Source organism: Dysidea avara, chromosome 3, assembly GCF_963678975.1.
Source record: "Dysidea avara chromosome 3, odDysAvar1.4, whole genome shotgun sequence".
In the NCBI taxonomy this organism is placed as follows: domain Eukaryota; kingdom Metazoa; phylum Porifera; class Demospongiae; order Dictyoceratida; family Dysideidae; genus Dysidea; species Dysidea avara.
Genome location: NC_089274.1, coordinates 42,610,653 through 42,713,508, shown reverse-complemented (window position 1 = coordinate 42,713,508; position 102,856 = coordinate 42,610,653). Strand labels below are relative to the sequence as shown.

Sequence of the window (102,856 nt, the reverse complement as noted above, 5' to 3'; positions counted from 1 at the left end):
CTCTAATAGAGCAGTCATCATAGTATACTCTAATAGAGCATTCAGTACAGATTGTAGCCACTGTTTTGATTACACTTGTTAATTGTCTTTACATTACTTTTCAAAAGTTCCAATAAGTCAACTGCATGGCATTACATTGAACTAATTGATCATGCATATCATGAATTAGCAGTTACAATAAAATAATAGCCTCCATATGCCATTTCAAAGCATATATTTTCAAACTTTTCCTTGAGGGAGCATGCTCACAGTCTCCCTAGCTCGACATGCTTTGCACATGCAGTTGAGCATCACATGAAAGAGATAATCTCTGACTTAACTATCACAACAGATCAATAAATAAGTATAGTGTGCATGACCATGACCTCCATTGCAGTCCATGGGATGGCTTGATCTATTCAATATCCCTGGAGTAAGTCAGTATTTTGTGTTGAGTATACAACTAATAATTGAAGTAGGGTCTGTAGCATTAACTAAGCTGGAGCATTACTTACGACATGTAGTAAAAGCTCAAAGTATTCTGAAACAATTTCCTCCATCTAACCAAGTAGTCAACCTGCAAAATTATGCTGTACCGCCCACTGATACATGAAAGTATTTGTGAGTCAGAAGGAGACCCTCTCAATTAGTTAGGTCAATGTATATACTTTGCCTCGGTAAAAAAATTTCCTGGCTACGCCACTGTGTTATTATTAACCCAAAGCTGCATGAGGCCGAGGTGTTGATAACATAGATATGTGTGCTGTATTCTATGAGTGTAGGTGTGGTTAGCTTCTATCCCATAATATACTTTGAAGCACTTGCAATTGACTTTATGAACAATGTAATAATGTGACTAGATAAACAAGTATAGGTGGTGTATGGTTTCAAGTTTTGCTGTATAGTTTTAGGATATAATAGCTTTATTTTGAATGTATAAAATATGTTGTCTTTCGTATTTAAGATTCTCACCTACTAGGATGTAACTTCTATTACACAGTTTAACTACCATATACCCCCAGTTTTTAACTTTGATGCAGAGCTTCATTGGGATAGAATAATTTTGTGTCCACTACTTTTGCTGCTAACATTAATTTTGACTGTAATGTTTAACTTAATTGTCATTGGCTATACCTTGTGAATGCTTACGTCTTACCATTACCAACTACACTATAGTCTAGTCTTCCTACATGTTTTGAGCTTCACATGCCGTATTTCAGCATGTTCTGATATGTAGGGCTCAAATTGTACAATTTTTTATTGGCAGGCGCCCATACACATTAACACTATAATTATAACTATGTAAAGAGTCAATGAAAATGCAAACCAATGTGTCTATTAATTAATCCTCAAATGTGTACATGATTTGTAGGACTTTTGTGTGTCACATATTGTTCCTTTCTGATATGGTCATGTGGTTGTCCATAAATAGCTTTTAAAGTTTGTACAAGTATGTTACTCACCATGCTTTGTTGAAAATCAAGTAGCTGGTTTAGATTCAGAATGTATTGTTTAGTTGCTTGCTTGTTGAGCACTTTGCTATGACCAGAAGACTTGACAGTTGGTAGTGAGAAAGAATTTGACAAGCACAATTTCATGATCAATAATTCAAATACAAGTATTTAAGTATTTTACAAGTGACTACTACAGTATTGTATACATCGTATATCACAACTTTACTGCTTTGATGTTAATAAGTAATACAGCAAAACAGTAATAGCTACTTTTTAGTAAAAGTATACACTAGAACAAACAGGATTGTAGAGAAGGAAGCACACAACCATAAAGACAGGTGGCATAGCTACTTATTAGTATTATGTATTTTGACAGATGGCTGTGGTATTCGGGATTAATAGTGGAGCATTGTAAACAGGAAGGAGTAAAATAGTGCGAGGCAAAGTCGAGCCCTATTTCTTTCCTGTTTACAATGAGAGAACTATTAATCCTGAATACCACAGCCATCTGTCCTATTGCAAATTAATCTGACAACCATAGCAACTGTTACTAGACAACAGAAATTCAAAAACCAATCACATTTAACAAGCATTTCTATGGATTTTTGTCAAGGTACCTTGACAAACAAGTGTAATACTATTTCTATTGGCTAATCACTTGATGTATTTCAAAATAATACATCAAGCTGCTATTGAGAGTATTATATTGTAACACATTCACCTGTTGGATTATTGTTTATATATGCTGTTAACTCATTATTTTATTGGTTTGTATGGAAACATGCTTTTTGCTCAAATTTTATATGTCAATTGTGTTTTTATGCACTATACAATGGTAAATGTAGTGCACCACATCATGCAATTGAAAAAAGAAAAAAATGAATACCAGGACAAATTTTTGGGGAGTCGGTAGTAGCTACTGAAAATACATGCTACTAGTTACTTTTCAAACATTATGAAACTGTCATGCAAAACTGAGTGATATCAAATACAAAATTAAATATGGTAAGTTACTATAATGTGTATACTGCAATGTTGTGTATGTTTTGAAAATTTGATACCTTTAGTATGGAATATCATATGTAATGAAATACAGATATGTATTCTGCCTTCTAGAATTGATGTAACAAAATCACTAGATGGTAATTTTTTATTATAATAAACATGTACTTAGAAACTTATTATAACCCTATACAAAGTTTATAGCTGATGTTTATTGTGCAAAAAATCCTTTCTTGTTTGTAGGATTATTGTTTTTAAGCAACTGGTCATGTTATTTTAGACTTTCAAAACTATTTACATCCAAACATATTTAGTTAGCAGAGCAGCCGGCATACTCAGTGAATTGTGCACTTTGTGATAAAAGCATGAAAGTTTCCACATAATTAGTACACCTGACGGCATGAAATTTGAGAGGTGGAGCCATTCCAGATTTGACCTTTGGTGTCCTCTACAGCTTGTTTTATGTCCAAAAATAGTAACCTTTGTCTATGCATCACCCATGTAACACTCAATTTGTTTACGGGATGTCAAATTGAAGATCTATATCCAAGGAACAAGTTGATACTTGTTGCAAGTTCATACCTTCTTCCATTCCAAGTTATGGCTATTTATATGAGCTACAAGATTATATAAATTTAGTGCACATAGCCATAACTTAAGATACAGGCACATCCCTGCCAGAATTGATATACTTACCATCATTCCTGTTAGTCTGAATTTACTACCCGTGTTGTACACTCATAACCTTTAACAGACTGTAAAAACAATCTAGCTATAGTACATTGTACTAGCTCAGTAGTTGAGATCTGTACATCACCTCTAATCTATAAATATTATACCCTACGGTTCTATAGGCTCTGATATATATATATATATATATATCCTGTCTACGACTAGCTACCAACATGCAAGAGAGAAAACCATCACTGATGAAATGATGACAATTTTGTACAACGTAAATTAAATTAATACATTTGAGTCCTTAGACACGTGCGACATGGGTATGGTCCCAAGAAAGAACCTGCTTAGGCATGGCTCTGTGATCCCTTAACCAAATTTGCTGTAGACATGCCCACCAGGCAGGGGAGTCCACATACCACATTTGAAGGAAACTGACCCAGCCATTTCCAAGGTATGAGTTTCAGTTTTTTTTTCTACTTTTTGTCCACTTTGCAAAATCCGCCTTAATGTACAATTGCTTATTCCAATCAAGCTGAAGTTTGGCACATTTAAAGAAGTCATTAAAGCAAATCTCAGCACCAATTTCGGTGGAAATTTTCACAGGGCTACAACCAATTATTCATGTAAAATAAGACCAAACTTCTGTCATGGCACCTACAGGGTAAACTGCTTTGAGGAATCAGGTGAAAATTGGTCTTCAGTAATCATCATAGGAGTGCCTTTTGGTGGTTTGAAGAAATCAAGGTTAAAACTATGAAGATACAATGCAAAAGCCAACAATGTGTAACAATCATGCAATCAAGTTTTGTTGATGAAAACATTTAGTTGCCATGTTTACTAGGCAAACCACTTATAGCATAGGTAAGGTATATATTATCTATCCTTATAGGAATGAGCTGAAATTGGTGTATAGGTGGATTAATCATTGTAGAATAATGTTTCAAGAATTCCCTATAAATACACTATTAGAACATTCAGTAAGTAACAAGTCATCCTTTAGAGAATTCAGCTACAAGCAAGTCATCCTGTAGAGAGTTTAACTGCATTACAAGTCATCATAATAGGGTTCAGCTACAAACAAGTCACCCTATAAAGTGCACACCCTGTAGTAGAGAGTTCAGCTTCAAACAAGCCACCCCGTATTAATCCAACTACACAAGAAGTCAACCTAAAGAACTTAGTTAACAAGTCACCCTGTAGAGAGTTCAGCTACAATCACGTGACTATGTAATGAGTTCAACTACAAGCAGGTCATCCTGTAGAGAGTTTAACTACATTACAAGTCACCATATTTTTATACAAACAAGTCACCATGTAGAGAACTCAGCTAAAAACAAGTCACCCTGTAGAGAGTTCAAGTACAAATAAGTCACCCTATAAAGAGTTCAACTACAAAGCAGGGCACCCTGTAGTAGAGAGTTAAGGTTCAAACAAGTCACCCTGTATTGGTTCAACTACAATCAAGTCACCATGTGGAGAGTCCATGCAAGTCACCCTGTAGAGAAATCAGCTACAATCAAGTCTCCATGTAGAGAGTTCACTGATCAAGCCACAAACAAGTCACCCTATGAAAATTTCAGCTATGAACAAGTGACCTGCATGTAGTGAGAGATTAAATTGGTTACAATAAAATCACTATGTATAGAGAATTCAGTCACAAATAAGTCACCAGGGGCGTATCCAGGATTTTCCAAGGAGGTTTCCAGAGTTGGTAGTGAGAGGGTGTGTGGCACAACCCTCAGCCACTGACAGATTTTGAACATCAAATGCTTCAAAATTTACTAGTTTATACTCTAAGGTTTTTTTTCCCGGGCTTGATGGACTGCCCTTGCCTACCACCCCCAGCACATAAATGGCCTGTGCTGGACAAACCGGGACTTTCTTAGTCTAAGGTAGGGTCCGCAAAGCCAAAAATCGATATCCTCCAATCAACTACCTAACTATTGTCATGTGTTAGGCTAAGTGTAACTTAAATAACACTAGCATGGCAGCCAAGTTTGTCACTTTCTTCTGGTAGAAAACGATACAAATGTCTTGAAATCACGTGATTATTCGCTGTAGCGGTTCGTAGGGTTCTTCGTATGCCACGATATTCATTCTCAACATTGTTCAAGTGGTCTGTCATCAACTCAAAGTATTGGTGGTTTGATTTTATTGGTCAGTTTCTGGTGGCAGCACGATCTGTGCAGCTTTTTGACGACAGACAAAATGTTTCTTCCTCTGGAGCACAGGACAAGCAGACCAGCAACTGCACCATGGGTCAGCAATGACCAGTACTAGGTAAAGTACCTGCATGCGGAGTATGGTTATAATTGAAGCTTGTTAGCCATCTATGTGCTGAAATTCGGCCAAAATGATGCAACATTTGCAAACAAATACCAAAATAGTTGATACATCAGTGAGACAGTCTCCAACAGCAAGTATACGAAGCTTATAAACACCTAACAATACGACTATCTCGCCCAGTAAACGCATAGAGCAATCCAGTGCATGAAATAGGCACTCACGTGACCGATATTCAAATCACGGAAAATACAACTATAATCTATTCCAATGACCTTAAAATCACTTGGAATCAAGTGACAATCAGTTTGTGTGCATTAGATTCAGCATCTCGATTAGCCCAGCAGTCAAAGGATCTTCTACGATGCCATCACAGCACAAAACACACCTGCACTGGCCCAGACCACGCCTGAGTGAACAATTCATAAATATTTACAAAAGGAGCACACTACATGGTTCCTATTCAGAAATGAAAGCGATTTCATGGGTATTTCCGCGATTTGAATTTCGATCACGTGTCGTGGGAGTACCCGGCTATTTCATGCATTGGATTGCTCTATGCGTTTACTGGGCGAGATAGCCATATTGTTAGGTGTTTATAAGCTTCGTATACTTGCTGTTGGAGACTGTCTCACTGATGTATCAACCATTCTGGTATTTGTTTGCAAAAATCGCGTCATTTTGACCGAATTTCAGCATATGAGATGGTTCGGCCAGATGGCTAACAAGTTTCAATTATAACCATACTCCGCATGTAGGTACTTTACCTAGTACTGGTCATTGCTGATCCACGGCGCAGTTGCTGGTCTGCTTGTCCTGTGCTCCAGAGGAAGAAACATTTTGTCTGTCGCCAAAAAGCTGTACAGATCGTGCTGCCACCAGAAACTGACCAATAAAATCAAACCACCAATCCTTTGAGTTGATGATAGACTACTTGAACAATGTTGAGAATGAATATCGTGGCATACGAAGAACCCTACGAATCGCTGCAGCGAAAAATCACGTGATTTCAAGACATTTGTATGTTTTCTACCAGAAGAAAGTGACAAACGTGGCTGCCATGCTAGTGTTATTCAAGTTACACTTAGCCCAACACATGACAATAGTTAGGTAGTTGATTGAAGAATATCGATTTATCGCGTTGCGGACCCTATCTAAGGTTAATACAAATTATTAGTATATTTGCTGTCTTTCAATATATGTTTAGTTGCTTAGTTCCTCTTAAGTCCTAAGAATTATGGTTGCTGGTCAGGAGTATTGTAGCGCTCCAAATAATTCTCCAGTTTAAAAAAAAAATGTCAAGTGCATTCTTTAATGCTGCAATCCGCTATGAATGTTCTGTTAGAGTACATTTGACTGCTCTATTAGAGTATCGCATGCGCACTACAAACGTCATTGTTAGAACGGCCCGCCTCGTCTGCACATGATTATAAAAATCCGTTATAAAAAGCAAGCCCGCGTCATGCCCCTTGTGAGAGAGCAGAGATGACTGTGAACATAAGATGCGTAGTCCTTGTTTTAGTGTGTTTGTCTACAGCATCTGTTTTGAATGGGATAAAAACACTTCATCTTGGAGCGTATATCGGCCAAGAAGGCGTTACGGATTTTACAGGACTACTGGTAGCGTTAGATATAGCAATAGAGACAATCAAAAATAACGCATCTCTTCAGTATAACCTTACCTATACACACAGTGACTCAATGGTAAGTGCCTTACGTTACATGTAATGATCATGTAATTAAGGTGTTATAGTGTCGACCAGCACCTACTTTACGTAGTTTTATTGATCAAATATATAACTCATCTGAGGGATCTGCTGACAATCAAATAATGTTACTTGGACCAGACTGCTCTGTAGCTACTGAGCCTGTTGCTGAAATTGCTCCTAACTGGAACCTTGTGCAGGTCAGGACAGTAGTAGCTACATAGCTAATATGTAGGCAGGCAAAGAGTCTTCCCCAAAAGTTAGCCAGCAGACTCTCTGCTTACCTTTCTTGTCTGTTAGTTGCATTCAGATGTTGTGATGTTCTGTGTGTGCTCCAGTATGGAAGAACGGCCATTGGTTGAGTATTTGTATGTGCATATACATGACATCATCAAACAACCACAACACAAAAAATGGCTTTATAACCATTGAACTATATGTTTATTTATTTATTTATTAAATGCTATCCCACTAGGGACCTGTGAGAAGGCTTCTGTAGAATGGAATCTTTCAATTGATACTCATGGTTGCAGGATCATCTCTGGCTTCAATGGTCCTTATAGAGGTATATAATAGTTGACTAACACTAGCTCCACACTGCTTATCTTTACAGTAGCTCCAAGGCCATAGTTAGTGTTGGCAATGAAAAATCAATCTCTATAGTTTCTCCTCCAACTCTGGGTGATCAATCCTACATCAAAATCATAGGCTAATAATACGATCATGGTCATGTGCATTATATATTGTTGATGATATAAAATGTGACACATTCCATGCATATTTAAACATCAAAAGTTTTCTGAATTGGCTTACCCACACATGCCCACAGTTGTAGATATCAAATCAGTGCATATGGGCTTTAGAATGGTACAATACAATAGCAAGTTCTCTTCTGCCAGACTTTTAGATTAGGCAGTGTCTTACTACATAGACCACACACATTCCAAAGATCACAAAATAGAAATTTAGTAGTTTAACTACATGATTGATTGATTAATTGATTTGGTTAAACTGTGTTTCTACTTTCAACACATCAATAAATGCTTGTAGATTCTCCTACCATTTACTTAGTATAGATATGCTATCCCATGAACAATCATATAGGTAAAGGGGAGATTTGGTTGCTAAAAAGGCATCCAACATTCAAGGAAATGGTTAGTGTATGAATGTATAGCTATCAAGTTATGAAACATAATAGAGTATATATAATTTCTACTTGTGAATTTAAACTATCTTTGGTTTACTTTTATATGGGTGTATCATTCACTGGACTGGACTACTCGACTGGATTACTGGACTCAAGCTTTTATTTATTTTACAGCCACAAAAACATTTTTGAAATCAGCATAATTCATAAAACTGCATGTAGCGTAAGCAACCATTTATCGGATGGGTTCAATTACCAGGAATGTATGCTTCAAATATCGGACGGGTGTTATACTAATAAAAACAGTAAAATTCCGTGGTACAAAGAAGTGGCATGGTACACAAAGAGTGTGTTATGTTTGTTAAAGGTTGTAATTCTACTGATAAAGGATTGGACAAAAGTTAACAGTTCGTGTTACATCCGTACTGTAGATTTAGGGCTGTTTTTAGAAGCGAGTTCAGCCTGCACCATCAATGGCGTATTCTCTTTGTCACTTTGAATGCCCATGACAGTCTATTGTTAATTTCTACTTCAGTGTTAGTCGCCAAACAATAAAGGAAACAAGCGAAACCATGATCAAGGCCAGCAGTGACTGAAACTTCCACAGAAAAACACAATACGGCTAGTGTCGAACTTGGGAGTTAAACTGGCATAACCTAAGACAACATGGCGGCTGTAATGAAGCTAAACATTGGTGAGAATGTAGTCCAAAACAGTGTACTACCATCTAGCCAACTGTTGAGAAGCGTAGGGAACCTAATCGCCACGACTGGAATTCAAGTAGCCATGCCACCATGGTTTTCCTACAAAGCTTCTAGCTAGAAACCACTAGATCAAGAACAGAACCAAGAGAAGGATTTACAATTGGTTGGGAGCTGGTTGTTGTACTGTTGAATACTGTAGGGCCCTTAAATGACCGTTGTGTGTGTAATTATCAAGCAATTTATGTGTGCATTTTTACAAAAAAAATTATAGCTCATACATTACACGATGTGACGTGCTGAAATTTTGTATGGATGTTAGTCAGACCTTCATAAATGTGTTGGATTTTTTCAGATTTTTGTGAGATTCCAGCGCGAGGCCATGACCAATCATTGGACCAATGTCCGATAATTGATACACACAAGCCTACGGAGTTCCGGTGATTGAGCCATGGTTCCGATAAACAGTTACTTCGACTTTTCACATTTTCAGCTGTTACTGGATAGGGGAAGCACCTTTTGACACCAAACATGGTATACAGGGAGGCAAAGTCAAGTAGAATACCTCTGCCAAAAATTGTGCTCCAGGGATGTTCGTACGAGAAGGGACGTGAGGCGGGAATAAACGTTCCATTAATTGGTTGCTTACGCTAGCTCATCTTTAAAGATGATCCATGCGTAAATTGCTTGACACAAGTACACAGAAAAAATTGGAATTTTCAACTAGAGTAGGGGCCATAGCACATCGATAAAAAGCACTGAAACAAGTTGGAGTAGTGCACAATATTAAATCACAGTAAAACAATAAGAAGTGTTCTATCCCTACTGTGCATTTCCATTATGGTATCTTGAGCACAGTAGGGATATAACACTTCTTATTGTTTTACTATGATGTAATATTGTGCACTACTCCAACTTGTTTCAGTACTTTTTATCAATGTGCTATGGTCTAGTTGAAAATTCCAATTTTTTCTGTGTACTTTTTTTTGTAAATAATTATTATGACCCACGTATACCGCATCTAAAATGGCACTGCGCGCTCCAATTATCGTCTGAAAAGTGAAGTATCCATTACACTTCGTTGTCAGCTTTGTTCAACCCGTTACGCAGCATTTCGAATCAAGAACTGTTCAAAAAGCACCTCTGCAATCCACGCATACTGAAAGAAATAGTGCTGTGCACCCCAGTTATATCAATTATTGTCTGAAAAGTGAAATATCCATTACGCTTCATTGTCGGCTATGTTCAACCCATTACATAGCAGTACGAATCAAGAACTGTTTGAAAAGCACCTCTGCTATCAAAATAGCCACTATGACAAATACGGACAATTTCTGTTACGTGGAAGGGAAGCCATCACGTGCTATCGCCAAATCGACACTTTTCATTGTCAGCAAAGATGAATGGGACACAAAGGAGAAAACTGGAAAGTCCATGAAGAATGCATTGTACATACTGCGGTATGCCAAAAGGCACCTGTCGAGACGAAGTGATGTCGAACAGTGAAAAAATCAAGCCCGTAGCCTTAGCCATTATCGAGTTACGCTTGTCTGAAGGCATCAGTCAGTCAGTGACTAGAAAATTCCGTTAAATCAATTATTTTTTAAATTCCGTAGCAACTTGTTGAAAGCATTTCGGGTCAATCTGAAAGCTTGTTTGGGCTTTGTTTTACCTAACCAATACTGCCCCATCGTCGTCAGGGGAAATTAAGGCTATTTTCAGGTGATATTATTTAGTGGGCCACGCCTACTCCTTTGTGGTCCCTACTATACAGTTACTATTGTACTGTATGATAGGCATAAATTCAATCAGGTTTACACCATGCAAATACGTTGCTTTACAAAGAAATGATATAACATCACCTTGCCTTTTAGCAGTGCGCGTATTCACTTGCCAGCTCTTTGATTGCAAATTTTAATGAGTGAGCAGTGTTCAATAAACTTATTATTATTAATGCAGTTATTCCTACCTGTCAGATGATGTGTGCATTGGGAAGCATTTTTCTGGTTTACTGAAATTGTGTGCGTGTGCGTGTGTGTGTGTGTGTGTACCTATCTACCTATGTATGTTTGTCCGTATGCACCCATGTGAGCAAAATCATTATGATGAAAGCAGCTTGCATGTAAAAAGTAAAAGCGAATTGAAGTCTGTATTAAACTTCCAAAAAGGTGTACTTTGCTCTGAGGTAGTTTCTTTTCAACGGTCTGAAATACGGGTGTGGCGACTCTCCTCAGACTTTGTGAATTACCTTTCCTTCGGGTTCTACAGGCATTTAGCAACTGAAAAACAATGATGCAAGCCTCATAGACTACCAGGAATTAGTCTGGTGGTGCCCACCCTTTTGCATAGAGTAAGGGTCTGATCACTCTAGCATTCAAAATTTGTAACGTGTTACTGAAAACAGGAAACACCAATCAGATTGCATTGTTGGTAATTACTATACATTTGTGACATTTGTTTTGGAATTACAATAGATACTGTAGTTATATAATGCATGAAAGAGTTTGTCACATAGTTTCGTGAAGATGCATATGATTGAGGCTGCTTATACAGTAGTTGGATGTTTTTTAAAGAACAAAAGTTGGAGGTAGTGAAAGAGCCTTGTAGTTAGAATTGATGTACTCATAAAGCTGCCTAATCTATATGAAAAGAATCTTGATTATGAACAGCAGCCTTTCATTAATCTATCTTGTGAACTACTTACTTAGTGTTGCTGTTAGATGTGCCATTCTTGCTGCCATTATTGTGATATCATTGTTTAATCACATTCTACTGTTACAACTTCGTGATGCTAGAGTGACTAGACCCTTCCATTCTATGCAAAGGAGCAGGTGCTGTCAGACTAACCAGGAATAGCCTATCCCTTCACGGTGAAAGGGGCCTACGTATGTGAACAAAAATGAAGAGCAGCTTTGAGGCTTTGTCGAGAGAATTTGCGGGAAAAAAACATGATAGCCAAACTATAAAACAGTTTAGAAGATACTTCTATGCATAATATGTTGTTAATAGCAGTTTGTTTAACAAGCGTTACCTTAGCAATGCATAGCAGCGTAATTAAGAATTACAAAAATTTCATTAATTACAAAATCTGAAATTACAATAACTTAATTGATGTGTATATACCAAAAGTCTATTAGCCAAAATAATAACATAGCAATACATAGTTGATTATTTCAATTAATTTAGCTAGCTGCATGGTGCCTGGTTTTAGTAATAGCACATCAACTTGTTGTACTGTTAAACAGACCATGCAGATTACAATTAGCTGTATCCTTCCCAAGAACTAGTAACCCATACAAGTACAATTAGCTGTATCCTTCCCAAGAACTAGTAACCCATACAAGTACAATTAGCTATATCCTTCCCAAGAACTAGTAACCCATACAAGTACAATTAGCTATATCCTTCCCAAGAACTAGTAACCCATACAAGTGGCCATGATTTATGAATTTGCTATGAAGTAAGTGTATAGTTCTGTCTAGTTTTACCGTACTTTCATTTGTGTGTGTATGTGTGTGTGTGTGTGTGTTGGTCTTGATGACACTTTGCTACATCCTTTTATTTTGCTTTGCCATCTCTCTCTCTCTCTCTCTCTCTCTCTCTCTCTCTCTCTCTCTCTCTCTCTCTCTCTCTCTCTCTCTCTCTCTCTCTCTCTCTCTCTCTCTCTCTCTCTCTCTCTCTCTCTCTCTCTCTCTCTCTCTCTCTCTCTCTCTCTCTCTCTCTCTCTCTCTCTCTCTCTCTCTCTCTCTCTCTCTTATCAGAGCACGTGTAACAATCTTGTATGTAAGCAACAATAGCATTAAGTATTTTTGTGTAAACTGACTGGATATGTGGAAGGTTATTAGTATAGGCCTATTTGTGTCCACTATAGCATAGCAGAAGGACCCTATATTGTTTTATGGTTGATAGGTCACATGCCTGATGCAGCTGTTATGTGTTTACCTTGGTGTTTACAGTACACCAGAGGATTGGCAATGGTACAATAGTGGTCACTCCCTTGGGTTGTAAGAATGTATACTATCTCCTAGCAACCAAGTGAGTGTTACTAACAGAATCAACAGACATGCCAGTTCGGGTAGTTGGGAAAGGCGAATACAGTTGGACGCGGATATGGACACGAACACGGATATTTTTAAAATACACTTTTACTTTTACAAAACAGTTATTTTCATACCTAACGTTGTTTTTACAGCAGCATTCGCTTCCAGACCCAGGCGTCGATCTTGTCATAACACTTATCCATTTATAAACGCATGTGCGAAAGATAGACTAGCACTCTAAAGGCCATATAGTGTTGTGCACATCCTCTAGAAATCTAATTCAGTGTCATAGAGATTAAACTGGCATTTCCCAACCTAATCTCGTAGGCCAGGTCCTTAAAACCTCAACACTTGGTATAAGCGCCTGCATCTATACTAAAAGGCATAAGATTGTGGATTTGGCTAAGTTGCATGGGACATACAAACTAATCTCTACAATTATATAACTCTGTATTAGACTTTAGAGCACGTGTACAACAACACTATATGGTCTTTGGAATTTTGTGGAGTGCTAGTCTAGTCCTTCACAGTGCGCTTATAAATGGATAAGCGCTATGACAAGATTGACGTCTGGGTCTGGAAGTGAAGACTGCTGTAAAAACGTTAGGTATGAAAATTGACTGTTTTGTAAATGTAAAAGTGTATTTTAAAAATATCCGTGTCCACGTCTGTGTCCGTGTCTGACCGTATCCGCCTTTTCCAACTACCCTGCCAGTTCAGCTTTTAGGCTCCCTCCTTATGCTTTGAAGGGACACTGTGTCCGGACAAATTCCATTATGGTCAGATATCTATGCAATTTAACTGGATTTTTGTCTGATGTCTGGACATTATCATAAGCTCTGTCAGGTGATAGCTACCAGTGGCAAATATTGGTGTGCATATACACACATCTTCTTAACTGCCTGTCTGGAGATCTTCATCTCCGCCCCATCCATCCACAGAAAGTATACACCCATTGCCAAGGGATGCTTGGTAACCTAATTACAAGCAAATTATTTAGGGCAAGTGAGTGAACATACCCAATGAAGGTGGATGGGTCATGGACAATAGTAGTTTCCTTCATCCATCCTCTTCTGCAGTGTACAATCTGCATTCGTGGTGTAAGCCCCATTGTTTAAGTGCAAATCCTGTGCAAGAGAACCCTGACCTGTCTGGTCTCCACCACACGATCAGAGCCAGGGGTGCTGTTATCAGCCACATCACGCAGATACACACACGTTGTATAGGAGGGTGAAGGATAATGAATTAATTTCTAGACTGATACATTTGATGGTTGCCCATATTGATAAATGTGAACTACTTGATAAAGCGTTCACAGCATTTAATGTTAATTTGGAAATGCTGTATAATTACTGTACTTCTGTAGTTTTAAGGTAGCAATAGGAATGATACATGTGTGCTTCACTTCACTACACTGATCTGTGTAATGTGTGCGTACCACTCAGATGTATTAAACATCACATGATCATATATCAAATTTCATTCCATTACAATGATCTTCCTTTTGTGTAAGAGTTTGTTGCTAGGAATTTTATAGAAATTAGAGAACATACCATTCTAGTGCTTTATGTGTTTTCATGGTTTGTAGTTCTTACTTAGCGACTGAAATGTACACTCAATTAATTTATTCAACACATACTAGTCATGTGTGCTTCATGGTTTCTTATAATAAAGAGAATATGGAATTGGCTGAGCAGCCAAAAAGTAAGACTTCATTATTGAACAGTATTCTATAGAGGTGTACAGAATGATGTGGCTAGTTTATTGTATTTACCCATAAATTGTTGTCAGAAACATGTTCCGAACTAAATAAGAAGCTAAAATTTTTAAGTTGTGGCAAATTTTTCTCATAACAACCAAATTTTATGTGATGTACCAAAATTTACCCATGTGTAGGGCAACATTAAGAAATTTTGTAGGAAATATTCCCACACTGCTGAATTTTGTAAGAAAGATTCTCACAATGTGTAGAACATTTTGTAGGAATAATTCCTACAAGTATAGGAATTATTCCGGAACCACAAGAAGATGTCTTACACTTTGTGCAATGTGTAGGATTACAAAATTCAACAATGTGGAAATATTTCTTACAAAATTCTGCCAAAAATCTCAATTAAGCTCCCTACACATGCACAAGTGTAAAATTCCTTCCTACACTTTACCCCAAAATTATGATTTCTTATTATAATTTGGAATATGCTCAGACCTACAGGTACTGTTTATAATTATACATGTTGTTCCAGATTTCAGCAGCATCTACATCACCTCGACTTTCTGATGTCAGTACCTTCCCACTTTTTCTCAGAACAGTACCAAGTGATGCAGAGCTTAGTATTGGTGTAAGGGTGGCCATGAAACAATTTGGATGGTCCAGGATTTTAATTATTACACAGTCAGAAAATATCTTCACTTTTGTAAGTCTGTAGTAGGAATTTTAAGTTGATTTAGGGATCAGAGAAAAAGTAGTAAAAACAAGAGATGTTGTCTATAGCTTCAGATATATTTTAATCCGTATACTTCAGTCTATAACCGTGGATTAAATTAAACATCCATTATTATATCTGCAGGTATAGATGACCCTCTCCTATCTTACTACTTTTAGCTATTCCCTTGTTTCACTACTTGTTTTTCTTTGATCCTTTCCTTCTACTTGTGTGTTTACTTTTTAATAACATAACTATTACTATTAAATTCACGCACACCACATTAAAAGAAAGAATAATGCCAGGAATGTCATAAAATTAATTTTGCATCTAATGCACAATCCACGCCCCAACAATCAATTACTGTGGCCATTACGCTTCATTTTCAGCTTAGTATGTTTCACGTGGTACACAGCATTACAAAGTATGAGAAGCATCTCTGCAATCAATCCAGTTGCTACGGAAATATGAGCAATAAGCGTAATAGCTAGTCAACACAACCACAGGGAAGTTGTATTGCACTATCATGAATTAACACCTTGTGTTGTCAGCAAAAAGAACTGGGATACAAAGGAGGACAGAGGTAAGTCCATGATGAGTGTATTGTACATATGAACTGCGGTTGCTGAAAAGGTATGCCTTGGGATTAAGTGATATCGAACAGTGAAGAAATCAAGCATGTAGCTTTATCCATTATTGACTTATGCTTGGCTGAAGGCATCAGTTAGTCATTTAGTCAGTCAGCATAAAGTAGAAAAGTTTTTAAAATTTCATAGAAACTTGTTGAAAGAGTAGTTTGTAGTCGATCTGAAGATATTTTTGGGCTTGCTTATGCCTAACAAATTCTGCCAAGCTGTCATGAAGGAAAATTGAGCCTGGTTTTAGGGCAGTATTTTTGCCCAATTCTTCATGATCCCTAATATACACTATGTGATAATATCCAAAAGCAGCCAAGCTGTGAACTAGTGGTGTGCGATATAGGATACTTTTCTATCGCAATTGTAGCACACAATATATCACGATACGTATATATCACGATATGCAAACTCATCACTCAGCTTGTGTATTTACACTGATGACACTTGTAGCACTGATGTACTAGAAGTACAATACAGCATGGTACATAGCATACAACATTGCAAGCTCTTTTATCAAAAAAAAGTTCAGTGTACAATGACATCTTGGGTACAATTTTCTGTAATAATTATAGCTAAAATCTGTACCTCGGCTTATATCATGATAATAAAGATTCTATATCATATCACGATATATCGATATAATTATATCACATATCGCAGATCACTACTGTGAACACAGCATTGTATTAACATTAACATCATTACAGTTATTTCTTGGTTCCCACATTTGTTTTTACAACTTTATTCAACCAGGCATTTGAAGGCGACACCCATTTCCCCGTAGCTTGGCTGGATTTCACCACTTTTGTATTTTGTAAGTATAAGGAAGAATAAGAATTTTAAGTTTGATTATAGATCATAGAAAAAAGTAGTTAAACAAGGGAAGTCGCCTACACCTGAATATATTTTACTAGTGGACATTAAATCCCTACTTCAGTTCAATACCCACAACTGAATTAGAGATTGGATTTCCACTAGTGTGACCTCACTCCTTTTTTATATGATCCCTAATTGAACTTAATGTTTCTTTGTTCACTTTTTTGTAACAATATTATGACCAGTGAACCCACCACATTAGACTGGAATGAATGGCCAGGCTTATTGTTTTCATCTGAACATGCACCCCAACTATCAGTTACTGATTTAGCAAAGTGGCCATTATATATTTGTTTTCAGTTATGTTACACAGCGTTACAAATGAAAAATACTAGGAGAAGGGCCTCTGCAGAAAAACTTGGACAATTCCTGTCAAATGTAGGGAAGTCATCACACGGCCCTACCACAAATTGACACCTCACGTTTACAGCAAAGATAAATGGGACGTAAAGGAGGACACAGATAAGTCTACGAAGCATGCATTGTACATAGTGCGGTATGGGTTGTGTCGTTTGTGTTGTATAGAAAAGTAAAACGAAAAAGTCAGACTGTAAGACTTTACAGGGATAGCTATTGAACATTGAATGAGATGATGGCAGACGGTAAGCAGTTTAAGTCTACTTGGTATGGATTGGATGATGACAGCAACGAGAACAAGGATGAAAACTGGAAGTAAAAAGTGTGACAGTGACAATAATACTCAAAATGGAGTGAGTGAAAAACAGTCTGGGCTGCTTTGTCAACACGACGTCTTGCATTGAACAACTTACCAGGAGACGCCTGTGGTCATTGTAGAAAGAAATGTACTTCCAAAGGGAAGTTAGGTGAAGCTATCCAGTGTGACTTGTGCTACACTTGGTTACATGCCAATTGTGATGGAGTTTCTAAAGAAGACTACTGACATGTATTGTACCTCTCCAACAATGTTACTAATGTAGTATACTGCTGTGAATTAAATCACTGTTACAGTCACATAAATCAACTTGCAGCCATCCATGTTACACATCTATTTCCACTCCAGATGAAGTGAGCACAGGTACTAATCAAGAACCAATTGAAATCCTATGACCTAACTTCCAAAGTTCAAAGCTTATCTGACAACTGGAAAGCAAAGTTACTGAAATACTTGAATCCTTCAAACAGCTAAATGTATCTCCCTCTCCGCCTCTCAAAACAACCTGCAAACCTACACTGCTTTTGACCTCATCAATGAATTCTCAGATTGGGAAAGTTGAAAACGTAATCATAACCTACCAGAGAGTCCAACTCCTATCACAAGCACTGACACATCCACCTTCAACAATTTGTGCAATTCTCTAGGTGTAGAGGTTCAAATTATGTCAATCACTTAACTTGGCAGGAAGTTGACAAACAAAAACAGACCCTTACATGTATGCTTAGACAATGGAGTAAACAAATGGAAAATTCTGTCTTGGCCACCACAACTCAGTTCTAACACTATATGGAATAATATGTATTATGTTAACCTGGGTTTGACTGTTATAGAAAGAAAAATTAATTACAAATTACATCATGAATTACAAAAGAAGGAAGAATGGAGAAAGAAATTTGATCATCTAAAAGAACAAGATCATATTTGTATGTACTTCCAAGGAAACCTCAATGAATTTATCACCTCCCAAATCTATAACATACAGTCTAGCTACTGATCGGACATAATGAAGCAACCTAATAGAAACCAAATGCATGCATATATTGCAAAATCGTCAATTCTGACAGTGCAATTATAAATAAATAATCAAGACACACAATAGTATGTTGTGCGGCCAAGTGCAGCCAGTGCGGGTGCACGACAGACAAGTGTGTATTTTACAGGAACCAAGAAAATTCTATTTTCACACATCCATAGCTCGATAATGGCTAGACGGAATTTAACCATTTTTGCTGTGCAAAATCCCTCGGGGTAGGATACTTCCCATTCCAAATTTGAGGTGAATCCGCCCATCCATCTCTGAGATACGCACCTTCAAAGTTCGTCTTATTTTCTTCGTATTTTTCTTCTTAATCTTTTTCTTCTTCTTTTTCTTCTTAATCTTTTTCTTCTTCTTCGTCTCGCACACTTTGGAAAAATCGTAATAACTCGTGCGTGCTTTAGTCGATTTACTTAAAATTTGGAGGGCAGTAAAAGTGTACTGCACATTTACAGTCCAATTTTGGTACAGATCAGACAAAGAACAAGGGAGTTATGCACGATTTTTCAAAAATCCAAAGGCAATTTGTTGTCACACCTCCAGGATAAACTGCTTGACAGAATACCTTGAAAATCAGTCTGTACATGGAGTAACTATCGTAGTGCAAACCTTTTGTGGTTAGAAAGAAATCGCACTAACAGTCATGGAGTTATAACAAAAACTCCAACCATGTGCAAAAATCGCATGATCAAGTTTTTAGTATACTTACCATGCCTACCAGGCAAATATCTAGCTAATGGAACCAGCTGAAAATAGGTAGAGAGGTAGAATAATTATTGTACAATGATATTTCAGTAGTTTACAAGGAATCAGATCAAAAACTACTGAGTTACACTACAAAAGTCTATAGGTATAACAAGTGCGCGATCGAGATACTCTAATAGAGCAGCCACCCTAATAGAGCAGTCAGCTAAGAAGTAAATAATTACTCTCTTAAAACATTCATCTATGTATTGTAGAGAATTTAACACTGTTATAAGCCACTGTGTGTGGAGCTTAACTAAAAAAGGTCACCCTGTAGAGAGATCAGCTTGAAACAAGTTAACAAGTCACCCTGCAAAGTGTTATACCACATTTCAAATCACCCTGTAGAATATTCAGCTGGAAACCAGTCACCCTGAAGAGAGTTCAACTATACTTCAAGTCACCCTGTTGAGAGTTCAGATGGCAACAAGTTACCTTGTAGAGAGATCAGCTAGAAACAAGTCACCCTGTAGAAAGATCAGCTACACGATCATTCTGTAGAGAGATCAGCTAGAAACAAGTAACCTGTAGAAAAATCAGCTAGAAACAATTCACCTTGTAGAGATCAGCTAGAAACAGATCGCCCTGTAGAGAGATCAGCTAGAAACAACTCGCCCTGTAGAGAGATCAGCTAGAAACAAGTCACCCTGTAGACAGTTCAGCTGGAAACAAATCGCCCTGTAGAGAGATCAGCTAGAAACAAGTCACCTGTAGAAAAATCAGCTAGAAACAATTCACCCTGTAGAGATCAGCTAGAAACAGATTGCCCTGTAGAGAGATCAGCTAGAAACAAGTCATCCTGTAGACAGTTCAGCTGGAAACAATTAAGTCACCCATAGAGAGAGACCAGCTAGAAACAAATCACCTAGGGAGAATTCAGCTACATTCTGTGCTAGAAATAAGCAACCCTGTGTAGAGTTCAGCTACAAGCAAACTCTCTCAGTAGAGAAATCAGCTAGAAGCAAGTTATCCTGCAAAGGGTTCAACTACATTTCAAATCATCCTGTAGAGAGATCAGCTAAAAAAAATCACACCCTGTAGAGAGTTCAGCCAGTAAGAAGTCACCCTGTAGATAAATCAGCTAGAAAAAATCACATGTAGAAAGATTACCTAGAAACAAGTAACCCTGTAGAAGGATCAGTTAGAAATTAGTCACTCTGTAGAGAGATCAGCTAGAAACAAATCACCCTGTAGAAAGTATCAGCCTGAAACAAATCATTCTGTTGAAAGGTCAGTTAGAAACAAGTCACTCTGTAGAGACATCAGATAGAATGAAGTGACCGTGTAGCTAGCACTACTAGAGCACAGTGCCATGAAACAATCGCCATAAAGTGCCATGAAAGTCATTTCATAGATATTTCATGGTAATATCCATGCATGCCTTGAAAAGTAGAGATTTCATGGTAATTTCATAGCACTGACAAATTATTTCATGGCACAAGAAAATTTCATTTTTGCAGAGGCCATGAATAATATTGTTAAATTTTCATAGGCGGTGTCTGTGAATTGTCATATTTTCACAGGCAGTGTCCATGAAAACTACATGTTTTACCATGACAATTTCATAGGCTGTTCTCTGGGAGTTCAGCTAGAAATAAGTCAGATCAGTCAGAAACAAATCATGCTGTAGAGAGATCAACTAAAAAAGAATCACTGTATAAGAGATCAGCTGGAAACAAGGCACCCTGTAGCAGGGGTGGAGAACAGTACTCAAAAGTTGGGGGCAAGTCATGTGGGTTGGCTGTAAGTTACAAAGTGTTTTAAAATCATTAACTGTACCTTAGTGTGCTTTGCACTCAGCATGCAAAGCACGCCAATACTAAGAGGCCTGGAGGCATGCCCCCACAGGAAAATTTTGAGATTTGGATGCTTTGAGATTGAATCTGAGAGCATTTTTAGTGGAACATGTGTACTTGAATAGGATACTGCTGTGAAATGACTATCAATGAGACACTGTACAATTAGATACATCTGATTTAGTAAATGATAGCATTTCAGATAGACTCATGCGCTGTTGATTATATACATATAGATATAAGTGATGTAGTGAAGACATATTGAATTAATTGCATATAGCAGGCCAAACTTATAATGATTCCGCTGAATGTTCTATTAGAGTAGTTAGGTGACTGCTCTATTAGAGTATATCGATCTCGTGCACTCCCAGTACTGATTCATGCAGTGTTCCATGCTTGAATAACCTTTGGCACAAATCCCAGTAAATAAAGGCAAAGTAAGTTGGTTAATGACTAAAGTAGTTGCTTTACTTTGGCAACTGGGCATTGGAAAAAGTGAGGGGGCACTGCCCCTCCACTTGTAAAAGTGTGTGTGTGTGTGGGGGGGGGGGGGGGGGGCAGCTGCCCCCGCCCCCCCCCCCTATTTCTCCGCACTTGCCCTGTACGAACAAATCTCTCAGTAGAAAGATCAGCTAGAAATAAGTCACCCTGTACAGTATTCAGTTAGAAACAAATCCCCCTGTAGAGAACTCAGTAAAGCAAGTTATCCTGCATTACCTGCAAAGAGTTCAACTATTTTTCAAGTCACCCTGTAGAGAGCTCAGTTGAACAAGCAGCCCTGTAGAGAGATCAGCTAGAAACAAATCACCCTGTAGAGAGATCAGCCAGAAACAAATCACCCTGTAGAGAGATCAGCTTGATCAAGTCACCCAGTAGGGAGTTCAACTACATTCTAAGTCACCCCGTATAGAGTGTAGCTATAAACAAGTCACCCTGTAGAAAGATCAGTTAGAAACAATTCACCCTGTAGAGATCGGCTAGAAACAAATCACCCTGTAGAGAGATTAACTGGAAACAAGTCACCCTGTAGAGAGATCAGCTAGAAACAGGAGAGAATTCAGCTACATTTTGTAGAGTATTTCAGCTAGAAATAAGCCACCCTGTGGTGAGTTCAACTACAAACCATTCACCATGTAGTCAAAGAGCATAGTTACATTATTAGGCTCCCTATAGAACTTTCAGCTACATACACATTTCCATGTAGAGTATTCAGCTGCATACAGTTCAACATGTGTGACTTATTTGATGATCAATTAACATAATTGTAAATTATTGCCTAAATGTACATTATTATTACTGAACAGACAGCACAGCTGATATGTTCAGGAAAAAAAGGAAACAATCACAAATTTAGCTACGTAGTTACAAAAATTATATAGTTATCAAGTTCCATACAATGTTTGCAGTTCTGTTGAAAAAGAATCAAAACTGTTGCACTCAATTATAGTAGATGGTAAGCTGTTCCAATCCTGGAGTAAAAACTTTGTTGGTGTGAATAGGTGGATGAGTTTGGTAGAACGGAACGATGTGGGTAATATAGTCTAGTGGTCCTTGTCAATTTAAGTGAAATGAGGAGGAATTGACTGTTAATAATCTTGATGTATAATTTTGAAAAGTGTTTGCAATCTGGATATTATCCATCGTAGCTGAAGTCTTGGTCAAGAAAGATGCTGCACCATAGCTGTGACTGAGCTGAATCGGTTGAAATCATTTAAGACCCATGTAGCTAAACAAATCATTATATTCTTCTTCTTCATAATATTCTTCTGTCTGTGGTGAAGAAAAAGGCAAGTTAAAAGAAATACCTAAAGCTGGCCATAGGCTTGCTTTAGGTATGAAATTACAAAAAGAAGTGATATCTAATCAAAAACAGCCAAGCTGTAATAAAAGGGTGTGGCCTCCAAAAAAGCCATGGAGAAAAAAAAAGGTAAAATCAAAGGTGGCGGCCAAGAAATGGCTGTGATGGTAGGTTAATGGCAAAAATTTTAATAACGACAATTCAGGTGAGTTTGGTGCTGAATCCTTGTGGCTGAATTGTCGTTATTAAAATTTTTGCCATTAACCCACCATCACAGCCATTTCTTGGCCGCCACTTTTGATTTCACCTTTTTTTTCACCATGGCTTTTTTGGAGACCGCACCCTTTTTTTACAGCTTGGCTGTTTTTGATTAGATAATTGCTTTTCAAACCACTGCTGTGATGATTGGCCTATACGTACCAATATTCAAGCTATTCTGAGTTATTCCCACGTATATCAAGACACACGGTAGTGTGTTGTGCGGCCCAAGAAGCCGGCACGCAACACCCGTGAGTATATTGACAGGAAGAACGAAAACACAGTTTTCGCACCTCCGTAGCTCTATGCTGCCTTAATGAAACCAGATGATTTTTGCTGTGGACATGCCCTCCAACTTCAGTATTCTACATTCCAAATTTGAGCAAAATCGCTTCAAACGTTCCCGAGATATGTGACTTCACAATTGGCTTAGCTTTTTAGTTTTTTTCTTATTTTTCTTCCTCTTTTCGCACACTTACAAAAATTGCTATAAAATGCGAATGCCTTATCTAATTGCCTTGAAATGTGGCACACAGAAGGAGGAGTATAAAGGCACATCTCTGTACCAACTTTGGCTGGAATACGATAAACAGGCAAAGAGTTATTAGCGATTAGTATAGGTAATCACACACATTTGAGTGCAATTAGGGAATAATTGTACGAGTAACAGTCAAAATTGCACAAGGCGAAGCCGAGTGCAATTTTGGCTGTTACGAGTACAATTATTCCATAATTGCACGAAATGCGTGTGATTGCCTACTAATCACATAGTGACCACCCTTCGTGGTTTGTAGTACACATCTATCCAGTTCTATGTGGCCATTAACTTCTACCAGGTGATTGCATCATCCTTCTTTGTATTACATCATTTGTTGTTGCACTTAAAAGGCTTCACGTGTCAGCAATTCTGATTGGCTACTCAAAATGTCTACATATGTTGCACTTAAAAGGCTTCTATTGTCAGCTTATTTGATTGGCTATTCATTATATCACTTTCTTGTTGCACTTAAAAGGCTTCTGTTATTCTGCTATTTTATTGGCTACTTTACAGTGCAATTACAGAAACAAGGCTGTGCGATTTGGGATTAATTGCACTCCTACTATTGGGACTAATGTATGGCAAATTAAACCACTATGTGATTATACACGAAAAATAACACCAATATGTTGTCACGCCTACAGGGTAAATCGCTTTTGGGAAGAAGCTGAAAATTGGTGGGTGAATAGGTTAACTATTGAACCTCAAACCTTTTGTGGTTTGAAAGAAATCGAGCTAAAAACCAGGAAGATACCACGAAAAAACCTACAGTATGTAACAATTATGCAATCGAGATTTGCTAATAAAAAAGCGACTACTTTCCAGGCCTACCAGAAAAACCGCTTGGTGTAATGCTTTGAAATTCGCTGTACATATGGAGTAATCATCTTAGAAATGCTCATCAATGGTGTAGAAGAATCAGACTTAAAGCCACAGAGTTATAACACGAAATCTAACTTGGTGTAGCTAGTGTGAGATCGAGATACTCTAATAGAGCAGTCATCCTAATAGAGCAGTCACTCTGAAAAGAATTCAAGAGATCAGCTAGAAACAAGTAACCTGTATAAAGATCAGCTACAAACAAATTGCCCTGTAGAGAGTTTAGCTACAAACAATTAACCCTGTAGAGAGTTCAGCTAGAAGAAGTTACCTTGTAGGGAGTTCAACTACGTAGTTCAGCTAGAAGAAGTCACCTTGTAGAGAGTTCAGCTACAAAGAAACCACCATGTAGAGATTTCAGCTGCAAACAAATCACCTGTAGAGAGTTCAGCTACAATTAAATCACCCTGTAGAAAGATCAGCTAGAAGAAGTCACCTTGTAGAGAGTTCAGTTACAAAGAAACCACCATGTAGAGAGTTCAGCTACAAACTAGTGACCCTGCAGAGGGATCAGCTAGAATAAGTTACCTTGGAGAGAGTTCAGCTACAAAGAAACCATCATTTAGAGATTTCAGCTGCAAACAAATCACCTGTAGAGAGTTCAGCTACAATTAAATCACCCTGTAGAAAGATCAGCTAGAAGAAGTCACCTTGTAGAGAGTTCAGTTACAAAGAAACCACCATGTAGAGAGTTCAGCTACAAACTAGTGACCCTGTAGAGACATCAGCTAGAAGAAGTTACCTTGCAGAGAGTTCAGCTACAAAGAAACCATCATGTAGAGAATTCAGCTGCAAACAAATCACCTGTAGAGCGTTCAGCTAGAAGAAGTTACCTTGTAGATAGTTCAGCTCCAAACAAATCACCCTGTAGAGAGATCAGCTAGAAGAAGTTACCTTGTAAATAGTTCAGCTATAAACAATTCACCCTGTAGAGACATCAGCTAGAAGAAGTTACCTTGCAGAGAGTTCAGCTACAAAGAAACCATCATGTAGAGAATTCAGCTGCAAACAAATCACCTGTAGAGAGTTCAGCTACAAACAAATCACCCTGTAGAGAGATCACCTAGAAGAAGTCACCTTGTAGAGAGTTCAGTTACAAAGAAACCATCATGTAGGGAGTTCAGCTACAAACAAATCACCTTTAGGGAGTTCGGCTACAAAAAGATCATCCTGTAGAGAGTTCAGCTAGAAGAAGTCACCCTGTAGAGATTTCAGCTACAAAGAAACCACCATGTAGAGAGTTCAGCTGCAAACAAATCATCCTGTAAAGAATTCAGCTACAAACAAATCACCCTGTAGAGCGTTCAGCTAGAAGAAGTTACCTTATAGATAGTTCAGCTACAAACAAATCACCCTGTAGAGAGATCAGCTAGAAGAAGTTACCTTGTAAATAGTTCAGCTATAAACAATTCACCCTGTAGAGAGATCAGCTAGAAGAAGTCATCTTGTAGAGTGTTTAGTTACAAAAAAACCTCCATATAGAGAGTTCTGTAATAAATACGTATATGTATTATATATATATATATATATATATATATATATATATATATATATATATATATATATATATATATATATAATTTGTACATTTACTGATAAAATCAGAAATATTTAAAGTATTTAACATCTGCTTCATCTTTTCTTCTTCCTGTGGTAAAGAAAAAAAAAGATAGGTTAAAAAAGCCCCAAAGCCACTGGCTTTTGGCTATACAAATATAAAAATAAGTGCAATCTAATCCAAAACAGCCATGCTGTATAAAAAGAGTGCGGCCCTCATAAAGGCTGTGGTGAAAAAGATGTGAAATCCAAGGTGGCGGCCAAGAAATAGCTGTGATGGTAGGTTAATGGTAAAAATTTTAATAACGACAATTTAGGTGAATTTTGACCAAGCAGCATCAAAATTCACCTGAATTGTTGTTATTAAAATTTTTACCATTAATCTACCATTACAGCCATTTCTTCGCCACCATCTTGGATTTCACATCTTTTTTCACCATAGCTTTTTTGAGGGCCACACTCTTATTTACAGCTTGGCTGTTTTGGATTAGATAAGGTTTACCCTATAGCCATGACAAAAGTTTCATATTTTTTATGTGAACAAACATTCATAACACCATGGATATTTATCGGATTCATCACACACTTAGTACATTAATTCACCTTTATATGCTGTACCTAATTTCAAGGCAATCAAGGTATGCGTTTGTGTTTTATAACAATTTTTGCTAAGTGTATGAAAAGAAATATTCTAGGCCCGACCCCTTAAGAAGAAAAATATGATGAAAAATTAAAACATTGGCCACTCATATCTCGCAAATGGCTAGAACAATTTCAATCAAATTTGCTGTGTGGCCTACCATACCTGGAAGGCAGCTATAATGCAAAACTGATGTGCTTTGGACAACAGGCCTTGGAGCTATGCATGCATGAGAATTGTGTTTTCTTTCTTTTTATCAATGTACGTCGTATGCATGGTGTGGCACACTGGTTTTCTTGGCTGCAAAACACACTACCATGTGTTTTGATTATGTCTTAAATTAAAGTAAAAGCAATTGCCTTTCCTAAAGCAATGCTATAGCCATTATATATGGGCATATCCTGTGTTGTATTAGAGTATTGTATTTTGTGTAAGCTACTGTGTCTTCTCACAGTGAAACAAATGCATACAAACAATTCCGTTATTATTAATTGGAATTATTCGTTTTTAGGCTGCCACAAGATTTCGAACTGTACTCTCCGAAGCCAAATTGCAGATAATAAAGGAATTGACACTGAATACTGCAAAGGATGTAACTAGCATAGTCATGGCGATAAGAGTGAGTATGCATACATAAGTGCCATAAGTCCCCTAACACAATAATACAATGGCACATGACAATTTTGATTTATAAAGGCATTTTTTACAGCTGTCCAGTGCCCTTAGGGTATTCAGTCAGTGCCCTATTGCTCCTCCCTTTTCTGCCACTATCTGCCAATGAGCATTCCCACATCTGCTAGCTTGCCAAATGCTTCTTTTACTCCTCAGTTTATAAGGTGAACACTATGCCACATCTTTTTCATACCTTATATCAGCTGTAATAGCTATAACTACATTGCATATGACCTTCAACTTATTGGCATATCACTGAAAGGTGACAAAAAGTTACAACAACTTTTTATCAAGCAGATCAAGAAAATGGTGAGTATAGCTACATCACTATGTGTATTGAATGCTACCAAGCATTTTGAATGGATAACTGTGATCAGTATAAAATTGTGTCTTGACTCTCTTCTACAAGTATAAATTAAAACTTATGCTATCCAATTAATCCAGTTATGTACACTGTACTGAAGTTAGATGACAAGTTACATTGTGGTCAGGACTTAAGATTTTTAAGAGTCAGGGTAATACACATATATACAACAGTACTAGCTCATTAGAGCCATTAGTGTGTACATTCAATTTTATATAGGCCAGTTATATTATATATAGAAGAGATGAAATATTTAAAGTGTCATCAGCAGACCTCTGCTAAAATAATAGTGTACCAGGCTGTGTCAAAGTAGAAACCCCTCCCATCTTGGAAAATAACACTTATGGGTTTTTAAACTGTGAGACTATATATAATTAACCCTTTGCAATAACATACATCTATGCAAGCTTTAAACAGTAATATTTATCTAATCCAAAACAGCCAAGCTGTAAAAAAAGAGTGCGCCCCCCAAAAAGGCTATGGTGAAAAAAGATGTGAAATCCAAAGTGGCAGCCAAGAAATGGCCGTGATGGTAGGTTAATGGTAAAAATTTTAATAATGACAATTCAGGTGAATTTTGGTGCTGCTTGGTCTTCGCACAAAATTCACCTGAATTGTTGTTATTAAAAATTTTATCATTAACCTACCATCACAGCTATTTCTTGGCCGCCACCTTGGATTTCACATCTTTTTTTTTACAGCTTGGATGTTTTGGATTAGATTTCACTTCTTTTTGTATTTGTATACCCCAAAGCCGGCCATAGGGGCTTTTTTAACCTATCTTTTTTTCTTTACCACAGGAAGAAGAAAAAAGATGAAGAAGATTTTAAATACTTTAACTATTTCTGATTTTATCAGTAAATGTACAAATTATATATATATATCAAGACACACGGTAGTGTGTCGTGCGGCCCAAGAAGCCGTCGCGCAACCCCATGAGTATATTGACAGGAAGAAAGAAAACGCAATATTCGCACCTCCGTAGCTCTGTGCTGCCTTGATGAAACCAGACAAATTTTACTGTGTACATTCACTCCAACTTCAGTACTCCACATTCCAAATTTGAGCGAAATCGCTTCAGGCATTCCTGAGATATGCGACTTCAAAAATTGGCTTAGTTTCTTCGGTTTTTTTTCTTATTTTTCTTCCTCTTTTCGTACACTTACAAAAACTGCTATAAAACGCGAACGCGTTATCCGATTGCCTTGAAATTTGGCACACAGAAGGGGGGTATAAAGGCGCATCTCGGTACCAACTTTGGCTGGAATACCATAAACAGGCAAAGAGGTATGAGCGATTATGCACGAAAAATAACACCAATATGTTGTCACGCCTACAGGGTAAACCGCGTATGGGAAGAAGCTGAAAATCGGTAGGTGAATAGGCTAACTATTGAACCTCAAACCTTTTGTGGTTTGAAAGAAATCGAGCTAAAAACCAGGAAGATACAGCGAAAAAATCAACAGTGTGTAACAATTACGCAATCGAGATTAGCTAATTTTAAATTTTTTTATTTTATTATTATTATTATTATGCTTGCCACGCCTACCAGATAAACCACTTGGGGTAATGCTTTGAAAATCGCTGTACAGATGGAGTTATCATCTTAGAAAGGCTCTTCAATGGTGTAGAAGAATTAGACTTAAAGCCACGGAGTTATAACACGAAATCCAACTTGGTGTAGCAAGTGCGAGATCGAGATACTCTAATAGAGCAGTCATCCTAATAGAGCAGTCACCCTGAACAGAATTCAAGAGATCAGTTAGAAATAAGTAACCTGTATAGAGATCAGCTACAAACAAATCACCCTGTAGAGAGTTCAGCTACAAACAATTCACCCTGTTCAGACATCAGTTAGAAGAAGTTTTCTTGTAGAGAGTTCAGTTACAAACAAATCACCCTGTTGAAAGATCAGCTAGAAGATGTCACCTTGTAGATACTTCAGTTACAAAGAAACCACCATGTAGAGAATTCAGCTACAAACTAGTGACCCTGTAGATACATCAGCTAGAAGAAGTTACCTTGTGGAGAGTTTGGCTACAAAGAAACCATTCTGTAAAGAGCTCAGCTGCAAACAAATCACCTATACAGAATTCAGCTACAAACAAATCACCCTGTAGAGAGATCAGCTAGAAGAAGTTACCTTGTAGATAGTTCAGCTACAAACAAATCATCCTGTAGAGAGATCAGCTAGAAGAAGTTACCTTGTAGATAGTTCAGCTACAAACAATTCACCCTGTACAGAGCTCAGTTAAAAGAGGTTTCCTTGTAGAAAGTTCAGCTACAAACAAATCACCCTGTAGAGAGATAAGTAAGAAGAAGTTACCTTGTAGATCGTTCAGCTACAAATAATTCACCCTGTAAAGAGATCAGCTAGAAGAAGTTACCTTGTAGAGAGTTCAGCTACAAAGAAACCATCATGTAGAGAATTCAGCCGCAAACAAATCACGTATAGAGAGTTCAGCTACAAACAAATCTCCCTGTAGAGAGATCAGCTAGAAGAAGTTTCCTTGTAGAGAGTTCTGCTACAAACAAATCACCCTGTAGAAAGATCAGCTAGAAGAAATCACCTTGTAGAGAGTTCAGCTTCAAAGAAACCATCATGTGAGAGTTCAGGTACAAACAAATTGTCCTGTAGAGAGATCAGCTAGAAGAAGTTACCTTGTAGAGAGTTTAGCTACAAAGAAACCATCATGTAGATAGTTCAGGTACAAACAAATCACCCTGTAGAAAGATCAGCTATAGAAGAAATCACCTTGTAGAGAGTTCAGCTACAAAGTATCTATCATGTAGAGAGTTCAGCTACAAACAAATCACCTGTAGAGAGTTCAGCTAGAAACAAGTCACCCTGTAGAGAGATCAGCTAGAAACAAGTCACCTTGTAGAGAGTTCAGCTAGAAGAAGTCACCTTTTAGAGAGTTCAGCTACAAAGCAACCACCATTAAAGAGTTCAGCTGCAAAAAACTCAATCACCTTGTAGAAAGATCGGCTAGAAGAAGTTACCTTGTAGAGAGTTCAGCTACAAAGAAACCACAATGTAGAGAGTTCAGCTGCAAACAAATCACCTGTAGAGAGTTCAGCTAGAAACAAGTCACCCTGTAGAGAGTTCAGCTAGAAGAAGTCACATTGTAGAGAGTTCAGCTACAATGAAACTTCCATGTAGAGAGTTCAGCTGCAAACAAATCACCCTGTAGAGAACTCAACTACAAACAAATATGCAGTGTAAAAAGATCAGCTAGAAGAAGTTACCTTGTAGAGAGTTCAGCTACAACGAAACCACCATGTAGAGAGTTCAGCTACAAACAAATCACCTGTAGAGAGTTCAGCTAGAAACAAGTCACCCTGTAGAGAGATCAGCTAGAAACAAGTCACCTTGTAGAGAGTTCAGCTAGAAGAAGTCACATTGTAGAGAGTTCAGCTACAAAGAAACCACCATTTAGAGAGTTCAGCTGCAAACAAATCACCCAGTAGAAAGTTCAGCTATGAACAGATCACCCTGTTGAGAGTTCAGTTAGAAACAAGGAATCCTGTAGAGAGATCACCTAGAAGTATCGCCTTGTAGAGAGTTCAGCTACAAACAAATCACCTGTGGAGAGTTCAGCTACAAACAAATCACCCTGTAGAGAGATCAGCTAGAAGAAGTTACCTTGTATGGATTTCAGCTACAAACAAATCACCCTGTAGAGAGTTCAGCTACAAAGAAACCATTCTGTAAAGAGCTCAGCTGCAAAGAAATCACCTATACAAAATTCAGCTACAAACACATCACCCTGTAGAGAGATCAGCTAGAAGAAGTTACCTTGTAGATCGTTCAGCTACAAACAATTCACCCTGTAGAGAGAGCAATTAGAAGAAGTCACCTTGTAGAGTGTTCAGTTACAAAGAAACCACGATGGAGATTTCTGTAATCAATATATGTGACCAGATTTGCGAAAAGGGGTCTTCCACACACATCCAATTCCGTAAACGTTGAAGTCCATAACTCAGTGTTCAAGTAACATATTAACCTGAAAATTTCACCATGTATTCAGCTATAGTGGTGCTCACTACTGCCCAAATATAAAGGCAATAGCTCTTTCCAATCTGAAGTTATCAATTGTCAAACTTGGCAAATTGGATGTGTGTGTGGAAGACCCCTTTTCGGAAATCCGGTCACATATGTATTATACAGTATATATAATTTGTACATTTACTGATAAAATATTTAAAGTACATCTACTTCATCTTTTCTTCTTCCTGTAGTAAAGAAAAAAACATAGGTTAAAAATGTCCCAAAGCTGGCCATAGGCCGGCTTTGGGGTATACAAATACAAAAAGAAATGAAATCTAATCCAAAACAGCCAAGCTGTAAAAAAAGTGTGCGGCCCTCAGAAAGGCTATGGTGAAAAAAGATGTGAAATCCAAGGTGGCGGCCAAGAAATGGCTGTGATGGTAGGTTAATGGTAAAAATTTTAATAATGACAATTCAGGTAAATTTTGTGAAGCGACACAAAAATTCACCTGAATTGTCGTTATTAAAATTTTTACCATTAACCTACCATCACAGCCATTTCTTGGCCGCCACCTTGGATTTCACATCTTTTTTCACCATAGCCTTTCTGAGGGCCGCACACTTTTTTTTACAGCTTGGCTGTTTTGGATTAGATTTCATTTCTTTTTGTATTTGTATACCCCAAAGCCGGCCTATGGCCAGCTTTGGGACTTTTTTAACTTATGTTTTTTTTCTTTACTACAGGAAGACGAAAAGATGAAGTAGATGTACTTTAAATATTTTATCAGTAAATGTACAAATTATATATATAATACATATGTGATCGGATTTGCGAAAAGGGGTCTTCCACACACATCCAATTTGCCAACTTTGACAATTGATAACTTCAGATTGGAAAGAGCTATTGCCTTGAAATTTGGACAGTGGTGATTTCTTTGCAGCTGAACTCTCTACATGATAGTTTCTTTGTAGCTGAACTCTCTACAAGGTAATTTCTTCTAGCTGATCTCTCTACAGGGAGATTTTTTGTAGCTGAACTATCTACAAGGTAACTTCTTCTAGCTGATCTCTCTACAGGGAGATTTGTTTGTAGCTGAACTCTCTACAGGTGATTTGTTTGTAGCTGAATTCTGTACAGGTGATTTGTTTGTAGCTGAATTCTGTACAGGTGGTTTCTTTGTAGCTGAACTCTCTAAAAGGTAACTGATCTTTCTACAGGGCAATTTGTTGCTGGCAGAATTTTCTACAGGGTGATTTCTTTGCAGCCGAACTCTCTACATGATGGTTTCTTTGTAGCTGAACACTCTACAAGGTAATTTCTTTTAACTGATCTCTCTACAGGGTGATTTGTTTGTAGATAAACTATCTACAAGGTAACTTCTTCTAGCTGATCTCTCTACAGGGTGATTTGTTCGTAGCTGAATTCTGTACAGGTGATTTGTTTGCAGCTGAGCTCTTTACAGAATGGTTTCTTTGTAGCTGAACTCTCTACAAGGTAATTTCTTCTAGCTGATCTCTCTACAGGGAGATTTTTTGTAGCTGAACTATCTACAAGGTAACTTCTTCTAGCTGATCTCTCTACAGGGTGATTTGTTTGTAGCTGAATTCTTTACAGGTATTTGTTTGCAGCTGAGCTCTTTACAGAATGGTTTCTTTGTAGCTGAACTCTCTACAAAGTAACTTCTTCTAACTGATCTTTCTACAGGGTGATTTGTTTGTAGCTGAACTATCTACAAAGTAACTTCTTCTAGCTGATCTCTCTACAGGGAGATTTGTTTGTAGCTGAACTCTCTACAGGTGATTTGTTTGTAGCTGAATTCTGTACAGGTGATTTGTTTGTAGCTGAATTCTGTACAGGTGGTTTCTTTGTAGCTGAACTCTCTAAAAGGTAACTGATCTTTCTACAGGGCAATTTGTTGCTGGCAGAATTTTCTACAGGGTGATTTCTTTGCAGCTGAACTCTCTACATGATGGTTTCTTTGTAGCTGAACACTCTACAAGGTAATTTCTTTTAACTGATCTCTCTACAGGGTGATTTGTTTGTAGATAAACTATCTACAAGGTAACTTCTTCTAGCTGATCTCTCTACAGGATGATTTGTTCGTAGCTGAATTCTGTACAGGTGATTTGTTTGCAGCTGAGCTCTTTACAGAATGGTTTCTTTGTAGCTGAACTCTCTACAAGGTAACTTTTCTAGCTGATGTCTCTACAAGGTAGCTAGTTTGTAGCTGAACTCTCTACATGGTGGTTTCTTTGTAACAGAACTTTCTACAAGGTGACTTCTTCTAGCTGATCTTTCAATAGGGTGATTTGTTTGTAGCTTCACTCTCTACAAGGTAACTTCTTCTAGCTGATCTCTCTACAGGGAGATTTGTTTGTTACTGAACTTTCTAAATGATGGTTTCTTTGTAGCTGAACTCTCTACAAGTTAACTTCTTCTAGCTGATCTCTCTGCAGGGTGATTTGTTTGTAGCTGAATTCTGTACAGGTGATTTGTTTGCAGCTGAGCTCTTTACAGAATGGTTTCTTTGTAGCTGAACTCTCTACAAGGTAACTTCTTCTAACTGATCTTTCTACAGGGCAATTTGTTCGTGGCAGAATTTTATACAGGGTGATTTCTTTGCAGCTGAACTCTCTACAGGTGATTTGTTTGAAGATGAACTCTCTAAATGATGGTTTCTTTGTAGCTGAACTCTCTACAAGTTAACTTCTTCTAGCTGATCTCTCTACATGGTGATTTGTTTGTAGCTGAATTCTGTATAGGTGATTTGTTTGCAGCTGAGCTCTTTAAATAATGGTTTCTTTGTAGCTGAACTCTCTCAGGGTAACTTCTTCTAGCTGATGTCTTTACAGGGTCACTAGTTTGTAGCTGAATTCTCTACATGGTGGTTTCTTTGTAACTGAACTCTCTACAAGGTAACTTTTTCTAGCTCATCTTTCTACAGGGTGATTTATTTGTAGCTGAATTCTGTACAGGTGGTTTGTTTGCAGCTGAGCTCTTTAAAGAATGGTTTCTTTGTAGCTGAACTCCCTACAAGGTAACTTCTTCTAGCTGATGTCTCTACAAGGTCACTGGTTTGTAGCTGAGCTCTCTACATGGTGGTTTTTTTGTAACTGAACTCTCTACAAGGTGACCTCTTCTAGCTGATCTTTCTACAGGGTGATTTGTTTGAAGCTGAACTCTCTACAAGGTAACTTCTTCTAGCTGATCTCTCTACAGGGAGATTTGTTTGTAGCTGAACTCTCTATAAGGTGATTTGTTTGTAGTTGATCTCTCTGCAGGTTGATTTGTTTTAGCTGAACTCTCTACAGGCTGATTTGTTTGTAGCCGATCTCTCTACAGGGTAATTTGTTTGTAGCTGAACACTCTACAAGTTGATTTGTGTGTAGCTGATCTCTCTGCAGGTTGATTTGTTTGTAGCCGATCTCTCTACAGGGCAATTTGTTTGTAGCTGATCTCTCTAAAGGGTGATTTTTTTGTAGCTGACCTCTCTTCAGGGTGATTTGTTTCTAGCTGATCTCTCTACAGGGTGATTTTTTGTAGCTGACCTCTCTTCAGGGTGATTTGTTTCTAGCTGATTGCTCTACAAGTTGATTTGTTTGTAGATGAACTCTCTACAGGGTAATTTGCTTGTAGCTGAACTCCTTACTTTGTGTCTAGTTTGTAGCTGATCTCTCTACAGGGTGATTTGTTTGTAGCTGAACTCCTTACATTGTGTGTAGTTCCTAGCTGATCTCTCTACAGGGTGATTTGTTTGTAACTGATCTCTCTACAAGTTGATTTGTGTGTATATAGCTGATCTCTCTGCAGGTTGATTTGCTTGTAGCCGATCTCTCTACAGGTAATCTGTTTGTAGCTGAACTCTCTATAAGGTGATTTGTTTGTAGCTGATCTCTCTGCAGGTTGATTTGTTTTAGCTGAACTCTCTACAGGGTGATTGCTTGTAGCTGAACTCCTTACATTGTGTCTAGTTTCTAGCTGATGTCTCTACAGGGTGATTTTTTGTAGCTGAACTCTCTTCAGGGTGATTTGTTTCTAGCTGATCTCTCTACAGGTAGATTTGTGTTGATTTGTTCATTGCTGATCGCTCTAAAGGTAATTGATTTGTTGCAGTTGAACACCCTGCAAAGTGTTTTGTTTGTAGCTGATCACTCTAAAGGGTAATTTGTTTGTAGCTGAACTCTCTCCACAGTGACTTGTGTGTAGCAGAATTCTGTGTAACTGAATTCTCTAGAGAGTGACTTAATTGTAGCTGAATTCTCTACACAGTGCATGACTTGTTTATAGCTGAACTTTCTTCAGTGTGACTTGTAATGTTCTGAATCTCTGTAGTGGTATATTTGCTTAACTCTCCACATGGTGACTGTCTTCTTGCTGAACTGTCTATAAGATTAACTGTTTGCAGCTGAACTCCCTACAGAATAACTTGTGATGTAATAAAATTCTATAATGGAGTAAATAAATTAGCCGAATGTTCTATTAGGGTGACTGTTCTATTAGAGTATCTCGATCTCGCATTTGCTACACGGAGTTGGCTTTCGAATCATAACTCAGTGGTTTGTAATCCGATTCTTCTGTACTACTGCAAGGACTTTCTATGAAGATTATTCCAGCTATACACCGATTTTCAGCTCATTGCTCTAAGCGGTTTGCCTAGTAGGCGTGAAAACTAATACTTTTTTATTCATAAATATCGATCGCGTAATTGTGACACAGGTTGGGTTTTGTGTCATATCTCCGTGGTCTTTATCTCGATTCCTTTCAAACCACCAAAAGGCACTCCTACGATGGTTACTCCATCTACATAGCAATTTTCAACTCATTCCATGAAGCGGTTTACCCTGTAGGCGTGACAACAAATCGATCTTGTTTTACGCGAATAATCGGTCATAACTCCTGAACCATTCATCGGATTTGTACCAAAGTTGATGCTAGGATTCGCCTTTGGACTCCCTTTCTGTGTGCCAAATTTCAAGGTGATCGGAGTATGCGTTTGCTTGTTATAGCAATTTTTGCAAGTGTGCGAAAAGACGAAGAAGAAGAAAAAAAAACGAAGAAAAAAAACGAAACTTTGGCAGCTCGTATCTCGGAAATGGCTGGAGCGATTTCCTTCAAATGTGGAATGTAGACTCCCTTGGCTGGCGGGCAACTGTGTAGCAAATTTGGTTTCAATCAGATAAGTGATCACCGAGATACAAAGGTGTGAAAATGACGTTTTCGTTCTTCCTGTCAATATACTCACGGTGTGGCGCGCCGGCTTCTTGGGCCGCACGACACACTACCGTGTGTCTTGATACATATATTATTACTAATACATATATTACTTGATTGCAACTAATCTCTCTACTGGGTGACTTGAAATGTAACTGTCAACAGTCTCTACAGGGTGAATTGCTTGTAGATGAACTCTCTACAGGATTCTCTCTACAGGGTGACTTGTTTCTAGCTGGACTCTCTGCTGGGTTATCTGTTGTAGTTGAACTGTCTACAGGGTGATTAGTTTGTAACTGAACTCTCTACAGGTGATTTGTTTGCCATTGAACTCTCTACATGATGGTTTCTTTGTAGCTGAACTCTCTACAAGGTAACTTCTTCTAGCTGATCTCTCTACAGGGTGATTTGTTTCTAGCTGAATTCTCTACAGGGTGATTTGTTTGCAGCTGAACTCTCTACATGGTGGTTTCTTTGTAGCTGAACTCTCTGCAAGATGACTTCTTGTAGCTGAACTCTCTACAGGGTTATCTTTTCGTAGCTGATCTCTATACAGGTTCCTTGTTTCTAGCTGATCTCTTGAATTCTCTTCAGGTGATTGCTCTATTAGGATGACTGTTCTATTAGAGTATCTCAATCTCGCACTTTCTACACCAAGTTGGATTTTGTGTTATAACTCTGTGACTTTAAGTCTGATGCTTCTACACCATTGAAGAGCCTTTCTAAGATGATTACTCCATTTGTACAGCGATTTGCAAAGCATTACTCCAAGCGGTTTTTCTGGTAGACGTGGCAAGTAGTCGTTTTTTTCTATTATTAGCTAATCTTGATTGCATAATTGTTACACACTGTTGGTTTTTTCATTGTATCTTTATGATTTTTAGCTCAATGTCTTTCAAACCACAAAAGGTTTGAGGTTCAATTGGTAACCTATTCATCCACCGATTTTCAGCCTATTGCCGTGAGCGGTTTACCCTGTAGGCATGACAACATATTGGTGTTATTTTTCGTGAATAATCGCTAATAACTCTTTGCCTGTTTATTGTATTCCAGCCAAACTTGGTACTATGATGCATCGTTATACCCTCTGTCTGTGTGCCAAATTACAAGGCAATCGGATATGGAGTTCACGTTTTATGGCAGTTTTTGTAAGGTTACGGAAAGACGAAGAAAAAGAAGGAAAATGAAGAAACTAAGCCAATTTTTAAAGTCGCATATCTTGGGAACACTTGAAGCGATTTTGTTCAAATTTGGTATGTGGTGTACTGAAGTTGGCGGGCATGACCACAGCAAAACTCGTCTTGTTTCGTTAAGGCAGCACAGAGCTATGGAGGTGTGAAAATCACGTTTTCTTTCTTCCTGTCAATATACTCATGGTGTTGCACACCTGCTTCTTGGGCCGCACGACACTTGATACTTTCCAAATTCCACCATGTGTTTAAGTATGACAATAAATTGTTAGTTTCAATGCTATATGTTTCTGTCACAGGATTCTCCAGCTCGAATTGTTTTCGTAAACATGTACTCGGTGAATGCAACACAGTTGATATGTAGAGTAAGCAAAAATACACATAGTTGTGTGTGATTAAGGCATGTAATGCATGTGTGTTTGCTGTGTTTGGAAGGGACTAGCCATAGTACGGATTATACCATACCAATTAGGCATTGTATGTTCTGATTTGTAAACACTCCTCAAATGTTATGTTTATGGTGGATCCTTTTAGGTGAATGGTCAGGGATGACTATAGAAATGAGACAATCACATAATGGATATGTTGACAGTTGATCCCCATGCCTCAGCCGTACACAGGAGATAGTCATACTTAAGGCCTACTGTTTATACTCAACTTTCATTACATGGCAACCCAACTACACAAGTGCACAGTAGGGATATAACACCATTACGCTTTGTTGTCAGCTATGTTCAACCCGTTACACAGCAGTATGAATCAAGAATTGTTTGAAAAGTACCTCTGATATCAAAATAGCCACTATGACAAATACGGATGATTTCTGTTACGAAGGGAAGCCATCACGTGCTATCACCAAATCAACACTTTTCACTGTCAGCAAAGATGAATGGAACACAAAGGAAGACACTGGTAAGTCCATGAAGAATGCATTGTACGTACTGTGGTATGCCAAAAGGCACCTGTCGGGCCGAAGCGACGTCAAACAGTGAAAAAATCAAGCCCGTAGCCTTAGCCGTTATCGAGTTACACTTGTCTGAAGGCATCAGTCAGTCAGTCAGTTAATTACTTACTCAGTTAGTAGAAAATTCCATTAAATAAATTATTTTTAAAATTCTGTAGCAACTTGTTGAAAGTGTTTTGGGTCGATCTGAAAGCTTGTTTGGGCTTAGTTTCACCTAACCAATACTGCCTGACCGTCGTTAGGGGAAATTGAGGCTGTTTTTTTGGGTGATATTTATTTCGTGGGCCACGCCCACTCCTTTGTGGTCCCTACTATACACTACTACTGTAGTGTATGATACCAGTTTTATCATAGCAGGCATACTTACTATACACAAGTACACAAAAAATTTGGAATTTTCAACTAGAGTAGGGACCATAGCACATCGATATAAAGTACTGAAACGAGCTGGAGTAGTGCACAATATTAAATCACAGTAAAACAATAAGAAGTGTTATCTCTACTGTGCTATCCCTACTGTGCTCAAGATACCATATTGGAAATGCACAGTAGGGATATAGCTTAAGAAACCAATTAATGGCACGTTTATTCCCTCCATACGTCCCTTCTCATCAGAACATTCCTGGAGCACGATTTATGGTAGAGGTATTCCACTTGACTTGGTCTTCCTGTGTACCAAGTTTGGAGTCAAAAGGTGCTTCCCCTGACTAGTAACAGCTGAGAATGTGAAAAGTCGAAGTAACCATTTATTAGAACCATGGCTCAATCACCGGAACTCCATAGGCTTGCGTGTTTCCTGATCATGGCTTCGCGCTGTAACCTCACAAAAATCTGAAAAAAATCCTGTACAGTTATGACAGTCTAACTGACATCCATGTAAAATTTCAGCACATCAGATCGTGTAATGTATGAGTTACGATTTTTTTTACTATAACTGCACACATAAATTACTTAATAATTAAACACACAATGGTCATTTAAGGGGCTCTACAGTATTTAATAGTGAAACAACCAGCTCCCAACCAATTGTAACAGGACTGTAGCCAGACTTTTATCTGGGTAGGTTCTTTTAGAAGAAAAGTGTACCTTTTTATATGGCATGATTCATAATGTGCACATGCAGCATGGAAACTAGAGGGTCTGCAGGCATGCCCCCCCAGGAAATTTTTGAAAATAGATACTAAAAGGTTGAATTTAGTAGCATTTTAGTCAATAAAATTAGGTAAGCTCAAGACCAGCTGTATGGATGACATCTGGAAAAATATTTCTACTGCTACTGTAATTATACCATCTGTACATGCATGTGTCTAAATATAATTTGTCACAGTGAATAAGAATGGGAAAGATTGAGCACTCTGTCATGATCAACAGGGGCAGTGGAGCAGAACAAAGAGTATCTTAAACAATGAAATTTACACATTGCATGGAGTTGAAAGCATGGATGCTATTCATGGGCTCTGCATGGAGGGGGCTTGTCCACCAAAATATTATTATTTTAATGAAATATTTATATTTTAATGGAAGTAAGTTTAGACAATCTCAATATGTTTTTGTAAATAATTCAAGTGGTTACATATAGCTTTTAAAAGAAAATGTTATTGTGACTGTTCTATTAGAATGATTGTTCTATTAGAGTGGTTGACTGCTCTATTAGAGTATCTCGATCTTGCATTGAATTTAATACAAGTACTAAATGAGCTACTAGGAGCACTTAATTTAGCTTCTTATTAGTGGTATTTAGTAAACTATAGCTAATGGACTTTTGCTACCAAAAATTTGGACTTGTATATAAAAATTGTGGACCTTTTTTCCAAGAAAGCGGTTCTTCAGAACCCCCCGAACTCCCCTGGCTACAGGCCTGTGTAAATCCTTCTCTTGGTTCTGTTCTTGCTCTCTTTGTGGTTTCTAGATTCTTTGTAGGGAAAGCATGGTGGCATACTTGAACTCTAGTCATGGAGATGAATATTAGGTTTCCTATGCTTCTCAACAGTTGGCTAGATGGTAGTACACTATTTTGGACTACGTTCTCACCAATCTTTTCCTTCATTACACCCGACATATATCATCTTAGTCTAACTGGCAAGTTTGACACTTGCAGTACCATGTTTTTCTGTGGAAGCTTCAGTGATCACTGGCCTTGATCATGGCTTAGCTTGTTTACTTCATTGTTTGGTTACTAACAGTGAAGTAAAAATTAACAGTAGACTGTCATGGGCTTTCAAGGTGATGAAGAGAAAGCGCCATTGATGGTGCAGGCTAAACTTGCTTCTGAAAAAAGCCCTAAATCTACAGTACGGAAGTTGTACAAACTGTTAACCTTTGTCCATTAGAATTACAACCTTTAAAAAACATACCACACTCTTTGTCAACCATGCACTTCTTTGTACCATGGAATTCCACCGTTTTTATCAGTATAACACCCATCTGATAATTGAAGCATGCGTTTTCGGTAATTGAGCCCATCTGATAAATGGTTGCTTATGCTATCACTTCTTATTGTTTTACTGTGATTTAATATTGTGCACTACTCCAGCTTGTTTCAGTACTTTTTATCGATGTGCTATGGTCCCTACTCTTGTTGAAAATTCCATGTACTTGTTTGTTAACTTTTTTTGTAAATAATGATATTATTATGACAGGTGAACCACGGATTTTCGAGAGAGGGATAGGCGACTAAGCGTTCACCGTGTATATCCGCCATTGATTGTGGTTGAAGCACTCCTCGGTATTGATTAAATCTATGTGGACAGGATAGCAGTTTGTGGTTTAGTCATCTTACAGTTGATTTCAACCACCTTGTGGTATTGCAGTTGATATACGGAAGTCTTCACAATACTATCAAGTTTTGGACAGTATGCCATTGAAGAATCCTTCTCGCATAACAGCGTTTGTGTTGAAGTCGATATATCATGGAGTAGTATTTTAAGGAATTGAGATGAGACTGCCAAAGGGCATTAATTAATTGGAATAATAAAATGAAGTACACCATGCAAAACTATGTTACTTCAGGGTTATTGTGGCATTGTTTGGCAGTCGAAAGTAAACTTACCATCAACACAACAAGTAGACAAAAAAAATCGTGTCAACTGAGATTAAAATGTTTGATGGCAGCAACAACTCACCACAAGACTTACAAAGTTGTCTAGAGCAGAAGACATGCACCACTTTGGCTTCATGGATTCACCAGAGGCAGAGTGTTTCAGGGAGTGCACTCATTTCTAATCCCTGTACTTGAATATCTATGGGTGAACCCATGTATACTGCATCTGAAATGGTGTCGTTTGACCCAGTTATATCAATTATCATCTGAAAAGTGAAGTATCCATTACTCTTCGTTGTCAGCTATGTTCAACCCGTTACACAGCATTTCTAATCAAGAACTGTTCTAAAAGCACCTCTGCAATCTGCGCATACCAAAAGAAAGAAATGGTGCTGCGTGCCCCAGTTATATCAATTATCGTCTGAAAAGTAAAGTATCCATCACACTTCATTGTTGGCTATGTTCAACCCGTTACACAGCAGTACGCAAGAACTGTTCGAAAAGCACCTCCGCAATCAAAGTAGTCACTATGAAAAATATGGATGATTTCTGTTACTGAAGGGAAGCCATTACATGCTACTGCCAAATCGACACTTTTTCTGTCAGTAATGATGTATGGGACACAAAGGAGGACACTGGTAAGTCCATGAAGAACGCATTGTACATACTGTGGTATGCCAAAAGGCACCTCTTGGGCTAAAGTAGCATCGAACAGTGAAATAATTAAGCCCATAGCCTTAGCCGTTATCGAGTTACATTTGTCTGGAGGCATCAGGCAGTCAGTCAGTAGAAAATTCCGTTACAAAACTTTTTTAAAATTCTGTAGCAACTTGTTGAAAGTGTTTCTGGTCGATCTGAAAGCTTGTTTGGACTTAGTTTTACCTAACCAATACTGCCTCATTGTCGTCAGGGAAAATAGAGGCTGGTTTTTGGGTGATGTTATTTTGTGGGCCAAGCCTACTGCTTTGTGGTCCCTACTATACAGTACTATCATACTGTATGATACATTGCTATTATTTTGTGTAGTATGATTTAAAGCACAATATAGCTGCTATACATGTTGTTAGAGTATGCACATTGCACCAGTGGTACAGTGATCCCTCACTACCTTGCATTGAAAGATCATTCAACTGTCCAAATAGATACCAAATAATACAAAAATTTAGTAAAAGTATCTTTTAAATTTTAGTTCTTCTGTTTACCTGTAGAAAAAAAACCCCATTAAAATACAGATACAATGTCTAACCCAAAGCAGCCAAGCTGTGGAAAATGGTGTGGCCCTGCTAGTATGAAAAAGATATGGTATCAAAGGTGGCAGCCAATTAGTAATGGCTGCAATGATATTACAATGTCAATTAGTGTGTACAAATTAATTGACATTTTACTTGGCAGCTGTCTGTGATATTACATCATTTTCGTACTAGCAGAGTTGCACCTTTTTGATGATTGGCTGTTTTGGATTAGATTTATATCATACAGTATGGTAGTACCGTAAATAGAAGTTAATAATATCATACAGTATGGTAGTACTGTATATAGAGGTTAATAATATACAGTATGGTAGTACTGTATATAGAGGTTAACCCTTAAACGCGCATGAAACTTTTAAGGAATTAGTCCTGAATGCGCACAGAACATTTATGGAATGTGTGTTTACACAAAACAAACTTATATGGTGAGGTAAGACAGCCTTTCCTAAATCTATTAGCCTAAAACCATATATCAGTAGAAAGCTTATTCATTGATCTACTTGGGGAAGGCTAAATAACCACTGTAACAACAATCGCTTACTTGTTATAAAGCGAAGAAGATCGATGTCTCCCACCACATTCTTCGCTTCAATCATAGTTTCGATTGTGGGTTTAGTCATGTGAGCTATATATGGCCTGATTCGCCATTGAATGGCCATTCGAATAGTACTTGTTTGAAGCAAATCGGACGAACTGTCAAGGAGTTATGAATCATTTTCTAATGGTATGTAATATTTTTTTTGTGGTTAGTTGTTGAAAATTATTTTCACGGCGATTTTTGGTCTTATGCTTTGGTCATAGGGTAAACCCCTAGGTATCATTTTAATGCTTATTACATCACGAGTAGAATGGCACAAGTTACAAAGCCATATGGTAAATGCTTCAAAAGTTACAGCGCTTTGTTTACAACCATGCGTAAAAGCCTATATATAGGCTTATGCGCTTTCAAGACCATGCGTAATCTGCCTATATATAGGCTTATGCGCGTTTAAGGGTTAATAATATCATACAGTATGGTAGTACCATATATAGAGGTTAATAAAATTATACAGTATGATAGTACCGTTTATAGAGGTTAATAATATCATACAGTATGATAGTACCGTATATAGAGGTTAATAATATCATACAGTATGATAGTACCGTATACAGAGGTTAATAAAATCATACAGTATGATAATACTGTATATAGAGGTTAATAATATCATACAGTATGGTAGTACTGTATATTAGAGGTTTGCACTTTTTCACAAAAAAGATATCCACCATAAACCAGCCTCACAATTTGCCAAGCCCAAAAGTGCTTTCAGTATGACCCAAAATGCTTTCAGTAAGTTTTATTTAGAGGATACCTGACTGACTAACTAAATGACTGACTGATCTACTTGCTCACTAGCACCTTCAGACAAGAATAACTCGATTACGGCTAAAGCTATGGGCTTGATTATTTCACTATTTGATGTTGCTTCAGTCTGCAGTATATACAATGCATGCATCAAGGGCTTACTTTTGTCCTCCTTTGTATCCCTGCTGATAACTCAAGGTGTCAATTCACAGTAGTGTGTAATGGCTTCCCTACATTTGTAATGGGAGTCATCTGTATTTTCCATAGTTTGCTGGATTGATTGCAGAGGTGTTTCTCATAGTGCTCTTCATTTGTAATGCTGTGTATTGGGCTCAACAAAGCTGAAACAAGTACAAGGAAAAATTTTAAGTTTGATTAGGGATCATAAAATTAAAGGTAGTGAAACAAAGGAGGTCACCTGCACCTGAAGATATACTAGTGGATATTTAATTCCTAATTCAGTCATGGGTATAGACTGAAGTAGGGATTAAATGTCCACTAGTATATCTTCAGGTGTAGGCGACCTCCTTTGTTTCACTATTTTTTATGATCCCAAATCAAATTTAAAATTCTAAATTGTTCTTGTACTTGTATACATAGTGCGTATTCAAATATAAAATTCACATACAGTATAAAAATGAATTGTGAAAATTTTATTTTAGGCATGTGAATATGGATTGGTTTATCCCAGTTATCAGTGGATGTTTCCTGACTGGTATGTAGAGCGCTGGTGGAATGCTACTACTACAAACTGTTCAGTATCACAATTAGAGAAATTTCTGGAGCATTCATTAACATTTGGTCATTATCCTAGACTAGCTGAAGAAGATGAAGAGATAAAAAATGTTGGAAATATAGTATGTCCTGTACAAAAGATATACATATTGTAGAGTTTGTTAATGTTTTTACTACTTACTGTAGTGTACATGGTTTAGTTACCACAGATATCACATCTTATACTTAAGCCCCAATGCTGGTTGACATTTTTACTTTTGCGCTCTAATACTACACTCAGTTTACACTCTTGTTCACAGCTAAAACTTATAGAACATTCATTTCTAGAGTCTTTATGAGGTAAATTATAAGATATCAATGTTTGTGCTACTTCTAAGAAACCAGGCGCTTATCCTTGACAATAGGTTAATAGCTATGCATGAAATTTAGTCATTACAGAATACATATATGCAAGAGTTCATAATATATATACTGAGGAGAGTATGCTACTCTCATATACCCCTGTAGAAGGGCGTATCGTGAAGTTATGACGTAACATTTCTGAGTTCATCCGTTTTTCTTTGTATAATTAATGATGTCATTAGTTGAACATGGTATCGATTGAACGCATGCCTAACAACGTCGTTAGCAACCAAATTATCTCCAACTCTAAACGTTTCTCACCGAACTACAATCGTTACTTCATGGGTTAAGACCACTTAGTAGGCGTTTCTTGCTAGGCCATTCGCGAATACGACTATTCTGAGCGTCGTGAGTGAAATGGTGCTAACAATTCTTGCACTTTTAAGGCTGCTCATACGTCAGAAACCACGACATCCTGTCGTTACATCATAACTTCACGATACGCCCTTCTACAGGGGTATATGAGAGTAGGATACTCTCCTTAGTATGTATATTATGAACTCTTCATATATGTAATTAGCTAATTAGTGTAATAACAAATATTCAGTTACTGTAATTCAATGTATTCCTAATTTGTGGATCATTTTATAATTTGCTGTGCACTGTTAAGGAAGTGTAACTTTATCAAATTACTTTAGATTATTAGTAGCACGGCTAAGCAACAAATTTTGATGAAATCATTCAAAGCACCAAATTTTCTGTGGAAATTGAGTGAGGTATACTAAATTATTTTGAGATACGGTGCCACATCAAAAATCATTGCATGTTTGGAAACTATTAAAGGTTTTCTAGTTGATCAGATAACCATACAAGTGCATTTGTTTTTGCAGGATTAATGCATTTCAAATTTATAGAAAATCTTTCAAATAAACTTTTTAACACTTCTAATGGAGCCAATATTTCAGTGTGAAAGTACAGGCACAATCCAATAGAATTAGTATATTGCACATCTATGGCTTCATATACCTTGACCCTCCATGCTTCTTAACATTACAAGCTAATGACCTGGATGGACACTTCCCTTGATCAGCTTTTGGATATGACCATCCCTTGCTTGTCTGATTTTTGAAGGTTTATATTTCATGATTAGGTATGTGGGGTGCTGAAGGTGGAGGTTGTTTATAGTATAAAAATGATTCCAATTTGAGAAGGGAGCACGGAGCTACGTATGCATGAAAATTGCATTTTTTTCTTCCTGTAAATATACTCACGGTATGGCACACTAGCTTTCTTGGCCTTGATACATAGTAGAGCAACTAAGCAAAAAAATCATTTACTTTTGATAAAAGCACCAAACTTGGTGCAATAATTTGCTTGATTCATACTAGAAATGGTGCCATTAATCAAAGAACTTGACAAATTGGAAATGTATTGTGGAAGCCATAAAGTGCTCATATGCTGAAATTTTGCATCTGCATAAGATTTCTTCATTTTTTTCTTCATGTAGGGGGCTGGGAGGCTTAGATTCTTCTTTTCACACACTTTACAAAAACCATTATAAAGTGCAAATGCATATAGCTCAATTTTCGTGAGCTTTGGTACACTTTAAGAACGTATTGTGGCACAATCACGTACCAAGTTTGGTGCGAATCTGATAAATAGTTATAGAACTATGGACAACTATTTGCATTAAAATAGGCCAAATTGTTGTCACACCTACAGAGTAAACTGCTAATGGGAATAACTTGGTATGCGTATAGGTTAACCATCACAGCTCAAACCTTTTGTGGTATAAAAGAAATCGCATTGACAGCTATAGGATTACAATACCAAACAACTGTAAATCACAGGGTAAAAATACTCTAATAGAACAGTCACTGTGGGGTAAAAAAGGTGCATGAAAAATGTCGAAAAAAATTCACCAGCGTCAAACCAGGGACCTCTACTTTATAAATGAAAATTCTAGCTAAATTTCTTCTTATTCTTATTAGTACTTTACAGTGTCCAGCACTGAAGGTCTGACAGCAACATGTGCTGCAGCCTTTAATCTATATACTCAACAGTAAAAGTTCATAATTTCATCGATCTACCAATGGAAAATCTAGAACATTCTATGTGTGTTCTATTAGAAATCCTCAAAAAATGTGTGCTCTATTAGAGCATTACAAAAGTAATCAAATAAACTCTGTAGTGCAATACTATTACAACTTCTAGTATTCCATCGAATCAAAGCCAATATTATAGCCATTTTGGTACAGATCGATGGGGTAGTACACTACTATTAAGACCTACTTGTGCCAATCATCATCATCATAGTCATTATAATAAGTGCTATGCTAATAAAACTTGTGACAACAGGCTGTAAATTGTATTCTAGCATAAAAGGGGCAGGATTTGCTTTGTAAAATTGAGCAACTACAACTTATCACATTTTGCATGAAAAATTGAGATACTCTAATAGAACAGTCAGTGCAAAATCATAATAGACAAATAGTATACTTAACTTGGAAGGAATTAACTTTGTTATAAAACACTATAGCAAATAAATGCATATATATTACAACTTTATATAGCCATGAAAAAGCAAGCTCAAAATTTTAAGAGTATAAGTTGGCTTTGGTATCGGATTGGTAAATATTTTTCTGTATTGGTAGAGTACACTAGTTGGTCTTATATCATTTTCATCCCATCTGTAGATAAGAACAATAATTTGTATAAAACAAACCTCAAAGCCAGTTTATATTTGGGTATATATTTAAAATACAAAAAGAAGTATAATCCATGCAAAAACAGCCATGCTGTATAAAAAGACGTAATCTTTAAAAAGCTTTGGTAAAAAAAGTTGTGAAATCAAAGGTGGCAGCCATGAAATGGCTGCAATGATGTGGATGATAATAAATTTTAATGATGGCCTTTGTGCAAACTTTTATTATCATCAACATCATTGCAGCCATTTCATGGCCACCACCTTTGATTTTGCAACTTTTTTCACCCAGGCTTTTTGAAGGCCGCACCCTTTTTATACTGCTTGGCTGTTTTTATGTGGATCAAGACACACAGTAGTGTGTCGTGCGGCCAAAGAAGCCGGCGCGTAACACCCGTGAGTATATTGACAGGAAGAAAGAAAACGCAATTTTCGCACCTCCGTAGCTCTGTGCTTCCTTGATGAAACAAGACGATTTTTGCTGTGGACATGCCCCCCAACTGCAGCACTCTACATTCCAAATTTGAGCGAAATCGCTTCGCGCGTTCCCGAGATATTCGACTTCAAAAATTGGCTGAGTTTCTTCGTTTTTTTTCTTCTTCTTATTTTTCTTTTTCTTGTCGCACACTTACAAAAACTGCTATAAAACTCGAACGCGTTATCCGATTGCCTTGAAATTTGGCACACAGAAGGGGGGTATAAAGGCGCATCTCGGTACCAACTTTGGCTGGAATACCATAAACAGACAAAGAGTTATGAGCGATTATGCACGAAAAATAACACTAATATGTTGTCACGCCTACAGGGTAAACCGCGTATGGGAAGAAGCTGAAAATCGGTGGGTGAATAGGTTAACTATTGAACCTCAAACCTTTTGTGGTTTGAAAGAAATTGAGCTAAAAACCAGGAAGATACAGCGAAAAAATCAACAGTGTGTAACAATTACGCAATCGAGATTAGCTAATTTTTAATGTTTTTATTTTATTATTATTATTATGCTTGCCACGCCTACCAGCTAAACCGCTTGGGGTAATGCTTTGAAAATCGCTGTACAGATGGAGTTATCATCTTAGAAAGGCTCTTCAATGGTGTAGAAAAATCAGACTTAAAGCCACGGAGTTATAACACGAAATCCAACTTGGTGTAGCAAGTGCGAGATCGAGATACTCTAATAGAGCAGTCATCCTAATAGAGCAGTCACCCTGAACAGAATTCAAGAGATCAGTTAGAAATAAGTAACCTGTATAGAGATCAGCTACAAACAAATCACCCTGTAGAGAGTTCAGCTACAAACAATTCACCCTGTTAAAACATCAGTTAGAAGAAGATTTCTTGTAGAGAGTTCAGATACAAACAAATCACCCTGTTGAAAGATCAGCTAGAAGATGTCACCTTGTAGATACTTCAGTTACAAAGAAACCACCATGTAGAGAATTCATCTACAAACTAGTGACCCTGTAGATACATCAGCTAGAAGAAGTTACCTTGTAGAGAGTTCAGCTACAAAGAAACCATTCTGTAAAGAGCTCAGCTGCAAACAAATCACCTATACAGAATTCAGCTACAAACAAATCACCCTGTAGAGAGATCAGCTAGAAGAAGTTACCTTGTAGATAGTTCAGCTACAAACAAATCATCCTGTAGAGAGATCAGCTAGAAGAAGTTACCTTGTAGATAGTTCAGCTACAAACAATTCACCCTGTACAGAGCTCAGTTAAAAGAGGTTTCCTTGTAAAAAGTTCAGCTACAAACAAATCACCCTGTAGAGAGATAAGTAAGAAGAAGTTACCTTGTAGATCGTTCTGCTACAAACAATTCACCCTGTAAAGAGATCAGCTAGAAGAAGTTACCTTGTAGAGAGTTCAGCTACAAAGAAACCATCATGTAGAGAATTCAGCCGCAAACAAATCACGTATAGAGAGTTCAGCTACAAACAAATCTCCCTGTAGAGAGATCAGCTAGAAGAAGTTTCCTTGTAGAGAGTTCTGCTACAAACAAATCACCCTGTAGAAAGATCAGCTAGAAGAAATCACCTCGTAGAGAGTTCAGCTTCAAAGAAACAATCATGTGAGAGTTCAGGTACAAACAAATTGTCCTGTAGAGAGATCAGCTAGAACAAGTTACCTTGTAGAGAGTTCAGCTACAAAGAAACCATCATGTAGATAGTTCAGGTACAAACAAATCACCCTGTAGAAAGATCAGCTATAGAAGAAATCACCTTGTAGAGAGTTCAGCTACAAAGAATCTATCGTGTAGAGAGTTTAACTACAAACAAATCATCCTGTAGAAAGATCAGCTATAGAAGAAATCACCTTGTAGAGAGTTCAGCTACAAAGAAACCATCATGTAGAGAGTTCAGCTACAAACAAATCGGCCTGTAGAGAGATCAGCTAGAAGAAATTACCTTGTAGAGAGTTCAGCTACAAAGAAACAATCATGTAGAGAGTTCAGCTGCAAACAAATCACCTGTAGAGAGTTCAGCTAGAAACAAGTCACCCTGTAGAGAGATCAGCTAGAAACAAGTCACCTTGTAGAGAGTTCAGCTAGAAGAAGTAACATTGTAGAGCTACAAAGAAGCTACCATGTAGAGTTCAGCTGCAAACAAATCACCCTGTAGAGAACTCAGCTACAAACAAATCGCCCTGTAGAAAGATTAGCTAAAAGAAGTTACCTTATAGGGAGTTCAGCTATGAACAGATCACCCTGTAGAGAGTTCAGCTACAAACAAATCACCCTGTAGAGAGTTAAGTTACAAAGAAACCACCATGTAGAGAGTTCAGCTGCAAAAAAAATTAATCACTCTGTAGAGAGTTCAGCTAGAAGAAGTCACCTTGTAGAGAGTTAAGCTGCAAATAAATCACCCTGTAGAGAATTCAGCTACAAACAAATCACCCTGTAGATAGATCAGCTAGAAGAAGTTACCTTGTAGAGAGTTCAGCTACAAAGAAACCACCATGTAGAGAGTTCAGCTGCAAACAAATCACCTGTAGAGAGTTCAGCTAGAAACAAGTCACCCTGTAGAGAGATCAGCTAAAAACAAGTCACCCTGTAGAGAGTTCAGCTAGAAAAAGTCACATTGTAGCGAGTTCAGCTACAAAGAAACTACCACGTAGAGAATCCAGCTGCAAACAAATCATCCTGTAGAGAGTTCAGCTAGAAGAAGTCACCTTTTAGAGAGTTCAGCTACAAAGCAACCACCATGTAAAGAGTTCAGCTGCAAAAAACTCAATCACCTTGTAGAAAGATCGGCTAGAAGAAGTTACCTTGTAGAGAGTTCAGCTACAAAGAAACCACCATGTAGAGAGTTCAGCTGCAAACAAATCACCTGTAGAGAGTTCAGCTAGAAACAAGTCACCCTGTAGAGAGTTCAGCTAGAAGAAGTCACATTGTAGAGAGTTCAGCTACAATGAAACTCCCATGTAGAGAGTTCAGCTGCAAACAAATCACCCTGTAGAGAACTCAGCTACAAACAAATATGCAGTGAAAAAGATCAGCTAGAAGAAGTTACCTTGTAGAGAGTTCAGCTACAACGAAACCACCATGTAGAGAGTTCAGCTACAAACAAATCACCTGTAGAGAGTTCAGCTAGAAACAAGTCACCCTGTAGAGAGATCAGCTAGAAACAAGTCACCTTGTAGAGAGTTCAGCTAGAAGAAGTCACATTGTAGAGAGTTCAGCTACAAAGAAACCACCATTTAGAGAGTTCAGCTGCAAACAAATCACCCAGTAGAAAGTTCAGCTATGAACAGATCACCCTGTTGAGAGTTCAGTTAGAAACAAGGAATCCTGTAGAGAGATCACCTAGAAGTATCGCCTTGTAGAGTTCAGCTACAAACAAATCACCTGTAGAGAGTTCAGCTACAAACAAATCACCCTGTAGAGAGATCAGCTAGAAGAAGTTACCTTGTAGGGATTTCAGCTACAAACAAATCACCCTGTAGAGAGTTCAGCTACAAAGAAACTATTCTGTAAAGAGCTCAGCTGCAAACAAATCACTTGTACAGAATTCAGCTACAAACAAATCGCCCTGTAGAGAGATCAGCTAGAAGAAATTACCTTGTAGATAGTTCAGCTACAAACAAATCACCCTGTAGAAAGATCAGTTAGAAGAAGTTACCTTGGAGAAAGTTCAGCTACAAAGAAACCATTTTGTAAAGAGCTCAGCTGCAAACAAATCACCTGTACAGAATTCAACTACGAACAAATCACCCTGTAGAGATCAGCTATAAGAAGTTACCTTGTAGATAGTTCAGCTACAAACAAATCTCCCTGTAGAGAGATCAGCTAGAAGAAATTACCTTGTAGAGAGTTCAGCTACAAAGAAACCACCATGTAGAGAGTTCAGCTGCAAAGAAATCACCCTGTAGAAAATTCTGCCAGAAACAAATTGCCCTGTAGAAAGATCAGTTAGAAGAAGTTACCTTTTAGAGAGTTCAGCTACAAAGAAACTATTCTGTAAAGAGCTCAGCTGCAAACAAATCACCTATACAAAATTCAGCTACAAACACATCACCCTGTAGAGAGATCAGCTAGAAGAAATTACCTTGTAGAGAGTTCAGCTACAAAGAAACCACCATGTAGAGAGTTCAGCTGCAAAGAAATCACCCTGTAGAAAATTCTGCTAGAAACAAATTGCCCTGTAGAAAGATCAGTTAGAAGAAGTTACCTTTTAGAGAGTTCAGCTACAAAGAAACCATTCTGTAAAGAGCTCAGCTGCAAACAAATCACCTATACAAAATTCAGCTACAAACACATCACCCTGTAGAGAGATCAGCTAGAAGAAGTTACCTTGTAGATCGTTCAGCTACAAAAAATTCACCCTGTAGAGAGAGCAATTAGAAGAAGTCACCTTGTAGAGTGTTCAGTTACAAAGAAACCACCATGGAGATTTCTGTAATCAATATATGTGACTGGATTTGCGAAAAGGGGTCTTCCACACACATCCAATTCCGTAAATGTTGGAGACCATAACTCAGTGTTCAAGTAACATATTAACCTGAACATTTCACCATGTATTCAGCTATAGTGGTGCTCACCACTGCCCAAATATCAAGGCAATAGCTCTTTCCAATCTGAAGTTATCAATTGTCAAAGTTGGCAAATTGGACCCCTTTTCGCAAATCCGGTCACATATGTATTATACAGTATATATAATTTGTACATTTACTGATAAAATATTTAAAGTACATCTACTTCATCTTTTCTTCTTCCTGTAGTAAAGAAAAAAACATAGTTTAAAAAAGTCCCAAAGCTGGCCATAGGCCGGCTTTGGGGTATACAAATACAAAAAGAAATGAAATCTAATCCAAAACAGCCAAGCTGTAAAAAAAGTGTGTGGCCCTCAGAAAGGCTATGGTGAAAAAAGATGTGAAATCCAAGGTGGCGGCCAAGAAATGGCTGTGATGGTAGGTTAGTGGTAAAAATTTTAATAACGACAATTCAGGTGAATTTTTGTGAAGCGGCACAAAAATTCACCTGAATTGTCATTATTAAAATTTTTACCACTAACCTACCATCACAGCCATTTCTTGGCCGCCACCTTGGATTTCACATCTTTTTTCGCCATAGCCTTTCTGAGGGCCGCACACTTTTTTTACAGCTTGGCTGTTTTGGATTAGATATAATTTATGCACAAAAGTGTCTTCTCAACTGTTTGGCTATTGTGTTTTCTTATGTAAAATTCTCTAGACTTAGCTGCTAGGCTGTTCCTCATTATCATTATCGTGCGGCCCAAGAAGCCGGCGCGTAACACCCGTGAGTATATTGACAGGAAGAAAGAAAACGCAATTTTCGCACCTCCGTAGCTCTGTGCATCCTTGATGAAACAAGACGATTTTTGCTGTGGACATTCCCTCCAACTGCAGCACTGCACATTCCAAATTTGAGCGAAATCGCTTCGCGCGTTCCCGAGATATGCGACTTCATAAATTGGCTCAGTTTCTTCGTTTTTTTCTTCTTATTTTTCTTTTTCTTGTCGCACACTTACAAAAACTGCTATAAAACGCGTACGCCATATCCGATTGCCTTGAAATTTGGCACACAGAAGGGGGATATAAAGGTGCATCTCGGTACCAACTTTGGCTGGAATACGATAAACAGGCAAAGAGTTATGAGCGATTATTCACGAAAAATAACACCAATATGTTGTCACGCCTACAGGGTAAACCGCGTATGGGAAGAAGCTGAAAATCGGTGGGTGAATAGGTTAACTATTGAACCTCAAACCTTTTGTGGTTTGAAAGAAATCGAGCTAAAAAACAGGAAGATACAACGAAAAAACCAACAGTGTGTAACAATTACGCAGTCGAGATTAGCTAATAAAAAAACGACTACTTGCCACGCCTACCAGATAAACCGCTTGGGGTAATGCTTTGAAAATCGTTGTACAGATGGAGTAATCATCTTAGAAAGGCTCATCAATGGTGTAGAAGAATCAGACTTAAAGCCACGGAGTTATAACACGAAATCCAAATTGGTGCAGCAAGTGCGAGATCGAGATACTCTAATAGAGCAGTCATCCTAATAGAGCAGTCACCCTGAAGAGAATTCAAGAGATCAGCTAGAAACAAGAAACCTGTATAGAGATCAGCTACACACAAGTCACCCTGTAGAGAGATCAGCTAGAAGAAATTACCTTGTAGGGAGTTCATGCAACTATGGAAAGGGATAGTTCAGCTAGAAAAAATCACCTTGTAGAATTCAGCTACAAAGAAACCACCATGTAGAGAGTTCAGCTACAAACAAATCGCCCTGTGGAGAGATCAATAGAAGAAGTTACCTTGCAGAGAGTTCAGCTACAAAGAAACCATCATGTAGAGAGTTCAGCTACAAACAAATCTCGCTGTAGAGAGATTAGCTAGAAGAAGTTACCTTGTAGAGAGTTCAGCTACAAAGAAACCATCATGTAGAGAGTTCAGCTACAAACAAATCTCCCTGTAGAGAGATCAGCTAGAAGAAGTTACCTTGTAGAGAGTTCAGCTTCAAACAAATCACCCTGTAGAAAGATCAGCTAGAAGAGGTCACCTTGTAGAGAGTTCAGTTACAAAGAAACCACCATGTAGAGAGCTCAACTACAAATTAGTGACTTTGTAGAGACATCAGCTAGAAGAAGTTACCTTGTAGAGAGTTCAGCTACAAAGAAACCATTCTTTAAAGAGCTCAGCTTCAAACAAATCACCTGTACAGAATTCAGCTACAAATAAATCACCCTGTAGAAAGATGAGCTAGAAAAAGTTACCTTGTAGAGAGTTCAGTTGCAAAGAAACCACCATGTAGAGAATTCAGCTACAAACTAGTAACCCTGTAAAGACATCAGCTAGAAGAAGTTACCTTGAGAGAGTTCAGCTACAAAGAAACCATTCTTTAAAGAGCTCAGCTGCAAACAAATCACCTGTACAGAATTCAGCTACAAATAAATCACCCTGTAGAAAGATGAGCTAGAAAAAGTTACCTTGTATAGAGTTCAGTTACAAAGAAACCACCATATAGAGAATTCAGCTACAAACTAGTGACCCTGTAAAGACATCAGCTAGAAGAAGTTACCTTGAGAGAGTTCAGCTACAAAGAAACCATTATTTAAAGAGCTCAGCTGCAAACAAATCACCTATACAGAATTCAACTACAAAAAAATCACCATGTAGAGAGATCAGCTAGAAGAAGTTTACTTGTAGAGAGTTCAGCTACAAAGAAATCATCATTTAGAGAGTTCAGCTTAAAACAAATCACCTGTAGAGAGTTCAGCTACAAACAAATCTCCCTGTAGAGAGATCAGCTAGAAGAAGTTACCTTGTAGAGAGTTCAGCTACAAACAAATCACCCTGTAGAAAGATCAGCTAGAAGAAGTCACCTTGTAGAAAGTTCAGTTACAAAGAAACCACCATGTAGAGAGTTCAGCTACAAACTAGTCACCTTGTAGAGACATCAGCTAGAAGAAGTTACCTTGTAGAGAGTTCAGCTACAAAGAAACCATTCTGTAAACAGCTCAGCTGCAAACAAATCACCTGTACAGAATTCAGCTACAAACAAATCACCCTGTAGAGAGGTCAGCTAGAAGAAATTACCTTGTACATAGTTCAGCTACAAAGAAACCACCAAGTAGAGAGTTCAGCTGCAAAGAAATCACCCTGAATAAAATTTCTGCCACAAACAAATTGCCCTGTAGAAAGATCAGTTAGAAGAAGTTACCTTGTAGAGAGTTCAGCTACAAAGAAACCATTCTGTAAACAGCTCAGCTGCAAACAAATCACCTGTACAGAATTCAGCTACAAACAAATCACTCTGTAGAGAGATCAGCTAGAAGAAATTACTTTGTAGAGAGTTCAGCTACAAAGAAACCACCATGTAGAGAGTTCAGCTGCATAGAAATCACCCTGTATAAAATTCTGCCACAAGCAAATTGCCCTGTAGAAAGATCAGTTAGAAGAAGTTACCTTGTAGATAGTTCAGCTACAAACAGATCTCCCTGTAGAGAGATCAGCTAGAAGAAATTACCTTGTAGAGAGTTCAGCTACAAAGAAACCACCATGTAGAAACTTCAGCTGCAAAGAAATCACCCTGTAGAAAATTCTGCCAGAAACAAATTGCCCTGTAGAAAGATCAGTTATAAGAAGTTACCTTTTAGAGAGTTCAGCTACAAAGAAACCATTCTGTAAAGAGCTCAGCTGCAAACAAATCACCTATACAGAATTCAGCTACGAACAAATCATCCTGTCGAGAGATCAGCTAGAAGACGTTACCTTGTAGATAGTTCAGCTACAAACAAATCTCCCTGTAGAGAGATCAGCTAGAAGAAATTACCTTGTAGAGAGTTCAGCTACAAAGAAACCATCATTTAGAAAGTTCAGCTTCAAACAAATCACCTGTAGAGAGTTCAGCTACAAGCAAATCTCCCTGTAGAGAGATCAGCTAGAAGAAGTTACCTTGTAGATAGTTCAGCTACAAACAAATCTCCCTGTAGAGAGATCAGCTAGAAGACATTACCTTGTAGAGAATTCAGCTACAAAGAAACCATCATTTAGAAAGTTCAGCTTCAAACAAACCTCCCTGTAGAGAGATCAGATAGAAGAAGTTACCTTGTAGAGAGTGAAGCTACAAACAAATCATCCTATTGAAAGATCAGATAGAAGAAGTCACCTTGTAGAAAGTTCAGTTACAAAGAAACCACTATGTAGAGAGTTCAGCTACAAACTAGCCACCTTGTAGAGACATCAGCTAGAAAAGTTACCTTGTAGAGAGTTCAGCTACAAACAAATCTCCCTGTAGAGAGATCAGCTAGAAGAAATTACCTTTTAGAGAGTTCAGCTACAAAGAAACCATTCTGTAAAGAGCTCAGCTGCAAACAAATCACCTGTACAGAATTCAGCTTCAAACAAATCACCCTGTACAGAGATCAGCTAGAAGATATTACCTTGTAGATAGTTCAGCTACAAACAAATCACCCTGTAGAAAGATCAGTTTGAAGAAGTTACCTTTTAGAGAGTTCAGCTACAAAGAAACCATTCTGTAAAGAGCTCAGCTGCAAACAAATCACCTGTACAGAATTCAGCTACAAACAAATCACCTGTAGAGAGTTCAGCTACAAACAAATCTCCCTGTAGAGAGGTCAGCTAGAAGAAGTTACCTTGTAGAGAGTGAAGCTACAAACAAATCACCCTATTGAAAGATCAGCTAGAAGAAGTCACCTTGTAGAAAGTTCAGTTACAAAGAAACCACCATGTAGAGAGTTCAGCTACAAACTAGCCACCTTGTAGAGACATCAGCTAGAAAAGTTACCTTGTAGAGAGTTCAGCTACAAAGAAACCATTCTGTAAAGAGCTCAGCTGCAAACAAATCACCTGTACAGAATTCAGCTACAAACAAATCACCCTGTAGAGAGATCAGCTAGAAGAAATTACCTTGTAGATAGTTCAGCTACAAACAAATCACCCTGTAGAAAGATCAATTAGAAGAAGTTACTTTGTAGAGAGTTCAGCTACAAAGAAACCATTTTGTAAAGAGCTCAGCTGCAAACAAATCACCTGTGCAGAATTCAGCTATGAACAAATCACCCTGTAGAGAGATCAGCTAGAAGAAGTTACCTTGTAGAGAGTTCAGCTACAAACAAATCTCCCTGTAAAGAGATCAGCTACCTTGTAGAGAGTTCAGCTACAAAGAAACCATCATGTAGAGAGTTCAGCTGCAAAGAAATCACCACTGCCCAAATTTCAAGGCAATAGCTCTTTCCAATCTGAAGTTATCAATTGTCAAAGTTGGCAAATTGGATGTGTGGAAGGCCCCTTTTCGCAAATCCGGTCACATATGTATTATATATATAATTGTACATCTACTGATAAAATATTTAAAGTACGTACATCTACTTCATGTTTTCTTCTTCCTGTAGTAAAGAAAAAAAACATAGGTTTAAAAAGTCCCAAAGCTGGCCATAGGCTGGCTTTGGGGTATACAAATACAAAAAGAAATGAAATCTAATCCAAAACAGCCAAGCTGTAAAAAAAGTGTGCGGCCCTCAGAAAGGCTATGGTGAAAAAAGATGTGAAATCCAAGGTGGCGGCCAAGAAATGGCTGTGATGGTAGGTTAATGGTAAAAATTTTAATAACGACAATTCAGGTGAATTTTTGTGCCGCTTCACAAAATTTACCTGAATTGTCATTATTAAAATTTTTACCATTAACCTACCATCACAGCCATTTCTTGGCCGCCACCTTGGATTTCACATCTTTTTTCGCCATAGCCTTTCTGAGGGCCGCACACTTTTTTTACAGCTTGGCTGTTTTGGATTAGATTATATATACAAGAAGGTCTGTGAGGCCTACAACATTATTTTCAGTTGTTAAACAGCTGTTAAGCCCAATTGGAAGGTTGTTCACAAAATTTGTAAAGAGTCACTGCACACGTATTTCAAACTGACATAAAGAACTACCTCAGAACAAAGCTTGTATGTGTGTGAAAGTTTAGTATAAGCTTCTTTTAGCCACAAAACTCAATGGCAATTGTCATTATGAACCACCACCATGTTTCATGATACACATAGCAATGTATATAATATGTTTTTGTGTTTCTTGCTACAGACTTGGAGAGAATATGAAGATTACTATAAAAACAATTCTATGCTACTTGCTAGGACTTCTGATAACCTGCGGGATATACGAGATAGTGCTTTTATGTTTGATGCAGCTTGGACTGCAGCACTGGCTATTAACAGAACTGCATCAAGACTATCCAGTAGTGGTATAGCTTTGGAAAATTTTACTTATGATGGTCAGCATTCTAGAAACATCTCTAGGACATTATATGAGGAAGCCCTAAAGGTTTCATTTTTTGGATTAACTGTTAGTGAAGCTATAAGTATATATAGTTACTGTTAGTTAATGTGTTAGTGATTGTCATGCATAATAATCTGTTACACAAAAATTGTTTTTCAATTGGTTGATTGTTATTGGATAGAAGAGGCAATAATTTTGATGAATAAAAATGCTTTGATAATCAGGACAGTAGTAGGCTTTTATAATGGACGGGTTCATTGTTTTCATAATTGCATGCCATTTAGAATTCTGAATTCATTGATTGTGTATATATTGTCTAGCTGCCATTCCAAAAGCTTGTTATAAGTCTCGCTATGCAATTAAAAATATATATGCTGCTAAGTTTTCTCTTCATGCATGCATGTTATTTTGTTGGCCCAAATATTTCCCTGTATTCATTGTGTTCTTATAGCCAATAGTCTGGCACTACAATTGACAACTAGTGATTACATTCAATTACCTTGATAGTATCATACTTCCTGCCTTTCAATGATTACTAAATATTTTACCTGGCTTATTGCCTAAATGGCCATTAGCGAAACAAGCTCACCTTACCCTGATAGTTGTGGAAATTTATGGCTGATGGAGCCTATTAATAGTAATTACCTTTAATAGCCACAGCCACTAAAATGCTGCTGACCATCCTATGCAGGTTTATCTGTGTAACAGCCACCTCTATATAAAGTCCAAAATTTTCTTGCCCAAAGGTGCCATTTACACACAGATTCTACTGTATATCTGACTGGTATGCAAACATTGTAAAAAGATTCAATATGGGTAATCTATTTTACAGGGAGATGTTTCTTATGATGAAAATGGCGATAGACCAGCCAGTCCTACACTGCTTCAGTACAGACGTAAGTCAAGCCAAATTTAAATACTATGGTTGTATGGATTAACAATTGCAGGTAATGAAACTACAAGTGATTTGAGTAAAGTACTATATGCAAGAGTAATAAATGACGGCTTTGAATTTGAGGAAGGAGAAAGCATCATTACAGTGTTTCCAGGTTATTGTTATTGTATATTAGTGCCAAGAGTTAATCATTAGTAGGGGTTATGGTTTGCATTTCCTCACAAAGAAATATATCTATTGACTAGAACCAGCCTCACAGTACCCTCATGGCATCTTGTCAGTATTGTAATCAACCCCTAAAGTGCCTTCAGTGTGACCTGAAACATTTCCAATAGCTAGGTTGTTACAAAATTTAAAAAAAAAATATGTGGGATTTTCTACTGACAGACTAATTTACATACTTCCTAATGCCTTCAGACAAGCATAACTCAATATTGGCTATGGCTGTGGGTTTGACTGTTAGATGTCACTTCAGCCTCATACCAGGGGCGGATCTAGGATTTCAGAAGGGGGGGGGGGGGGGGGTGCTAACATAATGGTTGGTTGGCTAAGAAAAGTAACAGCTGGTTAATACAACTAGCTATAGTGTGCGAAGCACACTCAGCATGTGGAGCACTATCTAGGGGGGCCTGGGGGCATGCCCCCACAGAAAATTTTGCAAATTTAGCCTATTCAGTATTAAAATTTGGCTATATTTTTGACTGAAAATGATGCCACTTTGTTTAAGTGATTCACAATCCCAAGCATTGTGAGTCACCTAAGTGTAATAATGATGAAATGACACCATTATTCCAGAACAGCTGTAGCTGTCATATAAGGGCACAGCCAATAACTAAAAATATATTCTTTACATAAAGAACAGGAAGGAGAAGGATGCAGCTATACATGATCAATACTTGCCATTAATTTTGTGTTTGAAATACCTTAATTTAGCAGTACATTAAACTTAGCAATTTTAGAGTTTGGTTTTTGCAAATTGATTACATCAATTCATGAATTAATAAAATATGGTAAATTCATCAACATACAAGATTGCTAAATTTAGTGTATTGCTTGGCTTAAGATATAGCTAGTGCACTTTACAGTCTCATAACTCAAACTATATACAACGTCCAAACAGTAACAATGAAGAGAGGGCTTGAGAGGGCAAGTATACACTCACCATGCAGTGTGTAGAGTACGCATACGTAGAATTTTCCAGCTAGGGGGGCCTGGGGTGATGCTTCCTCTGGAAATTTTTGGAATATAGCTATCACAAGATTGAATCTGGAAGCTATTTTTAGCCAAATACTCTATTGTACTGAAAGACTGTGAGGGTACAAGATGGATGAGTTCAGTTGTATGCACTTTTAGAAAAACAGAACTACACCTTTAAATGCTATTGGATTATAAGGCAATACATAATAGTGGATTGTCAAGGACATACACAGGATTGGATCTTAAGGTCACTGTAGAGATTTAAATTGCACACAAACTTAACTTCAACTTTTTAGTATATATAGCCACAAACTGTTCTCTTACTATTTCAATCTGACTTTTTCAGCTATATATGGCCCCATCACCATAATTATTAATTTTTACAACCAGAGTCGAAAGTCACTTACATATACAACTAGTTTTCAGCCACAACTAACCCCTTATAATGTGACAGCGTAAATGCTGTGGTATCATTTGAGCTTGTAAAGTTGAGCTTCAAGGGGTTTGGGAGTGCAAACCCTGTATGACATTAAATTATATTAGCTTCAATTGATGCTAGATTCAGATAAATGCAGCATGGAACTTTGGTAGTAATAAAGCAAAAACAAACAGTTCTCAGATATCACAGCCTTGTTAACTGTATATACATGCTAAGAAATTAACTGTTTTACTTAAGCATGTTAATTCAAGCATCCATAGCAACAACTGAAAATACCATTAAACTATTTGACAGAAGTTGTTCTCAGAAAGTGATTAGTATATGGCAGGATGTTTGGAGCATTGGTAAGATAGCAATGCACAGGTCAGGAAAACACGCTGGCAACTTCTTGAAGAAAAAAAAACATTATGATGGATGTTCTATTAGAGTAGTTGACTGTTCTATTAGAGTATTTCGATTTTTAGCAGCTTTTAGATTAACACACCAAAAGTATAATTTTAACCCCCCTTTAGTAATTCTAAGCAAAGATTAGTCATTTTCCCTTCTCTTTCCATCTTTTCATTGCCCATGCATATGTATAAGATGCAATTGCATCTATACTGCAACTTCTAGAAGCTTCCTAGCTTGCACATGGTAAAATTTTGGAGGGGGGGGTGCTTCAGCACCCCAAGCACCCCCCCTAAATCCGCCCTTGCATACAGTAGGTGCTTTTTGGCATACCACAGTATGTACAATGCGTGCATCATAGATGTAACGTTGTCTTCCTTTGTGACCCATTTCTTTTGCTAACAGCCCAAGGTATCACCTGTACACCTGACTATCACATCAATTGTATGTATATTCTGCATATGTGACCAGATTTTCCAAAACCGATCCAAATCGCACATCAAGCAAAATCAAACTAACACCACTAGTGGGTAGCTATATACTATCATACTATTAGTTTTGACCCTCAGAACTACTCGAACTACTCGAGGCTGATTTTAATAAGCGTCTTTTCTGGATGGTGTGAAGAGCTCGAATGGTGGTTTCCGACCTTGTGAAGGGCCTGGATTGGCAAGAATCAGTGGTTTATTGGTGCAATGGACAGCCTGATAATGTTGGCCAGACGTTTTTTCTGTTGATTTTGCTATCTCTTGCCCATCCCCGCCACCCCCCCATCCTCCATACCTTTGTGAGTACTCATGATACTACTTCGCTCGTCCAACTGCTCAGATTTTCTATCTTATTTGGTGGGAAACTCTACAAGAAGCTACGAGTACTGGAAGTGGTCTGAAAGGTAATAGATTGATGCATCTTTTGTGTAAATTTCATACGTGTGCTTGCTATCCTTGTAAGGTTATACTGACTTAATTTTGTAAAAAAAGAGTGCGGCCCTCAAAAAAGCTATGGTGAAAAAAAGATGTGAAATCCAAGGTGGCGGCCAAGAAATGGCTGTGATGGTAGGTTAATGGTAAAAAATTTTATAATGACAATTCAGGTGAATTTTGTGCCAAGACCAAGCGGCACCAAAATTCACCTGAATTGTTGTTATTAAAATTTTTACAATTAACTTACCATCACAACCATTTCTTGGCCGCCACCTTGGATTTCACATCTTTTTTCACCATAGCCTTTCTGAGGGCTGGACTCTTTTTACAGTTTGGCTGTTTTGGATTAGATTTTATTAAATATAACAAAACACATCTTTTTTCACCATAGCCTTTCTGGTGGCCGGATATAGAATTTCACCAAAAGTTGAATTTTAGCCTCACTACCTCAGTGACTGCAGCCACAAGGCTAGGGGCCAAACAAAGCAGCGCATGACCACCATTTTATGCTACAATAACAAACTCACCAGTGGAATGTGCCTTTTGGGGTTCTGACGAGTGTAGGCCCTCTGCCCCTTGTCTTTTCTTTTATCTTCAATCAGACAGCTTGTCTTCTTCTTCATCCAACGAAACCATATCGAAGCATTAATTTTCCGTATCAACACTTTCTTTCAGCAACATACTATAGATGCCACAGAATTATTTCAGAGTTGGATTTCAGAAGCGCTTTAGTCCCAGCGCTACTATAAGAGATATACTGTGTAACGGGAATGATTCGCAGAAGAGGTGCGAATTTCGCGATTTTAGATGCATTTGTGAATATTTTCTTGCAAAATTTTTCCTACAATTAAAAAACTTTTTTAAAATGGATCAGTCAATGCAGCATTCATATAACTAGTGCATAAGCAGGTAGCCACTTGCCTTGCTAATCGCTAAACTGCTATATGTGCGTGACGGTAAGACCATTCGAAAGAGATGCAAATTTCAGTGACAGTGAACAAAATCTGTCATGCAAGAGAAATGGTGCAAATATAATTGCAGCCCAGCAATTCACTGTGCCAGAATGGCGTGCCTTAGCCTCAATTTTAGTGCCGCACCCAAGGGGCTAGGTGTGCCTATTGTCCCGTATTGTTCATGCTCATTATCGTCATAGATAGTATATACAATCTATGTTATTGTGAATGCCTACTTCTCCAGCAAAGCAGCGATCATGCATGGCTACTAGCACGTAGTACGCAACATGTCAAAGTCCAGCCATATAGTCGAGCGTTCCCTACATGTTGTTTACTTTGTAATTAAAAGTTAACATCATTGACCGTAACGGGAGGTCAAGGGGGGATAATGGGTCACGTGCACCATGCAACATTATTATTTATAGCTATGCATGTGCGCACTCAACTCAAGGCACAGACGAAAGTATTGAAGTCACAGATTCTATCCAGCTCTATCAGTTGAATAGCAGCCCATCATATTGAAAACACCCACCCACCCACCCACCCACCCATATGGACATACATGCATACACCCGGTAACCCAGAACTAACAAGGCGCAGTGAAGCTGCTTGACCAGAATGATGCTCGCTACTTAATAGCTATAGTGATGAGATCATGTCATTAATGCAGAAGCTGTGCACTAACTTGGTCAGGCACTTCACTCAGCCATGTTCTGGGCTGCCCAATATTTTCCCAAATTAGCCAATCATGCACCTGAGCTTGGGTAAGCTTGGCTAATACAATAAGATGTTAACCATGATTAATCCATTGTAGGCACGTGCCCAATTATTAAATTACTTTATGCAATAAATCGTGAACATTTTCTCACAAATGAGGAAATAGTAGATCATTCGTGAATGTTTTCTTCTGCGAATGATTCCCATTGTACGGTACTAACTAGATATCTGCAAGTTCACAATTGGGATCCCATTTGTGACCACGCCCATCAAGTAAACATCTAGGTAGACTAATAGTGATAGAGTACAAAGACCACACCTCTTAGCAATCTAGCTGTTTATTTAGCAGAAAACAAGATGACCTCACCCCTTATTGGTCTAGCTAGCTGCACACCTCTTGACTGACTCAAGATACTCTAATACAACGGTCATGTATGATAATCTAATAGAACAATCACAAGTTACATTGTAGCTAGCTGTGCTACAACAAAAACTAAACAAACTAGTATTATAAAAAATTGTTAATTTAAAAATGAAGTAGAGATCTATGCAATAAATAGTAGTGAAACAAGATGAATGACGGTATTACAGCATAGCTCAGTGGGAAAGTCCCTACTTTGGCACGGCAGCTATACCAATAATTATTATTCTCAATACCAAAAAAGGGACTTTTCCACTAAGCTATGCTGTAATTCATCTTTTGTTTCACTACTTTTTATTGCATAGATCCCTACTTCATTTTAATTTTAAAAAAACACTAGTAGGGATAATAAACTTCCACTAGTATATCTGTAGGTTAAGGTGAACTGCTTGCTTTACTGCTTTTTTGCAATATTCGTTCTGTATACTTAAACATATCTTCTCATTATAGTGTCATAAAATAAATTATAATGCAACTTTTGCATATTTTTAAGCCAGAAGCCCATATCATGAACATTTGAGTATTACTTACGAACTTAAGAGATATCATAACTTGAAATGGCTAGCCAAATTATTGGTGGGGGGGGGTGCTATAGCCCCCACAGCCCCTCCGCTTCCTACGTCTATGCTGAGGAACTGTGTGTGACCTGGCACAACTATCCTTTCACTCTAAAGGATTATATATTACCTAAATGGTCACTGTAGGTGTTTTAAAACTGGGTTTTTGTATGGCAAGAGGTATATGTGTCACTACAACATCGGAACTGAAAGTGCATAGCATAGGACAAGTTCTGAACCTTTGCTTGCCATGTAGTAACTATAATTGCACATTGTGTTGGCCTTAAATTATGCCCAAGTATTTCTCTTGGTTGACAGTAAGATAAACACCATGTAGGAACTGAATGTACACCACCTGTAATGTAGGTTTGCCTTAGCTCACATGTACATACCATTTGTCTGCCTGACCATAAAAGTGTGGCTTATATTATGATGGCAAATTTTAATATTTTTATTGCTATGAAGTTATTCTGTTATTGTATCTGTATCGGCATGCCTGAGGTTTACTTGATTTTCCTGTACAGATTGTATTTTGCATGTCTTGGTTGTCTTTTCAACAAAACTAGAGTGGTGGCCTGTATATACTGTTTACGCAGTATCACTTAGTCCTTGTGTACGCATCTTATGCTGTAAAGTATTTATCTTTTGATTTCTAATGTTGTGTAGATGGTGCTGTAGTAGATGAAGAACAAGTTCACATTAGTCTAGCATGGTTTATAGTTTATACCATATTGTCTTTTCTTGGAATATGCTTTGCCATGGTGTGTTTAATATTCAACCTGTGGTTCAGAAATCAAAAGTATGTTACTAATATGTACTTTAGGCACACGTTGTACATTGACCTCACACATTTAGGGTAGTGAAGCTTACCAGTCCATATGTCAATGTGATGATTATTGCTGGAGCAGTTATATTTTACATAACAGTGATTTTGTTTGGAGTGGATGAAAATGTGGCATCATCTTCAACAGTAGATCATCTGTGTCAGACAAGAGTATGGTTGGTAGCAATTGGATTTAGTTTATTGTTTGGGTCAATTTTTGCCAAGACATGGAGGATATATTATATATTCTACTTAGCAAGACCAAATTCTAAATTTGTAAGTATATAATAAGACCCATAGTTACACATGAAAGTAGACTACTTTATAGGCAGTCAAAGACATGCACCTGTTTGGAGTTGTTGCAGTACTTGTTCTAATAGACACTATAATAATGATACCATCAACAGTGATCTCAAGTGCTGTGTTGAGAAGGGAAGAAGAAGAAATTGAAGGAGACAATGTTTGTATAATATAGCTATGCATTGGAAAGAATATGTTGGTATATATTGTTTTCTTTTAGGATAATGATTTGCCTCAAGTAATTGGAGTCTGTTCATCTGATGGTTCTGCAGTATGGTTACCTTTACTGTTTGGTTATAAAGGATTTTTCTTGTTGGCTGGACTGATTCTTGCTATTGGTACACGTAAAGTGAAGTATTCCGCATTGAATGAGTCCCAATTTATTGCTATGTCAGTTTATGGAGCAGTAGTAGTATCAATAGCTCTTACTCCAATTGGATTTCTGCTGGAAAACTTTCCAACTTTACAATATGCAATACTGGGAATGATGATACTGTTAAGTATAACTTTAATATTGGCATTGGTATTTGTGTCTAAGGTAACCACCGAATGTATGCATAGTAGTGTTATGGTGTACAACATTTTACAGATGTACAAAGTCTATGATGATCCAAAAGGAAAGAACAGCCTATGCAACTCTAGTAGTATTGGAAACAAGCAACACAAAACAAGTGTTGCTTATTCAGATGATGATTATAAAAGAAAAATTGAAAGTTTAAATTCAGAAATCAAAGTACTTAATGGAGAATTAGTAATGGTATGTGCGATACACTGTTACCAAATTTATAGCAGTTGGTGAACGGTGGACCCAAGAAACCAGGACTAGGAGACCCAACCTTTTATATACTTGATTGATTGATTGATTGATTGATTTATTGATTTATTGATTGATTGATTGATTGATTGATTGATTGATCATACAGTATGTAGTACTGTATATTAAGGATCACAGTGTTTTGGGCTTTCTTGTCCTTCAAAATCACCCAAAAAACAGCCTCACTTTTCCTTCAAAACAGTTTGGCAGTATTGGATAAGCACAATCAAGCCCAAAAATGCTTTCAGAGTGACCCCAAATCTTTCCAACAAGTTTCTTATTTAATTAACCCTCTCACTGCCACAACCGCTATATGGCGGTTTCAATTACAAATGCCCGTAGAATCACATTCTAAATGCTCTGTAACTTCAGTCGAGCGTTTTAGTAGCCCCTGCGCTTATCCTGTAGTGGGAATGCCCTTAAGTGAATGGGAACAGGGATAACCGGTCTCTCGCACACTATTGCGCAGTTAGATGATGCAATTGTGTACTTTCGGAATGTCGATAACAAGCATGATAGACGATTCTTCGACGTGGTAATGGCACTGCTAATAATGAGAAACAGTAAAGAGAGGGATTATAGCTATAGGTTGGAGTGGCGTACTGCTACTTTTGTATGCCTCGAAACAGTGACCTCGTGCTTGTATGCGCATGCGCACTTGCTCAAATGCTAGAAAACCTGACTTAGAGATAATCGCTTCAACTGTAAACAGGTTAGTGATGTTTATTGTATTATTATAAACAGTGCTAGCCAGTAAAGTAGTGAAATTTTACATTTGGTTTCACTTAGATTGCTTTTCGTACTTTAAAGTTATATAATGGATTTGTGGTTGCTCTTGTGTAAACAATAACTTCATAATCGAATTCCTTGTTCTATAGCGAGTAATTTGATATATGTGACCGGATTTGCGAAAAGGTACCTTTTCCACACATTTGACATACCAGCAAACTAAATGATGTAACATTTAACTCCTCATACCGATTAACTTGCTTTTAGTATCAAAATGTAGCCAAATACTGTAGGCATAAATGTGGCATATAATTGCTTGAAAATTTCAAGCAATTATATGCCATGATCCAAAATTATGAAGCTTTAAAGTCCAAAAAATGGGTCAAATTTTGTGTGTGAAAAAGGTACCTTTTCGCAAATCCAGTCACATATAGTTTTATAGGATTATATGGTATGGTGTGTAAGTTATAGCAGTTTAGAAACAATAGATTGGAGCCTCTACAAATTTGGTGGTGAGGGGGTTAACTGAATTTTCTACCAACTAACTAACTAGCTAACTAATTAACTGATGCCTTCTAACTTGACAAGGCTACAGCCTTGATTTTTTTACTGTTTAATGTCACTCCATCCTGAGACGTGCCTTATCACCAACTGCAGTAATACAATACACGCATCATGGACTTGTACCTTTGTCTTCCAGTTCTTTTCACTGACAACGCAAGTTGTTAATTTGCGGTAGCGCAGTATGGTTTCCCTGTGGCTATGGTAGTAGCTTTATTCCGTAATCCAACTTAATTTTCCTTCTACTTGTTATTAAGACTCCAACAATTGGCTAAAGCCATTCTTCCTTACAAGAGTTAGAAAGGAAGTTAACTTACAAAACCAACACATTCACACTACACTTAATCTCACAAATACAAAAGCATTACAATGCAAAGCAAAACAAAAATTACAGTATTTATCTAACAAACACATAATCATTACAAAACTGGCCATTAACAATGTGGTCATTAAAGGGAGAAGGTAGGTGGTTCACCGCTGTGATGCCTGGTAGGAGAAAATACCTTGTGAGAATCTTTATTGGAATGGCAAAGTGCTGCTTGACTCATGTAAAGTATATATACTTCTGGTGATAATATTGCCAAACTTTATTGATACCTCAGTCACAGTGTCTAGTTGTGTATGGCCAGACCATTTTTTCTGTCACAGCATCTCACACAATGCCCATATCAATTAGAAATTAAAAGTGCCTCTGTAAAGGGGTTTGGACTGGCAGTTGACTGGTCCACAGCTGGCCACTCATGCTGCATGACAAGCACACCATCACCTACAGCTACTAAGTTCATAAACTTTGTGCAAACAACAAATTCAGGAAAGTAGCTTCAGTGAAGCAAACACTGTACGTTACACAAGAGCTTGACAAACTGACTATGTGCTTTGTGTGGTGTGCAGAGGCAAATAGAATACCTTTCTCCCTCCCATGTGGCTGGAGATGTGGAGAATGAGTGGCCTATGCAAACTCTTCAGAGTTGGCTCTATAATTTTTACTTGATATATAAAAGAAACACTATGTCAGAGAAATATGGACTGGTCATGCAAGACTAGAGGTATCTAGTACATGTATAGTATAAACATTATGTATTTAATATTTAAAATTCTAGATCCCTGTGAGTTCATGGTCCTCAGGCCCACTGTTTATATCAACATATGTTTATGCCAAGAGTAAATAGTTGAAAAGAACATTGTTTATAAAGGCATACACCTATTTTGATGTCATGTACGTATGTTCCTGGAGTTATCATATCCTAATGATGTAAAACAAAGTAATTTAATGATGGCAGGAAAATCTGAGCAAGGGATTAAATATAACTAGTATTTTAAAAGTTTAAAAATGAAGTAGGGATCTATGCAATAAAAAGTAGTTAAACAAGAGATGATTGATGGTATTACAGCATAGCTCAGTGGGAAAGTCCCTACTTTGGAATTGAGCAAAATAATTGTTATAGCTAATGTGCCAAAGTAGGGATTTTCCCACTGAGCTATGCTGTAATACCATCATTCATCTCTTGTTTCACTACTGTTTATTTTTTAATTTACATTTAAAAAAATACTAGTTTGTTTAGTTTTTTTTTGTAGCACAGCTAGCTACAATGTAACTTGTGACTGTTCTAATAGAATATCATACATGACTGTTGTATTAGAGTATATCTTGAGTCAGCCAAGAGGTGTGCAACTAGCTAGACCAATAAGGGGTGAGGTCATCTTGTTTACTGTTAAGTAAACAGCTAGATTGTTAAGAGACATGGTCTCCATATTCTATTGTTATTAGTCCACCCAGATCTTTAATTGATGGGCATGGTCACGAACCTATTGCGAACTTACGAACTTGCAGATATCTAGCTAGTATATCTCTTATAGTAGCACCGGGACTGAAGCACTTTTGAAATCCAGCTCTGAAGTAATTCTTTGGTGTCTATATTTGTTGTTGAAAGAAAGTGTTGATATGGAAAATTAATGCCTCAATATGGTTTCGTTGGATGAAGAAGAAGACAAGCAGCCTGATTGAAGATAAAAGAAAACACAAGGTGTAGAGGGCCAACACTTGTCAGAACCCCAAAAGGCACATCCCACTGTTAAGTTTGTTATTGTGGAATAAAATGGAGGCTGTGTGCTGCTTCATTTGGCCTCTAGCCTTGTGACTGTAGTCGGTGAGGCAAGTAGTGAGGCAGTGAGACTAAAATTCAAGTTTTTGCATTTGCATCCAGTCACCTGTAAGTGTTATATTTAATGTTTTATACATTATATGGACTAGTACTATTCCGTAAAGGTGATTTTTGTCGCATAAAATTTCTCTAGGGTGATTTTTAAAAAGACAGAATTTTGGGCTGCATGCGCAATTTGCTGGGCAATCCCTACTTAAATGGTACTACCATACCATTTGATATTACAAAGTGGAGATTGTGACTGCAAACACAAAAGCTTGCAACAAAAGATAAAACCAATTCATGATTAGATAGCATGTGAACTACTTGCATAGTTCTTTAACTTTGCCAATAAATGGGTCATAACTTGCTGAAGGCATGTCACAAGCTTCTGTTGGTGCCATCTTCTCAGCTGTCTTTGGGCTATCCCATGATGATGGTGCCATTTTCATTGACCAATTCGTTTTAACTTTAACATGCTGCACAGTAAACTGAAATCATGGAAAAAATACTGATTATCAGCTACTGTTATTTGTTATCTATCTCAGTGGCAGATCTAGAAACATTCAGTGGGGGTCTCAGGTTTGGGCAGATGGATTTGCTTGTGAGCACAAGTGGAAGTCTCTGTACAGTGTGCAAAACACTTGCATGCTCTATCTAGGTCTAGGGGCACACCCCACAGGGAAGTTTTTGTCTTTTGAGTTTAAACTTGAACCATGAATCAACACCTATGCTGTATTGGAAAAGAAATATGACACAATCCAGCCAAAATGATATAATTCAGCCAAAATTGCTAAACGCATCATGGTTTCAGTACAGGTTATCATGAGAATTATCTGTAATTTGATTTCCAAAGTGACTGGATAGATTTCAGCGGCACATCTTGACCTGTTCTTCATCTATGACACTGTATATGGGTTCAACATAGCTGAAAATGATGCAGAATCATGGCTACTTTGCTTTTCAGTCATTGATAATTGTTCGATCATAATTTCTGTAGTGACTAGCTATAGATTGATTGCAGAGGCACCTTTTGTACTGTATAGTGGATGAAACATAGCTGAAAACTAGGTGGAATGGCCACTTCACTTTTCAGTAAGGACATGTGTTTCAGTTGCTCAATTAATTTTTATAATGTGTCTGGCACCATTCTTTCCTTTGATGTAGTAAATACACTGGTTACCAATCACCATGTTCTGAAAAAAGTTAACAAACAAGAGTGTATGGAAAATATTTTACTTTTAGGGATGATAAAAAGCAATGAAACAAGGAAGGTCACTTAAACCTGCAGCTATACTAATGGATGAGATTTAATGCCTGCTTAAGTTATATACAGCCTGGCAATAGTATATCTGTACCAAAACAGGCAAGCTGTGAAAAAAGGGTGCGACCCTCCAAAAACACCGGGGTGAAAGTTGTGAAATCAAAGAAAGGCTGCAATGATATTAGTTAATGCCAATCATTTTTAATGATCAACCATCATCATTGATTAACATGAGCACCATTGCAGCCATTTCTTGGCCGCCACCTTTGATTTTTCACCCTGGCCTAAGGGATGCACTCTATTTCACAGCTTAGCTGTGTTGGCATAGATATAACTTTTTTTTGGAATTGCAAGTCCCAAAGCCTGCCTATGGCCAGCTTTAATTTGAGGCTTCCTTTCAACTTCCCTTCACTACAGGAATTCTCAAAGATAAAAAAGACTACTATTTTTGTGAATCTATGTGTTTATATAAATTTAAAACTGAGTAGAATGATTATCATTTTTTTAACGGTATCAAATACAGTGCGCACAACAAATATATGATGGCTACATACTAAAATACATTTATAACAGTCAAGTGTTAGTATCATGTTGCTGCACGAGTTGGCAAAGGGCAGACCATCCCTCAGTTCCCTCAAAGTCAATGGGATGGTGGCCCAAATAGTAGGAAAGACAGCAAGCAGTTCAGGAAATCCCTGATGGTATCCTCGGATATTAAAAAAATAAACATTCAACGCAGCCATCACAAAACACAGCAAAACGCACTGTAAATGTCCTCTGAAAAGAAACAGGCTCATCCGGACGTTCTAGCGAAATAGAATAGCCAAAGTCGACATCATGTAGCAATTTGTTATGTAGCTGAACCATTTAATGTGTAGCTACAGGGTGACTTTTACATGGCTTCTACAGGGTGATTTGCTTGTAAGTGAAATTTCTATTTGTCTACATGGTGACTTGTCTAGCTGGTATTTGTACAGGGTGACTTTCTGCAGTGTTTTATTGTGAATTCTTCTATTAAAACCACTGAAAGGTTACTATTTTTTTACGATGATTAATCTACCTGTGCACTGAATTTCAGCTCATTCCTATAAGCAGTTTGCCTACTAGGTGTGGCAACTAAACATTTCTGATCATGTCATTGTTACACACTGTTGGTTTTTGCATTCTATCTTTGTGGTCCTAATACGGTATAGTCACAGGCAGTCATTCATAAATTTGAACCACTATCGATACTTTTTGAAAAGCCCCCCTGAAAAGTTTAAAGTGAACGTGAAACCCTTCATATTTATTGATACAGTGTAGTTTGAGGCAGCTGAAGCAATGGAACACTACAAGTTGCGTAGCGACAACACAGGTTAGCCACCCAATACATCGCTCATGCTCCAGCTGTCACTACCGGAATGTTTTTCTGCTGCCAAATACAGCAAAAGCTGTAGGCTCTATGGATATTTCTGGGGCATAGTGATAAATTTATTAGGTCCTGTGGAGGGGTTTTGACATTTTTCTTCTCAGCGGCAGAGATACAAGCCTTCAAAGAGCATGTTTCACTCGAAGAACTACAGAAAGTGCAATAAAATGACTTCACAAATAGTAACTTTAAAATCGCTTCCACATGATCTATATAGATATTTTAGTTGTTTGGTTACTTGTATTGAAATTATGATCTGTTAGTCTGGGTTTTGGCTGTGCGTTTTTGTAAAACATTGCTCTACCGTGGACCACACACCCAAGAACAGTTGTTATTGTGCAATAAAAACAAATAGTTGTATTGCTACTACAACACAATTGTTGTAATTATTTATCCCTGCTTCAGGTTTTGTAAGTTGGTTTGCCCACACATTTTATTATACTGTAACCTTAATAGGGTCCGCAATCTGAAAATCAACTTTTACAAATTGATCCCGCTACCATTGCAGGATGTTGATTGTAGTAGGGTTGCTTTCTTTGAAAATCAGACAAAGAAATATGAACTTTTAATTTCAAACTGTCCTACCACCCAGGACAAGGGCAAGAGAAGTCAACTCTTCTTCATAGTGTTGTGATACAGTTGGATGCATAATCTGTCTATGCTGTTAGTCTGGAAAAGATCTGAGACTTCTCACCATTTGGGAAATGAGTTATGTCAAAATTTTCTGCAGCATTAAAGAATTTTATTGCACTTTCTGTCCATTTTCAGTGCTTTTGCAGCCACAACAATCATTATTATTAACTACAACTATAGCAAAAGATATCCTGGATGTTTAGTACCAGTGGTTATCAATTATTATTTCATCCATAACCATAACTTCCACTCATTATTCTAAGCTCTGTACCACAGGAAGCAGTTAAATTGTCTGAATTTGACTTCACATAAGTGACCTTTCTGTGCAAGCAGCAATCGTACCTCCGGTTTGGTGGATATATACTACAATGAACATGTGCCATAGTAGGGGGATCAATTTTGTAAAAGTTGATTTTTTTTTTCTTTATTAATGCTTTACAGCACAAGTACTGAAGGCCTGTAGGTCACCTGGTCCTACAGCCTGCTCAAAGACTTTAGCTACATTAGGTGTGTTTGAAAAGTTGAAGAAAGGAGATGACTGGATTTTGTAGATAGCGAACCCTATCCTAATCTTGATTTCTTTCAAACCACTACCAAAAGGCACTCCTACTATGGTCACAAACCAGATTTCTCGAGGTGGTTTACCCTGTAGGCATCACAAAAGTTAATCTTATATTATCATTATGTGAATAATTGGTCACGAACTCTGTGAATGTTGATCAGATTCCCACCAGAGATAATTAATGCTTTAAGTGTGCCAAATTTCAGCTTGGGTGGAGTATGCATTATGTTTGCATTTTATTGCATGCAAGAAGAAGTAAAGCTAAGAAAAATGCAAACTTTTGACTGCCTGTATCTTGGAAATGGCTGTGGCGATTTCCATTAAATTTTTTGGTATGTAGACTCCCCTTCCTGGAGGAAAATTCTACAGTAAAATTGGTTCCAATTGATCAATGGATCACGGAGCTACATGTATGTGTGAGAATTGCATTTTCTTTCTTCCTGTCAAATACATCCACAGTGTGGCGCACCATCTTCTTGGGCTGCACGACACAATACCATTTATTTTGATGCCCATGACTGAAGTAGGGATTTAATGTTCACTAGTATAGCTGCAGGTGTAAGTGACCTCATTTGTTTCATTCCTTTTTATTGCTATCGACCATACTCAAATGTAAAGTATCTAATTTTTCCGAGTCACTGCATGTTGAAAGAAAATGAAATCATCATAGTCTGTAGAAGATTCTATATATTATTCTAATGGTTACTATACTTTTATTAAGTTTTAATGCTTGCTACATGGGTCAAATATAGTGCTGGTCAACAATTGCTTACACTACCAACATAAAATTATGTGACTGGATTTTGGAAAAACGTTTCAAATAGCACATTATAAGTTTTGAGATAAACAGTTTTAAAGAATTCAAGTCAGCATAACTTGCCAAGGATAGCAAGTACGTGCATGAAATTTATACAAGAGATGCATCAATATATTACCTTTCAGACCACTTCTATATAGTACTTGTAGCTGCTTGTAGAGTGTCCCGCCAAATAAGATAGAATATCTGAGTGGTTGGATGAGTGAAGTAGCATCACGAGTGCTCACAAAGGGGATGAGGGTGGGGGTGATGGGGTGGGAAAGAGATAGACTTCAAAATGGAGGCAGACTACGGTTGAAGTCCAGACACAAGATTATAGGGCTGTGCTGGCTTCTTAGCGGAGCAAAATCAACAGAAAAATGTTTGGCCAGCATTATCAGGCCATCCACCAATAAACCACTGGTTCTTGCCAAGCCAGGCCCTTCAAAAGGCTAGAAACCGCCATTTGAGCTCTCTACACTACTCAGAAAAGATGCCTGTTAAAACCAGCCTCGAGTAGTTTGAGTAGTACTGAGGGTCAAAACTAGTAGTGCAATAGTGTAGCTATTCACTGGTGGTGTTAGTTTGATTTTGCCTGATGTGCGATTTGGATCAGTTTTGTAAAATCTGTTCACATATAGTAATAATCCACATACAAACTTATTTATAGCCTTTTGTTTCAGTACATTGGATCATGGTTTCTTTTTACTGATCATTTTTAATACGCTAGCTAGTACTATGAATTGATAGATACTGATTACTCAATCCAGTAGTTTTGCCATAATTATTTTGTATTCTTCACAGTTAAAGAGCAGCCAGCAACTATCCAGCAGTTGTACAATGAAGGGTATGGATGGCTTTGAAGATATTCCAAATGTGAGCAATGTATTGTCAAAGGATAAAGAACTATAGCTAATATGTTAACCAAACAACACATTGTACACATAGTGTGCGAACTAAAGTAAATGTATTTATGCAAGTTAGAAAATTTGTGCTGCAGTGTTTACCATGTGTATGCAGGAATCATTGCTATGTTTATGACCTTCACTGAATTATGTAATATTTCATTGTGTAATATTTTGCTGTTTATGGCTGAAACTATATGCAAGGTATTGGGCTATATTTATCATCAAAAAGTATGGTTCCCCCTAATGTGATGTGTGCCACTAAAATGCCGCATCTATATACTATAACAGGGGCGTAGCAAAGCAAAAAACTATAGGGGGGCCACTATTGGTAACTAAAGCAGTGGCGGAGGAGGGTGTAGCTACTTGTGGGTACATGCACATGCTCTTCTTCTAGGGGGGTCTGGGGCATGCCCCCCCAGGGAAATTTTGAAAAATAGATGCTATGATGTTGAATCTGGAGGCAATTTTAGCCAATAATCATAATCACAGTTATGCTAGATAAGTAATCTTATAGCAACCTTGTATACTATGTTAATGACGTGATAGGACTGATGACATCACAAAACACAATTAATAAGGGGCTGTTACTTGAACTAATTTCATGTTGTTAAATATACCCCCCAGAAGTTATAAATTACTTGTATGCGGGATGAATTAATGAATTAATGTCTTCCCCCTGAGTACTAGCTACATTCTGCATTAGTTCGCAGATCCATAGTTGTCTCAGGGAAGTGCATTGGGAATTTGGACTGCTCTGATTCAGCTTCCTCCATCAAAGGTTCGTTATTAGAGCTAGAGCCAGGGCTAGAGCCAGGGCTAGAACAAAGCTACCTCCGCTAGAACCGCTCGGGGAACCGCTAGAAGCTCCTTCACTAACTGGACTCTTTGAAATAGGTCTACCATGACTACGAAATAATTCTGACAGAGTTTTCTGGTAGTAAGACTGAGACATAAGTTAACTCTCTGCTGCACAGTTCTTTAATTATTTTCTAACACGAATTACACATGAGGTGTAGCTTATTATCACTTTAAGTGCCTCTAATATTATTTCAAATAAACCAGGACCAAGATTTTAATCAGTGAGAAAGGAACAGTGTCCAAGTATGCCAATGATCTATAATTATTACATGTCACATGGTGCATTACTGTAAAAATGATTCCTGCTGCAAACCGGAGGGGCCCTGGCCTGTTCTATCTATCCATGGCCACAGACTAGGGGGGCCCTGGCCCCTGTGCCCCCCCCTGTTCCTACTCCCATGATATACCATAGTAAAATCATACACAACAAGGTTTACTCCATTTAACATCAAATATATGCAGCGTTAAAAACAAGAAAACACTTACTGTAAAGGCGTCCGGATATAAAAATTGTCAAAACCCTTCTTACTGCCTCACCACAGTCGCAAGGCTAGAGGCCAAATGAAGCAATGCACAGCCGTCACAACAAACTATGGGGTGGGACGTGCCTTTTGTGGTTCGGAAAAATGTCTGCTTTGCTATTTATCTTTTTCATGCCAGGAAACCATACTAAGGCATCAATTTTCCATCATAGATCTATGTTTCCACTGACCAAGATCAACACTTTTCCTTGAAGTAGTGTATTTAGATGTCACAAAACTATTTGAGAAACTTAATGGACTGCAGTAGTGTAGTATCCATTCCTGATAGTATTTGGTGGCAGCTAAGCTGGGCCTACGAAACGATTGCAATGAGTCACACCCCCTAGACCATATATATTGATGATGGTGCTGGTATTTTTCTACATCACTGCATGATCTCAAGTGACTTTGTACCTCGATTTTATTTGCAGGACTACAGATAACTCTGACATTTACTTCAGTCTGATGTGATCCTGAAAGATGTAAATTAATTGTTATTAGGTGTTTAATTATTTTCTACTCATTATTTACTGGGACTCAGTTTTTAATCATTGAAATTGCATTATTTAAGTCAGCTCTGCAGGTGCAGGCTGATGAAATTTACCTCACAGTTCTCATGATTTCTTCTATGTACTTCAGTGGTTATAATTAGCCCAGTCTTTCATTGTCAATTCCTCAATACACTTCAGTCTCATATCAACATGTAATTGGCATAATTACAAGGATATGACAACCAACTTCACCTTCCTCATGTAATTATTAATAGTAATAGCATGCAGGCACGTCATACCCTGCGCCATTATATGTGATAGATCCTTGGTGTTCAGTAACCTACTATAGAGACGCCATGGGGAAGTAGTATAACTAGGCTTTTCCTAGCTAGATCATAGACTTTTCTTAGCTAGATCATGACTGCATTATAGATGGTCTCATTCCTCTGCATTTTATGGACCAGGATGGGGTTTGATAGGTTTGAACTATTGCATTGATATTCAGGTACCTGATCCATTTGTCAGTATGTTTATTTTAAACTTGATAAGATTGAATATTCACACTTTTAGCTTGTAGTGTACAACAAGCACTTTGATTACTGCATGCAATATTCATAAATTTCAGTAATGTCTGTTGACTTATATATAAGTTTGAATGTTAGTGGTCAATGAGCCCGGTAAGTCTAGAACATATTATTACCATAATTGTTATTATTACTAGGCCCAGGACAAGTACAATCACCAACATCTACACAGTTAAATAAAATTAATAGTGAATACTGTTAACATCACTGTACATCTTATAGTGACCGTCACTAAGAATTTGCAGTGACATTCACTATTTGCCACAGTATTCAGTACTTATTCTTCGGTAGTTTGCCAGAGTGGCTCACATAATATTAGCTTGATGGAGATAAATGTGATGTCCTATTGTTGAACTTCAAGAAAGCATTGCTTAACTCATGATTATTCTATTAGCTCCATCATTATGGTATTAGAGGTCCTCTCTTAAAGGATTTCTCTAACAAATTGATTACAATGGGTTATTTTAGATAATAAGGAGAGCTATTCTACCAACCTGCTATCTGGCGTTCCACAAGGCACCGCATTTACTGTTTTATTATAGGAAAATAATCTCCCTGATTGTGCTTGTAACAGGATAAAATTATTATTTTATCAAGGCTTTACAGCACAAGTGTGGAAGGGTAGGACACCTGGTCCTATAGCCTGTTTTAAAGACATTATATAAGTATGTTTGAAAAGGCCAGAAAGGAGAAAAAATCTGGTCCATGACTGGACCTGAGCAGCCTTGAACCTGCAGCCATCCAATTTACACAATATGCTGATGATGTCTTATTGTATTCAGTTATCCGTTCTGTAGCAAACTGTGTTCATCTGTAAGAAGATCTAAATCTGTTATATATACACCAATGGTCCGTCACATAGTTTATGGACTTTAACCCTGTCACAAATGCGAATACTTACGTATCACAAATAAAAAGAACCCTATTCACTACCATGTACACCAAAAGTATAATGATGTACAAAATATCAAATTACCTTATGGGTATGCAGCTGCCATTCATTGAAAAGAGGATATTTCACAAGAATTGATTCTTTTAAGTTTTCATTTTTCCCCACTGTATTTTAAATTTAGAACACTTTACCCATCTTTGTATAGTTAACTCCCCATCCCTTGATCACTTTTGTAATAATTTAGATACCTATATACATACAATGTAACACACCCATGCATTAATATCTGTATCAATTGCTGCACAGTATTTAATATAATATAATAACTCCCTGCTTTGTTAGGTAATAAATTCAACGTGTATGGTACGGCATTGCTTTGCAGGCATTTATCAGTTTAACAGTCGTTTACCTTATTCTTGTGCATGGTATGTGTAAACCAAAAAGTATTCAGCCATAGCTGTACAACATTTGGAGACCAAGATATATTTAAGTCTTCACTGTACAGTGGCTAGCTACCATTGAGGTAACCGAGGCAGCTGCCTCGGTAAAAATGCTCAACAACAGGCTGAGCAGGCCTGAGTTTTGGCACCCTGATTATCTACTCAAACGTTACTAGACAGCATTACTGTATCCCAGTAGCTGAAAAGTAGTCCAGCACCATGCAAGGCACTATAGCTCCAACCCTGCTTGGCATTACAGCCATAGATTCTATTTTGTGTGACTTGAATTTGTAAAGATCGAGATACTCTAATAGAGCAGTCATCGTAATATTCTCTAATAGAGCATTCAATACAGAATATAGCCACTGTTCTCATTACACTGCTTGATCATTCACATTTATGTTAACTGTCTTTACATTACTTTTCAAAAGTTCCAATAAGTCAACTGCATGGAATTACATTGAGCTAATTGATCATGCATATCATGCATTAGCAGTTACAATCAAAAATAACCTCCACATGCCATTTCAAAGCATATATTTTCAAAATTTTCCTTGAGCATTCCCCCAGATTCCCTAACTTGACATGCTTAGCACATGCAGTTGAGCATCACATTAAAAGATAATTATCTCTGACTTAAACATCACATAAAAGTAGTGTGCATGACTATGACCTCCTTTGCAGTCCATGGATGGCCTGACCACTCCAGAGTAAGTTGTGTTGCATGCAATTAAGCTAGTCTAATAATTGAAGCATGGTATACCGTAGCATTAACTATGCTGGAGCATTACACCTGTATTTATGGCATGTAGAAAAATGCTCAGAGTCTTCTGAAGCAGTTTCCTCCATCCAACCAGATAGTCAACTTGTAAATGCTGTATACCAACCATACTTGAAAGTATTCATGAATCAGAAGTAGACTCTTTCAATTTGCAATCGGTGTATAAACTTTGCCTCAGTAAAAGTTTTTTCCTGGCTACACCTCTGCTGTATTGTCTACAACTAGCTATGTCAAATTATACCAGACATGCATGACTGTAACAATCAGTGAAACCATGTGAACCTAGAATATACAGCTAACAATATTCATGTGATGTTGATGTTCAGCCTGTCAAATTAAAGACATCAGATGTATCAGATAAACAGAATCATACAAAATACATAGCTCATTGTCTTCATTAATTTGTGAACCACATGTGTCACACTTTGCAGTTGTGATATTTGATAATGAAAGAAACATGTACAACTAAACAGAGGGAATTATATCATGACATTGATTTTCAATAATGTTTCTCACTTCTCAGTCAGTTGCTTTTCACAGTTAGTTACCTTAGTATGATAAGTGCAGTCTAATTATAGCCTTAGTCCCTTAAATTTTACAAGTTGCTGGCCTTGGTGTTGAGTTGTAATGCAGAAATTGAACTTAAGTTAGTCAGAACTCAGTTTTCCATCTAATTGTGCAATTAAATTTTTTTTGTATGCAATGTAAAAAAAAATAATGGCTATATATTAATGTTGGTGTTTGACATCTGGCATGCCACATGCCCTGACACTCAGTGAGCAGTAGTTGGAACCTATCGTGAGTCATGCAGAGGTACTCAGTGAGATGCAGCAAACCAGGGGCTCACTAAACTTCAAATGCATTGCTAGCAAACTTTTAAACTGATTGTGTATTGGTATACTTGACAAAATATTGATTTTTATTGATACAACTAGTAAATAATAGGTGAAACTCCCAGAGCTCAAGCTGCCATTCTTCCAATGCTGCTTGAACAGTGACAGACTGTGGAAGCCCCAACTTGACATAACTACTACAATGCATGTTTAAACTTAATTTTTTCATTTCTTATACTCTTTATTTCCTATAGGGATGTCATCAAACCTGACAATCATTAATCCCACTTAAACACTGACTGCATGGACAGTTACAATGTTCGTCTAAAAGATTATTTTAATTTAGTTCATGTTTATTGCAGGAATATCACCATACACAATGCTGCTCAAACTGTATGGAGTTCTAATGTATGTTCACAAATTTCATTTAGTTTGTGCTTGTATAGCTATAGTAATAGTATATAGTAATAAAAGTTTAAAGAAGATAATTACATTAATTAACTAGGGGTAGAAGGGTAAAGGAAATTATAAGTACATGAAGTATTTGGGTTAAAGTACTCTGTAAAAAAATTCCAAAGGTGACATGTTTGTAGATGATTGTGTTCAAGTTTAAATCAATGTTGATAAGGAGACGGGCATTCCTCAGCCTAGGGAGTTGATTGAAATTATGAATTTTGTTATTTGGAGATTAGTTGTACGTGAAGCAATTTGTGAGAAGTAAATGATCTTGTCCAATTACATAATTTAAAATGTTTAATTATAAGTGATCACTTGGCTGCTGTAAAGATTCCACGAAAAGCATATAAATTATGGGTATACATCAATGGCAGGAGTTTCAATTAAGTATATAAGCATATTTTTCATTCCGAATGTGTAAAAGGTAGAGTAGGGCTTATCATACAGTACGATAGTAACTGTATAGTAGGGACCACAAAGGAGTAGGCGTGGCCCACAAAATAATATCACCCAAACATTAGCCTCAATTTTCCCTTACAACGATGAGGCAGTATTGGTGAGGTAAAACTAAACCCAAACAAGCTTTCAGATCGACCCGAAATGCTTTCAACAAGTTCTTGATTAAAATGCTGTGTAACGGGTTGAACATAGCTGACAACGAAGTGTAATGGTAACTTCACTTTTCACACGATAATTGATATAGCTGGGGCACACAGTGCCTTTTCAGATGCGGTATGCATGGGGTCACCAGCTATAATAAAATTATTTACAAAAAAGTTAACAAACAAGTATACGAAAAAATTAAATTTATAACCAAAGTACAGTAAGCAGCTATAGTTTTGGATGTACACAGCAATTACATGCTTATACAACTACACAAAGTATCACATGTTCATAATGCTTTGCTATTCATGTCATGATGCAAAAGGGTAGGATACTGTATGTACAATAATTATGTAGTTCAGTTATTGGCATTCCAAAATATCAACTTTATTATAACTATCAGTACTCTTTCGAATGACATGTTCTCCACTCTTCAACTGCAAGGAAAAATTGTTATGTTTATACAACTGAAGTTGATAATACTATAGCTGCAATGATACACTAGTTACACAAGCAAAATATCAAGAGCGAACAAAAGAAGAAAAAAAATGAATAGAGGTAAATTATGTATGGACTAGACAGTTAGCAGAAGTATGGTTGTTAAAATATATGTAGTCAGAGCCACCCACAGAGGGGGGCAACTGGGGTATTTTGCCCCGGGCCCCAGCCTGAAAGGGGCCCCATGAAGGACCCCTTGAATACCTGTTTAAAAGATTGATATACTCTAATAGAGCAGTCACAGTATTCTTTAGAGGAGCAGTATAGCAAGCTTATAAATAAGGAGATATGGTTGGTGAGGGGTAGCTATAATTGTCATTGTCAGCATGTAATGACCTTCTTTTTTTTTGGTCTTCAACTTACAGCTTGGGTGAAGTTGTGATTCAGAATGGAAACCTCCTTGCCCTTGGGGCCCCACCTTAACTCTTTGCCCTGGGCCCCTTAATTTCTCTGGGCGGCCCTGTATGTAGTATGTAGAAGCCTTTATGAAAAGCAGTACTGTACTGAAATACATTACTATAAGGCTCATTACAAAAACTTGTACAATAAAACTGTTTATTGATAAACTCTGCTGATTGAGAGAATACAAATGGAAACAGCACGAGCTTTTGCACCATTAAACTTCTAGCACCTTTTCAGAATTACTTTCATAAAAACAAGAGCCAGTTGCAATTTATAAACCACCTTAACTAATAAACTGTTTTACAGAAGTGAGTTTATTTCATTGTCAAAATGTTCTTACTATGTCATTAAGGACTTTGATTTCTACATTAAGACTTTCTATTCTCTTTTTGTAATCTTCCTCAGCAAAATCAACAACACTCTCCTTGCGTTTTGTGCCAGTGCTTTTACTGTTCTTTTCTAGTTCTGTTCCTTCTGGATCATGGTAAACTTTGTACATCTACAAGTATTCAAGTCAAAGTATTATTTGTTATTACAAAAAATGGGTTACCTTCGACACAAACACCAGTACTAATATTACAGTTACACTTAACAGCATCATCATTCCCAATATTCCATACTGCACAGTTGGATGATTATGTAGTAAAAATCCGATTGGAGTAAGAGTCACAGATACTATCACTGCTCCATAAACTGACATTCCAACAAAGCGGGATTCATTTAATGCTGTATGCTTCACTTTACGTGTCTCAAAGGCAAGAAATAGTCCAGCCATCAAGACAAATGCTTTATATCCAAATAGAATGGGCAACCAGATCAGTGAGTCATCAGATTTACACACACCAATTATTTGAGGTACATCATTATCCTGTAGAAGAAAATTCTTCAATGGCATACTTATGTCAGCTAATATCTCAAAGACATGCCATGCATACTACTGCAGAGGTTGCTTATCACACACAGCTGATAGAACAAACATAACACACAGACAAAATTAAGGTTATATTATGCACAACCTGGTCATAATTTACATCACATAATTGTATGTGACAAAACTTTTGAAAATTGTTGACCTACACACACGTACACACACACACACACACACACACACACACACACATACACACACACACACACACACACACACACACACACAACACACATGCACACACACACACACACTATTTAACTTCATTTTTCACCATGAATGGATAGCCACACCAATACGCTACACATTCACGCTACAGCCATGCTACTCGGTTGCTTGGGATGCTTTTAATGAGTGGATTTCTATAGATGTGTACCAGTCACTGGGAACAGTGGCAGATCCAGGAGGGGGCACGTGCCCCCCTCCCCCTTCATCCTTTAAAACAAATAGCATGCAAGATCAAGATACTCTAATTAGGCAGTCAATCACTCTAATAAAGCAGTCACAGTGTTCATGAGGCAGTGTAGCTTAACTATGAAGCTATGAATAAGGATCTGTATATACTTTATAGTGTATACATTTGGTAAAGGACAGCCATTGTTGCTGTGACCTATTTTTTTTTTGTCTTCAACTTTTTTCAGCAAAGTGCACCCCCCCTGGGGAATGCTCTGGTACCTTGGACTGCCACTGGCCAGTTATAATACATGGCTAGAGGCATGGACACCCTTGGACAGTTGCTCAGATGATTTCTACGTGTATTTCTTTCACTTTAAGTAACACAGGTGGTCTTTAGAGCCTGGTATTAAGGATGGAGACTCCATATGACCTACTCGGCGATTTTCTGTTGATATATCAATAGCTTACTTGGTAGTTTGCCTGTGTGTTACAGAACCATCATGAAAAAGGTTGTTCAAAATCATGGTCATATCAGTAGTCAGCTTGAAGCTGTGGATAAAAGTGGGTTAAACACTGTGGTTGGTTACATCACAGTGAAAATTCTAATTCATAGGTTTTGGCTTTGCAAGCTGTACTGGATTGGAATGTTTAAATTCATGTATCTTACAATCTATTGATGTGCATACATCAATGGTTTTCCAAAATTAGGTTACTTATATATATATATATATATATATATACATACTTCATTTCCCTCAATTTCTTCTTCCTCCCTTCTTAAAATAGCACCTGGGATCAGCGTTGGTGGAAACATTAAAACTACATCTACCAGAACAAGTACTGTGACAATCGCAAACAAGTATCTGTCTTTGGCTGCCTACAAATACAAACTCATTTCACCAGATACTGTATTTTAAGCATTTATAACTCACAAATTTAGGATTGGGTTTAACAATATTGAAGATATAATACACTCTCCAAGTTTTAGCAAATATTGTGCCAAACAATAAACTAAATCCAATTGCTGCCAACCAAATTCTTGTCTGACACAGATGATCTACTGATGAAGATGATGCCACATTTTCATCCACTCCAAACAAAATCACTGTTATGTAAAATATAACTGCTCCAGCTATAATCATCACATTGACATATGGACTGGTACATTTCACTAGCCTAATGATATCAGAAAATACAATCTACAAATCAAATGGTATAATTCTTTTACTTTTGATCCCTGAACCATAAGTTGACCACCAAACAGATGATTGCAAAGCATATCCCAAGAACAGAAAGTATGGCATAACTGATAAACAATGCCAGAGCAATGTGAACAAATTCTTCATCTTCTGTTCTACCATCTATACAAGATCAATAGAGAATAACACAACTTTATTAATAGCAACAATGCATATGACTATTAGGTGCTAATTTCTGATCATTGATGCACAAAACGAGTTTAGCACAGCAAGGGGGGCTAAGAAGAGTGATAACTTGTTGATAAGTTTAGTACAGTATGTGAAGTACATCCAACAAGCAAAGCATGCTTTTTCTTGGGGGAAGGGAGTTTGGGTGAAATTGGTAACAAGAATTTTATTTGAAAATACAGGTGAATGTTTTATTCAAATACACCACTGCTCTAAAAGAGTAACTGACCATTCTATTATGGCATCTTGAACTTCAAAATTGGAGATGCTGAACTTCTTTAAAATGGAGAGACCCTGGTTCCCCTTAGCCCCCACTGTTGAGTCCTTACTAAGTTGCTTCGGTTAAACAACATCAAACCTATAATTGTTTAGTATCTTCAAGTGTTGTGTGCTTTAAATGTGCATTGTAGGATTATGAGTGGGTAGAAGGACATACTTGTTGCCTGTGCATCCTGTGGACCCACCCCTGATGTGTTCATCCATGTGGTTATAATTTGTCATCATTCATTGTAAATACATCAATGATATTCCAACATTTATACATGGTACCTGGAAAAACTGTGTCATCATTCTCTCTGTCTTTGTACACCATATTGCCATTTATTAGTGACGCATATCTCACTCTAGTCAAGCCATTGTCATTACCTGTCATATAATATGATGTCAGATTACATGACTTTAAGAACTAACGCCTGAATTGGAGGAATGTTAATTCACCTGGCCTGTCACCATTTTCACGAAAACTAACATTTCCCTGTAAGCATACAACATACAGCACAATGTAAAACTGTTATTAATAAAAAGTTTATTCCTACTAACATGGATTCTTCAAACCTACATACCATTAAAACGCCATGACTACTATTAGCTTAGTGTTAAAAATCAGTGTGGCTACTATTCAAGGACAGCTACTATTAAGGGCGATCACTATTTAAGGCTGGCATTTATAGCATTAGTAGGTCTGAAAGTGCAGCAACTATTCTGAGTATAGGAAACAAAAGTTGTTATGAGAAGTGTGTGTACTTACTTACTTCATGTTTTAGTAGCTCTAGTACATTTTACTGCAATGTGCACTTAAAGGAATCAGCAAATGATTGCAGAACAACTATTGCTATTTTCCTTACTTAGGACACTACTAATAATACTGCAGGATAGTCTACTTCACCTTCCTACAGGTAACCCAAGGATAGGTAAAAAACATCTTAGAACAATTGAAGACTACGGATTCTAATACGTAATAGCCACAGCATTTATCCAAGGGTAGCATTTATGCTCTATCTTTAAGGGAACAGTGTGGCCACTATTCAAATGCACCTACTATTACAGGTGCAGTGTTTAATCAAGGAAATATGGTATCTAAATTTCCTATTGTGCAGTTATAAATTACATAGAGTTTTTTTTACCAACAATATTCAGTACTAATACTAATTTCACAAGGTAAGAATATTGTATACAAGAACACTTGAAACAAAAAGGCCTTGTATAATTTTCACTCACACTTAATCCAAAGAACTTGACTTTCAGTGCTTCTTCATATAAAAGTCTAGAGATGTTTTCAGAAAACTTACCATTGTATGTAAAATCTGCCAAATTTACACCACTAGGTACGTAGTTTAGTAGCAGCACTATTTATAGCCAGTGCAGCAGTCCAGACTGCATCAAACATAAAGACGATATCTTCTTTATTTGCCAGTGGAGATGTACTGCTTATTCTATATTGCTCAATGTTTTCCTCATAATAGGAATCGAAGAAGTTCCTAGTCTGTGGAAAACAAGACAAAAACAAAATTAATTTCAAGAATTGGTACTAGACAATAGAATGAATCACATGTCACATACTATGTTTCCCACATTCGGTCTATCTTTTTCTTCTTCTGTTAGCTGAGGAAAACAGTCAAAGAGTAGTGAATTTTGCACTACACTTTGTAATGCTGCATCACCAGCTGGACAATTGGTATTGTTTGCCATCCAGATCCTATCAGTATACCAAACAATAAACATCCACTGATACTCAGGATGGGTTAATCCATTTTTAGCTGCCTAAAGTAAAACACAAGCTACACTTAATAAGACTAATATTAATTGTACAAATAATAAGCATATGACATCATCAATAAACTCATTTTGTATACAGTGCACCTTCAGTTATCCAAACCTCAAACATCTTTATTATTTGAACACAAAAAGTGACTGTTTAATTACAGAATTTTCATCACTGATGTGTGTTCTATTGGAGTAGATGCATGTGTTCTCTAAGAATGATTGAATGGAGCTCAGTAGGTCTTCATTTATTTGAACAAATCCACTTAATAATATCTAAACGCTTTTGTCTAACCCTAGTGTCAGTATAGCACTGTATCAGTATAAAGACATGTTAAGAAGCTTTCAAAATAATGCATACTTAATAGCAGGTTATGAAACTTTCTGTTGCAGTTTTATGTACAAGAGTTATTTTTATGACTGGGTATAATAGCACTGCATATAACTCAATGAAGAATCTATTGATGTATCAAAACTTTCCCTAAGCAAAGTGATGCAACAAACCCTTGCTTACCTCACATATTATTTCTGCTCCATTGTCTTCATACATGTTTACAAAAATTATTCGAGCTGGAGATTTCTATAATGAATAATCATATGAAAACGTAATTAGGAGCTGTTAAGCAAAATAAAATGCCAGCTAATCAAAGCAAAGTTTTAAAATGCAGTGTACCACATACATAACCCACAACGAGAAAGCATAAACAAAAGATAGAATACAATTTAACTCACTGACAAGTTCAAAAGGCAAAAGCAGAAATGGACATAATTGCTATTTCTGCTTGTATTTCCACTGTTTTATATAAATGCAAATTTGCAGACTTGATTTCTCAAAATCTCCAATATCATATAATGCAATAGTACTGTATAGTAGGGACATCGAAGGTATGGGTGTGGCCTGTGATATAATATAATGCAAAATTCTGTCTTGATATTTCCTCACAACAACATAACAGTATTGGTTGGGTAAAATCTAGCCCAAAAGTATCTTCAGATCGACCCAAAATGTTTCTGTCAAGTAGTTACAGAATTTTAAAAAAAATATTCAATGGAATTTACTAATGCCTGCCTGCTTGCCTGACACTTTCAGTCAAGCATAGCAGAAAACTGGCTACGGCTACTGTCCTAATTTTTTCACAAAAATGTTTCTAATTTGATGAAGAAAAAAAACCTTTGGTATATTGATAGGTATACGATGCTTGCGCTATTGTCTTACCTTTTATCCTTCTTTACCATGGCCATCAGTCAAGGTTATACCGCTGATAGTGTTAATAGACTACAATAGGGCTTCCATTAGGGACCCGCCAATTATGCTGGCATAATAATGAGCATAATAGGTGCCTGAAAGCATTGGGCATAATGCTAGCATAATAGGCAGGACACTTATGCATTACCGTAAATTCTTGCTTATCAAAATACATATCACAGAAAAAGATCAATATACCCTAATATAACAAACAGTCAGAAAATAATCAGACAGCTGACTGTTCTATTAGAGTATATCGATCTTTTCTGTGACATGCAGTTTGACAAGCAAGGATTTAGAATCTGTGCTTCAGCAACTTACTGTTTTCCCATAAAGTGCAAATTTACTAGAAAAACATGGAACTGAGGTATAAATATTGAGCATAATTTGAGCATAATAGGTAAATGTTGAGCATTAATTTAAGCATAATAGGCAAAATTTTGAGCAGTGCAGCATAGCATAATAGGTAAAATAATGAGCATAATCGGCGGGTCCCTAGCTTCCATCTATGGTGTATCAAACTATTCGAATACACGTGGTTAGTCTAGTTATTATTATCTAATCAAAAACAGCCAAGCTGTAAAAAAAGGTGCGGCCCCCATAAAGGCCATGGTGAAAAAAGATGTGAAATCCAAGGTGGCGGCCAAGAAATGGCTGTGATGGTAGGTTAATGGTTACATTTTAATAACAACAATTCAGGTGAATTTGGTGCCAAGACCAAGCGGCACAAAATTCACCTGAATTGCTGTTATTAAAATGTAACCATTAACCTACCATCACAGCCATTTCTTGGCCGCCACCTTGGATTTCACATCTTTTTTCACCATGGCCTTTATGGGGGGCGCACCTTTTTTTACAGCTTGGCTGTTTTTGATTAGATATCACTTCTTTTTGTATTTGTATACTGCAAAGCCGGCCTATGGCTGGCTTTGGGGCTTTTTTAACCCATGTGTTTTTTTCTTTACCACAGGAAGAAGAAAAGAACTTAAAGAAGAATTTTAGTACTTCAATTATTTTTGATTTTATTAGTAATTATACAAATTATATACATATATTTATTACATGCTCATTATTCCCCACAGGATTTTTTTTGCAGCTGATCTCTCTACTGGGTGACTTGAAATGTAGCTGAACTATATACAGGATGGTTTCTTTGTAGCTGAACTCTCTGTAACAGGTGATTTGTTTGCAGCTAAACTCTCTACATGGTGGTGTCTTTATAGCCGAACTCTCTACATGATGGTTTCTTTGTAGCTGAAATCTCTATAAGGTGACTTCGTCTAGCTGAACTCTCTACAGGGTGATTTTTTTGTAGCTGAACTCTCTGCAGAGTGATTTGTTTGCAGCTGAACTCTCTACATGATGGTTTCTTTGTAGCTGAACTCTCTACAAGGTGACTTCGTCCAGTTGATCTCTCTACGGGGTGATTTGTTTCTAGCTGAACTCTCTACAGGTGAATTGTTTGCAGCTAAACTCTCTACATGGTGGTTTCTTTGTAGCTGAACTCTCTACAAGGTAACTTCTTCTCTACAGGGTGATTTGTTGTAGTTGAATTCTCTACTAGGTGGTTTGTATGAGGCTGAACTCTCTACATGGCGGTTTCTTTGTAGCTGAACTCTCTACAGAGTGATTTGTTTGTAGCTGAACTCTCTACATGATGGTTTCTTTGTAACTGAACACTCTACAAGGTGACTTCTTCTAGCATGATCTTTCTACAGGGTGAATTGTTGTAGCTGAACTATCTACAAGGTAACTTCTTCTAGCTGATCTCTATACAGGGTGATTTGTTTGTAGTTGAATTCTGTACAGGTGGTTTCTTTGTAGCTGAACTCTGTACATGATGGTTTCTTTGTAGCTAAACTCTTTACAAGGTGACTTCTTCTAGCTGAACTCTCTATGGGATAATTTCTTTGTAGCTGAACTCTCTATATGATGGTTTCTTTGTAAATGAACTCTCTACAAGGTGAATTCTTCTACCTGATCTCTCTACTGGGTGATTTGTTTGTAACTGAACTCTGTACAAGTGCGTTTTTGTGGGTGATCTCACTGCAGGTTGACTTGTTTGTAGCTGAACTCACTAAAGGGTGATTTTGCTTGTAGCTGAACTCCTTGCATTGTATCTAGTTTCTAGCTGATCTCTCTACAGGGTGATTTGTTTGTAGCTGATCTCTCTACAAGTTGATTTGTGTGTGTAGCTGATCTCTCTGCAGGTTGATTAATTTGCAGCCGATCTCTCTACAAGGTAATTTGTTTGTAGCTGAACTGTCTATAAAGTGATTTATTTGTAGCTGATCTCTCTGCAGGTTGATTTGTTTTAGCTGAACTCTCTACAGGGTGATTTACTTGTAGCTGAACTCCTTACATTGTGACTAGTTTCTAGCTGATCTCTCTACAGGGTGATTTGTTTGTAGCTGATCTCTCTACAAGTTGATTTGTGTGTAGCTGATCTTTCTACTGGTTGATTTGTTTGTAGCCGATCTCTCTACAGGGTAATTTGTTTGTAGCTGAACTCTGTACAAGGTGCTTTTTTGTAGGTGATCTCACTGCAGGTTGATTTGTTTGTAGCTGAACTCACTAAAGGGTGATTTGCTTGTAGCTGAACTCCTTACATTGTGTCCAGTTTCTAGCTGATCTCTCTACAGAGTGATTTGTTTGTAGCTGAACTCTCTATAAGGTGATTTATTTTTAGCTGAACTCCTTAATTTGTGTGTAGTTTCTAGCTGATCTCTCTACAGGGTGATTTGTTTGTAATTGATCTCTCTACAAGTTGATTTGTGTGTAGCTGATCTCTCTGCAGGTTGATTTGTTTGTAGCCGATCTCTCTATAGGGTAATTTGTTTGTAGCTGAACTCTCTATAAGGTGATTTGTTTGTAGTTGATCTCTCTGCAGGTTGATTTGTTTTAGCTGAACACTCTACAGGCTGATTTGTTTGTAGCCGGTCTCTCTACAGGGTAATTTGTTTGTAGCTGAACTCTCTACAAGTTGATTTGTGTGTAGCTGATCTCTCTGCAGGTTGATTTGTTTGTAGCCGATCTCTCTACAGGGCAATTTGTTTGTAGCTGATCTCTCTACAGGGTGATTTTTTTGTAGCTGACCTCTCTTCAGGGTGATTTGTTTCTAGCTGATCTCTCTACAGGGTGATTTTTTGTAGCTGACCTCTCTTCAGGGTGATTTGTTTCTAGCTGATTGCTCTACAGGTTGATTTGTTTGTAGATAAACTCTCTACAGGGTAATTTGCTTGTAGCTGAACTCCTTACTTTGTGTCTAGTTTGTAGCTGATCTCTCTACAGGGTGATTTGTTTGTAGCTGAACTCCTTACATTGTGTGTAGTTTCTAGCTGATCTCTCTACAGGGTGATTTGTTTGTAGCTGATCTCTCTACAAGTTGATTTGTGTGTATATAGCTGATCTCTCTGCAGGTTGATTTGTTTGTAGCCGGTCTCTCTACAGGTTATCTGTTTGTAGCTGAACTCGCTATAAGGTGATTTGTTTGTAGCTGATCTCTCTGCAGGTTGATTTGTTTTAGCTGAACTCTCTACAGGGTGATTGCTTGTAGCTGAACTCCTTACATTGTGTCTAGTTTCTAGCTGATGTCTCTACAGGGTGATTTTTTTGTAGCTGAACTCTCTTCAGGGTGGTTTGTTTCTAGCTGATCTCTCTACAGGTAGATTTGTGTTGATTTGTTCATTGCTGATCGCTCTAAAGGTTGATTTGTTGCAGCTGAACACCCTGCAAAGTGTTTTGTTTGTAGCTGATCACTCTAAAGGGTAATTTGTTTGTAGCTGAACTCTCTCCACAGTGACTTGTGTGTAGCAGAATTCTGTGTAACTGAATTCTCTAGAGAGTGACTTAATTGTAGCTGAATTCTCTACACAGTGCATGACTTGTTTATAGCTGAACTTTCTTCAGTGTGACTTGTAATGTTCTGAATCTCTATAGTGCATGGTATATTTGCTTAACTCTCCACATGGTGACTGTCTTCTTGCTGAACTGTCTATAAGATTAACTGTTTGCAACTGAATTCCCTACAGAATAACTTGTGATGTAATAAAATTCTATAATGGAGTAAATAAATTAGCCGAATGCTCTATTAGGGTGACTGTTCTATTAGAGTATCTCGATCTCGCATTTGCTACACGGAGTTGGCTTTCGAATCATAACTCAGTGGTTTATAATCCGATTCTTCTGTACTACTGCAAGGACTTTCTATGAAGATTATTCCAGCTATACACCGATTTTCAGCTCATTGCTCTAAGCGGTTTGCCTAGTAGGCGTGAAAACTAATACTTTTTTATTCATAAAAATCGATCGCGTAATTGTGACACAGGTTGGGTTTTGTGTCATATCTCCGTGGTCTTTATCTCGATTCCTTTCAAACCACCAAACGGCACTCCTACGATGGTTACTCCATCTACATAGCAATTTTCAACTCATTCCATGAAGCGGTTTACCCTGTAGGCGTGACAACAAATCGATCTTGTTATACGCGAATAATCGGTCATAACTCCTGAACCATTCATCGGATTTGTACCAAATTTGATGCTAGGATTCGCCTTTGGACTCCCTTTCTGTGTGCCAAATTTCAAGGCGATCGGAGTACGCGTTTGCTTGTTATAGCAATTTTTGCAAGTGTGCGAAAAGACGAAGAAGAAAAATAAACGAAGAAAAAAAAACGAAACTTTGGCAGCTCGTATCTCGGAAATGGCTGGAGCGATTTCCTTCAAATTTGGAATGTAGACTCCCTTGGCTGGCGGGCAACTGTGTAGCAAATTTGGTTCCAATCAGATAAGTGATCACCGAGATACAAAGGTGTGAAAATGACGTTTTCGTTCTTCCTGTCAATATACTCACGGTGTGGCGCACCGGTTTCTTGGGCCGCACGACACACTACCGTGTGTCTTGATTATTATTATTACTAGGACTGGGTCATACATAACCAAGTAAATTGTTTATGTATAAGACAATTTCTATTTTGTTTCTCTAATTGATGTATAGTAAGTACAGTAGGACCCAAGCATCTGTGTGCCAGTTCAATTATAAAAGTGTTAAGATAAGTGAATTCATTTGTATAAATCAAGCCCATTCATTTATATAGTAAGTTCCGTTCAACTGCTCTAATAGAACATACACTTACTCTAATAGAACATTCATCTAATAACAGAATACTCAAATAGAACAGTCAATTACACTGTTCAGATAATAAAGAGTTCATATAATCAAGATTCAAGTCCTACTGTATCACCTGTTAAGTCACCATTGCATAGAATTTATGGGGTAGCCTTTACCTTGTATAAATAATTTGAGTTTGGTAACCTTCCATGTATATGGCAATGTTATGTACAACGGAAAGGCGGCCAAACTCAAATTATTTATTGCTACTAGAGAATCTTACACTTTGCTTTATTGATTACCATGAACTTCGCAGATAAGCATTCAGCAGGAAGTTCACAGATGATGGCACAAATCCCTCTCCTTTCAACCCAATAAGTGAGATGTAGGAGATTGCCAATTATTTCTTTAGTGTCAACACTTTTCCATTACTACTGCTGGGTTGATTTAACTAATAGCAAAACAAACAGTAGATATGTTCCCAGGACCTCATCATTTATGATACAAAAAAACTACTGGCCACACACACACACACAAACGCACGTATGCACGCACGTATGCACGCACGCACGCACACACACACACACTCAGACACTGCAGTACATGTATACACATGCACACATGTATACACATATATGGACACATGTAGATATACACACAAACACACATACGCACACACACACATTATGTGCATGGATAAAAGCACACAAAATTATGTGCACACATATTTCATATTTGACAGATACACACACATGCACATGTATACATGCACATGCAAATGATACACGTGCATGCAACTCACTCACATATACACGCACACACACACACACACACTCACACCCACCCTCACACACACACACACACACACACACACACACACACACACACACACACACACACACACACACACACACACACACACACACACACACACACACACACACACACACACACACACACACACACACACACACACACACACACACACACACACCCACACACACACACACACAAACATACCCATCTACACACAAGCAAAACATGTACACAAACACTTTCAAAAGAAGTACACTCATGTGTTTTGTGTATGCGCGTGTATTTTAAAAGGTATATAGGCCCAAAACATAGGGGTAGAAAATAGTTGTTGGAGCAATGGCAGAGGAAGTAGTTGGTATGAGAGGGGGCTGACCAGAGTATAGAATTTCTGGCAGCAGGGGGTCTGGGGGGCACAGCCCCCCCAGAAGTTGTAGCCATTAATAGCTTTCACAACGTCACCAAAATTAATTTATAGGGTACAATTTGAAGCATTTGAACTAAAACATCAACTTTTAATCAAAACAATTTAAGGTTACGGTATAATCACAGGCAATCATTCAAAATTTTTAATGCCTATCGATACTTGTTGAAAAGGCCATAAAACCAGTCTACTGAGTCAAGCAGTATGAAAGGTTTAAAGTGAACACAAAGCCCTTCATATTTAATGGTTTTATGTCATTACAGTACAGTGTAGTTTGAGGCAGGTGGAACACTATAAGTTGTTGTAGCAAGACATGTAAGCCAGCCCATACATTGCTCAGCTACAGCTATCACTACCATGTTTTCTGTCGCCAAATGCAGCAAAAGCTGTAGGCTCTATATATGGGGCATGGTGATGCTGTATACAACTGATATGTTGGTGATTTGGATGTTTGCCCCCAAATTTTCATAGTTTAGAAGCCCAGAGAGCCTATACAATTTCAGTGTTCTTAGTTAATTCTTAAGAGAGAGAACCATCAATGATGATAAAAATAGTGCATATGTATCTTATACAGTAACTGAGAGTGTGGTGTGTCCTCAGGCACACATGACCACAACATGGAAGACCATAAGGTGGGTATGGCAAGGAGTGAAATTACAACAAACATACAAAAAACTGCTAGCTTTTAAAGGAACTGTAAAAGTGACTATTTTATTAGAGTAGCTGACTGCTCTATTAGAGTATCTCGATCTTGCAAGCATTGTCCAAGGGCCCCACCATCTATATGGCTCGCTATATGGTTCCATTAATTAAATAATTAACAAATTTTCGTGTTTGACATCGTCCTGTGCTACCTTTTAGGCCCCACCCTTTTAGGTAATAACAAAAGTTGCTCGGTTAACCTAGGGGCAACGGTTTAAAAGAAATTCACACAGTCTAAGTACAAAACCTTCTACTCCAGCCTGTTGTTTCTGCGTAAGTTGCTCGTGTATTCTTCCTTTGTTTAGTCGAGTGTCTCTCACACCATGCAGTATCTCGATCTTTCTACAACAGAGTACGCTGCTCTAGTTCCACCCGGTGAGTTCTCATGTCGAAGCGTCGAGTCGAATTTTGTAGTATCTTATGCTTAGTTTAACGCGCAGCGCATATGAACTGGTTGCTAAGAATTACAAACCTGGTTCACGAACCGGTTGTACGAGTTCAATGTTTGGTTTTACGCGCAGTGCATATAAAGTGGTTGCTACGCGGCCGTAGCTATTCAAACAGGTTATACGAGTTGAACGCTTAGTAACTAACGCGTGGTGTGTTTCAATCGGTTGTCAAGAACTGGAAAGGAGGGCGTCTATTAGAAAACCTAACTCATTAACGAAAGCACTTGGAAAAAGACTCATAGTTAATTTTGACGTTTGTGTATCGTCTAACACAACCCCGGTGAGTATTCGTTTGTGCACTTCGTAGTTAGTCCTGTACATTAATTAATTATAATTAATTATAATTAATTATAATTAATTAATTATTTATGACGTCATTTCTTATTATTCTTATTACTTGGTTATGTAATTATGGTTACTGTGTAAAACTCATGTAGAGTATACATATTGATTATAGCTAGCTACATCTTTAAATAATTATAGTCAGTTGTTCTTTAAAAGAATTTAGAGATGAAATCTCAACTAAATGATTAGGTAGATCGTTCCAAAGCTTGGAAGTTGATGGTAAAAAAATTGTAGGTAAAGTTAATTTTGGCTTGTGGGATTCTGAATCATTAGTGATGTCCCCTGGTAGTTAACGTAAGTGGTGTAAGCTGTAAGGTTGGGATCTCAATAATGTCTTTGACAAGTTAAAAAATATCAGTAATTTGTTATAGGAGTGACGTTGATCTAGAGAGGCATTTAAGATTGGAGCGCATATTAGTTACACTAGCTACTGTTTAGCATTGCACCAAACTATTTGAACAGATGTGGAATGGTGGTTTTCGAAGTTGGTAGTTGATATCAATCAGTGAGAGCAACTTGCAGCAAACTAGCCATGTGTAAGCCAATAAATATAGTTTAGCAACAGTGTTAAAACCGAGTTGGGTCATCCAGGTCCCGCTTTACAGATTATCCGGGTCTGACCCGGATTGGATCACGTGCTAAATTAATTAGTGTAACGATGTGGACATGTAGTAACACATCATAGTATAGCTCTGCTTCTTTCATGAGCCACGTCCACTTATGTATATTACTGCCTGTAAACATATGGTAGCCATGCCCATTTATCAGTCTCTAGGTATGCATGAATCCATGTCCATTATTTTCTGCAGGCTTATGTAGAGCGACACCCACTAATCAGTTGTTATTGTATGAGTCATAATCTAGTATATAGTGCTATGATTAACTCTGTGACTGGTTTTTTGAAAAGCAGGCTATATAGTAGTCATGAGCTTGCAAAAAAAGTTCACAAACAAGTATAAGAAAAAATCAGTGTATAGTGCTGCAATAAAAAGTACTGAAACAAGCTGGATATGAGTAGTGTGTAATGTCCAAATACTGTAAAACAATAAGAAGTGATTATCCTTACTGTGCACTGTCCCTACTCTAATCAAAATTTTTCTTATATAATAAAATCAAGCTCATTCATTATTCTTTCTAATGCCACTGGCACCTGAATCGTTTTGATACTGCCACCATGGCAACAGTAATCAGCTGTCAATGATGACATACCATATAGCCTAAATATTTGAGGCGCAAAATTTTCAAAGTTGATCAATGTTACCTACTTTAGATTTTTTGCAGATTTACAAGCAACCCCAAAATGTATTAGACTATATGGAAGTCTAAATATTTCAAGGATAAATTTTCATTGCTAACCCCCAAAACTTCTAAATCAGTGGTAGGCCTGCGCCAAATATGCCAGCATAATTGTAAGAATGATAGGTCACCAATTATGTGAGAATAATTCCGGAATAAGAGGATGGTTACAGGCATAATTTTAGAATTATCGGACGTCCACGGGAATAATCAGTGGAATTAAGGGGCGTGCCTATTCTTGACTGATATGATTAGCTAGAAGAAAGTACTAAACTACTAAGAATGATAGATAGCTACAAGTGCTGGCTGAAAGGAACTGAAAACCTCTAAAAGATCGATATACTCTAATAGAATGCTCAAATACTCTAATAGAGCAGTCAGATCATTTAATGTTTACAATCTGTACACAGCATCAGGGATTTAAATGTATGAATATCTGCAATTCTGATACTTGTACATCTTATGCCAGTGTATAAGTCTTTCTACAAACATATTGATATCATTATCCACTAAACTTAGCATGTAGTTATAGCTACAGCTTTAATACACTGATACTTGAAAACCCTTGGTTATACTCCCGATAGCTATTTTACGTCTGTTGTAATGGCTATAACCATTATGTGTAAGGTGGAATGCTTCATTTATGGCTAACTATTAATTAATTAATTAATTCTGACAAAATTACTTATATCAGCATCTTGAGAATTAAGTGACTATAGCTACAGAAACTAAGTGAGCATTATTATGGAATAATAAGCTAAATAAAAGAATAAAAAAAGAATAATAGGAGAAAATTTTGGGAAATTCTGGAAAGAATAATAGGTAAAATTTTGAACATATTAGGCTCAGGCCTAATCAGTGGCAATATTCTTCCTCAAATATTTAGGCTATACAGTATTACACCAATTATACAATGGTCTATTGAGAAATTTGCTTACCATCATTGGAAAAAGTGTAATTTCGCAGACATACTCATATAGGTAATTACTCTATCCATCTATTCGCTAATGTGTCAAATAATAATCCACCCGAACTAATTGGTAGCTAAGCAGAAAGCTACAAGATATGAATATTGAAAGTTTATGTTTTCTTGTGTATAGGCAGTTGCATGAAACATTTAATGGACACAAACACAAAGCCATACAAACACTATAAAACTAATGTATGATTGACTAGAGCTGTACCAATAATCGGATCGGCCAAAATATCGGCCACCGATATGGCATTGGTACAGAACAGTAGGAGAACCGATATCGCTACCAATATGTATACAGCAATAGTTTGGATTATGTTGGTTTTCTATGTTATCCATGTGGCTGCTTATTGGCAGTGGCTTATTGTTCCCTGTTCACTGTACAGCAAGTGGTACGCTATGAGAAGCCATACAATTACATGTGATTATAGTGTTTGTTGCTGGAAAGCTTATCAGTCTTAAATGAAACAGTTATATAGTACCTTTATAATATAAAAGAACAGTTACAGGATAACCAAGGAAACCTACTGTATCAGCCTTCACACAAGCCAGTAAAATGCGGAAATATCCTTCCTGGGAGTATGTATAAAAATGTTTGTGGGTGCATAATTGTCTGGATTGCACAATTGAAACCCAAGCCACTATCACCACAGGCATAGAGTGAGCAATGAATATATCCACATGTTGTTGTAGAGTAGGTAAATCACTTTTGCATAGATTAAGTCAAATATTAGTTTCTCATCCCCACCCACACTGCTGTTTTTCTTACCTCATCAAGGATTTTTTGCACCACTGGTGGCTTAGTGCAGCCATCCAGCACCTTTTAAAGTTGGTACTTTGCTAGAACAGTCTAAGAAAACTAGATTCTGGGTCATTTTAGCTAGCTAATTCAGCTAGCTAGCTAATTCAGCTATCTAGTTAGTAAAAAATTGAATTAAAAATCGCCCTCCCGGACTGGTATTTTGAGTACAGGAGGATGAGAAACTAATAATTAAGTTTACGTGGCCTTATATCTATGACTTTTGTTTGTAATGCAAATATCAGATCAACTATTAGTTACTGGCTTCTTTTGGTGATATCCATATTGGATATTGGTACATGTCAAAACCCATATTGATACAGCTCTATGATTGACTTGACAAATTATTTGATATATTCTAATTAAAAATCTATGCCAAACAGCCAAGCTGGTAAACAATGCAACCCCTCTTAAAAAATTCATAGTTAAAGCAAAGGTGGCTGCCAAGAAATGGCTGCAATAATCAGCATCGCTATGTTACTATTAAAATTAATTTATAAACATTATATTATTGCTGAAGCATTCTTTAGCCACCACTTTCAATTTCACACTTTCTACTGTGACTTTTGAAGAGGGATTACATCCTTTCTTTGCAGCTTGATGATTTTTGCATTTGTAATCCCCCAAAGCCAGCCTATAGCCAGCTTTGGGGCTGTCTTTTCTGCTTTTCTACAGGAACAACAGAAAGATCATCAGTATGTTTAATTATATGTATTTATTACATATTATGTATTTATTACATTGATCTCTTATATGTTTGCAACTGTGATTGTATAGACTGAATGCTCTATTAGGATGATCGTACTATTAGAATATCTTTACCTCACACCTTCTACATAATAGTTAGATATCAAGAACCAGGGTTCTATAAGATTTAGAAAACTCGAAGGCCCTGGGCTGTAGTAACTGAGCACAGCAAGGGTGCTACTAGGGGCCTGAAGGCTTTCTAAATCTCATAGAACCCATTGGTTCTTGACGTCTAAGTTATTTAGACTACAACTCATTATTGTATCTTGAATTGACAGTTGCTTGTAAACAAGAAGTGTGTCATTAATTACTAGAAACAAGCCCTGTACATCTCCCTCTAATCCAGCATAGTGGTTGCTACCCATTAAACACGCCAATATTACAGGTGCATGTTATGTTTCGAAGTACAACTATTTCATTGTGTGCCTTGACAGCTGCCTGTAAACAAGAAA

The 102,856-nt window shown here is 37.5% G+C and overlaps 2 protein-coding genes across 4 annotated transcripts; one reads left to right on the top strand and one right to left on the bottom strand.

Moving 5' to 3' along the window:
* The first annotated feature begins 6,872 nt into the window (after positions 1–6,872).
* On the top strand, positions 6,873–77,518 carry LOC136251067 (gamma-aminobutyric acid type B receptor subunit 2-like). 2 transcript variants are annotated; one of them, XM_066043449.1, is made up of 15 exons: positions 6,873–7,103; positions 7,153–7,305; positions 15,237–15,407; positions 27,364–27,471; positions 38,581–38,646; positions 45,543–45,737; positions 59,729–59,989; positions 60,756–60,819; positions 60,871–60,972; positions 67,079–67,211; positions 67,268–67,511; positions 67,564–67,695; positions 67,756–68,073; positions 68,125–68,292; positions 77,248–77,518. In XM_066043449.1, the coding sequence occupies exons 1-15, from the start codon at positions 6,885–6,887 to the stop codon at positions 77,353–77,355; spliced, it is 2,442 nt and encodes an 813-aa protein (XP_065899521.1). In that variant the 5' UTR covers positions 6,873–6,884; the 3' UTR covers positions 77,356–77,518. The 2 variants fall into 2 exon arrangements, with proteins under 2 accessions (XP_065899521.1, XP_065899522.1); XM_066043450.1 differs by lacking the exon at positions 15,237–15,407.
* Positions 77,519–83,630: 6,112 nt separating this feature from the next.
* Positions 83,631–98,224, bottom strand: LOC136251064 (gamma-aminobutyric acid type B receptor subunit 2-like). 2 transcript variants are annotated; one of them, XM_066043444.1, is made up of 12 exons: positions 98,043–98,224; positions 90,016–90,081; positions 89,301–89,501; positions 88,959–89,223; positions 88,152–88,215; positions 88,011–88,106; positions 87,263–87,395; positions 86,967–87,210; positions 86,780–86,911; positions 85,261–85,578; positions 85,051–85,209; positions 83,631–84,247 (listed from the first exon to the last, which is right to left on the bottom strand). In XM_066043444.1, exons 6-12 carry the CDS (start codon positions 88,051–88,053, stop codon positions 84,173–84,175), a joined length of 1,104 nt encoding a protein of 367 aa, XP_065899516.1. In that variant the 5' UTR covers positions 88,054–88,106; positions 88,152–88,215; positions 88,959–89,223; positions 89,301–89,501; positions 90,016–90,081; positions 98,043–98,224; the 3' UTR covers positions 83,631–84,172. The 2 variants fall into 2 exon arrangements, with proteins under 2 accessions (XP_065899516.1, XP_065899515.1); XM_066043443.1 differs by lacking the exon at positions 98,043–98,224 and having other exon boundaries at positions 90,016–90,930.
* Between the last annotated feature and the right edge of the window lie 4,632 nt (positions 98,225–102,856).

Excerpts from the sequence above, each read along its gene's own strand:
- LOC136251067 (XM_066043449.1), top strand. The coding sequence starts at position 6,885 with ATGACTGTGAACATAAGATGCGTAGTCCTTGTTTTAGTGTGTTTGTCT. Across the intron at positions 45,738-59,728 it reads TAAAAAATGTTGGAAATATA|ACTTGGAGAGAATATGAAGA; the intron begins GTATGTCCTGTA and ends TTCTTGCTACAG. Across the intron at positions 60,973-67,078 it reads CATCATTACAGTGTTTCCAG|ATGGTGCTGTAGTAGATGAA; the intron begins GTTATTGTTATT and ends AATGTTGTGTAG.
- LOC136251064 (XM_066043444.1), bottom strand. The coding sequence starts at position 88,053 with ATGGTGTACAAAGACAGAGAGAATGATGACACAGTTTTTCCAG. Across the intron at positions 87,396-88,010 it reads TGATGACACAGTTTTTCCAG|ATGGTAGAACAGAAGATGAA; the intron begins GTACCATGTATA and ends GATCTTGTATAG. Across the intron at positions 85,210-85,260 it reads TACTGGTGTTTGTGTCGAAG|ATGTACAAAGTTTACCATGA; the intron begins GTAACCCATTTT and ends GAATACTTGTAG.